Source organism: Rana temporaria, chromosome 8 (assembly GCF_905171775.1).
Source record: "Rana temporaria chromosome 8, aRanTem1.1, whole genome shotgun sequence".
Classification (NCBI taxonomy): Eukaryota; Metazoa; Chordata; class Amphibia; order Anura; family Ranidae; genus Rana; species Rana temporaria.
The window spans coordinates 3,782,943-3,927,121 of NC_053496.1; the positions used below are offsets into that span (position 1 = coordinate 3,782,943).

Genomic DNA, 144,179 nt, shown 5'->3' on the forward strand with positions numbered 1-144,179 from the left:
GGAGAGATGTGGGGTCTCTCTGATGCAAGGGGGGACACTGATGCAAGGGGGACTCTGATGCAAGGGGGACACTAAAAATTTCTGTCCTGGTCCAGCCCTGGACCTATACACATTTTTTCCTTTTCCAACTATATATACTCTGAATAAACCAAGAGTCCTTTGGTAAAATCAATTGGCCAGAAGTGAAGATCTAGCGATCCTCTCGCCCATTTGCTGGCACACTGTTGACCAAGAGATTCCAAGCCTGCCCACCACGCCAAGGTAGACTCTTCTAGGGCAGGACCTACACTGACTACACTAAGCTACCCTACTGGATGCTTGTCATCCTTTCTCTAATGTTGGGTGTATGTTTGTAGTACGGCCTCATCCTATAATCTGTGTGTGCGATCTACTCTCTCCTAATTGGGTTGTGTGTGTGTGTGTGCATCTATCTAAAGCATGGAGCGGTCAGTTTATGTACATCTGGACATCCTCTGTTAGTGTAGGTCAGTGCATGTCAGTCATTGTATGTTGACCAGTGTGTTAGTAAATAAATGTTAGTCCTGTTTTTACCTGGGCATGTAGCCCAACTTATCTGCAAGGCACCCCATTTTCTCTGGACCCTCTTGGTGGTAGATGAGTGCATTTAGGTGGGGCCAGGGGGTAGTACCATTACGCTGGGCGTGGGGGAGTGAGGGCAGATGAAACTTGGGGGGAAGTTCCACTGGCCACACTCACCCTATACTCAGGGTGGTAGCGTCCCCTCTTGGTGGTAGATGAGTGCATATAGGTGGGGCCAGGGGGTAGTACCATTATGCTGGGCGTGGGGGAGTGAGGGCAGATGAAACTTGGGGGGAAGTTCCACTGGCCACTCTCACCTTATACTCAGGGTGGTAGCGTCCCCTCTTGGTGGTAGATAAGTGCATATAGGTGGGGCCAGGGGGTAGTACCATTACGCTGGGCGTGGGGGAGTGTGGACAGATGAAACTTGGGGGGAAGTTCCACTGGCCACACTCACCCCATACTCAGGGTGGTAGCGTCCCCTCTTGGTGGTAGATGAGTGCATATAGGTGGGGCCAGGGGGCAGTACCATTACGCTGGGCGTGGGGGAGTGTGGACAGATGAAACTTGGGGGGAAGTTCCACTGGCCACTCTCACCTTATACTCAGGGTGGTAGCGTCCCCTCTTGGTGGTAGATGAGTGCATATAGGTGAGGGCAGGGGGTTGTACCATTACGCTGGGCGTGGGGGAGTGTGGATAGATGAAACTTGGGGGGAAGTTCCACTGGCCACTCTCACCCTATACTCAGGGTGGTAGCGTCCCCTCTTGGTGGTAGATAAGTGCATATAGGTGGGGCCAGGGGGTAGTACCATTACGCTGGGCGTGGGGGAGTGTGGACAGATGAAACTTGGTGGGAAGTTCCACTGGCCACACTCACCCCATACTCAGGGTGGTAGCGTCCCCTCTTGGTGGTAGATGAGTGCATATAGGTGGGGCCAGGGGGTAGTACCATTACGCTGGGCGTGGGGGAGTGTGGACAGATGAAACTTGGGGGGAAGTTCCACTGGCCACACTCACCCTATACCCAGGGTGGTAGCGTCCCCTCTTGGTGGTAGATGAGTGCATATAGGTAAGGGCAGGTGGTAGTACCATTATGCTGGGCGTGAGGGAGTGAGGGCAGATGAAACTTGGGGGGAAGTTCCACTGGCCACTCTCACCTTATACTCAGGGTGGTAGCGTCCCCTCTTTGTGGTAGATAAGTGCATATAGGTGGGGCCAGGGGGTAGTACCATTACGCTGGGCGTGGGGGAGTGTGGACAGATGAAACTTGGGGGGAAGTTCCACTGGCCACACTCACCCTATACTCAAGGTGGTAGCGTCCCCTCTTGGTGGTAGATGAGTGCATATAGGTGGGGCAAGGGGGCAGTACCATTACGGTGGGCGTGGGGGAGTGTGGGCAGATGAAACTTGGGGGGAAGTTCCACTGACCACACTCACCCTATACCCAGGGTGGTAGCGTCCCCTCTTGGTGGTAGATGAGTGCATATAGGTGGGGCAAGGGGGTAGTACCATTACGCTGGGCGTGGGGGAGTGAGGGCAGATGAAACTTGGGGGGAAGTTCCACTGGCCACACTCACCCTATACTCAGGGTGGTAGCGTCCCCTCTTGGTGGTAGATATGACTAAGCATTGATATCCAATGCGAAACGCGTCAGCTGTTTTTCCCACTGTGTGCTGATACTTGTAGTGCATTTTTCCTTTACCCAATAAAGGGCACGTCTTTTTTAAGAAATTGGAGTGCGGCTGTCCATATCTTTCTTCTTTTGCATATCCCGTGCATTGCCGGCACCCATTGGTTCCTGAGTGGACATTGATTGTTCTAGTGTGCTCACCTGGAGCTGCAGCTTTCCTACCTACTTGCTCCAGTAAGTTGCGGCGGTGTAGTGTAAATGGCTTACGCGAGGCCGCGCAGATTATTGGAGAATATGGCCCTCTGTCTTTTACTGGCAACCAATGAAGGGATCTCAGTGAAGGTGAGATTGATTCCCATGGTTTTTTCCCAGTCACTAGTCGAGCGGCCGTATTTTGAACGACTTGCAGACGAGTGATTTGGTATTTGGGGAGTCCTAGATAGAGGGCATTTGCGTAGTCGAGTCTGGTATTGATGATTTTTACCCACCACGACTGCAATGTCCTTTTTTCGGGATAAAGGGCGTGAGTCTGCGTAGTAGACGCAGCAGATGGTGGGATCCGCTGACTACTGACCCTATTTGTGTGTCCATTGTCATGTAGGTATCGAAAATGACTCCGAGACTTTTGACTTTGGTGCTAGGGGTGATAGTTTTACCCAGAATGGGTGGGGGAGTCCATGTTGACGCGGGGTGATTTTTCCGGTTAGCGTGAAACAGGAGAAGTTCTGTTTTCAAACCATTGAGTTTAAGATAACTGTTTGTCATCCAGTTATCTATTAGAGTGAGGCATTTCTCTAGTCCAAGAGAATGATCCTTTTTGTTGCAGATGCGGAAATATAGTTGTGTGTCGTCTGCATAAGAGTGATAAAGTAACTTCTGGTTACTGATGATTTCAAAGAGAGGGCGAAGATAGATATTAAACAATACGGGCGATAAGGGAGATCCCTGAGGGACTCCGCATGATACCGTACGTTTTTCAGAGGTGAAAGACCCCAGTTTCACTATTTGTGATCGGTTTTCCAAGGAGGAGGAGAACCAGGGTAAAACACATTCAGCGACTCCGGCTACTTCAGCTAGCCTAGCCAGTAGTAGTCCGTGGTCTACAGTGTCAAAAGCCGCGCTTAGGTCCAGCAGTATCAGGAGACAAGATTCTCCTTCGTCTGCGGCCTCTAGAGCGTCATCCCATATTTTGAGCAGCGCCGTTTCTGTTCCGTGACCCGGACAGAAGCCTGATTGAAACGGATCGAGTAATTTATGGGTGTCTAAATGCAGTTGCAGCTGTTGTACAACTACTTTCTCCATTACCTTGGAGAAGACATTTAGAGCTGTTATGGGCCTCCGGTTGTTTGGGTCTTTGGGGTCGAGGGTAGTTTTTTTTAGAATTGGTTTTATTGTACATTGTTTTAGCAAGGTGGGCACCATGCCCTCCTTGAATGATTGGTTTATGAGCTGCGTGATAGCTGGTGCCAGTACATCGGCACTTTCTTTCAGCAATTTAGTGGGGATGATATCGTTGGGTGCTGTGCTATTACGCAGAGTCCCGATGATGTTTTTAGTGGCATTGATGGAAATGGGTTTTAGAGTGAATTTTGGTGATTGCGGCGGATTTATGTGGGTATTAGGTTTGTGATTTGGGGGGGGAGTTGGTGACGGTTCCATTTTGCTGAATACTTTCACGGATTTTTTCAATTTTATTAATGAAATAATCCGATAATTCGTTGCAAAATTCTTGTGAATCAGAATTGGGGGCCTCTAAACGAGCTGGATTCATAGTCTGAGTGACCAGCTTGAAGAGTTCTCGGGGGTGGTTAAGGGCATTTGCGATGATGTTGGAGAAATGATTTTTTTTGGCCGTGAAGATTTCTTTGTGATATTTATTTGTTATTATCTTGTAAATGGTGTGGTTTTTATCTGAAGAGCACCTTTTCCACGCAGCTTCTGCTCTTCTACGCTCTTGTTTTAGCAACGTCAGCTGGTCATTAAACCAGCTGGAGTTGTTTTTCCGGATGCAAGTTTTGCGTTTTGGTGCTACTAAGTCAGCTGACTGTAGTAGCGCCTTGTTGATGGCGTCAAGTGTTTATGTGGCTGTTTGTTTTTGTTGGGTTGTTTTTATTTTGTTCATTAGTGTTGTTTTGAAGAGTTCCGAGTGGAGCTTCTTCTGAGATCTAGTCCAGTGAGTTGTCACCGGTTTTGTCGTTTTTTTTGGGCTGGCATTTTTGGTGATTGTGAATTTGATGGCATGGTGATCGGTCTATGGTTGCGGCTCATTTCCCAGGACGTCAATTTCCAAATCTTGTTTGAAAATGAGATCGAGCGTATGGCCTGAGGCATGAGTGGGGCCTTGTATTAGTTGCTGCAGACCTAATCCTTCCAGATGGTCGATGCAGGCGTCGGCTACGGGGTCCAGCGAGGAGTTGGCCCAGAGGTTGAAATCCCCAAGCACCAAAAGGTGTTTGATGTTTAGGGTATATGTGGGGTGGGGTATATGGGTGATGCCCAGTATGCTGGGCGTGGGGGAGTGAGGGCAGATGAAACTTGGGGGGAAGTTCCACTGGCCCCACTCACCCTATACTCAGGGTGGTAGCATCCCCTCTTGGTGGTAGATGAGTGCATATAGGTGGGGCCAGGGGGTAGTACCATTACCCTGGGAGTGGGGACAGATGAAACTTGGGGGGAAGTTCCACTGGCCACACTCACCCCATACTCAGGGTGGTAGCGTCCCCTCTTGGTGGTAGATGAGTGCATATAGGTGGGGCCAGGGGGTAGTACCATTACGCTAGGCGTGGGGGAGTGAGGGCAGATGAAACTTGGGGGTAAGTTCCACTGGCCACACTCACCCTATACTCAGGGTGGTAGCATCCCCTCTTGGTGGTAGATGAGTGCATATAGGTGGGACCAAGGGGTAGTACCATTACCCTGGGAGTGGGGGAGTGTGGACAGATGAAACTTGGGGGGAAGTTCCACTGGCCACACTCACCCAATACTCAGGGTGGTAGCGTCCCCTCTTGGTGGTAGATGAGTGCAAATAGGTGGGGCCAGGGGGTAGTACCATTACGCTGGGCGTGGGGGAGTGTGGAGAGATTAAACTTGGGGGGAAGTTCCACTGGCCACTTTCACCCTATACTCAGGGTGGTAGCGTCCCCTCTTGGTGGTAGATGAGTGCATATAGGTGAGGGCAGGTGGTATTACCAGTATGCTGGGCGTGGGGGAGTGTGGACAGATGAAACTTGGGGGGAAGTTCCACTGGCCACACTCACCCTATACCCGGAGTGGTAGAGTCCCCTCTTGGTGGTAGATGAGTGCATATAGGTGGGGCCAGGGGGTAGTACCATTACGCTGGGCGTGGGGGAGTGTGGACAGATGAAACTTGGGGGGGAAGTTCCACTGACCACACTCACCCTATACCCAGGGTGGTAGCGTCCCCTCTTGGTGGTTGATGAGTGCATATAGGTGGGGCCAGGTGGTATTACCAGTATGCTGGGCGTGGGGGAGTGAGGGCATATGAAACTTGGGGGGGGGGAGTTCCACTGGCCACACTCACCCTATACCCAAGGTGGTAGCGTCCCCTCTTGGTGGTTGATGAGTGCATATAGGTGAGGGCAGGTGGTATTACCATTATGCTGGGCGTGGGGGAGTGAGGGCAGATGAAACTTGGGGGGAAGTTCCACTAGCCACACTCACCCTATACTCAGGGTGGTAGCCTCCCCTCTTGGTGGGAGATGAGTGCATATAGGTGAGGCCAGGGGGTAGTACCATTACGCTGGGCGTGGGGGAGTGAGGGCAGATGAAACTTGGGGGGAAGTTCCACTGGCCACACTCACCCTATACCCAAGGTGGTAGCGTCCCCTCTTGGTGGTTGATGAGTGCATATAGGTGAGGGCAGGTGGTATTACCATTATGCTGGGCGTGGGGGAGTGAGGGCAGATGAAACTTGGGGGGAAGTTCCACTAGCCACACTCACCCTATACTCAGGGTGGTAGCCTCCCCTCTTGGTGGGAGATGAGTGCATATAGGTGAGGCCAGGGGGTAGTACCATTACGCTGGGCGTGGGGGAGTGTGGACAAATGAAACTTGGGGGGAAGTTCCACTGGCCACACTCACCCTATACTCAGGGTGGTAGCGTCCCCTCCTGGTGGTAGATGAGTGCATATAGGTGGGGCCAGGGGGTAGTACCATTACGCTGGGCGCGGGGGAGTGAGGGCAGATGAAACTTGGGGGGAAGTTCCACTGGCCACACTCACCCTATACCCAGGGTGGTAGCGTCCCCTCTTGGTGGTAGATGAGTGCATATAGGTGGGGCCAGGTGGTATTACCAGTATGCTGGGCGTGGGGGAGTAAGGGCAGATGAAACTTGGGGGGAAGTTCCAATGGCCACACTCACCCCATACCCAGGGTGGTAGCATCCCCTCTTGGTGGTTGATGAGTGCATATAGGTGAGGGCAGGTGGTATTACCATTACGCTGGGCGTGGGGGAGTGAGGGCAAATGAAACTTGGGGGGAAGTTCCACTGGCCACACTCACCCTATACCCAGGGTGGTAGCGTCCCGTCTTGGTGGTAGATGAGTGCATATAGGTGGGGCCAGGTGGTATTACCAGTATGCTGGGCGTGGGGGAGTAAGGGCAGATGAAACTTTGGGGGAAGTTCCACTGGCCACACTCACCCTATACCCAGGGTGGTAGCGTCCCCTCTTGGTGGTAGATGAGTGCATATAGGTGGGGCCAGGGGGTAGTACCATTACGCTGGGCGTGGGGGAGTGTGGACAGATGAAACTTGGGGGGAAGTTCCACTGGCCACTTTCACCCTATACTCAGGGTGGTAGCGTCCCCTCTTGGTGGTAGATGAGTGCATATAGGTGAGGGCAGGTGGTATTACCAGTATGCTGGGCGTGGGGGAGTGTGGACAGATGAAACTTGGGGGGAAGTTCCACTGGCCACACTCACCCCATACTCAGGGTGGTAGCATCCCCTCTTGGTGGTAGATGAGTGCATATAGGTGGGGCCAGGTGGTATTACCAGTATGCTGGGCGTGGGGGAGTAAGGGCAGATGAAACTTTGGGGAAAGTTCCACTGGCCACACTCACCCCATACTCAGGGTGGTAGCGTCCCCTCTTGGTGGTAGATGAGTGCATATAGGTGGGGCCAGGGGGTAGTACCATTACGCTGGGCAAGGGGGAGTGAGGGCAGATGAAACTTGGGGGGAAGTTCCACTGGCCACACTCACCCTATACCCAAGGTGGTAGCGTCCCCTCTTGGTGGGAGATGAGTGCATATAGGTGGGGCCAGGTGGTATTACCATTACGCTGGGCGTGGGGGAGTGTGGACAAATGAAACTTGGGGGGAAGTTCCACTGGCCACACTCACCCTAAATGTAGGGTGGTAGCGTCCCCTCCTGGTGGTAGATGAGTGCATATAGGTGGGGCCAGGGGGTAGTACCATTACGCTGGGCGCGGGGGAGTGAGGGCAGATGAAACTTGGGGGGAAGTTCCACTGGCCACACTCACCCTATACCCAGGGTGGTAGCGTCCCCTCTTGGTGGTAGATGAGTGCATATAGGTGGGGCCAGGTGGTATTACCAGTATGCTGGGCGTGGGGGAGTGAGGGCAGATGAAACTCTGGGGGAAGTTCCACTGGCCACACTCACCCTATACCCAGGGTGGTAGCGTCCCCTCTTGGTGGTAGATGAGTGCATATAGGTGGGGCCAGGGGGTAGTACCATTACGCTGGGCGTGGGGGAGTGAGGGCAGATGAAACTTGGGGGGAAGTTCCAATGGCCACACTCACCCCATACCCAGGGTGGTAGCATCCCCTCTTGGTGGTTGATGAGTGCATATAGGTGAGGGCAGGTGGTAGTACCATTACGCTGGGCGTGGGGGAGTGAGGGCAAATGAAACTTCGGGGGAAGTTCCACTGACCACACTCACCCTATACCCAGGGTGGTAGCGTCCCCTCTTGGTGGTAGATATGTAGCGTCCCCTCTTGGTGGTAGATGAGTGCATATAGGTGGGGCCAGGGGGTAGTACCATTACGCTGGGCGTGGGGGAGTGAGGGCAAATGAAACTTGGGGGGAAGTTCCACTGGCCACACTCACCCTATACCCAGGGTGGTAGCGTCCCGTCTTGGTGGTAGATGAGTGCATATAGGTGGGGCCAGGTGGTATTACCAGTATGCTGGGCGTGGGGGAGTAAGGGCAGATGAAACTTTGGGGGAAGTTCCACTGGCCACACTCACCCTATACCCAGGGTGGTAGCGTCCCCTCTTGGTGGTAGATGAGTGCATATAGGTGGGGCCAGGGGGTAGTACCATTACGCTGGGCGTGGGGGAGTGAGGGCAGATGAAACTTGGGGGGAAGTTCCACTGGCCACACTCACCCTATACCCAGGGTGGTAGTGTCCCCTCTTGGTGGTTGATGAGTGCATATAGGTGAGGGCAGGTGGTAGTACCATTACGCTGGGCGTGGGGGAGTGAGGGCAGATGAAACTTGGGGGGAAGTTCCACTAGCCACACTCACCCTATACTCAGGGTTTTAGCCTCCCCTCTTGGTGGTAGATGAGTGCATTTAGGTGGGGCCAGGGGGTAGTACCATTACGCTGGGCGTGGGGGAGTGTGGACAGATGAAACTTGGGGGGAAGTTCCACTGGCCACTTTCACCCTATACTCAGGGTGGTAGCGTCCCCTCTTGGTGGTTGATGAGTGCATATAGGTGGGGCCAGGTGGTATTACCAGTATGCTGGGCGTGGGGGAGTGAGGGCATATGAAACTTGGGGGGGAAGTTCCACTGGCCACACTCACCCTATACCCAGAGTGGTAGCGTCCCCTCTTGGTGGTAGATGAGTGCATATAGGTGGGGCCAGGGGGTAGTACCATTACGCTGGGCGTGGGGGAGGGTGGACAGATGAAACTTGGGGGGAAGTTCCACTGGCCACACTCACCCTATACCCAGAGTGGTAGCGTCCCCTCTTGGTGGTAGATGAGTGCATATAGGTGGGGCCAGGGGGTAGTACCATTACGCTGGGCGTGGGGGAGTGAGGGCAGATGAAACTTGGGGGGAAGTTCCACTGGCCACACTCACCCTATACCCAGGGTGGTAGTGTCCCCTCTTGGTGGTTGATGAGTGCATATAGGTGAGGGCAGGTGGTAGTACCATTACGCTGGGCGTGGGGGAGTGAGGGCAGATGAAACTTGGGGGGGAAGTTCCACTGGCCACACTCACCCTATACTCAGGGTGGTAGTGTCCCCTCTTGGTGGTAATGAGTGCATATAGGTGGGGCCAGGGGGTAGTACCATTACGCTGGGCGTGGGGGAGTGTGGACAGATGAAACTTGGGGGGAAGTTCCACTGGCCACTTTCACCCTATACTCAGGGTGGTAGCGTCCCCTCTTGGTGGTTGATGAGTGCATATAGGTGGGGCCAGGTGGTATTACCATTACGCTGGGCGTGGGGGAGTGAGGGCAGATGAAACTTGGGGGGAAGTTCCACTGGCCACACTCACCCTATACCCAAGGTGGTAGCGTCCCCTCTTGGTGGGAGATGAGTGCATATAGGTGGGGCCAGGTGGTATTACCATTACGCTGGGCGTGGGGGAGTGTGGACAAATGAAACTTGGGGGGAAGTTCCACTGGCCACACTCACCCTAAATGTAGGGTGGTAGCGTCCCCTCCTGGTGGTAGATGAGTGCATATAGGTGGGGCCAGGGGGTAGTACCATTACGCTGGGCGCGGGGGAGTGAGGGCAGATGAAACTTGGGGGGAAGTTCCACTGGCCACACTCACCCTATACCCAGGGTGGTAGCGTCCCCTCTTGGTGGTAGATGAGTGCATATAGGTGGGGCCAGGTGGTATTACCAGTATGCTGGGCGTGGGGGAGTGAGGGCAGATGAAACTCTGGGGGAAGTTCCACTGGCCACACTCACCCTATACCCAGGGTGGTAGCGTCCCCTCTTGGTGGTAGATGAGTGCATATAGGTGGGGCCAGGGGGTAGTACCATTACGCTGGGCGTGGGGGAGTGAGGGCAGATGAAACTTGGGGGGAAGTTCCAATGGCCACACTCACCCCATACCCAGGGTGGTAGCATCCCCTCTTGGTGGTTGATGAGTGCATATAGGTGAGGGCAGGTGGTAGTACCATTACGCTGGGCGTGGGGGAGTGAGGGCAAATGAAACTTCGGGGGAAGTTCCACTGACCACACTCACCCTATACCCAGGGTGGTAGCGTCCCCTCTTGGTGGTAGATATGTAGCGTCCCCTCTTGGTGGTAGATGAGTGCATATAGGTGGGGCCAGGGGGTAGTACCATTACGCTGGGCGTGGGGGAGTGAGGGCAAATGAAACTTGGGGGGAAGTTCCACTGGCCACACTCACCCTATACCCAGGGTGGTAGCGTCCCGTCTTGGTGGTAGATGAGTGCATATAGGTGGGGCCAGGTGGTATTACCAGTATGCTGGGCGTGGGGGAGTAAGGGCAGATGAAACTTTGGGGGAAGTTCCACTGGCCACACTCACCCTATACCCAGGGTGGTAGCGTCCCCTCTTGGTGGTAGATGAGTGCATATAGGTGGGGCCAGGGGGTAGTACCATTACGCTGGGCGTGGGGGAGTGAGGGCAGATGAAACTTGGGGGGAAGTTCCACTGGCCACACTCACCCTATACCCAGGGTGGTAGTGTCCCCTCTTGGTGGTTGATGAGTGCATATAGGTGAGGGCAGGTGGTAGTACCATTACGCTGGGCGTGGGGGAGTGAGGGCAGATGAAACTTGGGGGGAAGTTCCACTAGCCACACTCACCCTATACTCAGGGTTTTAGCCTCCCCTCTTGGTGGTAGATGAGTGCATTTAGGTGGGGCCAGGGGGTAGTACCATTACGCTGGGCGTGGGGGAGTGTGGACAGATGAAACTTGGGGGGAAGTTCCACTGGCCACTTTCACCCTATACTCAGGGTGGTAGCGTCCCCTCTTGGTGGTTGATGAGTGCATATAGGTGGGGCCAGGTGGTATTACCAGTATGCTGGGCGTGGGGGAGTGAGGGCAGATGAAACTTGGGGGGGAAGTTCCACTGGCCACACTCACCCTATACCCAGGGTGGTAGCGTCCCCTCTTGGTGGTAGATGAGTGCATATAGGTGGGGCCAGGGGGTAGTACCATTACGCTGGGCGTGGGGGAGGGTGGACAGATGAAACTTGGGGGGAAGTTCCACTGGCCACACTCACCCTATACCCAGAGTGGTAGCGTCCCCTCTTGGTGGTAGATGAGTGCATATAGGTGGGGCCAGGGGGTAGTACCATTACGCTGGGCGTGGGGGAGTGAGGGCAGATGAAACTTGGGGGGAAGTTCCACTGGCCACACTCACCCTATACCCAGGGTGGTAGTGTCCCCTCTTGGTGGTTGATGAGTGCATATAGGTGAGGGCAGGTGGTAGTACCATTACGCTGGGCGTGGGGGAGTGAGGGCAGATGAAACTTGGGGGGGAAGTTCCACTGGCCACACTCACCCTATACTCAGGGTGGTAGTGTCCCCTCTTGGTGGTAATGAGTGCATATAGGTGGGGCCAGGGGGTAGTACCATTACGCTGGGCGTGGGGGAGTGTGGACAGATGAAACTTGGGGGGAAGTTCCACTGGCCACTTTCACCCTATACTCAGGGTGGTAGCGTCCCCTCTTGGTGGTTGATGAGTGCATATAGGTGGGGCCAGGTGGTATTACCATTACGCTGGGCGTGGGGGAGTGAGGGCAGATGAAACTTGGGGGGAAGTTCCACTGGCCACACTCACCCTATACCCAGGGTGGTAGCGTCCCCTCTTGGTGTGGGGGAGGGCGGGCAATTAGAGCCCCACCCTCGGTGGTAAGTGAGTGGAGATGTGGGTGTCGATGTGTGGAGAGCGGGGGAGGAGGGACAATCCCCCACACAGAGCATCTCCCACTGCCCTTTTACCCCTCCCCCGCAGGCCCAACCGGCCCACCCTTATCCTGGGGGAAGGGGACCCCTACTCTTCTGCCCCCACCTCTGTACCCCCTGCTCTTCTGCCCCCACCTCTGTACCCCCTGCTCTTCTGCCCCACCTCTGTACCCCCCTGCTCTTCTGCCCCCACCTCTGTACCCCCTGCTCTTCTGCCCCACCTCTGTACCCCCCTGCTCTTCTTCCCCCACCTCTGTACCCCCTAGTCTTCTGCCCCCACTTCTGTACCCCCTAGTCTTCTGCCCCCACCTCTGTACCCCCTAGTCTTCTGCCCCCACCTCTGTACCCCTACTTTTCTGCCCCCACCTCTGTACCCCCTGCTCTTCTGCCCCCACCTCTGTACCCCCTGCTCTTCCGCCCCCACCTCTGTACCCCCTGCTCTTCCGCCCCCACCTCTGTACCCCCTCTGCTCTTTATAACACACTATACTAACACTGCACTACAATAAGACACTATAATAACACTGCACTACAATAACACACTATAATAACACTGCACTACAATAACACACTATAATAACACTGCACTATTAATATAATAACTAAATAACTGCGCCCACGCCTGCGCGGGAGTGACGTTATGTTGGCCCGGCCAATTAAATCGGGTGGAGATTGGTACCTGGAAGCCACCTGGCCAAAGCTGGCAGTGGCTCCGGGACACCATAGCGCTGGAGCGCTATGAAAAGTAAAGACTTTAAGACTCTTGGCGGTCCTCCTTGGTTGTCTTGCGCTTCTTCACTAGCTGGAATAATTTCCGTAGGTGAAGACGGGTCTGATTATTACGAGTTTCCACATTGGGAACGTCAGTCTCCTCCATGGCGCACGCTGCATTTTTGCTTGTTGGTGGAATGATGACATCACTCGGTGGGGTGATGTCACTCTTTCGTGGGAAGGTATTCCTCTTTCTGATCACCATTTTTGATTTGAGCTTCCCTATACGCTGGCTTAGCTTAGCACGAAGGGAAGCTCGAGGAGGTGTGACGCTGGGAACGGGAATGTCGGTCTCTTCCATAGAGCTGTCCACTTTTTTCCTACATCGTGCTAAGCTGGGATGGAGAATAACTGTTCTCCGTTGTGGACTAAGACCGGAATCCATTGCTGGGGTGGTTGGACGGGTCTCCTCCATGGCGCTCGCTGCATTTTTGCTTGTTGGTGGAATGATGACATCACTCGGTGGGGTGATGTCACTCTTTCGTGGGAAGGTATTCCTCTTTCTGATCACCATTTTTGATTTGAGCTTCCGTATACGCTGGTTTAGCTTAGCACGAGGTGACGCTCGTGGAGGCGTGATGCTGGGAACGGGAACGTCAGTCTCTTCCATAGAGCTGTCCACATTTTTCCTACAACGTGCCAAGCTGGGATGGAGAATGACTGTTCTCCGTTGTGGACTAAGACCGGAATCCATTGCTGGGGTGGTTGGACGGGTCTCCTCCATGGCGCTCGCTGCATTTTTGCTTGTTGGTGGAATGATGACATCACTCGGTGGGGTGATGTCACTCTTTTGTGGGAAGATATTCCTCATTCCGATCACCATTTTTGATTTGAGCTTCCCTATACGCTGGCTTAGCTTAGAACGAAGGGAAGCTCGAGGAGGTGTGACGCTGGGAACGGGAACGTCGGTCTCTTCCATAGAGCTGCCCACATTATTCCTGGTAGGTGTGACGCTGGGAACGGGAACGTCAGTCTCTTCCATAGACCTGTCCACATTATTCCTTGTAGGTGCAATGCTGGGAATGGGAAAAGCAGCCTCCTCCATGCTGCTCACTGCATTTTCACTTGATGGTAGAATGGTGTCCTCACTTTCTGGTAGAATGGTGTCCTCACTTGATGGTAGAATGGTGTCCTCACTTTCTGGTAGAATGGTGTCCTCACTTGCTGGGAGAATGGCGCCACTTGCTGGTATAATGGCGCCACTTGCTGGTAGAATGGCGTCACTTGTTGGTGGGGTGATGTTGCTACTTGTTGGTCGGAACAGTCGGTAGAACAGCTTGATATATATTAGGAGCAGTACCACCAGCACGGTGATAAGCCCCAGAAAGCATTCTGACCGGTACTCAGTAACAATATTTATAAGTACAGGTTGGACTGTGTTCTCTAATGCCACCCACCCCTTGGACCAGACTGACCAGAGCCTGTTAACCACCCATTGGTACCAATCACCGGCATTTATAAGCAGGGGTGGGACTGTGTTCTCTAATGCCACCCACCCCTTGGACCAGACTGACCAGAGCCCGGTAACCACCCATTGGTACCAATCACCGGCATTTATAAGCAGGGGTGGGACTGTGTTCTCTAATGCCACCCACCCCTTGGACCAGACTGACCAGAGCCCGGTAACCACCCATTGGTACCAATCACCAGCATTTATCAGCAGGAGTAGGATTATGTTCACCAAGGCTCGCCACAGACTGTCCCAGGCATAGAACAGTAGATAAATGAATCCTTGCAGCTGCGTGGTCTGCAAATAATACGCTGCTAGTATGTACAGGTAATTTTGGTGCAGGACGCTGATGGGTTCTAGTGTTAGGTTCTCGATGGATGTCCCCCTGCTGTTCCAGATATTGATCAGTGGATAAATTAATTGCCTCAGCTCCAAGAAAATCAAATAGAGTCCTAATATTGTTACCAGGTTATTTTGGATGTGCTTCAGCATGAGAATACATGTCAGGACTGCCCTTCTAAATGATGATGGAATGGAAGCCAGGAATGGAAACCAGCTGATGCGTTGTGGGATTAGGCTCTGAAAGAATATATTCCAGATATAGATCAGTTGATAAATGAATGCACACAGCTCCAGGGACATCAAATAGCGTCCTAATGTTCTGGCCCGGTAATTTTGGCTCAGGACGTACTTCAGAATGAGAACGCAGATCAGGAGTGCCAAACTAAACCATGATGGAATGGAAGCCAGGAATGAAATCCAGCTGATGAGTTCTGGGATTACGTTCTCAAAGGATGTCCCCCTGCTGTTCCAGATATCGATCAGTAGATAAATGAATGCACACAGCTCCAGGAACATCAAATACAGTGCTAATATTGTGGCCAGGTAATTTTGGCGCAGGATGTGCTTCAGAATCGGAAGACATATCAGGAGTGCCAAACTAAACAAGATTGGAGGACGGGTCAGGAGTGAAATCAAGCTGATGAGCCCCCATCTGTTCCAGATATAGATCAGTGGATAAAGGAATCCACACTGCTGCAGGAATGTCACCCAGCGTTCTAATGTTCTGTCCTGGTCATCTTCGCGCAGGACGCACCTCATAATCGGAACACATATCTGGAGTGTCCAGCTATGCAAGGATAGAGTGAAGGTCTGAAGTGAAAACCAGTGGATGTGTTCTAGGATTGTGTTCTCGAAGGCTGGTCCCCATCTGTTCCAGACATCGATCAGTAGATAAATTGATCCGCTCAGCTGCAGGAACGTCAAATAGCGTCCTAATATTCTAGACAGGTAGTTTTGGCGCAGGACGTACTTCAGCATCAGAACACAGATCAGGACTGCCCAGCTAAACCAGATTGGAGGATGGGTCAGGAATGAAATCCAGCTGATGAGTTCTGGGATTATGTTCTCAAAGGATGTCCCACTGATGTTCCAGATATCGATCAGTAGATGAATTAATCCGCTCAGCTCCAGGAACATCAAATAACGTCCTAATGTTCTGGCCAGGTAATTTTGGTGCAGGACGTACTTCAGAACCAGAAAACATATCAGGACGGCCAAACTAAGCAAGACTGGAGGACGGGTCAGGAATAAAAACCGGCTGATTGGTTCTGGACGGTCATTTTCCATTCCTCTCACTGTTTCCTCCACTGGCTGCTCCGTCCTCATCATGTCCCCCTTCTCCTCCATGAGGGTCGCTGGGGACCTTCTGACGACGTCTCTGGGGACAGCCCATGGGTAAAGGATTCTAAAAATCTGCGGAATCTGCGCTGGCTGCGGTGTTGTTTCCACAATCACCTCCTCTGGGGGCCCTCCAATGACTTTTGTGGGCTCCTCCTGTATTGCGGTCTCTGGGGACCGTCTGCGTCTGGCGACGTCTCTGGGGACAGCCCATGGGTAAAGGATTCTAAAAATCTGCGGAATCTGCGCTGGCTGCGGTGTTGTTTCCACAATCACCTCCTCTGGGGGCCCTCCAATGACTTTTGTGGGCTCCTCCTGTATTGCGGTCTCTGGGGACCGTCTGCGTCTGGCGACGTCTCTGGGGACAGCCCATGGGTAAAGGATTCTAAAAATCAGCGGAATCTGCGCTGGCTGCGGTGTTGTTTCCACAATCACCTCCTCTGGGGGCCCTCCAATTACTTTTGTGGGCTCCTCCTGTATTGCGGTCTCTGGGGACCGTCTGCGTCTGGCTACGTCTCTGGGGACAGCCCATGGGTAAAGGATTCTAAAAATCAGCGGAATCTGCGCTGGCTGCGGTGTTGTTTCCACAATCCCCTCCTGTGGGGGCCCTCCGATGACATTTGAGGGCCCCTCCTGATCCACGTGGACCTCTGGGGATTGGATGATGGTATATCTCTGTCCTCCCAAAGAGAGTAACAGAGTAACAATCATAACAAGGATTTGGTTCCTCATTTTTGCTTGTAGAAAATAACTGACAGGAAATGCCAATTACTATTAATAGACGATTAGACAATTAATGCCAATCAATCAATCGACTCTCGATTCCAATCACTGGAGATAATGTGATGAAATACAAATCAATCAGTCAGGAGCTCTGCAAGAGAGATGCTTCTGCTGTGAAGACCTATTGTCAACTGACAGCTCCTCCCCCTGCAGGCTATTTATTCGCTCCAGCAGCTGTGACATCACATAGCTCTATGTTCACAGTGCAGGTTACCATGGTAACAGAATGTTTTGTTTTCTCTCTGTGTGCTTCTATTTTTACACTGCAGGTCACATGACCAGCACTGAGAAAATTGTGTCTGTGCCTCTAAAACAACTTCTCCCTTGCAGCCGATCAATCCGATCAATTCCTTTTATTATTAGATATTATTGTATGTAATTAAATTCATTCTGGTTATTCATAGATAATCCTGTATTTTATATTAGCATAATATTAATGATATGTAACAATTCTGTATGTTTGATTTGTTTTATTTTTATATAATATTGTAAATGGATATGAATTGTATTATTATATTAAATATGAATACACTTGATAATATTAGTAATAAGAAGAATAAGATTACCAATATTATTAAAAGTATAATAGATAGGAACGCACATAATAATATTAGTAATAAGAAGTAATAATAATAATAAGAAGAAGGTGAATATTACCACTATTAATAAAAGTATAATAGATAGGAACGCACATAATAATATTAGTAATAAGAAGTAATAATAAGAAGAAGGTGAATATTACCACTATTAATAAAAGTATAATTCATTGATTTTCTGTATTGGGTCTGTAGATCTCGTGTCATTTCACTGCCTGTAATACTCCCCGGTGCCGCTAGAGGCCAGCACTTCCTATAGAGGGCGATCACTAAGACAGTCCTTCCGGTGTTCACCGTAGTGCTCCGCCCCCCCCCCCCTGGCCGGAAGTGATTGGTGTAACTCTCACACGTGTGTACAGCGAGTCCCGGTAGTCGGTGTGGTGATGGGGAAAACGGGGAAGTTGCGCCCCGGTGTGGCCGGGAAGGTGAAGCGATGGAAGAAGGGGCACAGCAGTGAATGCAACCCCGAGGAGCGGAGACACCGGGAGGCCGCACGTAGCCGGTTCTTCAGCCGGCCCTCCGGTGAGAGAGGCTCCTCATTATCACTATCGTTATTTGGGGCTTTGTTGGTTAAAATGATAATATTTCCCCCTATATATATATATAAAATTTTATTTTTTTTCCATATACACACACTTTATAATATTAAATGAATAATCCTCACTTTAAAAAATAAGATTAATAATATAAGGATTTATAATATTTTTTTCTGCTACAATTATTATAAACCCTTATTATATTATTGATCTTATTTTTAAAATTAAAACAATTTATTAGAAAAAAATAATATATATATATATATATATATATATATATATATAATTATTTTTTTCTAATAAATTGTTTTAATTTTAAAAATAAGATCAATAATATAATAAGGGTTTATAATATTTGTAGCAGAAAAAAATATTATACTTTTTTTATTTTATTTTCTGCTACAAATATTATAAATCCTTATATGATTAATCTTATTTTTAAAGTGAGGATTATTCATTTAATATTATAAAGTGTATGTATGTATGTGTGTATGTGTATGTGTATATATATATATATATATATATATATATATATATATATATATATATATATATATATATATAAAAACACTTTTTATTTATTTTTTTAATAAATGAATAGTTCTGACTTTAAAACTAAGATATATATTAAGGATTTATAATTGTAGCAGATTTTTTTCTCCATAACATTATATATATATATATATATATATATATATATGTTATGGAGAGCAAAAATCTGCTACAATTATTATAAATCCTTAATATATATCTTATTTTTAAAGTCAGAACTATTCTTTTTTTAAAAAAAATATTTTTATGTGTGTATATATATGTGTGTGTGTGTGTGTGTGTGTGTGTGTGTGTGTGTGTGTGTGTATGTGTGTGTATATATATTAGTGCTGTCAAGCGATTAAAATTTCTAATCGCGATTAATCGCATTAATGTCATAGTTAACTCACGATTAATCGCGCGATTAAGGAGGTTCACCCTTTAAAACATTTTTTTTTTTGTTTTCTTATTTATTTTATTTTTTTTTATAATATTAAATTGTGTTTTTTTATTTATTTACATTTTGATCACTTTTATTGCTGTCACAAGGAATGTAAACATCCCTTGTGACAGCAATAGGTGGTGACAGGTACTCTTTATGGAGGGATCGGGGGTCTAAAAGACCTCCGAGCCCTCCTTTTGCACTTCAAATTATTCAGATCGCCGAAAACGGCGATTCTGAATACTGTGTACTTTTTTAAATCCGGCGCCATTGGCAGCCGAGAAACCCGGAAGTGACGTCATGACGCCGCTTCCGTGGTTTCAATGTGGAGACTGAATCAAAGCCGTTTACGGCTTAGTGTCAGTCTCCGCCTGGACACAGAAGGCGCCGGATGGAGGATCGGGTCTCCCGGTGGGACGGGAGGCCCGGTCAGAGCGGCGAAAGGCGGCGGGAGGGGGGGGATGTCCCCTCCCGCTCCTCCGGCATAACAACCGAGCGGCTTTTAGGTTTGGATAGCCGATCGCCCGCTCTAAACAACGGTACCGGGATGATGCCTGCGGCTGCAGGCATCATCCCGGTATAACCCCCGAACGCCGACTCGTTAATCGCGCGATAAAAAAATTGACGGCGTTAACATGGGTTTGTGTTAACGCCGTTAATAACGCGTTTAACTGACAGCACTAATATATATATATATATATTTTTTTTCATATACACACACTTTATAATATTAAATGAATAATCCTCACTTTAAAAATAAGATTAATAATAATATAAGGATTTATAATATTTGTAGCAGAAAAAAAAATATATAATCTTTTATTTTTTTCTGCTACAATTATTATATTCTTATTTTTAAAATGAGGACTATAGAATTATTATAAAAAAAATATGTATATTAAAATGTACAAAAAAAGGGAACAAAAAAATCACCGCCATACGAGTTATATGATGACAACATTATACTGCACCGGTGACAGGATATAATAATAAAAAAAATGTGTTTTTTTTTTTTTTTTTTTTTAAATTAACCACTTAAGCATTTTTATACGTTTTTGTCATCGTAATGGCGGCGATCTGTATTTTTTTTTTTTTGTGACTGCGACGTTTGCAGCGTGACAGATCGGACACTTTTTTTGGGACGAGTGTCTTTTATACAGCGATCGGAGCTAAAAAAAATATGCGCTGATTACTGTGTAAATGTCACTGGCAGGGAAGGGGTTAACACTAGGGGGCGAGGAAGGGATTAAATGTTCCCTAGGGAGTTATTCGAACTGTAGGGGGGGTAATGGGCTTACTGGGACATGGCGGTGATACCTGTGTCTCTTCCCCCGCCGCCTTACGCGATACCTGTGTCTCTTCCCCCGCCGCCTTACGCGATACCTGTGTCTCTTCCCCAGCCGCCTTACGCGATACCTGTGTCTCTTCCCCCGCCGCCTTACGCGATACCTGTGTCTCTTCCCCCGCCGCCTTACGCGATACCTGTGTCTCTTCCCCCGCCGCCTTACGCGATACCTGTGTCTCTTCCCCCGCCGCCTTACGCGATACCTGTTTCTCTTCCCCCGCCGCCTTACCCGATCCCTGTGTCTCTTCCCCCGCCGCCTTACGCGATCCCTGTGTCTCTTCCCCCGCCGCCTTACGCGATCCCTGTGTCTCTTCCCCCGCCGCCTTACGCGATCCCTGTGTCTCTTCCCCCGCCGCCTTACGCGATCCCTGTGTCTCTTCCCCCGCCGCCTTACGCGATCCCTGTGTCTCTTCCCCCGCCGCCTTACGCGATCCCTGTGTCTCTTCCCCCGCCGCCTTACGCGATCCCTGTGTCTCTTCCCCCGCCGCCTTACGCGATCCCTGTGTCTCTTCCCCCCGCCGCCTTACGCGACCCCTGTGTCTCTTCCCCCGCCGCCTTACGCGACCCCTGTGTCTCTTCCCCCGCCGCCTTACGCGACCCCTGTGTCTCTTCCCCCGCCGCCTTACGCGACCCCTGTGTCTCTTCCCCCGCCGCCTTACGCGACCCCTGTGTCTCTTCCCCCGCCGCCTTACGCGACCCCTGTGTCTCTTCCCCCGCCGCCTTACGCGACCCCTGTGTCTCTTCCCCCGCCGCCTTACGCGATCCCTGTGTCTCTTCCCCCGCCGCCTTACGCGACCCCTGTGTCTCTTCCCCCGCCGCCTTACGCGACCCCTGTGTCTCTTCCCCCGCCGCCTTACGCGACACCTGTGTCTCTTCCCCCGCCGCCCCTTAGGCAACACCTGCACCCCCCACCTGTGTCATTGGTTGATGTTCATATTTCTGTTCTCCAGGGAAGAGCGATCTGACGGTAGACGCTGTAAAGCTGCACAATGACCTGCAGTCGGGTTCCCTGTCCATACAGAAGAGGCCGGAGGAGGAGGAAATGGCCATCACAGAAAGATCCGGAGCCACCTTCCTCAGCGGCCTCTCCGACTGCACCAACCTCACCTTCAACAAAGTCCAGAGATTCTGGGAGTCCAACTCGGCCGCTCACAAGGAGGTGGGTGACGAAGGAGAACTTCGCCTTCAATAACCAATAATTACTGCACTTTGTTTTACAAATAGAGAAATGTGCATTTATTTATTTTGTTAGCCTGCAGAGCATTGCACCTATAATCAGGAGATGGCGGCTACAATGTCAGGCTCCAGTACCGCTCTCTCCCCCGTACCCCTCCCCCATACCTCCCCGTACCTCCCTAGGGGCGGACAATTGCTAAAGAGCAGGAAAGTTCATTCACAACTACAAGCTGACTGCCTCAGTGGCAGATGGGACTTGTAGCTCATTGATTATGTTCATTCTCATTACACACATTCCTAGATTAGGCTGAGAAGTAGCCGGAGACTGAAAATATCACAGGGCCCTTACATTGGTGATCAGTGGGAAGAATGTCCCTTACATTGGTGATCAGTGGGAAGAATGTCCCTTACATTGGTGATCAGTGAGAAGAATGTCCCTTACATTGGTGATCAGTGAGAAGAATGTCCCTTACATTGGTGATCAGTGAGAAGAATGTCCCTTACATTGGTGATCAGTGAGAAGAATGTCCCTTACATTGGTGATCAGTGAGAAGAATGTCCCTTACATTGGTGATCAGTGAGAAGAATGTTCCTTACATTGGTGATCAGTGAGAAGAATGTTCCTTACATTGGTGATCAGTGGGAAGAATGTCCCTTACATTGGTGATCAGTGAGAAGAATGTCCCTTACATTGGTGATCAGTGGGAAGAATGTCCCTTAGATTGGTGATCAGTGGGAAGAATGCTCCTTACATTGGTGATCAGTGGGAAGAATGTCCCTTACATTGGTGATCAGTGGGAAGAATGTCCCTTACATTGGTGATCAGTGAGAAGAATGTCCCTTACATTGGTGATCAGTGAGAAGAATGTCCCTTACATTGGTGATCAGTGAGAAGAATGTCCCTTACATTGGTGATCAGTGAGAAGAATGTCCCTTACATTGGTGATCAGTGAGAAGAATGTCCCTTACATTGGTGATCAGTGGGAAGAATGTCCCTTACATTGGTGATCAGTGAGAAGAATGTCCCTTACATTGGTGATCAGTGAGAAGAATGTCCCTTACATTGGTGATCAGTGAGAAGAATGTCCCTTACATTGGTGATCAGTGAGAAGAATGTTCCTTACATTGGTGATCAGTGAGAAGAATGTCCCTTACATTGGTGATCAGTGGGAAGAATGTCCCTTACATTGGTGATCAGTGAGAAGAATGTCCCTTACATTGGTGATCAGTGAGAAGAATGTCCCTTACATTGGTGATCAGTGAGAAGAATGTTCCTTACATTGGTGATCAGTGGGAAGAATGTCCCTTACATTGGTGATCAGTGAGAAGAATGTCCCTTACATTGGTGATCAGTGAGAAGAATGTCCCTTACATTGGTGATCAGTGAGAAGAATGTTCCTTACATTGGTGATCAGTGAGAAGAATGTTCCTTACATTGGTGATCAGTGAGAAGAATGTTCCTTACATTGGTGATCAGTGAGAAGAATGTTCCTTACATTGGTGATCAGTGAGAAGAATGTCCCTTACATTGGTGATCAGTGAGAAGAATGTCCCTTACATTGGTGATCAGTGGGAAGAATGTCCCTTACATTGGTGATCAGTGGGAAGAATGTCCCTTACATTGGTGGTCAGTGAGAAGAATGCTCCTTACATTGGTGATCAGTGGGAAGAATGTTCCTTACATTGGTGATCAGTGAGAAGAATGTTCCTTACATTGGTGATCAGTGGGAAGAATGTTCCTTACATTGGTGATCAGTGGGAAGAATGTTCCTTACATTGGTGATCAGAGGGAAGAATGTCCCTTACATTGGTGATCAGTGAGAAGAATGTTCCTTACATTGGTGATCAGTGGGAAGAATGTCCCTTACATTGGTGATCAGTGGGAAGAATGTCCCTTACATTGGTGATCAGTGAGAAGAATGTCCCTTACATTGGTGATCAGTGAGAAGAATGTCCCTTACATTGGTGATCAGTGGGAAGAATGTCCCTTACATTGGTGATCAGTGGGAAGAATGTCCCTTACATTGGTGATCAGTGGGAAGAATGTCCCTTACATTGGTGATCAGTGGGAAGAATGCTCCTTACATTGGTGATCAGTGGGAAGAATGTCCCTTACATTGGTGATCAGTGAGAAGAATGTCCCTTACATTGGTGATCAGTGAGAAGAATGTCCCTTACATTGGTGATCAGTGGGAAGAATGTCCCTTATAACTGTTGCATTCCTTTGCAGGATTTCTATCACTGATACAAAGTATAGATCTGATACTTTATTGATTGTCTTTTAGATCTGTGCGGTTCTGGCTGCAGTAACAGAAGTGATCCGCTCTCAGGGAGGGAAGGAGACGGAAACGGAATACTTTGCTGCTCTGGTGAGTGATTTCTCTGCATGGTTGCCATTTGTCTTCGTATTTATAATCATCACTAAATGGCGAACCGCGGTCTGGGTCTGGACCAAGTCAATGTCTCATCTGAAATCACCGCAGTTGCGGCATTTAGGATCATCTTTTTTTTTCTTTTTCTCCCCTCAGCCACCGATGGCTCTGTTTTGACATGGAAAGAGCAGCACAGTGATGGACAGATGAGGGGGGCTGGCCCAGTTAACCGATTGGTTGCTAGAATGTAAGTCTGAGCAACCAATCGTTTAACTGGGCCCCGTCCATCGCTTTGCTGCACTTACAATGTCACCTGCTGTGCCTCCTGCCCTCCGCAATGTAGAACAGGAACGCCTGGGGGGGCGGGGTCTGGGGGGCTGCAATGTGAAGGGGGGTGGTTCTATAAAGGGGTCTAGCACAGGAATGTGGAGGGGGGTGCTATAGTTGTAATGTGTGTGGCTTATTTGTAGGGCTGATGCACATTTATTTTTTAATGAATTCTGAATAATGAAGATATTTGTATTTCTGTCCGTGGGTCGGGTCCAGCTCCGAGGGGGGGGGGGGGGGGCTCGCGTCGGTCGGGTCCGGGGGGGGGGGGGGGGGGGGGGGGTTGCGTCGGGTCCAGCTCCGGGGGGGGGGGGGGGGGGGGTCGTGTCGGGTCCAGCTCCGGGGGGGAAGGTCGCGGCAGTCGGGTCCAGCTCCGGGGGGGGGGGGAAGGTCGCGGCAGTCGGGTCCAGCTCCGGGGGGGGGGGGGAGGTCGCGGCAGTCGGGTCCAGCCCCGGGGGGGGGGGGAAGGTCGCGGAGGTCGGGTCCAGCCCCGGGGGGGAGGTCGCGGCGGTCGGGTCCAGCCCCGGGGGGGGGGGGAAGGTCGCGGCGGTCGGGTCCAGCCCCGGGGGGGGGGGAAGGTCGCGGCGGTCGGGTCCAGCCCGCGGGGGGGGGGGAAGGTCGCGGCGGTCGGGTCCAGCCCGCGGGGGGGGGGGGGAAGGTCGCGGCGGTCGGGTCCAGCCCCGGGAGGGGGGGGATCGCGGTGGTCGGGTCCAGCCCCGGGAGGGGGGCGGTGTCGCGGCGGTCGGGTCCAGCCCCGGGAGGGGGGCGGTGTCGCGGCGGTCGGGTCCAGCCCCGGGAGGGGGGGGGTGTCGCGGCGGTCGGGTCCAGCCCCGGGAGGGGGGCGGTGTCGCGTCGGTCGGGTCCAGCCCCGGGAGGGGGGCGGTGTCGCGGCGGTCGGGTCCAGCCCCGGGAGGGGGGCGGTGTCGCGGCGGTCGGGTCCAGCCCCGGGAGGGGGGGGGGGGATCGCGGCGGTCGGGTCCAGCCCCGGGAGGGGGCGGTGTCGCGGCGGTCGGGTCCAGCCCCGGGAGGGGGGGGATCGCGGCGGTCGGGTCCAGCCCCGGGAGGGGGGGGGGGATCGTGGCGGTCGGGTCCAGCCCCGGGAGGGAGGGGTCGCGGCGGTTGGGTCCAGCCCTGGGAGGGGGGGGTCGCGGCGGTTGGGTCCACCCCCAGGTCGCGGCGTTCAGCAGGCTACAGAGTAGGCAGGTTCATGCACGGGTCATGGCGGTCAGCAGGCAAGAGAGTGGTCAGTGTAATTTCATCACATAGGAACAGCACTCAAATATTAGCCACCGCCGTTTCATTGGGCACCCATCTTCCATTTATGAAAAATTTACTTGGCCCTCGTTGACTTCATGTGAAATCTCTTGTCAGTTCAAGCGGAGTTCCGCTCCGCCCCTTTAAAAAATGTAAAAGTCAGCAGCTACACATTGTGTAGCTGCTGACTTTTAACAATAGGACACGTGCCTGTCCTGGAGTCCAGCGATGTCGGCTACCGCCATTGTAGGTAGGTGAACCTGGCAGTGTAGCCTTTTTCCGCCTCACCACCGGGTCCCCTACTGCGCATGTGCGCTGCGCTCTCTCAATGGCCTGGCAGAAGAGGAGGAGGGGGGGGGGGGCAGCTGCTGAAGTAATTTTGCCATGACCTGGTCACCCTGAAGTAGGAATAGGGTACTTGTAAAGAAAAACATGTATCTGCTCCCCACGAACCCCCCCCCCCCCCAAAAGGTGGCAAATGTGGGTCTCCCGAGTTGGCCAAATGGTCTCGATGACTTCTGTGAAATTGGTCCTGGAGACTGGAGCGATGAACCAGTGGGCCTTCTGCTGCAGAGTAGATATGGGCCATGAGTGCCCCAATCAAGGAAATTCCCCCCAATATCTATGCGAAAAACTAAAAGCTCACAACCCCAGTCGCGTTCTGCGATCCACCAACCAAAATCTACTCCAGATACCCAAAGCCAGATACAAGTCCAAAGGAGAACCAAGATTTGCAGTCCAAGGACCTCGACTATGGAACGCTCTACCAACCAGCATCTGACTGGAGGTGAACTACTTGGCCTTCAGAAGAAAAATCAAAACCCATCTATTCTGAGGGCAAAAAAGTTTACTCAGGGAATGGATACTAAGCGCCCAGAGGCGATTCAGTTTGCATCTGTTGCGCTATAAGTTTCTCACTCGCTCACCCCAAATGGTGCAGGTCATAAAATCCACTGAAGGTTTATTAGAATAAAAATGGTCATACAAAAAAGTAATCACATAAATGAGAAATAAAAGCAGTATGGGGGTGCTATGAAGCAAAACCCGACGCGTTTCGGCTCAGAAAGCCGTCAACAGGGGCATAAAATATAAAGCAATTCCTAAGCTTGGCTCTGAAAATCCGGCTTCCCCAGGTGACTTTATTTGCGTTTGATTTGTTTTTCTCCATTTTTCTAATAAGGAAATGAAATGTGGGATTCCCTCCATGGTCTGTACTCTGCATAACATAATAATATAAATGATTTTTCCCTCCCATAGATGACCACTCTGGAAGCGGTGGAGTCTGCGGAGTCGCTGTCGGCCGTTGCCTACCTGCTGAACCTGGTTCTGAAAAGGTAAGTCTGCCCGTGTGTCCCCCCAGTGGTGGTCGGGTCACATTTGGTCCTTCACCTTCCAGTAACTGATGATGTATTTCAGGGTCCCGGGTCCCGTGCTGATTAAGAAATTCTCGGACACGTCGAAGGCCTTCATGGATATTATGTCTTTACAGGCCACCAGCGGCAGCACCTCCGCTCTTAGATGGGTAGGTCGTGTTTCCTTGTATTGTCCTGTGTATGGATTTCCGTGTTTATGGAATATTGGAGAAGCTGGTCACTTCGCCCACATCTCACGTGACATTTCATGGTGGATACTTTTTACATTTATTAGAGTATTTTATGTAGTTTTTTTAACCACTTCTAACCCAGGCCAATTCTGACACTTCTCTCCTTCATGTAAAAATCATATTTTTTTTGATAGAAAATTACTCCGAACTCCACAAACATATATTTTATTTTATAGGGGTGCTGAATTTAATCACTGCATCGCGATTCGGGGGTCCCCGATGCGGCAGCGATGCATGCGACCCCAATAATCGATGTCCGTGATGTCATCCAACATGCCCCGCCCCTCCCGGGAGATCGCTCCGAGCAGGTCTTTTAAAATACTGGTTTTGTAATAAATGCGTCTTATAATCCATTAAGTGGCCACCGCTCTATGTGCTTATTTTTAAATATATGTAGATTCATACCTCATAGCTCCGTGTGTATATAACTGTACATGCGATCATGTGACTCCATGGTCTGGCCTGCCTCTCTCCTCCCTCTCACATCTCTCGTCTCAAGTCTCTTCTGACGTCAGCCCCGCCCGCCTCTCTTGTGATCTGTTACTTTAGCTAAAGACTATGGGCTGGGCTGAGAACAGACCGTCAGGAGAGATGTGAGACTTGAGGAGAGAAGCAGGCCGGACCATGTAGTCACATGAGGGGCATATACATATATATCAGGGGTACTGAATTAAAATTCACGGGGGTCCAGTCGGAAAAATATTCTTCCAGCGGAGGTCCGAATGCCAAATTGGTGCTATGACGCCACATGATATCCTCCACTTGACAACCTCCCATCACAGCGCCCCCCCACCACCACACACATGCACACATCTTTATGACCCACACACATCACACTTTTTTTTTTTCTTTCAACTTTATTGAAATGTAAAAATACATTTCATTCATTTTTATGCACCACAGTTCAATTGCGGTGCATAGAAACAGAATGCATTTTGCAACATACTGCTCAGCACGCAGGGGCGCTGTTGCAGTGTGAACAGGACACATAGAAAACAATTGTTTTCTATTGCCCTTGCAGAGACCGACGCATCACAGACCCCCCCATCACAGACTGACAGCCCAAATCACAGACCCCTCATTACAGCCTAATCCCCCCCCCCCCCCATCACAGACTGACCTGACCCCATCACAGACTGACCTGACCCCATCACAGACTGACCTGACCCCATCACAGACTGACCTGACCCCATCACAGACTGACCTGACCCCATCACAGACTGACCTGACCCCATCACAGACTGACCTGACCCATCACAAACCCCCTATCACAGACTGACCCCCCCAAATACCCAACCCCCTATTACAGACTGACCCCCCCCCCCAAATCAGACCCCCTATCACAGACTGACCCCCCAAATCACAAACTGGTCCCGACACATCACAGACCCCCTATCACAGACTGACCTGACCCATCACAGACTGACCCCCCCCATCACAAACTGGCCCTGCTGACCCATAACAGACCCCCTATAACAGACTGACCCCCAAATTACAGACCCCCTATCACAGACTGACCCCCCCCCCCCCAAATCACAAACTGGTCCTGACCCATCACAGACCCCCTATCACAGGCTGACCCCCCCCAAATCACAAACTGGTCCTGACCCATTACAGACCCCCTATCACAGGCTGACCCCCCCCCCCCCCATCATAAACTGGTCCTGACCCATAACAGACCCCCTATAACAGACTGACCCCCAAATCACAGACTGACCCCCCCAAATCACAAACTGTTCCTGACCCATCACAGACCCCCTATGACAGGATGACCCCCCATCACAAACTGGTCCTGACCCATAACAGACCCCCTATAACAGACTGACCCCCAAATCAAAGACTGACCCCCCAAATCACAAACTGGTCCTGACCCATCACAGACCCCCTATCACAGGATGACCCCCCCCATCACAAACTGGTCCTGACCCATAACAGACCCCCTATAACAGACTGACCCCCAAATCACAGACTGACACCCCCAAATCACAAACTGGTCCTGACCCATCACAGACCCCCTATCACAGGATGATCCCCCCCCCCCCATCACAAACTGGTCCTGACCCATAACAGACCCCCTATAACAGACTGACCCCCCCAAAGCACAAACTGGTCCTGACCCATCACAGACCCCCTATCACAGGATGACCCCCCCCATCACAAACTGGTCCTGACACATCAGACTCCCCATCGCAGAGGTCCACTGTCCTGTCCTACATTGCATTGCACTCCCCCCTCCCCACAGAACCCTACCTTAATCACACAGGAAATGAAGCATGGCCGCTCTGGACAATGGGCGGGACTTTTCCCATTAAAAGTGAGTGATTTATTGCTGGGACCGCCCCCGCAGCCTAGCAACCAATCACCCACTTTTTAACTTAAAAAATCCCGCCCTTTGTCCAGAGCAGTCGCGCTTCGTGTCCTGTGTGATTAAGTCACTCACAGGCAGTGTGGGGAGGGGGGAGTACAGCGAGGGGGGAGTGAAACAATGTTAGAGGCACGGACCTGCCGCGCCTGCCATGCTGTGTATAGAGCGGCATCCGCAGAGGCAGGCAGGCGGGCGAGCGAACTAGCTGGTGACAGAGGACACACAGGAAACTACTTGGCGGGGCTGCGGTCCGGATATAATGGCCACTGGGGCCGGAACCGGACCGCGGTCCGCCATTTAGTGATGCCCGATATATATACACAAGGAGACATGAGGTATGAATCTGCATATGTTTTAAAAAGCACATTACAGCAGTGGCCACTTAATGTATTATAAAGGCATTTATTACCACACAGGTATTTTATCAGCAGCATGTGTTACTCCTACACGTGCTCTGTCTGTGCCGGCATTTCTCTGGCTCTTTTCACATTCCACTGTGTTAACTCCTAGTGTGCTGGAATGTGCAAAGCCCAGAGAAATGTCAGCACACAGACCATGCAGTGAAACTCACAGGGCTGTTTGTCAGTTGTGGATTCTAATCCCTCCTGAACTCCCAGCAGCCGTGTGTGTGTGAATTCCTGTACCCTGTAGTGCACCGGATTAGTGCACTTTTTAAAGGGGAGTTCCACCCTATTTTTATTATTTTTTTAAATCGGCAGCTACAAAATGTGTAGCTGCTGACTTTTATTAAACCGACACTCACCTGTCCCACGGTCCATTGATTCGGCCGCCTGGAGCTCCACTCATCTCCCCCTCCTCTCCGCCGTCAAATCTTCTGTGGGCACCCGGCCATGACAGCTTACAGCTTCATGGCCGAATGCACACTGCGTTCTGCCATTTGCCAGCCAATCTTCCGGGACCTGTGTTGTGTTTCAGAAGATTGCCGGCACGGAGGGGCCGCCTAGGGCGAGAGGAGTCTCCTCCTAGGTGGCCGGGACAGGAAGGAGAAAGTGAGACAGGAAGTCCGACTAAAAAGAGATTACACCCCCCCCTCTAAAAAAATGACATGCCAAATGTGGCATGTCGGGGTGCAAAGAGTGCTTAAAGGGGAAGTTTCACTGGGTGGAACTCCGCTTTAAGAGAGTGAGGTTATTTTTAATTCAAAGCAGTTCCAGTAAATGTTTTGTTTATTAAAAGTCAGCAGCTACATAAAAGTGTATCTTCTGACTTTTAATAAAAAGACACTCACCTGTCCCACAATCCAGCGACGTGGGCACTTGAACACTCCATGCTCTCCCCGGTCTGTCCACGGCGCTGGCAATACTACTGTGGGTATCCAGCTGTGACAGCTTGCAGCTTCACAGCCGGGTGCGCATTTTTCACTGAGCTGTCCTGCATAGCCGGGCAATCTTCTGTCCTGCAGAGGCCGGGCATGGCGACCATTTGGTCCGCTGGAAATCTCTATGATCAGCATCCGGGGCTGGCGGATCCGTTCTCAGACTCGCCGATCGCAGCTCGTCAGAAGCATGGGAGGGGTGGACGGGCGAACGACGACAACGCCGTCCCCTTTCACCGCCCGTAAGAACAATCAAGCGGTGGAACAGCCGCTATGACCATTCTTAGGGTGTAGGAATTCGCCTGCTGAAAACTGCAACATCTGAATGATGCACCCGTCATTCAGATATACCACCACAAAGCCCAGGACGTCATAGGACGGCCTCTGGGCGCCAAGTGGTTAAACTGGTTCTAAAGCCGGCTTCACCGTTTTAACCACTTTAGCCCCGGGCCTGTTTTTCAGAGTCGGTGTTTACGAGACAAAACCATTTTTTTTTGCTAGAAAATTACTTAAAACCCCCAAACATTATATATATATTTTTTTCTAACACCCTAGAGAATAAAATGGCGGTCATTGCAATACTTTTTGTCACACCATATTTGCGCAGCGGTCCTACAAGCGCACTTTTTTTTGGAAAAAAATCACTTTTTTTAATTAAAAAATAAGACCGCAATAAATTTGGCCCAATTTTTTTATGTATTGTGAAAGATAATGTTACGCCGAGTAAAATGATACCCAACATGTCACGCTTACAAATTGCGCCCGCTCGTGGCATGGCGTCAAACCTTTACCCTTAAAAATCTCGATAGGCGACGTTTTAAAAATTCTACAGGTTGCATTTTTTGAGTTACAGAGTAGGCCTAGGGCTAGAATTATTGCTCTCGCTCTAACGATCGCGGCGATACCTCACTTGTGTGATTTGAACACCGTTTTCATATGCGGGCGCTACTCGCGTATGCGTTCGCTTCTGCGCGCGAGCTCGTCGGTTTTCGCATTTATTTTTATTTATTTTACAATTTTTAACACTGAGAAAAAAAAAAAATTATCACTTTTATTCCTATTACAAGGAATGTAAACATCCCTTGTAATAGAAAAAAAGCATGACAGGTCCTCTTAAATATGAGATCTGGGGGTCAAAAAGACCTCACATCTCATATTTGGGCTTAAATGCAAAAAAAAAAAAAAAAAAAAAAATTTGAAAATGTCATTTTTTCAAATGACAAAAAAAAAAATGTTTCTTTAAGAGGCTGGGCGGGACTGACGTTTTGACGTCACTTCCGCCCAGCAGAGCTATGGGGACGGGCGAAGGAGATTTTTCCTTCACTCGTAACCCCCGCTCAGCTGCCGAGCGGTCCCGATCGCCTCCGCCGCTACCGACGGCTCCGGTAAGCGGCGGGAGGGGGGGGGGCCCTCTCCCGCCGCCGATAACGGCGATCTCGCGGCGAATCCGCCGCGGAGACCGCCGTTATCGCTAACAGAACCGCTGACACTAAAGATCGATACCTCGGTTGTGGCAGCAGCTGCTGCTGTTACCGAGATATCAATCTTTAAAGTGTGGACGCATATATGCGTACAGCGGTCTGGAAGTGGTTATCAGATTTATACATCTTTTTTATAGTGTGGGCGCACAGATTGCAGTAGGACGGTGATAGCGCCGTCCATTTTGATATACTTTTTTTTTTGTATGTATTACTTTACAATCTCATTATTCCGTATTTTTTCCTTTTCAGATCGTTTCATGTTTGTCGGTGTTGCTTCGGAAACAGGACCTGTCGGCATGGAGTTATCCCTCCACTCTGCAGGTGTACCATGGCTTGCTGAGCTTCACTGTCCATGCAAAGCCAAAAGTAAGTTGTAGACCAGGAAAAGGGGGAAAAAACGGGAGATCTTTAGAAAAAGATCTCTTCAGAGGTCTGTGGGTACTAATAATATGATCTGACCCTCTGTGTGCGATTTGTTGTAGGTGCGGAAGGCCGCTCAGCTTGGCGTGTGCTCCATCCTGAAGGGCAGCGAGTTCATGTTTACAGACTCCGCCCCCGCTCACCATCCTGCTGCCCAGTCCACCGCTAAGTTCTGTGTACAGGAGATCGAAAAGTCGGGAGGTAAGTGTTGTATTTGGGGCGGAGAGACAGAATGCTGGGGCGGAGGTGGGGGAAGGGACAGAAGGCTGGGGGGAAGGTGGTGCTGCCCAGTCCACCGCGAAGTTTTGTGTACAGGAAATCAAAGTCTGGAGGTAAGAGTTGTATTTGGAGCACGGGACAGAAGGCTGGGGGGGAAGGTTGGGGCAAGGGACAGAAGGCTGGGGGTGAAGGTTGGGGCAAGGGACAGAATGCTGGGGTGGGAAGGTTGGGGCAAGGGACAGAAGGCTGGGGGGGAAGGTTGGGGCAAGGGACAGAAGGCTGGGGGGGAAGGTTGGGGCAAGGGACAGAAGGCTGGGGGGGAAGGTTGGGGCAAGGGACAGAAGGCTGGGGGGGAAGGTTGGGGCAAGGGACAGAAGGCTGGGGGGGAAGGTTGGAGCACGGGACAGAATGCTGGGGTGGGAAGGTGGGGCAAGGGACAGAAGGTTGGATGAAAGGTTAGAGCAAAGGGACAGAAGGCTGGGGGTGAAGGTTGGGGCAAAGGACAGAAGGCTGGGGGGGGGGGGGGAAGGTTTTCGTTGGGGGAATATTTAAGTAAAAAGTAAAAAATTATGCATTTTTTTTCAAAATTGTCGCTCTATTTTTGTTTATAGCGCAAAAAAAAAACGCAGAGGTGATCAAATACCAACAAAAAAAAGCTCTATTTGTGGGGAAAAAAGGACGCCGATTTTGTTTGGGAGCCACGTCGCACGACCGCGCAATCGTCAGTTAAAGCGACGCAGCGCCGAATCGCAAAAAGGGGCCCCGGTCCTTTACCTGCGTAATGGTCCGGGGCTTAAGCGGTTAATACACGATTATTGCGATATTTTTTGTTAAAAAAAATAAAATTACAGAATACGTATCGGCCAAAACGGAGGGAAAAAAGTGTTAAAAAAAAAAAAAAAGGATATTATTGCAAAAAATATCGTTTTTTTTTTTTTTCAAACTTGTCGCTCTTTTGTTTATAGCGCAAAAAATTAAAAACCGCAGAGGTGGTCAAATACCACCAAAAGAAAGCTCTATTTGTGGGAAAAAAATTATAAACATTTCATTTGGGGTACAGTGTAGGAGGACCGCGCAATTGTCATTCAAAAGTGCGACGGCGCTGAAAAATGGCCTGGGCATGAAGGGGGTTGGAAGTGCCCTGTAGGCAAGTGGTTAAATACCACCAAAAGAAAGCTCTATTAGGGCTCTTTCACACAGAGCGGACCGTTTCTGGGTCCGCTCCGTGTGTCCGCCAAAGCTCAGCGGGGATCCCCGCTGAGCTGTCGGCGGATAGGGCAGTCCCCTCACACAGTGCGCTGTCCCCTATGGGGGATCGGATGCAGACGGACCGTCTGTCCGTCTGCATCCGGTCCGCTCCGCCGAACGGAAGAAAAATAGGGTTTCTTCCGTTCGGAAAACCGGATCCCGACTGACGCGGACGCTAGCGTATGCTCCATCCGCTAACGGACGCGTTCCCATAGGGATTCATTACAAGTCCGTTAACGGACTTGTAATGAACGGACGAACGGTCCCCTGGTGTGAAAGGACCCTTAGTGTGAACAAAAGGATAACAATGTCATATGTGTGTGCAGTGTTGCACAACCGCGTAATTGTTGTTCAAAGTGTAACGGCGCTGAAACCTGAAAAATGGCCTGGGCAGGAAGTGGGTAAAAGTGCCCGGTATTGAAGTAGTTAAATGGCGGGATAGTTGGTCAGTATAGGGGAATCGGGCAGATGCCTTTGCATTGACCCGGACCGCTATAACTGCGCTATGTTGGGGGCAATACAAATTTCCTGCGGTAACCAGACGCCGGATCAGCCGACAATGACCTGAAATCTGATTGGTATGGACTCTTTTTATCATTGTGTTAATCAGATTTAATTTTGTATAACTTTTTTTTTTTTTTTTTTTTTTTTTACCCCCCCCCCCCCCCCCCCCATGGTCTACAGGCAGTAAAGAAGCCACCACAACGCTGCACATGCTGACCCTGCTGAAGGATCTGCTGCCGTGTTTCCCTGTCAGTGTGGTCAAGTCTTGCTGTGAGACGTTACTGAAGGTCATGACCTTGAACCATGTGGTGAGTGATTACATACCCCCCCATACCATTTCCATACCCCCCCCATACCATTTCCATACCCCCCCCCCCCCATACCATTTCCATACCCCCCCCATACCATTTACATACCCCCCCCCATACCATTTACATACCCCCCCCCCTTACCATTTACATACCCCCCCCCATACCATTTACATACCCCCCCCCCCCATACCATTTACATACCCCCCCCCCATACCCTTTCCATCCCCCCCCCCCCATACCCTTTACATACACCCCCCCCCCCCATACCATTTCCATCCCCCCCCCCCCCATACCATTTCCATACCCCCCCCCCATACCATTTCCATACCCCCCCCATACCATTTCCATACCCCCCCCCCCATACCATTTCCATACCCCCCCCATACCATTTCCATACCCCCCCCCCCCATACCATTTCCATACCCCCCCCCATACCATTTCCATACCCCCCCCCCATACCATTTCCATACCCCCCCCCCCCATACCATTTACATACCCCCCCCATACCATTTACATACCCCCCCCATACCATTTACATACCCCCCCATACCATTTACACACCCCCCCCCATACCCTTTACACCCCCCCCCCCCATACCCTTTACATACACCCCCCCCCCCGCATACCATTTTCATACCCCCCCCCCCCCCCGCATACCATTTTCATACCCCCACCTGGCTATTTTTGCACTAAAGATGGTTTGATTCTTGGCTGGCTCAGCTAAAATGGGCCTGGTCACGAAGGGGGTAAATCTTCTGGAGGGCAAGCGGGTTTCCATGTCTCGCTTTTACATTTTTCCTAAATGTTTCTTCTTTCCCCTCCGCAGATGATCACGGCTTGTGCCATGCAGGCGTTCCATGCCCTCTTCAGCGCTCACCCTAACGCCAACGCCCTGTCCGCCGAGCTCAATGCCCAGATCATCACGGTGAGTAAATGTTCGGAGAAATCTGTGAAAGATTGTATCCATTATCTTCCCGGATTGACACTGGAGTCATCCTGTAACTATCTTTTCTTTGTGTTCTTTTCATTTGACCGCACTATCGCTGAATGACGGCTACGGCGCGGACGGGTAGTTCTGGGGGGGGCCGTCCTATCCCGTGATCGCCCGCTGTGGGGCGCGGGGGCGAGGTGCTCTGTGATCAATGTCCATCACAAAGAGCCAATCAGCAGCTGACACGGCAGTCTGGCACACCGCATCTCCGATCTCTGTCGGAGGCTTCTTGCCACGTGGTCGGCTCTGTCCAATCACAGATGTAAACAGAAGCCGGTTATCGGCCCTCCTTTCTCCATGCTGACAGCGAGAGGAGAGCCGATAACTGGCTCCTCCAAGGCGGATCTCACACCGAGGCGGCTTTCAGGCGTTTTAGCGATAGAAATGGCCTCTAACACCCGAAAAACCGCCTCCCCGTTCGTTTAAGTGTGTTTTTTTTTCCCCACACTAGGCGCTGCGCTTGCAAGACGCCTGAAAAGTCCTTCAAGCAGCATCTTGGGGTGTTTTGGGAGCGATTTTGTATACACCGCTCTTCCTAAACGCCCCGCCCATTGAAATTAATGGCCAGCTCTTCTGAAGTACCTACAAAGCGATTCGTCGGCGCCGCGACACGGGCACTTTTAGCCCTTTCTTCGGCCGCTAGCAGGGGGAGGGTTAACGCGAAGCGGCTGCAGTGTCAAAGTAGCCTTGAAGGGACATCTACACTGTGACAAAGGGCACCGATTATCCGCATCCTGATTATCACTGCAGTCCAAACGGTGCCCACCAGTGCTGCCAATGTGTGCCTATCGGTGCCCCCTCCTCGTCATTGCCACCTATCTGTGCCCATCAGTGCTACCTCATCATTGCCACCTGTCTGTGCCCTGCTGGTGCTGCCTCGGGGGCGCCACCTGTCTGTGCCCTGCCGGTGCTGCCTCGGGGGCGCCACCTGTCTGTGCCCTGCCGGTGCTGCCTCGGGGGCGCCACCTGTCTGTGCCCTGCCGGTGCTGCCTCGGGGGCGCCACCTGTCTGTGCCCTGCCGGTGCTGCCTCGGGGCCACCTGTCTGTGCCCCCGCCGGTGCTGCCTCGGGGCCACCTGTCTGTGCCCCCGCCGGTGCTGCCTCGGGGCCACCTGTCTGTGCCCGCCGGTGTGGCCTCGGCATTGAAGGGGTTAAATTGTTAGGTCACCTTTCATAGAAAAAATGTGAAGGTGAACAAACGCTGGACAGGCACCTATTGGCACCTGTGGTGTGGGGATTTGAAATCTCCGCTCTTTTTTCCGGGATGGACCAGATGGATTCTGATTGATCAGCGTCTTCACAATGAGTCGATCTGGTCCATCCCTGATTCGCTGGGGAAGGGAGTCACCGCTCCAGGTGGGTCCAACAAGCAATCGGGGAACCTCTCAGGAAACCAAGGGTGCTGGCAATGCACTAGGCAAATGTGAAAATTTCAAAAGGGATGGACAGCCGCACTCCAAAAGAAACTTCAAAAAGTTGTCTTTATTGGTAAAATAAATAGAAATGCATCACGGGGTACAGGTAAAGGAGCAGCCGACGCGTTTCACACTAATTGGTGCAGTGACTTCCCTGATTGGCTGCACAGGGAAGAGCGGAGATTTCATATCCCTGGACCACCTGAAGAGGTGCTGATAGCTCAGCAACTCCGGGGGAAAGTACAACGGGGGGAAGGGGGGGGGGTGTCCTGTGTTTTTACCCCCCCCCCCCTTTTTCTTTTCTTTTTTTGTAAAAGTAAACTGACACTTGTAACCTTTTTACTTTGTAAACCTTTTGTCTGCATTGATGGTGCTTTGTGCTTACTGGATGTATTTGTGTTCTGTGACAGGCCCTGTATGACTATCTGCCCAATGAGAACGACCTGCAGCCTTTACTGGCCTGGCTCGCGGTGATGGAGAAAGCTCACATCAACTTATCACGGTAATAACATTTCCACCCGTTACAGCTTTTACTGTGTTTTTGTTTTTTTATCGCATGAAGACCGGGCATTTCCTGACACTTAGATCCCCAAAATATTATATATAATTCCCGTCATGCTTTTAATAAAAAATCTGACACAAGGTGACAATTGAACATCATATATGTCATGTGCTGCCTATCTGAAGAGGGCATTGTTTTTTAAAAGGCAGGTTGCGTTCTCAGTGATGTCACCGCTCTCTAGTGATTGGATAGGCTGCACTCTCAGTGATGTCATCGCTCTCTAGTGACTGGATAGGCTGCATTCTCAGTGATGTCACCGCTCTCTAGTGAATGGATAGGCTGCATTCTCAGTAGGGGTGCAACGGATCACAGTTGATCCGTGATCCGAACGGGTCACCCCCTTCAGGTCGGAACACACTGTGATCCGCGGATTGCCGCGGCTCCGGAGGTAGGCCGAAGCCGCGGCCTTTCCTAATGTTATGGCCGCGGCTTCGGCCTACCTCCGGAGCCGCGACCATAACACTAGGAAAGGCCGCGGCTTCGGCCTAGCCCCGGAGCCGCCGCAGTAACATTAGGAAAGACCGCGGCTTCGGCCTAGCTCCGGAGCCGCGGCCATCTTGATACACCCGGCGGCGGCCCTCCTCTGTTTACACCCACAGAGGAGGAGCCCGCACCCGTGGGACACGCCGCTCGTCTGTCGGTACTAGCTGGGGGGGGGGTCACTGTCCTGAGAAGGGGGGGTCACTGTCCTGAGAAGGGGGGGGTCACTGTCCTGAGAAGGGGGGGTCACTGTCCTGAGAAGGGGGGGTCACTGTCCTGAGAGGAGGGGGGGGGGTCTCTGTACTAAGACTCCCGTGACTCCTGATCCGAGGAACGATCCGAACCGTGAGTTTTTTGATCCGTTGCACCCCTAATTCTCAGTGATGTCACCGCTCTCTAGTGAAGGGATAGGCTGCAATCTCAGTGATGTCACCGATCTCTAGTGAAGGGATAGGCTGCACTGCATTCTAAGTGATGTCACCGCTCTCTAGAGAAGGGATAGGCTACATTCTCAGTGATGTCACTGCTCTCTAGTGAAGGGATAGGCTGCATTCTCAGTGATGTCACCGCTCTCTAGTGAAGGGATAGGCTGCATTCTCAGTGATGTCTCCGCTCTCTAGTGAAGGGATAGGCTGCATTCTCTGTCATGTCATCGCTCTCTCTAGTGAAGGGATAGGCTGCATTCTCAGTCATGTCACCGCTCTCTAGTGAATGGATAGGTTGCTTTCTCTGTGATGTCATCGCTCTCTCTAGTGAAGGGATAGGCTGCATTCTCAGTGATGTCACCGCTCTCTAGTGATTGGATAGGCTGCATTCTCAGTGATGTCACCGCTCTCTAGTGAAGGGATAGGCTGCATTCTCAGTGATGTCACCGGTTTTATTGTTACATGTTATAACGCTGTGCTTGTTTTGTGTTTGCAGGTTGCAGAGTGACCTGAGTTTGGGTCATCTCCCTCGCCTCTCCTCCACCTCTATGAACTGCCTCTTGTCTCCTCACCTGCAGGTTGTGTCGGCAGCTACCGGAACCCTGAAGGTAAATGTCGTCCTGACCACAGAGCCGGTATGACCCGCGACCTCTGCACTGACAACCCATCTGAGGGTTAGGGGTTGGGGTTAGGGTTCCCCATTGAAGAATATGGCTAGGATTTAGGAATTGGACCAGGGACCTCCCCCAAAGGTCAGAAGGCGGGTTCCCAGAGGTAAAAAGGTCACAGGGTATGGCTGACCCACCCCCACCAAAGTGTACCGCCTACCCCAACTAAGTTGGGGGAATGAACCCTAACCTGTTTAGCCTGTGTGTTGTCATGTTATTCATTCAGATACATAGTAAAAAGATGTAAACAATTTGTGATGGAGCGTACATAAGCACATGCAGGTAACATGTCTGATTGCCTTCTGGGGGATCAGGAAGGGATTCATTTTTTTCCAAGCTGGAGCATGCTTTGTTTTTGTGTTTTCCTTCTTCTGGATCAACTGTGGGGTATCGCATTGTATATATGGAGGATTTCTATTTATTCTGTTGATCCAAATGGATATGTCTTGTAAATTCTGGTCTCAATAACGACACAATTTTTTTTTTCTTTTGTTTTTTGTTCTGCAGTCGGTTCTTACAGAGTGCGTCGGCCCTCATGTAAAAGACATTGGAAGTGTCTCCTCTGCACCAGTATCAGGACCGGCTGGACATCTCTATAAAATGTTCACGTGAGTCCTTCTGAACCCCGTTATATTTATGGCAACTATGTTGAATGTTCTGCCCCAAGGTTTTGCCTGTGCAGATTTACCAGAGTCACGTGACCCTTACTGTCCTTTTTTTTTTTTTTTTTTTAGCTGTCAATTGCATATTTACCAGTTCTTGCCATGCGAAAGACGGCTACAGCGCAGGCTTACGATGCTTGGGGGGGACGTCCTCGGACGCGCTCTATGATCGCTGAGTCATTCGGACTTGGCAGATCACAGATCGGGGTAAAGGGGCCAGTCACATTTGCCATGTGATCAACTTTTTTAGCCAATAACTGCTGATCACAAGATCTAAACAGAAGCAGGTTATCGGGTAAAGAAGAAACCTGGTAAGCAGGTTCTGTTAAAGGGACAGTGGTGCCAGTGTGTGCCCCACCAGTGGTGCCATCTTGGTCCACTCGGCGGTGGCCGCAACTAGCTTTCCTGGCCTGGTTTGCCTTGAGTTCGCTCCCCTCCTGGATCAGCCTCCGGAGTGCCTGAGAGCGCTCCCGCAGCACATTTATAGCCTACACCTAGGTGCCTTGGAACAGGCCGTGGCGGCGGCCATCTTGTCGGCCTAGGTGAGCTCCCCTGTCTTCCCTGACTGCCCACAGTGCCCAGTGTTCCGTCCTCCCCTGAAAGGGCCTCCAGGCTGCCTGTGGCGGCTACCGAAGCGCCTCCACATACTGCCTCTACTTTGGGGAAGGAATCGGTCCACACACAGCGTGGTCATGTGTTGCTGTGTGTGGCGGATCTCGGATACCCTGCCACCTCCACCAGACCTGTGTCTCCTATTCTCCAAACGCACCCGTAGCCAGCAGACCCGCCATAACCAGCCCTTAACCCCCTAATCATGAGGCAAACCACACAGGTGTTGAGGTTTAAACATGCAGAGCATAAACTGATTATTAAATACAAAACATACATCCCCTCAGCCTTGTCATAGAGGGGGTAGGGGAAGGAAGAACCAATGGGAACTCAACACTTGTACATTGAAACAGTCTACAGTTGAAACACATAAAGGTATTAAGATAAGCAGGCAGCGTCTCCTTACACATCCCCTCCTTTTGCTGATCCGTGACTCTGATCCGAGAAACGATCCGAACCGTGAGTTTTTTGATCCGTTGCACCCCTAATATATATATATATATATATATATATATATATATATATAGCCGCGCTAGTTGTCACCATACAGACGTGACCACTCATTCTTATGATGGTCCATAAGAGGAAAAGTTCTGGAGGACAGAAGCTGTGTCCAGTGATAAAGTGCTTTTAGGATATGGCGTGCTCTCCACTGTAACCACTTCCACCGTATACACTTCCACTGCAAACCACTTCCACCGTATACACTCCACTGCAAACCACTTCCACCGTATACACTCCACTGCAAACCACTTCCACCGTATACACTCCACTGCAAACCACTTCCACCGTATTCACTTCCACTGCAAACCACTTCCACCGTATACACTCCACTGCAAACCACTTCCACCGTATACACTCCACTGCAAACCACTTCCACCGTATACACTCCACTGCAAACCACTTCTCCCGTGTGTCACACTCCCCTTATGGGTTTATACTCACCATAAAGATGAGTTTAACAGACCCTGCTGAACTGTATCATCCGATCATCCTCCAAAATATGACCGATCCACAGGGTGTTCTTCTGATAGACTCGGGTTAAAAGGATAAGAGACTGGAGATAGTGTAATTCCGTTTTATCCGTTTTAAATTTACATTAGACAGCAGTATTTTCATTTAAAAAAACGTGCCGTCCCTGGCTCTCTATGTGGCAGCATATGCGTGCGTCAGTCCCGTCCACTGAAAACCAGCAACAAACGACTTCCTCGCACTGGAGCGCAGCTTGGAACGCACAACGTCCCTTCCTATTGCCGCGAGGTCACGCCCTGACGTTTCGTCCTTTCGACTTCCTCTGAGGACGTCTGTATGGTGATAACTAGCGCTGCTTTAGCAATACTTTTTCTTGTTGCTGATTTACTCATTTTGTTTTATGATCGTGCATTTTTTTTTTGCGTTTAAAGCGGCACCTGACTTTTTAATGTTTATATTTAAATAACATATGGTAATTTTTTAATCTGTTATAAGTCTGTATAGACCATGGCGCCGAGATAGTGAGAAGGCCGTGAATTTCACTTTTTTTCTATGATAGATAGATATATCTCATATATGAGAGAGAGAGAGAAAATATATACCGTATTTATCGCGGTATAACGTGCTCCCGCGTATACCGCGCACCCCCAAAGTGGCCCGAATTCCTGTGGAAAAAAAGTTTTTTATTTTTTTTGTACTTACAGTTTTGGTGTCTTGTGCGGCGTTCATCGGCGGCCTCGTCGGGTCCGGCGTTCGTCTGCGGCGGGTCGGGTGTCCTCTTCGGCGGGTCGGGTGTCCTCTTCGGCGGGTCCGGCGTCCTCGCGTGCTCCCCGCTCGTTTCCCGCCACGAGTTTTGAATACTGCGCCGGCATATACCGAGCGCAGTACACTCGTGAATCTTCGGGCAGGCTCGGCAACTGTCGCGCTGACGTCCTGTACGTACAGGACGTCAGTGCGAGAGGCGCCGAGACTGCCCGAAGATTCACGAGTGTACTGCGCTCGGTATATGCCGGCGCAGGATTCAAAACTCGTGGCGGGAAAGCGGGTATCGGCGTATATCGCGCACCCACGATTTTGCCCTGATTTTCAGGGCAAAATAGTGCGTGGTATACGGTATTAAAAAAAGTGTGCATCTATGTGCGTGATTCTGGGTTTTGGGTGCGTGTCGCCGGCGGCTCACTTCCGCTGTGATTTTTATACAGCATGAGCTTATCAGTTAATTCGCCAACACCCACCGATCGTTCGGTACACAGGCAGTATAGCAGTGGGCCTATGTAAACAGGGCAGATTGCCGTTCTGTCACTACAGGACACATGGATCCAATGTTCCTGCAAAGCTAGGGCGCCGATTTGATGCCTTCCACTAGTAAAAGCCCCTCCCCCTTGGTGTATAAATGTTGGGGTGTCTTCTCGGCAGACGTTAGAAATGAAGAGGTGGTGGCTTGGAGAAGCTGCAAAACATCTTCACCATTACAGAGCCATTTGAATGTGACCAATTATTGATACACCATGACCTGGATGGATGAGAACCTTCAGACACCTTTCCAGCTTTACTTTTAGTATCTTCATCTTTTTTATTTTGCACTATTTAGATTTGTAGAAGACGGATTATCCTACAAATTCCACTCCTCCTGGTCCTTTGTCCTGCAAGTTCTGCAGACCTTCTTTGAGGTTGCCGGGAAGTCCTGTCACCCGTTCATGAAGAAGGTGAGTGGATAGAAGATTCCCGCGGTATGATGGACCTCCTAATGTTCTTTACTGATTACTAAGAGGTTTTCTTTTGTAGTGTCTACAGACCCTGGCTGACCTCCGGGTCTCTCCTCACTTCCCCCACACTGGAGACCTGGACCGAACCGTGGGGGCGGCCGTGGAGGGTATGGGACCAGAGGTGGTCCTGAAGGCCATCCCTCTACAGATCACCGGCACAGAGTAAGTTACACACTTATTTGCATTACTTTCTGTTTTCCTTTTTAAAGCGTGGTTCCGGTCATAATATTTTTTATTTTATATTGCAATATCAAATGAATTACATTTGATATTCTTTAACCGCATAAGGACCGCCGCACGCCGATGTACGTCGGCAGTATGGCACGGCTGGGCTAAAGGGCATACAGGTATGCCCCCTTTAAGATCCCAGCCGTGGGTCGCGAGCCGCCGCGCTCCTGAGCTTGCGTGACCCGGGCCTGATCTTACGTGACCCGGGCCTGAGCTTAAGTGACCCGGGCCTGAGCTTAAGTGACCCGGGCCTGAGCTTAAGTGACCCGGGCCTGAGCTTAAGTGACCCGGGCCTGAGCTTAAGTGACCCGGGCCTGAGCTTAAGTGAGCCGGGCCTGAGCTTAAGTGAGCCGGGCCTGAGCTTAAGTGACCGCGCCTGCGGGACCCGATTGCCGCGATCGGGTCACAGATCTGAAGAACGGGGAGAGGTAAGTGTAAACAAACCTCTCCCTGTTCTTCCTAGTGTCGGTGATCGTCTGTTCCCTGTCATAGGGAACAACGATCAGTGACATGTCACGCCAGGCCACGCCCCCCTACAGCAAGAATCACTCCTTAGGGCACACTTAACCCCCTACAGCGCTACCTAGTGGTTAACCCCCTTCACTGCCAGTGTCATTTTCAAAGTAATCAGTGCATTTTTAAAGCATTGATCGCTGTATAAATGCCAGTGGTACCAAAAATGTATCATGTGTCCGCCATAAAGTCGCAGTCACAATAAAAATCGCTGATCGCCGCCATTACTAGTAAAAAAAAATATATATATATATAAAAATGCCATAAAACTATCCCCTATTTTGTAGACGCTATAACTTTTGCGCAAACGATCAATAAACGCTTATTGTGTTTTTTTTTTGTTTGTTTTTTTTACCAAAAAGATGTAGAAGAATACGTATCGGCCTAAACTAAGGAAACTTTTTTTTATATATATATATATATATATATATATATATATATATATATATATATATATATATATATATATATATATATATATATATACATACATACATACATACATACATACATACATACATACATACATACATTTTTTGGGGATATTTATTATAGCAAAAAGTAAAAAATATTGAATTTTTCTTTCCAAAATTGTCGCTCTATTTTTGTTTATAGCGCAAAAAATAAAAACCGCAGAGTGATCAAATACCACCAAAAGAAAGCTCTATTTGTGGGGAAAAAAAGGATGTAAATTTTGTCTGGGAGCCGCGTCGCACGACCGCGCAATTGTCAGTTAAAAGGACACGGTGCCGAATTCGCAAAAAGTGGCCGGGTCCTTTTTAGCTACAAAATGGTCCGGGGGGGAAGTGGGTAAAGGCATATACTGGGTTAGCACAGATGTGACCATACAGTCTATTGGCTGAGTGAGTTTTGTAGCTGCTTTCATCTACACAGATAGAAGTAGAATGTCTGTCTGTTATTATGAACTCATCGATGTGTTTTTTATTTATTTGTTGTTTTATAATTTTTTATTTATTTTTTGTCAGGGAGACGTTCGACTTTCCCCGCAGCTGGATGGTGCCTGTGATCCGCGATCATGTGAAGAACACAGAGCTGGGATTCTTCACCAGATACTTCCTACCGCTGGCTGCTACTGTGAAGAAGAGAGGTGATTCACATCTTTGAATTTTCCTTTTCTGCCACAAAAGAGGGGCGGACCTTAACGCCTTCATGCCGCAAATATAACATCCTTAGACGGGGAAGGTTCCCAAGCTGAGAGTTCACTCCCAGCATAATGACTGAGCCCCCATTCACACCTAGGCGTTTTGTCGCCTGTAGTGTGACGCCGCAGCAGCCCCGAGACGCCAGAGGGACGAAAACACATGCACCTCTATGGAGATGGTTCACATCTCCACGCCGTACGCCTGCCGCCTGAAAAAAAGTCCCGGACCTTTTTTTCAGGCGGCGTTCAGCATAGGAGATGTGAACCATCTCCATAGAGGGGGTGAAGGCTGCATTCACAATCGTGGCGTTTTGTCGCCGCAAATCGTGGTACAAAACGCAGCTATTTGTCGCCGCAATTTGCGGGACAAAACGCCGAGATTTTGTACGCCGAAGTGTGAATGCAGCCTGAGCTGTCATAGTGGTAATGATCAGGATGGGCCAGCGGGATGGGCTCAGAAATCATGTGACAACCACGACGGCCAATCACAGTGCTCACGTGATCTGACAGTTCTTCTCACCTCTTTGGCGCAAAGACCTAGTTAAAGGGGCGCCGGGTCTGGTCAGGAATGATGTGGCGTTTTTGCATTTTTGCCAAATATATAGATCCATTCACAGTCCATCCAACAGTCCTTGCTACAGAGGAGCTTTCAGTCTAAATTTCTCACACATGCAGGAGGGTCTTATTTTGCTAACATTTTAACCACTTATCCCTCCGGAAGGCTTACAACCCCCACTAACTCCACCCCCACTTCATGACCAGGCATTTTTTTGCGATACAGCACTGTAACTTTAATAATTGCGCGGTCGTGCTACGCACCCAAATGTACGGCATTTTTTTCCACAAATGGCTTTCTTTTGAAAGGGGAAATAAACATATTTTTTTCTACTTTCTGCTATAAAACATATCCAGTAAAAAAGAAATAAAATGTCTTCATAAATTTAAGCCAATATGCTGCAAAAAAAGAATAAGCATATATTACTTGTTTTATGCAAACGGTATAGCATCTACAAAGCTGGCCCCCTCGCTCTCTCTCTTTCTCTTTCTCTTTTTCTCTTTCTCTTTCTCTTTCTTTTTTTTTTTTTTTGGTCACGATTTGAAGCCAGTAATTCCTGCTGCTGCTTGTGTACACCATTGTATGTGGTGAAAAAAATTGCGCGTACCATACAACATCTAACTAAAGCTGCAACTTAAAAAATGTTATACAACATAAGAACATATGAAAGGAAAAAAGAAAAAAGTCGCGCTATATATAAAAAATTAATGCCCATTAACATGTGAAATGAGTAATAGCTACAGTGATATAAACAGTATACAAATGACATATAATAAATATCACAAGCATGTGCATAAATATGCAAAAATAAAAATTGAATACATGCAGAATACTATTTTTGTTTTGTTTTTCTGCATGTATTCAATTTTTACTTTTTTTTCTTTTTGCATATTATGCACATGCTTGTGATATTTATTATGTCATTTGTATACCGTTTATATCACTGTATCTATTACTCATTTCAAATGTTTTTGGGCATCAATTTATCTATAGCGCGACTTTTTTCTCTTTTCCATTTGTGTACACCATTGGCTGCTGCCTCAGCAGCTAAAAGGGGGGTAGGATTGGGGGGGGCAGTAAACTCAACCGCAGGGTTTTGAAAATTCTGCTAAAATAACTCTGCATGTCTGTAATTTGATTTTTTTGTTCTATTATTCTTCAGCTGGTGAACTGGCACAAGCAGGAAGAAACCTCGAGGCCAAAATCTATGAGACCCTCCAGTGGCAGGTAAGTGGTACCTCCCTAGTGAAAAAAGCCTCTCTCCCAGAAGTGACGCTGCTTTAGCGCTCCCTCTCTCCCAGAAGTGACGCTGCTTTAGCGCTCCCTCTCTCCCAGAAGTGACGCTGCTTTAGCGCTCCCTCTCTCCCAGAAGTGACGCTGCTTTAGCGCTCCCTCTCTCCCAGAAGTGACGCTGCTTTAGCGCTCCCTCTCTCCCAGAAGTGACGCTGCTTTAGCGCTCCCTCTCTCCCAGAAGTGACGCTGCTTTAGCGCTCCCTCTCTCCCAGAAGTGACGCTGCTTTAGCGCTCCCTCTCTCCCAGAAGTGACGCTGCTTTAGCGCTCCCTCTCTCCCAGAAGTGACGCTGCTTTAGCGCTCCCTCTCTCCCAGAAGTGACGCTGCTTTAGCGCTCCCTCTCTCCCAGAAGTGACGCTGCTTTAGCTCTCCCAGAAGTGACGCTGCTTGAGCTCTCCCTCTCTCCCAGAAGTGACGCTGCTTTAGCGCTCCCTCTCTCCCAGAAGTGACGCTGCTTTAGCTCTCCCTCTCTCCCAGGAGTGACGCTGCTTTAGCTCTCCCTCTCTCCCAGAAGTGACGCTGCTTGAGCTCTCCCTCTCTCCCAGAAGTGACGCTGCTTGAGCTCTCCCTCTCTCCCAGAAGTGACGCTGCTTTAGCGCTCCCTCTCTCCCAGAAGTGACGCTGCTTTAGCGCTCCCTCTCTCCCAGAAGTGACGCTGCTTTAGCACTCCCTCGCTCCCAGAAGTGACGCTGCTTTAGCTGACCGCGCTCCCTCGCTCCCAGAAGTGACGCTGCTTTAGCTCTCCCTCTCTCCCAGAAGTGACGCTGCTTTAGCGCTCCCTCTCTCCCAGAAGTGACGCTGCTTTAGCTGACCCTGCTCCCTCTCTCCCAGAAGTGACGCTGCTTTAGCTCTCCCTCTCTCCCAGAAGTGACGCTGCTTTAGCTGACCGCGCTCCCTCGCTCCCAGAAGTGACGCTGCTTTAGCTCTCCCTCTCTCCCAGAAGTGACGCTGCTTTAGCTGACCCTGCTCCCTCTCTCCCAGAAGTGACGCTGCTTTAGCTGACCCTGCTCCCTCTCTCCCAGAAGTGACGCTGCTTTAGCTGACCCTGCTCCCTCTCTCCCAGAAGTGACGCTGCTTTAGCGCTCCCTCTCTCCCAGAAGTGACGCTGCTTTAGCTCTCCCTCGCTCCCAGAAGTGACGCTGCTTTAGCTGACCCTGCTCCCTCTCTCCCAGAAGTGACGCTGCTTTAGCTGACCGCGCTCCCTCGCTCCCAGAAGTGACGCTGCTTTAGCTCTCCCTCTCTCCCAGAAGTGACGCTGCTTTAGCTCTCCCTCTCTCCCAGAAGTGACGCTGCTTTAGCTCTCCCTCGCTCCCAGAAGTGACGCTGCTTTAGCTGACCCTGCTCCCTCTCTCCCAGAAGTGACGCCGCTTTAGCTCTCCCTCTCTCCCAGAAGTGACGCTGCTTTAGCTCTCCCTCGCTCCCAGAAGTGACGCTGCTTTAGCTCTCCCTCGCTCCCAGAAGTGACGCTGCTTTAGCTCTCCCTCGCTCCCAGAAGTGACGCTGCTTTAGCTCTCCCTCGCTCCCAGAAGTGACGCTGCTTTAGCACTCCCTCGCTCCCAGAAGTGACGCTGCTTTAGCTGACCGCGCTCCCTCTCTCCCAGAAGTGACGCTGCTTTAGCGCTCCCTCTCTCCCAGAAGTGACGCTGCTTTAGCGCTCCCTCTCTCCCAGAAGTGACGCTGCTTTAGCGCTCCCTCTCTCCCAGAAGTGACGCTGCTTTAGCTCTCCCTCTCTCCCAGAAGTGACGCTGCTTTAGCTCTCCCTCTCTCCCAGAAGTGACGCTGCTTTAGCTCTCCCTCTCTCCCAGAAGCGACGCTGCTTTAGCTCTCCCTCTCTCCCAGAAGTGACGCTGCTTTAGCTCTCCCTCTCTCCCAGAAGTGACGCTGCTTTAGCTCTCCCTCTCTCCCAGAAGTGACGCTGCTCCCTCTCTCCCAGAAGTGACGCTGCTTTAGCTCTCCCTCTCTCCCAGAAGTGACGCTGCTTTAGCTCTCCCTCTCTCCCAGAAGCGACGCTGCTTTAGCTCTCCCTCTCTCCCAGAAGCGACGCTGCTTTAGCTCTCCCTCTCTCCCAGAAGCGACGCTGCTTTAGCGCTCCCTCTCTCCCAGAAGCGACGCTGCTTTAGCGCTCCCTCTCTCCCAGAAGCGACGCTGCTTTAGCGCTCCCTCTCTCCCAGAAGCGACGCTGCTTTAGCGCTCCCTCTCTCCCAGAAGTGACGCTGCTTTAGCTCTGCCTCGCTCCCAGAAGTGACGCTGCTTTAGCTCTCCCTCCCTCCCAGAAGTGATGCTGCTTTAGCTGACCCCTCTCTCCCAGAAGTGACGCTGCTTTAGCACTCCCTCGCTCCCAGAAGTGACGCTGCTTTAGCACTCCCTCGCTCCCAGAAGTGACGCTGCTTTAGCTGACCGCGCTCCCTCTCTCCCAGAAGTGACGCTGCTTTAGCGCTCCCTCTCTCCCAGAAGTGACGCTGCTTTAGCGCTCCCTCTCTCCCAGAAGTGACGCTGCTTTAGCTCTGCCTCGCTCCCAGAAGTGACGCTGCTTTAGCTCTCCCTCCCTCCCAGAAGTGATGCTGCTTTAGCTGACCCCTCTCTCCCAGAAGTGACGCTGCTTTAGCACTCCCTCGCTCCCAGAAGTGACGCTGCTTTAGCACTCCCTCGCTCCCAGAAGTGACGCTGCTTTAGCTGACCGCGCTCCCTCTCTCCCAGAAGTGACGCTGCTTTAGCGCTCCCTCTCTCCCAGAAGTGACGCTGCTTTAGCGCTCCCTCTCTCCCAGAAGTGACGCTGCTTTAGCGCTCCCTCTCTCCCAGAAGTGACGCTGCTTTAGCTCTCCCTCTCTCCCAGAAGTGACGCTGCTTGAGCTCTCCCTCTCTCCCAGAAGTGACGCTGCTTTAGCGCTCCCTCTCTCCCAGAAGTGACGCTGCTTTAGCACTCCCTCGCTCCCAGAAGTGACGCTGCTTTAGCTGACCGCGCTCCCTCGCTCCCAGAAGTGACGCTGCTTTAGCTCTCCCTCTCTCCCAGAAGTGACGCTGCTTTAGCGCTCCCTCTCTCCCAGAAGTGACGCTGCTTTAGCGCTCCCTCTCTCCCAGAAGTGACGCTGCTTTAGCGCTCCCTCTCTCCCAGAAGTGACGCTGCTTTAGCTCTCCCTCTCTCCCAGAAGTGACGCTGCTTTAGCTCTCCCTCTCTCCCAGAAGCGACGCTGCTTTAGCTCTCCCTCTCTCCCAGAAGCGACACTGCTTTAGCTCTCCCTCTCTCCCAGAAGCGACGCTGCTTTAGCTCTCCCTCTCTCCCAGAAGTGACGCTGCTTTAGCTCTCCCTCTCTCCCAGAAGTGACGCTGCTCCCTCTCTCCCAGAAGTGACGCTGCTTTAGCTCTCCCTCTCTCCCAGAAGTGACGCTGCTTTAGCTCTCCCTCTCTCCCAGAAGCGACGCTGCTTTAGCTCTCCCTCTCTCCCAGAAGCGACGCTGCTTTAGTTCTCCCTCTCTCCCAGAAGCGACGCTGCTTTAGCGCTCCCTCTCTCCCAGAAGCGACGCTGCTTTAGCGCTCCCTCTCTCCCAGAAGCGACGCTGCTTTAGCGCTCCCTCTCTCCCAGAAGCGACGCTGCTTTAGCGCTCCCTCTCTCCCAGAAGTGACGCTGCTTTAGCTCTGCCTCGCTCCCAGAAGTGACGCTGCTTTAGCTCTCCCTCCCTCCCAGAAGTGATGCTGCTTTAGCTGACCCCTCTCTCCCAGAAGTGACGCTGCTTTAGCACTCCCTCGCTCCCAGAAGTGACGCTGCTTTAGCTCTCCCTCGCTCCCAGAAGTGACGCTGCTTTAGCTGACCGCGCTCCCTCTCTCCCAGAAGTGACGCTGCTTTAGCGCTCCCTCTCTCCCAGAAGTGACGCTGCTTTAGCGCTCCCTCTCTCCCAGAAGTGACGCTGCTTTAGCGCTCCCTCTCTCCCAGAAGTGACGCTGCTTTAGCTCTCCCTCTCTCCCAGAAGTGACGCTGCTTTAGCTCTCCCTCTCTCCCAGAAGTGACGCTGCTTTAGCTCTCCCTCTCTCCCAGAAGTGACGCTGCTTTAGCTCTCCCTCTCTCCCAGAAGCGACGCTGCTTTAGCTCTCCCTCTCTCCCAGAAGCGACGCTGCTTTAGTTCTCCCTCTCTCCCAGAAGCGACGCTGCTTTAGTTCTCCCTCTCTCCCAGAAGCGACGCTGCTTTAGCGCTCCCTCTCTCCCAGAAGCGACGCTGCTTTAGCGCTCCCTCTCTCCCAGAAGCGACGCTGCTTTAGCGCTCCCTCTCTCCCAGAAGTGACGCTGCTTTAGCTCTGCCTCGCTCCCAGAAGTGACGCTGCTTTAGCTCTCCCTCGCTCCCAGAAGTGACGCTGCTTTAGCTGTCCCTGCTCCCAGAAGTGACGCTGCTTTAGCTCTCCCTCTCTCCCAGGAGTGACGCTGCTTTAGCTCTCCCTCTCTCCCAGAAGTGACGCCGCTTTAGCTCTCCCTCGCACCCAGAAGTGACGCTGCTTTAGCGGACCCTGCTCCCTCTCTCCCAGAAGTAACGCTGCTTTAGCTCTCCCTCTCTCCCAGAAGTGACGTTGCTTTAGCTCTCCCTCTCTCCCAGAAGTGACGCCGCTTTAGCTCTCCCTCTCTCCCAGAAGTGACGCCGCTTTAGCTCTCCCTCTCTCCCAGAAGTGACGCCGCTTTAGCTCTCCCTCTCTCCCAGAAGTGACGCCGCTTTAGCTCTCCCTCTCTCCCAGAAGTGACGCTGCTTTAGCTGACCCCTCTCTCCCAGAAGTGACGCTGCTTTAGCTCTCCCTCTCTCCCAGAAGTGACTCTGCTTTAGCTGACCCTGCTCCCTCTCTCCCAGAAGTGACGCTGCTTTAGCTGACCGTGCTCCCTCTCTCCCAGAAGTGACGCTGCTTTAGCTGACCCTGCTCCGTCTCTCCCAGAAGTGACGCTGCTTTAGCTCTCCCTGCTCCCTCTCTCCCAGAAGTGACGCTGCTTTAGCTGACCCTGCTCCCTCTCTCCCAGAAGTGACGCTGCTTTAGCTCTCCCTGCTCCCTCTCTCCCAGAAGTGACGCTGCTTTAGCTCTCCCTGCTCCCTCTCTACCAGAAGCGACGCTGCTTTAGCTCTCCCTGCTCCCTCTCTCCCAGAAGCGACGCTGCTTTAGCTCTCCCTGCTCCCTCTCTCCCAGCTCCCTCTCTTCCAGAAGCGACGCTGCTTTAGCTCTCCCAGCTCCCTCTCTTCCAGAAGCGACGCTGCTTTAGCTCTCCCTGCTCCCTCTCTACCAGAAGCGACGCTGCTTTAGCGCTCCCTGCTCCCTCTCTACCAGAAGCGACGCTGCTTTAGCTCTCCCTGCTCCCTCTCTCCCAGAAGCGACGCTGCTTTAGCTCTCCCTGCTCCCTCTCTCCCAGCTCCCTCTCTTCCAGAAGCGACGCTGCTTTAGCTCACCCTGCTCCCTCTCTTCCAGAAGCGACGCTGCTTTAGCTCTCCCTGCTCCCTCTCTCCCAGAAGCGATGCTGCTTTAGCTCACCCTGCTCCCTCTCTCCCAGAAGTGACGCTGCTTTAGCTCTCCCTCTCTCCCAGAAGTGACGCTGCTTTAGCTCTCCCTCTCTCCCAGAAGTGACGCTGCTTTAGCTGACCCTGCTCCTTCTCTCCCAGAAGTGACGCTGCTTTAGCTGACCCTGCTCCTTCTCTCCCAGAAGTGACGCTGCTTTAGCTGACCCTGCTCCTTCTCTCCCAGAAGTGACGCTGCTTTAGCTCACCCTGCAGGCATCATCATGGTACTATTTTTTTTATAGAGCCGATGGTCAGCTCTCTTGTAAAAGTAATCCTAGCCGCTGGATTGCTTTTACAAGCAGTGGGAGTGGGTGTGTGTCGTCCCCCCCCCCATAACATTTGGAGGAGTGGCTGTAAAATTTAACACAATATACATAGTAACTCCCCCCCCCCCCCTATTTTGTTTCCCAGATCTGGACGATGTTACCTGGATTCTGCACCAAGCCCACAGACGTGGTCGTTTCCTTCAAAGGAATTGCTCGCACTTTGGGAATGGCAATCGGTGATCGGCCGGACCTTCGACTTACGGTGTGCCAGGCTCTGCGTACGCTCATCACTAAGGGATGCGAATCAGGTAGGAGTCAGGATTTCATGAAAGTTAGATTTTGTGGGTTGTTGTAATTCATTTATGCAATATTAGAGTAAAAGGTTTACAACTTTATAGTCGGGACCATCAATGGCTGTACAGTCTAGGACAGGGGTCTCCAAACTGCAGCCTGGGGGTCAGGTGTGGCCCTTTGCTTTTATATGGTCCTTGGGGCACTACGCTATCTACCGACACCAACAGTGGGGCACTATTCCTCCCGCTGACATTGACGATGGGGCAAATGAGGCAGAAAGCCTTCTATTGACATTGATGATGGGGCACTATTCCTCCCGCTGACATTGACGATGGGGCAAATGAGGCAGAAAGCCTTCTATTGACATTGATGATGGGGCACTATTCCTCCCGCTGACATTGACGATGTGGGCAGAATTCCCTCCGTCGGCCATGGGGGCAGAATTCCCTCCGTCGGCCATGGGGGCAGAATTCCCTCCGTCGGCCATGGGGGCAGAATTCCCTCCGTCGGCCATGGGGGCAGAATTCCCTCCGTCGGCCATGGGGGCAGAATTCCCTCCGTCGGCCATGGGGGCAGAATTCCCTCCGTCGGCCATGGGGGCAGAATTCCCTCCGTCGGCCATGGGGGCAGAATTCCCTCCGTCGGCCATGGGGGCAGAATTCCCTCCACTAGCTGTCGGGCACCCCTAAAGTCTGAAGGACCATTAACTGGCCCTTTTGTTTAGAAAGTCTGGAGACCCCCTGGTCTAGGGGAGCCTTTCTCAACCTTTGGACCCCAGAGGAACTCTGGAAGAAATTTTTTAAACCTCGGATAACCCCTAAGCATTGGTCCATCAGGGGTCATTGGTGAGGGTCAGTGGAAGGAATACCCCACTTGGCAGTGGCAATCATAATGTCACCCTCTCTAGTTTTGCCAAATGGCATTGGACCTGGAGCTATGAAGACGCCGTCAGATTGGGAGGTCAGCTTGAGTCCATCTCTGAAGGAACCCTAGGATTCAATGGAACCCTGATTGAGAATAGCTGGGCTTGGAGAGCTTTTTTCAGCTGTAAAAATGCTCTAACACTGATAAACCTGACGCTCACCAGCATTTTTTTTTTTACGTTTTTGATCCATTTAGAAAAAATAAAATTCTTCAAAAAACACAAGTCCATCCAGTCCAACCACAAAAAATAAATAAAAAAATAATAATAATAAAAAAAAAACGCTAATAAACGTTATTGCAAAAACTTTGAAAAAGTTGAACTCGCTGCAAAGCAACTGACATTTTTGTAACGTTATTTTAACGTCCAGTGTGCGTAACTACTTAAAGTAGATTTACTGTATATACTCGCGTATAAGCCGAGTTTTTCAGCACATTTTTTTTTTTTGTGCTGAAAATGCCCCCCTCGGCTTATACTCGAGTCACCTTTTTGCGCCTGATCTCCCGGACTTTGGGGACCCGGTACTGGCCCTGGACCCTAAACTTGGCACACATATAACCCCGCTCTTCCTTTGCAAGTGTGTAAAGTTTGTTGTCTGGGGGACCTACAGCTGGGGAGCACCGATTTTTCAAAGTTGGGCACCCCTTCCATAGACTCCCATGTTAAACGGTAATTTCTCCGGTAATATTGAGGACCCGGTACTGGCCGGCTGTAGGTCCTCTGGACCCGAAACCTGGCGCACATGTAGCCCCATTCTTCCTCTACAAGTGTGCAAAGTTTGTTGTCTGGGAGACCTATGGCTGGGGAGCATTGATTTTTCAAACCCGGGAACCCCCTCTAGAGGCTCCCATGTTAAACGTCAGTCTAGGCATGGGCACAGTGAGGCATGAAGATGGACACCCTAGACCAGGGATATGCAATTAGCGGACCTCCAGCTGTTGCCAAACTACAAGTCCCATGAGGCATAGCGAGACTCTGACAGCATCAAGCATGACACCCATAGGCAGAGGCATGATGGGACTTGTAGTTCGGCAACATCTGGAGGTCCGCTAATTGCATATCCCTGCCCTAGACTTATAAGTAGCTCAATTTCTCCTCTACAAGTGTGCAAAGTTTGTCTGGAGGACCTACGGCCCGGGAGCACAGATTTTTTTTCAAAGCCGGACACTCCTTCCATAGACTACCATGTTAAAAGTAAGTCTAGGCATGGACACAGGCATGCACATGGACACCCTAGGCTTATACTCGAGTTAATAAGTTTCCCATTTTTTGTGGTAACATTAGGTGCCTCGGCTTATATTCGGGTCGGCTTATACTCGAGTATATACGGTACTGCTACATGGCGGCTGTTCTGTACAGAATCGCATGTATTTGTGTGTGTGTGTGTGTGTGTGTGTGTGTGTGTGTGTGTGTGTGTGTGTATGTATTTATGTGTATATGTGTATATATATATATATATATATATATATATATATATATATATATATATATATATATATATATATATATATATATATATATATATATATATATATATATATATATATATATATACATACATACATACATACATACATACATACATACATACATACACACACACACACACACACACACACACACACACACACACACACACACACACACACACCTCAAAATTTCAAGCCCTGAGCTTCTAGCCAGGCCTCAAGTGTTACTCGCCACCAGTTGCCCCACCTAACCCATACACTGCCCCGCCTCCCAAATTGCGCCCCTAAAAACGCCCTTGTAGATTATCTCTTGGAATGACACTGTTGAATGTTTTATGCCGAATCAAGTTACACAATTAAATATTACCAACAACAACTTTAACAAAATGGGACATGGCACTGGGGCAAACCAGAGGGACATGGCACTGGGGCAAACCAGAGGGACATGGCACTGGGGCAAACCAGAGGGACATGGCACTGGGGCAAACCAGAGGGACATGGCACTGGGGCAAACCAGAGGGACATGGCACTGGGGCAAACCAGAGGGACATGGCACTGGGGCAAACCAGAGGGACATGGCACTGGGGCAAACCAGAGGGACATGGACTTTTTTACTTCTGCAAATATTGCTCTCCCTCTTCTTATGTACAAAACTCACTCCTCCTCCTCAGGTCTTTTCCCCCATTCTCTTGCTGTCTCCTCTGCAACCCCCATCCATCCTCCTCTCTCTCTCTCTCTCTCTCCCCCTCTCCTATTCTACCCACTCTCATAATCAGGAGCCCCTGTGTGCGGCTCCACACTTGCATGTCCCCACTTCCCCCTTTCATTGTCGGGCAGTGAGGAGAGGAGCTGCAGCACAGCGGGAGGGAGTACAATCCAGCACCGAGATTCACACACCTGCATAGCCATTTACACCACAACACAGCGCACACCGACACCGCACAGCATACTGCCGCTTTCTTGTCAGGGCAACTCTTGGTGAGCGCTGTGCTGCCTACCTGGGACACCCAGAGTGGTGATAATCGCAGTCCTCCAGCTCACTTGTTCCTTTCTGCTCTCCAGCTACATGGGTCAGGTTGGGAAGCCAGGCTCAGAGAGGTCATACTATCAGGTCCCATGGCTTAATGAGAATTGTAAGGAGAGTACCTGTGTACTGCTTTGCATGTGTGCGGCTCACCCGACTACTTTTCCTGGGCACGCACCTTTCCTCTTCGGCCGTCAATCGCAGCGTGGCTCTAAGTGTAGGCACAGATTGGACTGTTGGTCATGCAGAACTGTTATCACTCGCCCCCAGCTAAAATCCACTCGCCAAATGCTAGCAGGCGAGTGGAAATTTGAGGGCTGTATATATATATGTGTGTGTGTGTGTGTGTGTGTGTGTATATATATATATATGTGTATATATATATATATATATATATATATATATATATATATCTGATTCTGCACTTCCATCTACTCCTGCTGTGATTAGTCTCTGCAGAAGCCGATCAGCGGATGCCGGCCAATGGATGTCCGCCGGCTCCCACTGATCATCAGGAAGGAGGCTGGATGGAGCTTGCCTATGTAAACAAGACAGAATTCTATTCCGACAGCAGGGATGTGATGGCATGCCTTAGTAAAAGAACCGCACACAGTACACTTAAACACCGGCTAGGCACACATTTAACCCTTTGATCGTCCCTGGATGTTTAACCTCTTCCCAGCCAGTGTCATTAGTACAGTGGTATATTTTTTAACACTGATCACTGTATTGGTGGCCCTGGTTCCCACAAAGTGTTAGTGACTGATTGTCGGGTGCAATATCGCAGTCCTGCTAGAAGTCGCTGATCGCCGCCATTACTAGTATAAAAAAACATAATATAACAAAAAATTCCAGTATAGGTCCCATAGTTTGTAGACGATATAACTTTTTGACACAAACCAATCAATAAATTTTATTATATTTATTATTTTTCTTATTGGGATTTTTTTTTTTTTACCAAAAATATGTAGAAAAATACATATTGAGCTAAATTGATGAAGACATTTTTTTATTTTTTTACTTTTTTTTTTTTTTATAGCGCAAAACATAAACGCAGAGGTGATTAAATACCACCAAAAAAAGCTCTCTTTGTGGGGGGGGGGGGGGATGTGATATAAATTTAATTTGGGTACAGCGTCGCATGAACGCCAGTTAAAGTAATGCAGGGCCGTATCACAAAATAAAGGGGCTGGTCATGGGGGGGAAGGGGGTTAAATCTTCTGGGGGTCAAGTGGTTAATAAATGTTTGGACGTAAATCCGTGTGATGTGATATATTCTTTGACTCTCATCACAATCTCCCTCAGGTCTCCAGATGGTAGATGTGAAGCTCACAGAATTATAATATATATATCGCTGTGATCATAGAAGCCCCGGTCGGCTCCTTTCATCTCTTCAGGTTCTCCGTTCATCAATCTATTTATTATTTCTTCGTTTCTCTCTGCAGAGTCGGATAAAACTGAAGTCAGCAGGTTTGCCAAGAACTTTCTCCCTATATTGTTCAATGTGTACAGCCAAGCGCCTGTACCAGGAGAGGGCGCCACTCACAAGCTTCCAGTGCTGGATACAGTGCGAGTTTATCTAACCATCACAGACCAACAGGTGAGCGGATTATAAAAAAAGTCGTTTTTTTCGTTCTATAGAACGCTTTATAAAATATTCTATAAATGGATTATTTTGGGGTTAAGTACCCTTTAATTGAATTTTTTTTTTTTTTGATTCAATAGATTTTAATTAAAGATTAAATAACAGTCTGGATTCAAGTGAAATTACAAAACATACAAATAATAAAAAAAAAAAGTGCACATCCCAGGGAAGAAAATAACTTAAAAAAAAAAAAAATTAAAATAAATAAACACAGATGAGAGACAATACATTTATAATCAAGTCGAAATGAATGCATATTTATCCCCAAAAATTATTTTTTAAAACACCTTGTTATTTCCGAGGTCAGCCGAGCTGTACTGGAGCCCTTCCGAGTGTTACTGAGGCTCTCCGGCGCCTCCCCCACCCCTGACCACATGCGGTATTGCATGCCATTGAAGTCGATGCAAAACACTTTTTTTTTTCCATTGACTTCTATGGGGAAACTCGCTTTAAAGCGGTGGTTCACCCTAAAACTAATAGTATAAAGTGGTACTACAGCGCTACTACTTCTAATTTAGTAAAGATAAACCATAAGAAATAAAATACTAAATAATACAGCTGCAGACACAAAAGGTGTACAAAACCAAAAGTGATATGATAAAAATGTGTGTGTTGTGCTAATATTAACTTATTTCTAAGTACAAACAATGCATATAGGAGAACCCCTTACAGCTCATAAAAGGGTAACACATTTGCAAAAAACAACAAGCCAAAAAAAACATAAAGTGCTGAAAGTGAGAAGTAAAAAGTCCTATTTAAACCAGCATGTAATCTTCATGGGGAAAAAACACAGCATCCAGTACACAAACTGTCAGGAAGCAAAGCAATGACACAGTCCTGCATCTGTATAGTGTTCAATGTGTGGAGACTTCACCCCCTAGGTTGCCTAATCCTTTTCAGGGCAATGCAGCTCATATAAAAAAGAGAAAGCGGATATGGTGCAAATAACGTTAGGTAAATAAATAAAAAGGACTGCAATGCAATGATTGCACTCACGGAAACCTCGATAAGATCAGGCTCAGCTGTAACAGTCATAGAACGCTGCTCAGTGCTTTAGCGATCTCCTCAGGTGGACGGATCTTCCGTCGATCGCGTCACTCGGCTCCTCCCCCACGCGTACGTCACTGGACCACCCTCCACTGCTCGCCTGGGCTCTCTTGTCCCACTGGGAGGGCCCGAGCAACCAGCGGGCACGTCCTTTGGCTGGCCGACGACCAGAACAAAGCCGATTTGCTTAGTTTGGGTCTCGGATTCCCCAAAATCTCCGTAAGGGGAGTACCTCTCTCATGCCTATTGCTGCCACTAGGGATGTTTACATTCCTTGTGATGGCAATAACAGTAATAAAAAAAGTAGTTTAAAAAAAAATAAAAAATTTAGTGTACAAAATATCGGCAGGAAAAACAATATCGGTCGATTTACTAGTGCAGGGTTGCCGTATGCAGAGTTAAGCCATCATCCTACAGTAGATGGGGGTGATGACGAGTCAAACTGCTACCCCCACTGCAAGGAAGGCGGGGAAAAAAAAGTGAACACATTTTTAGTAAATTCTGTAGCTCCTCCTTTAAATGCAGTATATACTCAAATATAAGCCGAGGCACCTAATTTTACCACAAAAAAAATGGGAAAATGTTTTGTCTCGAGTATAAGCCTAGGGTGTCCATCTGCATGCCTCACTGTGCCCATGCCTAGACTGACGTTTAACATGGGAGTCTATAGAGGGGGTTCCTGGGTTTGAAAAATCGGTGCTCCCCAGCCATAGGTTCCCCTGACAACAAACTTTGCACACTTGTAGAGGAAGAGTGGGGCTACATGTGTGCCAAGTTCTAGCTCCAGGGGACCTACGACTGGCCGGTACCGGGTCCGCAAATTCACTGGAGAAATTACCATTTAACATGGGAGTCTATGGAAGGGGTGCTTGTGTTTGAAAAATCGGTGCTCCCTGGCCGTAGGTCCCCCAGACAACAAACTTTGCACACTTGTAGAGGAAGAGTGGGGCTACATGTGTGCCAAGGTTGGGGTCCAGGGAACCTACGACCGGCCGGTACCGGGTCCCCAAATTCACTGGAGAAATTACCGTTTAACATGGGAGTCTATGGAAGGGGTGCATGGGTTTGAAAAATCTGTGCTCCCCGGCCGTAGGTCCCCCAGATGACAAACTTTGCACACTTGTAGAGGAAGAGTGTGGCTACATGTGTGCCAAGTTTGGGGTCCAGGGGACCTACGGCCGACTGGTACCGGGTCCCCAAATCCCGGAGATCAGGCGCAAAAAGGTGACTCGAGTATAAGCCAAGGGGGCATTTTCAGCACCAAAAAATGTGCTGAAAAACTCGGCCGTAGGTCCCCCAGATGACAAACTTTGCACACTTGTAGAGGAAGAGTGTGGCTACATGTGTGCCAAGTTTGGGGTCCAGGGAACCTACGACCGGCCGGTACCGGGTCCCCAAATTCACTGGAGAAATTACCGTTTAACATGGAGTCTATAGAAGGGGTGCCCGTGTTTGAAAAATCTGTGCTCCCCAGCCGTAGGTCCCCCAGACAACAAACTTTGCACACTTGTAGAGGAAGAGTGAGGCTACATGTGTGCCAAGTTTGGGGTCCAGGGAACTTACGGCCGACTGGTACCGGGTCCCCAAATCCGGGAAATCAGGCGCAAAACGGTGACTCGAGTATAAGCCAAGGGGGGCATTTTCAGCACCAAAAAATTTGCTGAAAATCTCGGCTTCTACTCGAGTATATATGGTAAGTCCAATAAATTCCTGATTTGTTCATATTGCTGCTGATTGATTTCTGCTCCTTCCTGAATGATTTGTTGGTGTTCCTAGATGGTCAGCGGCTTCCTGGATAAGGCGGGTGTGAAGCTGACCGAGCCGGACAGTGCCGAGTCCGTGAGGTGAGTCTTCACGTTTTCCATTTTTATAATATCTATTTTAGGAACAATTAATATGTTGAATATAGTTTGGTAATGTTGCCAGCATTTAATCGATTTGAACACAGGAGAGAAAACACGGCTGCACAGCGGTAGAGGAGTTCCGGAATCTTTATCATTGCATTGAAAGATTCCGTCTCCACAGCCAGAGAAATATTGATAAATGGCAATCGGTTTTTATATTTTGTAGTAATACAATCAATTTCAGGTAAAAATTGGCACATTCACAAGAGCAGCACAGATCTGCTTCATCAGTGTGCTTAGTGATGAGTATTAGGGATACACCGATGCCGGTATCGGTGCCAAGCATTTGCGCAAATATCGTTGCTTGCACAAATGATGCCGAAAACCGATGCTTTGTGGTGCGATTTGCTCCAATACAAAATGAATGGACGCAAATCGCACTGCAAAGAAATTGCATGTGATTTGCACAGAAATGTGGTGCGATTTCTGTCTGAATCGCATGCGGTTTTCCCAACCGCTCCTGTGTGTGTGTATAGAAAGGAAAATGTAATGTTTAACCACTTAAGCCCCGGACCATTTTGCAGCTAAATGCCCAGGCCAGGTTTTGCGATTCGGCACTGCGTCGCTTTAACAGACAATTGCGCGGTCGTGCGACGTGGCTCCCAAACAAAATCGGCGTCCTTTTTTCCTCACAAATAGAGCTTTCTTTTGGTGGTATTTGATCACCTCCTGCGGTTTTTATTTTTTGCGCAATAAACAAAAATAGAGCGACAATTTTGAAAAAAATGCAATATTTTTTACTTTTTGCTATAATAAATATCCCCCAAAAACATATATAACATTTTTTTTTCCTTTTAGGCCGATACGTATTCTTCTACATATTTTTAGTAAAAAAAATCGCAATAAGCGTTTATCGGTTGGTTTGCGCAAAATTTCTAGCGTTTACAAAATAGGGGATAGTTTTATTGCATTTTTATTGCATTTTTATTTTTTTACTACTAATGGCGGTGATCAACGATTTTTTTTTTTTTTCGTGACTGCGACATTATGGCGGACACTTTGGACAATTTTGACACATTTTTGGGACCATTGTCATTTTCACAGCAAAAAATGCATTTAAATTGCATTGTTTATTGTGAAAATGACAGTTGCAGTTTGGGAGTTAACCACAGGGGGCGCTGTATGAGTTAGGGTTCACCTAGTGTGTGTTTACAACTGTAGGGGGGTGTGGCTGTAGGACTGACATCATCGATCGAGTCCCCCTATAAAAGTGATCACTCGATCGATGCAGCCGCCATAGTGAAGCACGGGGAAGCCCTGTTTACATACGGCCCCCCGCGTTCTTCAGCTCCGGGGAGCGATCGCGACGGAGCGGCTATAAACGAATAGCCGCCCCTTGTCCCGGATCGCTCCCCGCGGCTTACCGACCGCCGCATGTACCGGGGGGGATCCCGATCGGACCCCCGACCCGCAGAAAAGGGGGGGGACCGACATGTACGCCCATATGCCTGTACGTGCCATTCTGTGGACGTACATATACATGCGGCTGGCGTTAACCGGTTAATATTCCCATCGCACGCGTTCCTGGTATAAGCTCTCAGAAATGGGGTGCTGTAGCAACAACCAGCTGGATACTGGTTCAAGTCACAAGGTAGAAATTTGCCAGCACACCAAGGATTGGCACAGAGTGGCGTATAAACGGGTAGTTTATTGCATGATCACAACACAAGAAAGGTGCAACGTTTTAGGACCCCTTCGCCGGGCACCAGCCTGATGAAGGGGTCCTGCGTGACCATGCACTTTCTCTTCCGTTCATGGACGGACACAGCAGCATTGACCTTTAGGGTTATATATCCTTCCTTTCAGGAGAGACTTGGGCAGACAAAACGGCACTTCAAGTGTTGAAACACTTCTTTTAGTACAGCACCTCCCAGGGGGCGGGTCCCCCGGGTACATCCCACTCTCTGCATCATGCAGCCCCAGTTTTTTTTCTGCCTAACATTGGGAGAAGACATGGCTCCTCTGGGCCCATGTGCTCTGGAGGTTTTTAGGCGATTTTTTTCGCTTTTATTTTCTTTTCCTGCATTTTTTGGATCCTGGGATCTACAATCAACTGCTGGCTGGGTGACAGGCTGGATCCTCGATCCTTGTAGTCCCCCCCATGTTCGGCCATCGAGCGTGTGCCGGCCTTTAGCTACGCGCTGGGCCGTCCACGACATTCCCCGTTGCTCCAGGGGTGGCCGGTGAGCTATACGCTCCAGGGCACACATATGACCGGTCTCTATGGCCGTGTCACAGTGTGCCGGGCCGACAGCCATGCAAAAAAACTACCAGTTTGGACGCGATTCTGTGCCAATCCTTGGTGTGCTGGCAAATATCTACCTATAGAAAGGGAAAAGTGCCATCTAGTGGGTAGTTCATGAAAAATGTTTGAACTCTCAGTACATATCTGGCCAAATGCAAAATCTGAATAGGTGTCCTGTTCCTGCCAAGTCTGGAGCCAGTTGGTTAGCTTGAGGGAGGGAGGAGGAGCCATCATAGGCTATGGGGCTGTGTGTTTCTTTTGATGCACACAGTGTAGGGAGAGACCATTCTATTCCCCGCATAGGGAGGCCCTTGCCATCCTAGGCTATGGGGCTGTGTTTCTTTTGATGCACACAGTGTAGGGAGAGTCAATTCTATTCCCTGCATAGGGAGGCCCTTGCCATCCTAGGCTATGGGGCTGTGTTTCTTTTGATGCACACAGTGTAGGGAGAGTCAATTCTATTCCCTGCATAGGGAGGCCCTTGCCATCCTAGGCTATGGGGCTGTGTGTTTCTTTTGATGCACATAGTGTAGGGAGAGACAATTCTATTCCCTGCATAGGGAGGCCCTTGCCATCCTAGGCTATGGGGCTGTGTTTCTTTTGATGCACATAGTGTAGGGAGAGACCATTCTATTCACCGCATAGGGAGGCCCTTGCCATCCTAGGCTATGGGGCTGTGTTTCTTTTGATGCACACAGTGTAGGGAGAGACACTTCTATTCCCTGCATAGGGAGGCCCTTGCCATCCTAGGCTATGGGGCTGTGTGTTTCTTTTGATGCACACAGTGTAGGGAGAGACAATTCTATTCCCTGCATAGGGAGGCCCTTGCCATCCTAGGCTATGGGGCTGTGTGTTTCTTTTGATGCACACAGTGTAGGGAGAGACAATTCTATTCCCTGCAGAGGGAGGCCCTTGCCATCCTAGGCTATGGGGCTGTGTGTTTCTTTTGATGCACACAGTGTAGAGAGAGACAATTTTAGTCCCCGGATGCAAGGGTGGCTCCATAGAATGCTGCAGGAGAAAGGAGCCACCCTGCATAAGGAAACCTGGGCTATTAATCATGGCACTAGCCTGAACTGTATTGCTGCCCAGTCTCTTTTAGAGTACGGATGTTGCGGCCTCCGCCCTCTGTGGTTCCCAGGAGACCACAGAGTAACGTGTCGCACGCACACTTGGATGAAGGGAAGCCACGCCCCCTGACCTTTGGGGACCACACCTCCTGACCTTTTTAGGGGAGATCCCTAACGCTATCCCTGTCTTGACTTTGACCTTCAAGGGAAAACCCCAACTCTAACTTAACCCAGCAATGAGAGGAGACCGAGGAACGTCGGTTTCTCCATCTCCTCTGCAGTGAATGAAGGAACTGGAAGTATTCGGCTCTGAACAGCCAGGGAAGCAGCTCGACCAATCATATACTGTATTTGTTTAGCTGTTTTGGAAGACATGGGAGACCTCTAATAGACGATTGCGGTCTCCATAAAGAGTACCTGTCACCTGCCCCCCATGCTGTCACAAGGCAGCTCTTTCACTGGATGAATAGCTATGCAACTTTTTATTTTGTGTTTTTTACTGCAGAGCTTAGTATTGGTATTCTCTGCTTAACCACTTCCCGCCCGCCGCATGTACATATACGTCCACAGAATGGCACGTACAGGCATATGGGTGTACAGGTACGTCCTTGCCTTCTAGCGGGTCGGGGGTCCGATCGGGACCCCCCCCCCTGCGCTACATGCGGCGGTCGGATTCCCGCGGGGAGCGATCCGTGACGACGGCGCGGCTATTCATTTATAGCCGCTCTGTCGCGATCCCCCCCCCCCCCCCCGGAGCTGAAGAACGGGGAGAGCCGTATGTAAACACTGCTTCCCCCTGCTTCACTGTGGCGGCTGCATCGATCGAGTGATCCCTTTTATTAGGGAGACTCGATCGATGGCGTCACACCTACAGCCACACCCCCCTACAGTTGTAAACACACACTAAGTCAACCTTAACTCCTACAGCGCCCCCTTGTGGTTAACTCCCAAACTGCAACTGTCATTTTCACAATAAGCAATGCAATTTAAATGCATTTTTTTATGTGAAAATGACAATGGTCCCAAAAATGTGTCAGAAGTGTCCGCCATAATGTCGCAGTCACGAAAAAAATCGCTGATCGGCGCCATTAGTAGTAAAAAAAATTTATAAAAATGCAATAAAACTATCCCCTATTTTGTAAACGCTAAAAATTTTGCGTAAACCAATCGATAAACGCTTATTGCGATTTTTTTTTTTTTACCAGAAATATGTAGAAGAATACGTATCGGCCTAAACTGAGGAAAAAAATAATTTTTATATATTTTTGGGGGATATTTATTATAGCAAAAAGTAAAAAATATTGAATTTTTTTCAAAATTGTCGCTCTATTTTTGTTTATAGCGCAAAAAATAAAAACCGCAGAGGTGATCAAATACCAGCAAAAGAAAGCTCTATTTGTGGGGAAAAAAGGACGCCAATTTTGTTTGGGAGCCGCGTCGCACGACCGCGCAATTGTCTGTTAAAGCGACGCAGTGCCGAATCGCAAAACCTGGCCTGGGCATTTAGCTGCCTAAAGGTCCGGGGCTTAAGTGGTTAAAGCAGCTTTCAATATAGAGAGTGGGTACTAATCTTACTCTTCTGGCTTGCCCACAGCGCTATCGCTCCAATCAATGTCTGTGTTGTTGTATTAGAAGTAAACATCGTATTCCTTCCTTTTCTTTGTAGACTTTCTGTGTTGGATCTCATTGTAGCCATGGCTCCCTACGCTGATGAAGCCTCCATGACCAAGGTCTACCAGACTATTCTCCCCTATCTGGAGGTAGGTGACAGCCGTCTCATTCCCCAGAATAGCGACGCGTCATTCACTCGTCCTTGCCTTTTTTTTTTTTTTTTTTTTTTCTTTTTTTAGATTTACAGCGACTTTTGTGCAGTTAGTGCCCAAAGAACTTTGGGCCAGATTCACGTAGAATTGCGGCGGCGTATCGTAAGTTACACCGCCGCAAGTTTTCATCGCAAGTGCCTGATTCACAGAGCACTTGCAATGAAAACCTACGCCGGCGGACCTACTGCGCATGCTCAGTTTCGCAATTCCCGTCGTGCTTTGCGCGCCATGACGTCCTTTTTTTTGAACGGCGACGTGCGTAGCGTACTTCCGTATTCCCGGACGTGTTATGCAAACTACGTCATTTTTAATTTTCGACGCGGGAACGACGGCCATACTTTAAACAGCAATACGATTGCTGAGTAAAGTTAGGGCAGGTCAAACGACGACTAACTTTGCGACGGGAAACTAGACTAGCGGCGACGTAGCGAACGCGAAAATCAGTGGGGAATCGCCGTAACTCTGAATTTGCATACCCGACGCTGGTTTACGACGCGAACTTCCCCCAGCGGCGGCCGCGGTACTGCATCCTAAGATCCGAGAGTCTAAAACAATTACACCTGTCGGATCTTAGGGATATCTATGCGCAACTGATTCTATGAATCCGTCGCATAGATAGAAACAGAGATACGACGGCGTATCAGGAGAAACTCTTGTAAATCTGGCCCCTTCTTCTCACATTTACATAGTCTGCTTGAAAAAAAAAAATATCCAGTTCAACCAATAAAAGGGAGAAAAAAAATATCATCCAATCCCATACACACAATCTTCTACCCATAGTTGATTTGGAGGAAGGCGAAAAACCCCCAGCAGAGCATGAGATCCAATTTGCTACAGCAGGGGAAAACAATTCCTTCCTGATCCCGCGCAGGTGGTGATATCCTGATCACGTCATATGACGTCCAGTCAGGATATCGCCAACCACTTTGCCGCCGTCATTCTGCTGTATGACGGGCAGCAAGTGGTTAATACTATCACCAGTACAGCGTGATCCTATAACTGGTGTGGCGGTGATCGGGGACACTGACTGGTAACATTATGTCGGTGTGTGTGTGTATATATATATATATATTTTTTTTTTTTGTAGTAATAATATATATATATATATATATATATATATATATATATATATATATATATATATATATATATATATATATATATATATATATATATATATATATGTATGTATATATATGTATGTATATATATATATATATATATATATATATATATTTATTTTATTTTTTTCCGATAGCTACCTAGCGGGAACAGCGACACTAATACAGCGATCAGAAAAATGATCGCTTAGTGACATTGGCAATAGGGAGTGAAAGGGTTAACTAGGGCGGTGATCAAGGGGTTAAAACTTTATTAGGGGGGGTACAGGGGCTACCCTGAACCTAACACTAACTGCCTGTCACACTGACACTAAATGCAGTGATCAGTACATATATGATCACTGCATTCAGTGACACAGTGACGGGGGGGGGGGTGTTAATGTCCCTGTGTGTCCTGGTGTCAGTGTAGTGTTGTGCAGACTCACTGTGTGATGTCATCTCTCCTCAGCGGCGGTTGAAAATACCGCCGAGAGAGATCACATCACTTCCCTCTTCCTGTGTTAACACAGGCAGAGGAAGTGACACGCGGGGCAGCGCGCGGATTTTTTCTTCAAACAAAATTATATATAAAAAAAAAGGATGTGGGGAAAAAAGCAAGGGATTGGAGCATGTTTGTTCTCTCCTTCGCCTACTGCTCCATAGAAATATAAATCCTCTGTACATTTAGAAGGGTGGGAAAGGAGAGAGGGGAAAAAAAGGAGCAATACAGTGTTACCATTGTTACATTGTACTACTCTGGAAAAAGTGATCAGGATTTTTTATTGTATTTTTGCACATTGATTGCTTATACCTGTAAATCTCATTGGTACAGGCAACGGTCGCTGGTACAGGCAACGGTCGCTGGTTTAGGCAACGGTCGCTGGTTTAGGCAACGGTCGCTGGTTTAGGCAACGGTCGCTGGTTTAGGCAACGGTCGCTGGTTTAGGCAACGGTCGCTGGTTTAGGCAACGGTCGCTGGTTTAGGCAACGGTCGCTGGTTTAGGCAACGGTCGCTGGTTTAGGCAACGGTCGCTGGTTTAGGCAACGGTCGCTGGTTTAGGCAACGGTCGCTGGTTTAGGCAACGGTCGCTGGTTTAGGCAACGGTCGCTGGTTTAGGCAGCGGTCGCTGGTTTAGGCAGCGGTCGCTGGTTTAGGCAGCGGTCGCTGGTTTAGGCAGCGGTCGCTGGTTTAGGCAGCGGTCGCTGGTTTAGGCAACGGTCGCTGGTTTAGGCAACGGTCGCTGGTTTAGGCAACGGTCGCTGGTTTAGGCAGCGGTCGCTGGTTTAGGCAACGGTCGCTGGTTTAGGCAACGGTCGCTGGTTTAGGCAACGGTCGCTGGTTTAGGCAACGGTCGCTGGTTTAGGCAACGGTCGCTGGTTTAGGCAACGGTCGCTGGTTTAGGCAGCGGTCGCTGGTATAGGCAACGGTCGCTACCGTCGCTGGTTTAGGCAGCCGTCGCTGGTTTAGGCAACCGTCGCTGGTTTAGGCAACCGTCGCTGGTTATGTCGCTGGTATAGGCAACCGTCGCTGGTTATGTCGCTGGTATAGGCAACCGTCGCTGGTTATGTCGCTGGTATAGGCAACCGTCGCTGGTTATGTCGCTGGTATAGGCAACCGTCGCTGGTACAGGCAACCGTCGCAACTGGCGCTGGTACAGGCAACCGTGCAACTGGCGCTGGTACAGGCAACCGTGCAACTGTCGCTGGTACAGGCAACCGTCACTGGTATAAGTCTTTTTTTTTTTGGAAAGACGATGCAAGTTGGAATTTCCCGGTTAGGAATCAACCCTTGCTGGGATTTCATTTGTTTTTGTTTTTTTATGTGTAGCGACTGGATCTTTTTGTATTGTGTCCTCCTTTTTATTTTTTTATTTTATTGTTTTATTTCGTGCCCCCCCAGGATAAAAATCACAGTTTGCAGAAAAAGGCGTACCGGGTGCTGGAGGAGATCTGCGGAGGGGAGAGGCCTTCATGCGGAGAATTTGTTACTAAGAACTTGGAGGAGCTGAAGAAAACTCTGCTGGGTTCCCTGAAAAGTGTTTCCTCTCCGGCCAAACGGGTGAGTTGTTATTTGAGACTTGTACTCGGGGTTTTTATAAATGAATACAATAAATGGTCGAGCTGCACAATTCTGCCCAAAATGAGAATCACAATTTCCTTTTTCTTTTTTCTTTTTTGCTTTGAGTGAAGATCACGATTCTCGCAGCCTAACATCTTTCATATTGTACAAAAAAGTGGGCTAAACTACTGTTTTTTTTTAAATTCTTTAAAGTGTATTTTTTCCCCCCAAAAAAATATTGCAACAACCACCATTTTATTCTCTAGGGTCTCTGCTAAAAAAATAAAAGTATGTGTGGGGGTTCTAAGTAATTTTCAAGCAAAAAAATACAGATTTTAACTTGAAACAAGTGTCGGGAAAAGGTTTTGTCTTTTCAAAGCGAAGTTCCACCCAAAAAATGAAACTTCCACTTTTCGGATTCCTCCTCTAGCCCCCCCCCCCCCTTCTGGTGTCATATTTAGGACACGTGAGGGGGGCGGCAGGGGGCACGTGAGGGGGGCGGCAGGGGGCACGTGAGGGGGGCGGCAGGGGGGCACGTGAGGGGGGCGGCAGGGGGCACGTGAGGGGGGCGGCAGGGGGCACGTGAGGGGGGCAGGGGTGCAGAGGGCACGTGAGGGGGGCAGGGGTGCAGAGGGCACGTGAGGGGGGCAGGGGTGCAGAGGGCACGTGAGGGGGGCAGGGGTGCAGAGGGCACGTGAGGGGGGCAGGGGTGCAGAGGGCACGTGAGGGGGGCAGAGGGCACGTGAGGGGGGCAGAGGGCACGTGAGGGGGGCAGGGGGGCAGAGGGCACGTGAGGGGGGCAGGGGGGCAGAGGGCACATGGGGGGGGCAGGGGTGCAGAGGGCACATGGGGGGGGGCAGGGGTGCAGAGGGCACATGGGGGGGGGGGGGGGGGTGCAGAGGGGTGGGGGTTGCAGTGGGCACATCGGACAATGGGAAGCCCTATAGTAACTCTATGGGTAATGTCGCTTAGCATTAGTTTCACAGCCGTTGTCAGTCCTGCCCTCTTCTGGAAAGTTTTATTCTTCTTCCTCTTTTCATTGGTAGCCTCGTTTGAAGTGTCTCACCCATATTGTCAAGCTCCTTACCGCCGACCATGAAGACTTCATAACGTCTATTATTCCAGAGGTAAGCCTGACCAGTCCTATTGTGGGCGGGGAAATACAAGGGTCTTGGGTATGGTTCTGTGGATATACAGAGGGGAAAATAACGATCGTCTCCCCTGTAGATGGTGTATGTTTTGCCAACTTGCATAGAAATGAAGGGTCTAATTGTTATCATAGGTGTGTTTTATATGATAGAGACAGAATATCAACCAAAACTCCAGAGAGATCACATGATACAAATGTTATAAATGGAGGAAAATAAGTATTTGATCCCCCCGACCGACAATAATTCTCCCCCCCACAGACTGGCTACAGGGGGCGCTCAGTGGGAGGAATAGTGTCCCATCATTGGTGTCAGTGGGAGGGATAGTGTCCCAGCATTGGTGTCAGTGGGAGGAATAGTGTCCCATCGTTGGTGTCAGTGGGAGGAATAGTGTCCCATCATTGGTTTCAGTGGGAGGAATAGTGACCCATCATTGGTATCAGTGGGAGGAATAGTGTCCCATCATTGGTGTCAGCGGGAGGAATAGTGTCCCATCATTGGTGTCAGCGGGAGGAATAGTGCCCCATCATTGGTATCAGTGGGAGGAATAGTGCCCCATCATTGGTATCAGTGGGAGGAATAGTGCCCCTTCATTGGTGTCAGTGGGAGGAATAGTGTCCCATCATTGGTGTCAGTGGGAGGAATAGTGTCCCATCATTGGTGTCAGTGGGAGGAATCGTGTCCCATCATTGGTGTCAGTGGGAGGAATAGTGTCCCATCATTGGTGTCAGTGGGAGGAATAGTGTCCCATCATTGGTGTCAGTGGGAGGAATAGTGTCCCATCATTGGTGTCAGTGGGAGGAATGTGATTTCTGTGATTGAATTATTTCTCATTTGACGAAAGGTGATGATTTGCACTAAAGAAGTGTCGGTGGGAGCGAGGAAGATCGCGTATACGCTGTTGGCGGATATAGGACACGCCTACCTGCGCTTAATTCAAGACTCAAAAGGTGCGCCACGCTTTTGCTCCGGCCCTACGTCGCTTTACTTGTAGTTCTATTTCCGCTTTAATAAAATTTCCCACTTTAATAGGTTTTCTCCCCGGGGGGGATTTCTGATGATTATTCCTCTGCCATATAGAATCGCAATGATTCATTGCGGGGGCAGGGATAGAAAGGCGCAGATTTTTATGCTTTTGAACGCGATATAACATGAAACGTGTTCCCAAAGGTGAACTTCATCTTTTTTAACCACTTGACTTCCAGAAGCTTTTGTCCCCTTTAGGGCCTGGTCATTTTTTTTGCTATTCGGTACTGCGCTAATTTAACTGGTAATTGCGCGGTCATGCAACTCTGTACCCAAATTACGTTTATCTTTTTTTTTTTTTTTTTTACCCACACATAGACCCCATGGCATGCTCCTTCCACACCTCAGATCGCCTTCATTGCACGCCCCTTCCACACCTCAGATCGCCTTCATTGCACGCCCCTTCCACACCTCAGATCGCCTTTGTTGCACGCCCCTTCCACACCTCAGATCGCCTTCATTGCACGCCCCTTCCACACCTCAGATCGCCTTCATTGCACGCCCCTTCCACACCTCCGATCGCCTTCATTGCACGCCCCTTCCACACCTCAGATCGCCTTCATTGCCCGCCCCTTCCACACCTCAGATCGCCTTCATTGCACGCCCCTTCCACACCTCAGATCGCCTTCATTGCACGCCCCTTCCACACCTCAGATCGCCTTCATTGCACGCCCCTTCCACACCTCAGATCGCCTTTGTTGCACGCCCCTTCCACACCTCAGATCGCCTTCATTGCACGCCCCTTCCACACCTCAGATCGCCTTCATTGCACGCCCCTTCCACACCTCAGATCGCCTTCATTGCACGCCCCTTCCACACCTCAGATCGCCTTCATTGCACGCCCCTTCCACACCTCAGATCGCCTTCATTGCACGCCCCTTCCACACCTCAGATCGCCTTCGTTGCACGCCCCTTCCACACCTCAGATCGCCTTCGTTGCACGCCCCTTCCACACCTCAGATCGCCTTCATTGCACGCCCCTTCCACACCTCAGATCGCCTTCATTGCACGCCCCTTCCACACCTCAGATCGCCTTCGTTGCACGCCCCTTCCACACCTCAGATCGCCTTCGTTGCACGCCCCTTCCACACCTCAGATCGCCTTGGTTGCACGCCCCTTCCACACCTCAGATCGCCTTGGTTGCACGCCCCTTCCACACCTCAGATCGCCTTGGTTGCACGCCCCTTCCACACCTCAGATCGCCTTGGTTGCACGCCCCTTCCACACCTCAGATCGCCTTTGTTGCACGCCCCTTCCACACCTCAGATCGCCTTTGTTGCACGCCCCTTCCACACCTCAGATCGCCTTTGTTGCACGCCCCTTCCACACCTCAGATCGCCTTTGTTGCACGCCCCTTCCACACCTCAGATCGCCTTTGTTGCACGCCCCTTCCACACCTCAGATCGCCTTCGTTGTACGCCCCTTCCACACCTCAGATCAGTCTCGTTGCACGCCCCTTCCACACCTCAGATAAGTCTCGTTGCACGCTCCTTCCACACCTCTGATAAGTCTCGTTGCACGCCCCTTCCACACCTCTGATAAGTCTCGTTGCACGCCCCTTCCACACCTCTGATAAGTCTCGTTGCACGCCCCTTCCACACCTCTGATAAGTCTCGTTGCACGCCCCTTCCACACCTCTGATAAGTCTCGTTGCACGCCCCTTCCACACCTCAAATCGTCATTGAGGTGTGAAGGGCCGTTAAATGAGGCCAATCTGAGGTGTGAAGGGGAGTGCAGATTGGCCTCATTGCACCCCCCTTCACACCTTGTATCGGCCTCGTTGCGCCGCCCCTTCACGCCTCGTTGCGCCGCCCCTTCACGCCTCGTTGCGCCGCCCCTTCACGCCTCATTGCGCCGCCCCTTCACGCCTCGTTGCGCCGCCCCTTCACGCCTCGTTGCGTGCCCCTTCACGCCTAGCACAGAAACATGATTTAGTAGCTTTTCTAATAAAAGGCTGTGTTTTGGTGACTTTGTGGTGGATTTGATTGGTTTGTAATAAAATGAAAGTCAGTGTGTTAGTCAAGACACTCTGCCGTGATTTTTCTGTTCTGTTCTTTTTATTGTAATATGCCAATACATAACTCTCACATCCCGACTTTTCTTGCAGACGCCATGGAGCGCTACCTAAGTATTGTCTATGCCGGGCTCACCGGTTCTGTCACCATGATCAGCTGTTCAGTCCTCACCCTGACCCGACTCCTGTTTGAATTTAAAGGTAGGCGTACCCGTCCTATTGTGTGTTTGTGTGTGTAATACCCTTGTATTCTTCTTCTCCTTGTATTCTTCTTCTCCTTGTATCCTTCCGCCCCTTGTATCCTTCTGCCCCTTGTATCCTTCTGCCCCTTGTATCCTTCTGCCCCTTGTATCCTTCTGCCCCTTGTATCCTTCTGCCCCTTGTATCCTTCCGCTCCTTGTATGCTTCCGCTCCTTGTATCCTTCCGCTCCTTGTATCCTTCCGCCCCTTGTATCCTTCCGCTCCTTGTATGCTTCCGCTCCTTGTATCCTTCCGCCCCTTGTATCCTTCCGCCCCTTGTATTCTTCCGCCCCTTGTATGCTTCCGCCCCTTGTATGCTTCCGCCCCTTGTATGCTTCCGCCCCTTGTATGCTTCCGCCCCTTGTATGCTTCCGCCCCTTGTATCCTTCCGCCCCTTGTATCCTTCCGCCCCTTGTATCCTTCCGCTTCTTGTAGTCTTCCGCTCCTTGTATCCTTCCGCTCCTTGTATGCTTCCGCCCCTTGTATCCTTCCGCCCCTTGTATCCTTCCGCTCCTTGTATTCTTCCGCTCCTTGTATTCTTCCGCCCCTTGTATGCTTCCGCCCCTTGTATGCTTCCGCCCCTTGTATGCTTCCGCCCCTTGTATCCTTCCGCCCCTTGTATGCTTCCGCCCCTTGTATGCTTCCGCCCCTTGTATCCTTCCGCCCCTTGTATCCTTCCGCCCCTTGTATCCTTCCGCTTCTTGTAGTCTTCCGCTCCTTGTATCCTTCCGCTCCTTGTATCCTTCCGCTCCTTGTATCCTTCCGCTCCTTGTATCCTTCCGCTCCTTGTACCCTTCCGCCCCTCGTATGCGTCCACCCCTCGTATACTTCCACCCCTCGTATACTTCCACCCCTCGTATACTTCCACCCCTCGTATACTTCCACCCCTCCTTGTATCCTTCCACTCCTCCTTGTATCCTTCCACTCCTCCTTGTATCCTTCCACTCCTCCTTGTATCCTTCCACTCCTTGTATCCTTCCACTCCTTGTATCCTTCCACTCCTTGTATCCTCCCACTCCTTGTATCCTCCCACTCCTTGTATCCTCCCACTCCTTGTATCCTCCCACTCCTTGTATCCTCCCACTCCTTGTATCCCCCCACTCCTTGTATCCCCCCACTCCTTGTATCCTTCCACTCCTTGTATCCTTCCACTCCTTGTATCCTCCCACTCCTTGTATCCTCCCACTCCTTGTATCCTCCCACTCCTTGTATCCTCCCACTCCTTGTATCCTCCCACTCCTTGTATCCTCCCACTCCTTGTATCCTCCCACTCCTTGTATCCTCCCACTCCTTGTATCCTCCCACTCCTTGTATCCTCCCACACCTTGTATCCTCCCACTCCTTGTATCCTCCCACTCCTTGTATCCTCCCACTCCTTGTATCCTCCCACACCTTGTATCCTCCCACTCCTTGTATCCTCCCACTCCTTGTATCCTCCCACACCTTGTATCCTCCCACTCCTTGTATCCTCCCACTCCTTGTATCCTCCCACACCTTGTATCCTCCCACTCCTTGTATCCTCCCACTCCTTGTATCCTCCCACTCCTTGTATCCTCCCACTCCTTGTATCCTCCCACACCTTGTATCCTCCCACTCCTTGTATCCTCCCACTCCTTGTATCCTCCCACACCTTGTATCCTCCCACTCCTTGTATCCTCCCACTCCTTGTATCCTCCCACTCCTTGTATCCTCCCACTCCTTGTATCCTCCCACTCCTTGTATCCTCCCACTCCTTGTATCCTCCCACACCTTGTATCCTCCCACTCCTTGTATCCTCCCACTCCTTGTATCCTCCCACACCTTGTATCCTCCCACTCCTTGTATCCTCCCACTCCTTGTATCCTCCCACTCCTTGTATCCTCCCACTCCTTGTATCCTCCCACACCTTGTATCCTCCCACTCCTTGTATCCTCCCACTCCTTGTATCCTCCCACACCTTGTATCCTCCCACTCCTTGTATCCTCCCACTCCTTGTATCCTCCCACTCCTTGTATCCTCCCACTCCTTGTATCCTCCCACTCCTTGTATCCTCCCACTCCTTGTATCCTCCCACTCCTTGTATCCTTCCACTCCTTGTATCCTCCCACTCCTTGTATCCTCCCACTCCTTGTATCCTTCCACTCCTTGTATCCTTCCACTCCTCCTTGTATCCTTCCACTACTCCTTGTATCCTCCCACTCCTTGTATCCTCCCACTCCTTGTATCCTCCCACTCCTTGTATCCTCCCACTCCTTGTATCCTTCCACTCCTTGTATTCTCCCACTCCTTGTATTCTCCCACACCTTGTATCCTCCCACTCCTTGTATCCTCCCACTCCTTGTATCCTCCCACTCCTTGTATCCTCCCACTCCTTGTATCCTTCTTCCACTCCTTGTATCCTTCTTCCACTCCTTGTATTCTCCCACTCCTTCTATCCTTCCACTCCTTGTATCCTTCTTCCACTCCTTGTATTCTTCTTCCACTCCTTGTATTCTTCTTCCACTCCTTGTATTCTCCCACTCCTTGTATTCTTCCACTCCTTGTATCCTCCCACTCCTTGTATCCTCCTTCCACTCCTTGTATCCTCCCACTCCTTGTATCCTTCTTCCACTCCTTGTATCCTTCTTCCACTCCTTGTATACTTCCACCCCTTGTATCCTTCTTCCACTCCTTGTATCCTTCTTCCACTCCTTGTATCCTCCCACTCCTTGTATCCTTCCACTCCTTGTACTCCTGAAGATGAAATATAAATGGTGAGTGTCTGATCAGCAGAGAGGATGGAATGCATGCTGGTCTTCCAGGAACAATTCATCTTTATCTTATGGGAAGGCATGAAAGCCGTGACGTCCCCCTTAAGGCAAAGACCACTTTTATGTGTTCCCATGATGTGAATGAAGGCGGATGCTCTTACTTTTTTTGAAGCTGAGCGCAGCGTGATCATTACTCACAGAGGAGCTTTGACTTTGCAGGAGGTCCCAGTGGGGAGGACAATGGGGATTGCAGAGTATTGAAGTGTTACATTTGTAGATGGAAGGCTTTGTCTCAATTTATTCCCTAATTATTCTGCTGTTATCTTTGTTAATATAACTCCACCCTTTGGGAGGGGGGGGGGGGGAATGCTCCCGTATTACAAACAGCAAAAATGTGTATTTGTTTAAACAAAAAAATCCAGAAATTGTATATTTTTACATTGTTTCAGGTATAGATATTTTTACAGTTACCGTATATACTTGAGTATAAGCCGACCTTTTCAGCGCATTTTTTTAATGCTGAAACACCCCCCCTCCCCCCCCCCCCTCCCGACTTATACTCAAGTTAGGGTCTCCCGCCGTGTCATTCTTCTTTATTTTTTTTATTCTTTATTTAAAGATAACTTCACAGAACAATCATTGTCAAACCTGTGAGGTATTATCAATACTCCGTACTGATTCGCAAAACAACCAAAAAATAGATAAATACAAGTCATTCCTATCTCCCCTGCACTGCCACGCCACATCGAGGATCCAGCCTGTCACCCAGTCGGCAGTTGATTGTAGATCCCAGGATCCAAAAATGCAGGAAAAAAGAAAAGCAAGAAAATCGCAAAATAATCTCCAGAGCACATGGGCCCAGAAGAGCCATGTCATCTCCTTTTGCTAGGCAGAAAAAAAACTGAGGCTGCATGATGCAGAGAGAAGGATGTACCCGGGGGATCCGCCCCCTGGGAGGTACTGTACTGTGTGGAGTGTTTTAACACTTAACATGCTGTTTTTCTGCTTAGTCAATCTCTTAAAAGGGAGGGTAATACCCGAAGGTCAATTGCTGCTGTGTCCGTCCGTAAACGGAAGAGAAAAAGAGGTTTAACCTTAACCACTTAAGCCCCGGACCAATATGCTGCTAAATGACCCAAGGGGTTTTTACAATTCGTCACTGCGTCGCTTTAACAGACAATTGCGCGGTCGTAAGACGTGACTCCCAAACAAAATTGACGTCCTTTTTTCCCCACAAATAGAGCTTTCTTTTGGTGGTATTTGATCACCTCTGCGGTTTTTATTTTTTGCGCTATAAACAAAAATAGAGCGACAATTTTAAAAAAAATGCAATATTTTTTACTTTTTGCTATAATTATCCCCCAAAAACATATATATTAAAAAAATGTTCTTCCCTCAGTTTAGGCCGATACGTATTCTTCTACCTAGTTTTGGTAAAAAAAATCGCAATAAGCGTTTATCGATTGGTTTGCGCAAATTTTATAGCGTTTACAAAATAGGGGATAGTTTTATTTTTTTACTACTAATGGCGGCGATCAGCGATTTTTTTCGTGACTGCGGCATTATGGCGGACACTTTAAACAATTTTAAAACATTTTTGGGACCATTGTCATTTTCACAGCAAAAAATGCATTTAAATTGCACTGATTACTGTGAAAATGACAGTTGCAGTTTGGGAGTTAACCACAGGGGGCGCTGTAGGAGTTAGGATTCCCCTAGTGTGTGTTTACAACTGTAGGGGGGTGTGGCTGTAGGTCTGACGTCATCGATCGAGTCTCCCTATATAAGGGATCACTCGATCGATGCAGCCGCCACAGTGAAGCACGGGGAAGCCGTGTTTACATACGGCTCTCACCGTTCTTCAGCTCCGGGGAGCGATCGCGATGGAGCGGCTATAAACGAATAGCCGCGCCGTCGTCCCCGGATCGCTCCCCGCGGGAATCCGACCGCCGCATGTAGCGGGGGGGGGGTCCCGATCGGACCCGCGGAAAGGCAAGGACGTACCTGTACGCCCATATGCCTGTACGTGCCATTCTGTGGACGTACATATACATGCGGCGGTCGGCAAGTGATTTAACTACGTAGAGGGTTCTTTACTGTAAGAGTGGCAAGGATGTGGAATTCCCTTCCACAGGCGGTGGTCTCAGCGGGGGAGGAGCATCGATGGTTTCAAGAAACTATTATAGAATCACCCGAACGACCACAACATACAGGGATATACAATGTAACACTGACATATAATCACACACAGAGGATGGACTTGTGTCTCTTTTCAACCTCTCCTACTATGTAACAATGTATCTCAATGCAAAATGTTGTCATGCCTTAGTGGAGCGGTTTTCCCTTTTTTAAAAACTCCATTTCTCCCCCGACAGACCACATGGGATTGGAGGTGATCGAGCAGCTGCTGGAGAACGTGTGTCTCTTGTTGAGTTCCAGAACGAGGGAGATTGTGAAGGCCGCTCTGGGTTTTATTAAAGTCGTCATCTTTATGATGGATCTGAATATTCTCTCCAAACATCTACAGAAAATGGTGAGTGTCGCCCGCGAAATGTCACGCCGTCCCCAGGGCCGGATTTGCTCTCACTGCCGCCCCAAGGCTAGGTTCCCAAATGTATCTCCCCCCCCCCCCCAAATCAACGTAGAATGGTAACCGGATGGCAGGGGCGGCACGGTTAGTTCAAATATATTTATTTTTTTATTACTTTTTTTTTATTATTTATTTGTAGCTTGTCTTTTTTTTGTATACTTTTCTTTTTTTTTTATATATATATAGTATTTTTCTTATGCTTTACTTCTTTTTAATAACTTTTTTATTTCATTAATTGAATTATTAATTCTTATTTTTTTTTCCACCTAACTTTATTGCCATCACACAGGCGAAAACAATTCCCTGTGTGATAGCAATTTGAGGTGACAGGTTCTCTTTATTGACCCTGTCACCTCCAAAACAGGAGTCCTAGCGCTGTGCTAGAACTCCTGTCACAGCTGAGATGGGAAGAGCACAGCTCACCCCTCTCACTGTGTACATCTGGGGAAGGGACAGGAGACGGACTCGGCGGCTAGGGGGAGAACAGAGTCCCGAAGACAGAGCCAGCAGAGAGAGAGAGGTGGGGGGGGGAGGGGAGGACGGATGGCAGCACACATTTTACAAGTGATTTTGGCGACATCGCCGCAATCACTTAACGAGCGAGAGGATTCCCCCACACTACGTTTAGCCCTGCTAGAAAGCAACTTAACTGTATGTTCCGGCCGTCGGACTCCATGCCGCTGCCGCCCCTCTGTGCCCTGCCGCCCCGAGGCCTGGCCTCAGTGGCCTTGTGGGAAATCCCGGCCTGGCCGTCCCGATCATTCAGAAATGGGACTCTTATACTGCAACCGATGCCCAGTTACCCTCATTCACATTCTCTTGCTTTCCTCTCAAATGGACTGCGGGGTTTATTTACTAAAGCTGGAGAGTGTAAAATCAGGCTCACTTCTTCATGGAGGCCAATCTGCTTCTAACCTTGGCGTGTTTTGGTTAGGCTTCGGCAATAAAGCTGGTTTGGTTTCTATGAAGTGAGCCTGATTTTGCGACACTCTCCCGCTTTAGTAAATAAACACCTGTGTATAACTTATGTGATCGACAAACGCTGTATTGTCAAAAGTATTGGGACGCCTGCCTAACAACCTAAGCTATGCAAACCTTAAAGACCTGAAAATGTGTGTGGTGCGTCAAAGTGGATCTTCACTTTATCTGAGGCACCACAAACACACTATATTGCCAAAAGTATTGGGACGCCTGCCTTTGCACACACACGAACTTCAATGGCATCCCAGTCTTAGTCCGTAGGGTTCAATATTGAGTTGGCCCCGCCCTTTGCAGCTATAACAGCTTCACCTCTTCTGGGAAGGCTGCCCACAAGGTTTTCCCCTGCAGTGCCCCCTAGTGGCAGAAGTGCATATTAAACCGCATTGAGAAGCAGAGTGTTACTTGAATTGTATTCCAGGATTTGCTTGTCTTCAGCAGAGAACATGCAATCATTTAAGACTTAACATTAAGCCTCAGAAATCTATCATAAAGTCTCCATATCATATACACTATATTGACAAAAGTATTGGGACGCCTGCCTTTACACACACTCATGAACTTTAATGGCATCCCAGTCTTAGTCCGGAGGGTTCAATATTGAGTTGGCTCCGCCCTTCGCAGCTATAACAGCTTCACCTCTTCTGGGAAGGCCGTCCACAAGGTTTAGGAGGGTGTCTATGGGAATGTTTGACTCTTCTTCCAGAAGAGCGTTTGTGAGGTTAGGCACTGATGTTGGACGAGAGAAGGTCTGGCTCGCAGTCTCCTCTCTAATTTTCCCCAAAGGTGTTCTATGGGGTTGAGGTCAGGACACAACAGCTCAGCGGGGGAGATTGCTTTACCACTGTCGGATTGTTTGTACTGCGGCTGCAACCGGAGCTGACAGTTTTTATTTTTTATTGTTTTTTTTATTGTTGAACGGAAAAAAATGAATAGTGTGTACCAGACTTAAGACACACAACCCTTTGCCCTTGATGTTAACCCAGGGCTCGACAAAATTCGGGCACTCTGTCGCAATTGCGACAAATAGTGACCTGGTGCCCGGGGGAAGCTTAGGCCTGCACAAGGATCCTGTGTCTCCGTGCGCCCCCACTTCATCGGGCCCGCGTCGGCCGATAATTGAGGCCGCGGCTTTGCGGCCTTCTGCAGGCCCAAGCTTCCTTCTGTGATCTGGCGCCATCTTGTGGTGGCCGTTGGCATTACAAGTAAAACAGCAATCCAGCAATTCTAATGTGATTTCACTGCCATCTCCTTCCCTCTAATTAGAGCCCCCAAACATTATATATATTTCTCTTCCGTTCATGGACGGACACAGCAGCAATTGACATTAGGGTATTATCCTCCCTTTTAGGAGATTGACTAGGCAGAAAAACAGCATGTTAAGTGTTCAAACACTTCACACAGCACAGTACCTCCCAGGGGGCGGTTCCCCCATTCTCTGTTCTTTTTTCTGCCTAGCAGGAGATGACATGGCTCCTCTGGGCCCATGTGCTCTGGGGATTTTTCTTTTGCAATTTTTTGCTTTTCTTTTTTGTTTTTCCTGCATTTTTGGATCCTGGGATCTACAATCAACTGCCGACTGAGTGACAGGCTGGATCCTCGATCCTTGTAGTCCCCTCATGTTCTGCCATTGAGCGTGTGCCGGCCTTTAGCTACGCGCTGGGCCGTCCACGACATGCCCCGTTGCTCCAGGGGTGGCCGGTGAGCTATATACTCCAGGGCACACATATGACCGGTCTCTATGTCTGTGCCACAGTGTGCCGGGCCGACAGCCATGCCGTAACTGCGCGGACGTTGGTTCTGTCCGGGATGCCTCCAGCCGGTGGTCGCAGGACGGGTAAGTAGCATTCCCCTTGCATTGACATGGTGGTGCGGCTGGTGCATTCCTGGGGAGTTCGATCGGGGGTCCGCCCTGCTTTCCTCTCTCCCTTCCTCTCCCTCCTTCCCTGCATTCTGGGTGGTCGGCCGTAAGGTGGGGGGTCCACCTGGGGGGCTCCATCCTGTGGCTGGGGGCTGTGGCTGCTGTCGGGGGTGCTGTATTGATTTTATTGCTGCCGTGTGTGCGGGGAGGGGGGGCCTGCCCGGGGGTCCCGGGTGTTTACTGTGTGTTTTTAACTGTGTGTTTTCTGCACTTTCGCGGCCGCCATTTTGCCTGCGCCGGGCGCCTTTATTAACGATCGGCGGCCATTTTCGATGGGGATTTTGCCTTTAGTGGCCAGAATAACGGCGCAAACGGCTCCAGCACACTTCCTAAGGGACGGCACAGCACGGACAGCGCTCTGGGGCAGTCAGCAGCAGTACAGCCTGGTCGGGTGGTGAGTCCTCCGGGGGGTCCCCTGTTGTAAGGAGCCAAGTCCGGCGACCTGCTTCGAGAACATGCACGCCCCGCCTGAGGCGACCTTAAACAGCCGACATACAGCTACGATGGCTCGCCCCGCCTGCCGCAGTAGTAGTTAAAAATTGACTTTTGATTTGTTTATTGCGACATTGCTTTGATCCGTGTTTTTTATACCTGTTTGGAGTTCGCCTTTTAAGGTTAGGTTCACATCTGTGTGGCTCTGCGGGCCGCGATTTGCGCAGGGCACGTGAACCCAATAATTTAAATGAACTACCATGCTTCCTGGAACGCAGGGAAGGGGGTCCCTGCACTATTTTAGAAATCGCAGCCTGCATGGGAACCGCAGGTGTGGGTTCTCTTTCTAGTGCATGCGGTGTTCCTTTGGGATTATGCCACTCGCAGGCCTTTCAGCTGCAGCTCATACAAGTGTGAATCTAGACCAAAATTTCATTTATCGGTGAAGTTGAATCAAGAAATTGTTTGGTTTTCGTCTTTTGCAGGCGATCGGAGAGCGCTATTTCTTTTTTACATTTTCTCTTCTATATCTGGTGTCGGTCTTGTTGCATTTGATTATTATTTGGTCGCCAACTGCTGGTTTAGATCATTTGAAGTGATAACTTTACAGATCTATAGATTTGGGGTGCCTGATATTTAATGGGACATTTTTTATTTTTTTTGTTCCATGTAGATGGAAGCGATCGGAACCCTAAACGAGGACATGAGGCGCCACTTCCGTATGAAGCTGAGAAACATCTTCACCAAATTTATCCGGAAATTCGGGTAAGATGAGGAGGTGAACGTTGTATATAAACCGTCCCCTAGGACCAGACAGTCTTTATCCCCCCTCCCCCCTTCTAACAGACAGGATATTGGATTAATGTGTGGTAACAATCCTGCACTGTCCCTTTAACAGATGTTCTTCATTGAATGTGAATCCAAATTAAATCAAAAATTACATAAAATGCATAAAAATAGATGCATAGAACATTGGCTACAAACATAAATTTGTGTTCCCACAATAAACAGTTAATCAAACAGTCTATATATATATGTGTGTATATATTCACACTCACTTGCCACTTTTAGGTCTCCTTGCTAGTTGCGGGTTGGACCCCCTTTATTAGGTCCACCTTGTAGCAGGTTGGACCCCCTTTATTAGGTCCCCCTTGCTAGTAGCGGGTTGGACCCCCTTTATTGGGTCCCCCTTGCTAGTAGCGGGTTGGACCCCCTTTATTGGGTCCCCCTTGCTAGTAGCGGGTTGGACCCCCTTTATTGGGTCCCCCTTGCTAGTAGCGGGTTGGACCCCCTTTATTGGGTCCCCCTTACTAGTAGCGGGTTGGACCCCCTTTATTAATTCCACCTTGCTAGTAGTGGGTTCGACCCCCTTTATTAGGTCCCCCTTGCTAGTATTGGGTTGGACCCCTTTTTTTTAGGTCCCCCTTGCTAGTAGCGGGTTGGACCCCCTTTATTGGATCCCCCTTGCTAGTAGCGGGTTGGACCCCCTTTATTGGGTCCCCCTTGCTAGTAGCGGGTTGGACCCCCTTTATTGGGTCTCTCTTGCTAGTAGTGGGTTCGACCCCCCCCCCCCTTTATTGGGTCTTTTTTGCTAGTAGCGGGTTGGACCCCCTTTATTGGGTCCCCCTTGCTAGTAGCGGGTTGGACCCCCTTTATTGGGTCCCCCTTGCTAGTAGCGGGTTGGACCCCCTTTATTGGGTCCCCCTTACTAGTAGCGGGTTCGACCCCCTTTATTAGGTCCCCCTTGCTAGTATTGGGTTGGACCCCTTTTTTTTAGGTCCCCCTTGCTAGTAGCGGGTTGGACCCCCTTTATTGGATCCCCCTTGCTAGTAGCGGGTTGGACCCCCTTTATTGGGTCCCCCTTGCTAGTAGCGGGTTGGACCCCCTTTATTGGGTCTCTCTTGCTAGTAGTGGGTTCGACCCCCCCCCCCCCCTTATTGGGTCTTTCTTGCTAGTAGCGGGTTGGACCCCCTTTATTGGGTCCCCCTTGCTAGTAGCGGGTTGGATCCTTTTTATTAGGCCCCCCTTGACCCTCATTCTTGGTGGCATAGATACAAATGTTCCTTAGAGTTTTTTCTCCATAGTGACATGATGACATCACACAGTTGCTGCAGATTTGCCAGCTGCCTATCCATGATGCCGAATCTCCCGTTCCACCACAGGTGACACCCATAAGAGGAGGAGATAAATCCTTTTCACACGGGTGGATCAGTAATGATCCGCCCCGTGAACCTCCGCTTGCTCAGCGTGGATCCCGCCGTTGATCCCCGCTGAGCCGGCGGATGACAGGGCGGTCCCCGCACACTGTGGGGGGATCGGATGGACACGGACCGTCTGTCCGTGTTCATTCGATCCGCAGACAGAAGGAAAAATTGAGTTTTCTTCCGTCTGCAGAATCGGAGGAATGTGGAGGCGGGTGAGATTGGGTGTCAGCGGATATTCATCCACCAACACCCGAGATCTCATAGGGACTAATGTATGTCCATTTTTCATCCGTAAACGGATGGATGAAAAAGCGGACATACGTTCCTACGCAGGTGTGAAAGGGGCCTAACTCCCCGCGCTCTTCTATTCCCTTGCTGAGCTCTAAGTCTGGAAAGTCCATTGGAGGGCGGCCCAGTCATCGCTTTCCATTTCCAAACCAACTGTTTACTTGTGTGTGTCAAATGTAACTAGGGTTGTCCCGATACCGATACCAGTATCGGGACCGATACTGAGCATTTGGGGGACTACTTGTACTCCCGCAAATGCCCCCGATGCCAGATCCGATACAATACCCCCCCGCGGCCGCAACGCCCCCGCCGCCTAGTTAATCAGCGTGCGGGGAACATTACAGCTTTCATTTGAATAGCTGTCTGTTCCCCGCCGCATATAGACACTCCCCCTTGCTCAGGATTGGACGGGTGATCTGCACTTTGATAGACAGATCACCCGTCCAATCCCGAGCAAGGGGGAGTGTCTATACGCTACGGGGAACAGACAGCTATTCAAATGAAAGCTGTAATGTTCCCCGCACGCTGATTAACTAGGCGGCGGCATCTAGGTATGGGGGGACATGGCTGCATCTAGGTATGGGGGGCACATGGCTGCATCTAGGTATGGGGGGACATGGCTGCATATGTGGGGGGACATGGCTGCATATGTGGGGGGACATGGCTGCATCTAGGTATGGGGGGGACATGGCTGCATCTAGGTATGGGGGGGACATGGCTGCATCTAGGTATGGGGGGCACATGGCTGCATCTAGGTATGGGGGGACATGGCTGCATATGTGGGGGGACATGGCTGCATCTAGGTATGGGGGGGACATGGCTGCATCTAGGTATGGGGGGACATGGCTGCATCTAGGTATGAGGGGACATGGCTGCATATGTGGGGGGACATGGCTGCATCTGTGGGGGACATGGCTGCATTTGGGGACACATTTAAAAAAAAGTATCGGTATTCGGTATCGGCGAGTACTTGAAAAAAAGTATCGGTACTTGTACTCAGTCCTAAAAAAGTGGTATCGGGACAACCCTAAATGTAACGCTTTTCTGTATTCGGCTAACCGTATTCTTTTGGTCTTTTGTTAGATTTGATCTGGTGAAGAGCATGTTACCGGAGGAATACCACAAGGTTCTGGTCAATATCCGCAAAGCAGAGGCTAAAAACAAGAAGCAAAAGGCCCTGAAAGAAGCCGCTTCCAATGCAGACGAAGGTGATGATGAGGATAAGGGGCACAAGGGAAACAGGTAGGTTTTTCGAATGGTGATAACTTGCTGATTGGTTCACCTTAACCTCTTCAGGTCCCCTCCCTACAGCAGTCTTACTGCTGCAGGGCGGAACCTGCGCGCACGCATACGCCTGATCTCACACAGCGGACGGGTACTGCGGACTCTGTATCCACCGGCACCCACCGATTGTTCACTAAACAGGCAGAACAAGGAAGGAATGGATCCCGTGTTCCTGCAAAGCAGAGACATGAATCCATGCCTTCCCCTTAGTAAAAGTACAAATTCTGGATGGACTCTCTGCACACGGCTATGAAAACCGGGGATGTTTAGTTCACATATATTGCAATACATTTTTTAAACCAGCCAACTGCAGCTTATGGCCAGTCCTACACTGCTCTGCCAATGCAAATGCTACGGTGGCCACTAGGGTTGTCCCGATACTAGTATCAGGACCGATACTGAACATTTGCGCGAGTACTTGTACTCGCGCAAATGCTCCCGATGCTTCACCCGATACTTTATTTTTTTTTCCCTCTGAGTGGGGGCGGGGAGCGGTCGGAGAGGAAGGCGGAGAGCAGAGCAGTCCTCGGGTATGTATAACATGCCACTGGAGGAGAGCTGCTGCCGCCATCTAGTTGTTCGGCGCTCAGGGAACATAACGGCTTTCATTTAAATAGCTGTGTTCCCCGCCGCACATCATCATAGCCCCTGCCCCTTGTCCGGGCACTTTGATAGACAGATCACCTGTCCCAGGGGGACCTACACAAAGCTGCATTTGGGGGGGAGAGACGCAAAGCTGCATTTGGGAGACGCAGGGCTGCATTTGGGAGACGCAGGGCTGCATTTGGGAGACGCAGGGCTGCATTTAAAAAAAAAAAGTATCGGTATCGGCGAGTACATGAAAAAAAGTATCGGTACTTGTACTCGGTCCTAAAAAAGTGGTATCGGGACAACCCTAGTGGACACCATGCCAACATGGGGCATAGAGGCACCAGGTGGGGCAGGGGGGGAGAGCTCCCAGGTTCAGGCCTGGTCACTGACCTGCGTTCCAACAGAGACGAGATCTACCTGTACTCAAATCCCTAAAGCTTCCCTTTGGGGCTGCAACTAACGATTGTTTTCATAATCGATTAGTTGGCCGATTTATTGTTTCGATTAATTGGATAATAGCCTTAAAAAAAAAATTGGGCCAATTTGTTGTTGGGCAGATTACAAAACACAAATTGCCGCAAAAACACATTACATGCTTTTCTGCAGCTTCTCCATTGAAGTATATTAAACCAAAAAAGATTCAAAATGGCACCGTTTTGCGTTTAAAAAGTCCTCGCCCTTTCCAAATACGCAGCAGCTGGAAAAAAAAATCCTGGATGTGAACGTGTCCCATAGGAAAACATGTAACTGAACTGTAGTGTGTTTCTGCAAAAAGCACCAAAAAACACAGAGGAGTGACCCCGGCCTGAGATGTTTAGTAACGTTATGGGGGTTAAAAAAACAAAAAGAGAAAAAAATCGCTACTGTAAGGGGTTAATTTTTTTTACTGTGGGACAGTGAAAGTAATATTTACAGTAGCGATTTGCTTTTTTGTACTATAAAGGGCTAATTTTAGTTTTTTTAACCCCATTATGTTACTGGCCGATTAATCGATTTATGAAAATTGTAATCGATTAATTTCAAAATCGATTAGTTGTTTCGGCCCTACTTCCCATAGTAAAAGCACCTCCCCCACACTACACAAAATCACTAGCTAGTCACTCAATTAACCCATTTTTTATAGAGATAGGGAGAGAGATAGGGAGAGAGATAGGGAGAGAGATAGGGAGAGAGATAGGGAGAGAGATAGGGAGAGAGATAGGGAGAGAGATAGGGAGAGAGATAGGGAGAGAGATAGGCAGAGATATATATAGTGGAACCTCGGATTACGAGGATAATCCATTCCAGGAGAATGCTTGTAATCCAAAGCGAGTTTCCCCATAGAAGTCAATGGAAACTAAGATAATTTGTTCCGCATTGACTTCTATGGCTCGCAATACCGCACGTGACCAGAGGTGGGTGGGGGGGGCACCAGAGAGCCTCAGAGATATTCGGTTACAGCTTGACTGATCTCAGAAACCTTCGGGAAACGAGCCATATGCGGTACTGAACACACCATTAGCTTTAATTCTGCTAATTTTATGAGACAACACTCGCAAACCAAGTCAGATATTTTTTTTAATAAAGTTGGTCGTCTTTCCAAACTCTTGTTAACCACTTGCCGACCAGCCGCCGTCATTCTACGGCGGCAGGTCGGCTCTCCTGGGCGAGAGCCCGTAGTATAACGTCGGCTAATAGAGCGGCCACTAGGGGCGCGTGTGCGCCGCCGGAGGCGTGCTCGCCCCCCGCTCGCCCCCGGCTTCCGTGCGTGTGCCCCGGCGGGCGCGATCGCCGCCGGGCACACGCGATCGCTCGTTACAGAGCGGGGACCGGAAGCTGTGTGTGTAAACACACAGCTCCCGGTCCTGTCAGCGGGGGAAACGCTGATCTTTCGTTCATACAATGTATGAACAGAGGATCAGTGTTTCCCCTAGTGAGGCCACACCCCCCCCCCCCCCCCCACAGTAAGAACACACCCAGGGACATACTTAACCCCTTCCCCGCCCTAGTGTTAACCCCTTCACTGCCAGTGGCATTTTTATAGTAATCCAATGCATTTTTATAGCACTGATCGCTATAAAAATGCCAATGGTCCCAAAAATGTGTCAAAAGTGTCCGCCATAATGTCGCAGTACCGAAAAAAAATCGCTGATCGCCGCCATTACTAGTAAAAAAAATATATTAATAAAAATGACATAAAAATACCCCCTATTTTGTAAACGCTATAACTTTTGCGCAAACCAATCAACGCTTATTGCGATTTTTTTTTTTTTTTTTACGAAAAATACGTAGAAGAATACGTATCGGCCTAAACTGAGGAAAAACAATGTTTTTTTTATATATTTTTGGGGATATTTATTACAGCAAAAAGTAAAAAATATTCATTTTTTTCAAAATTGTCGCTCTACTTTTGTTTATCAAAAAAGAGCCTCCGCGCTACTGTAGACTCCTAAACAGTAATAACCCAAAACAGATACGGTGCTGCAAAACCTAATAGTGTTTACAATACACAAATCAGAAATCATACATATAGGGGTTCTGCGCGAACCAACACAGTGATAAAAAGGTAAATAATCTAGATATATAAATATATAAATATAGTGAATGTGAACAAAGAAAGTGGGATAGTGAGTGCTCACACTTTCCAAAATCAATTATGTGTAAGTGTAACCTCGAAAAAAATAGAATAATGAAATATGTTAATTATATTAATTAAGTGGTTAAAATAATATGAGCAAACAGTCCAAAAAAGTGAGGTGATCAAAAAATATAAAAATAGAACATATGGAATATGAAAAAATGAGGTGAAAAAAGTGAAAAAAAGTGAATAAAGAGTGTCCCAATAATGGTGTGCCAAGCTGTCAAATGGTGGTCGCAGTGTAGCTGGATATCCACTAAACGGGTTGTTGACAGATGTATAGTTCACTCCCTCACCAGGCTCCCAGAACTCTTACCTCAAACCATAAATAAATGTGCATCCAATGGATATTGAATCACCATAGAGATCTTCTCTCTTGTTAGTATCAGCTGGAACGTCTCCTTGGCCACTTCCTAATACAGCTCCAGTACAGGGAAAAGAAAGGAACACAAGGGCTCCAATAGTGTAATATTGTAAGACTCAGGGGGAATTTATTAAGGAAAAAACCTGTGCTTACATCAAAACATAAAAACGAGTGCAGTGAATAAACATACAAGCGGCGTCTTCAGCGCCGGCTTACGTCACTCCAGGTGTACGCTCTGACCAATCCCTACGCGTTACGACACGGGATCACGTGTCTTCATCTGGGGAACCTGATTGGTAGTACGGCTAATGTTTATATGTATCCAAAACCGGAAGTAGCGGAGCGGCCATTTTATTGTAGCCCGCTATATGTTATGGGCCAGGCTAATATTGTAAGCAAAGTGGCGTCAGATGTCATTCCTATTGGCTGCATATCTGCTAATATATCCAAATACAGATGAATAAGAATGCCAGCCAAATGACATTGCTCAACGGAGCAAACTGCTGAATAAAGAACGTTATAATAAAACCATTAGGCGATAAGTAACTGACTATAGGATAATATAGGGCATCACCCTAGTATGTAAAGGTAATGGGTAGATCTATTCCAAGCCAGTACTCCTCGCATACATCCAGAATAGTGTATAAAATATATTATGACATATATAAAATGTGTATATACAAATCCATATTACGGTATGTATATAACATATACATAAAAATGCATAGGATAAAATGCACGAATAAAAGGTTAAAATAAAGGAATAAAATATTAAAATATAGAGATAAGAGGGTGGTGACCCCAAAATATGGTGAACGAACACCTGGTTTAACGTAATTACAACAATAGCTACATAGCTTAATGGTGTAAATCAATGCAATCCCATAATTAATAAAAATATAGATGAAAATAGACAAAGCTAATTCATAATGTGACCAAAGTAATTAAAAATGACTGTAAAATATGACTGTAAAATATCAGGATCAGAAATTGCTGAGGAAGCAGTTGAGGTCGAATTCAACATTCATTCCTCCTGGTACAAGTGTACGCAAACAATGAATCCATTTTGATTCACTTTGGCTAATCATTCTGATCTTATGGCTCCCCCTCCAAGATGGATTGTATTTTTCGATCCCCCAAAATTGCAATTGGGTCGGGTCTCTATTATGTATCTGATCGAAATGCCTTGAGACATTGTGCTTCGGGAAACCTTTTATTATATTTTCGACATGCTCTTTAATTCTGACTTTCAGAGCTCTCTTTGTCCTTCCCACATATTGGAGGTTGCAGCTACATTGTAGCACATATACGACACCCTCGGTATGGCACCCAATATGTGTTCAAGTGGCAACAGAAGGTCGAACAAACACAGCCTAACTCGACATACTCAACACCAGAGAGAGAAGTGAGGATACTTGATCCAACACTTATAGCTAGCCGTGCTGAATCCAGAATAGAAGAAAGGGATGTTCAACCTGAGGTTAATAGACCGTACTATGAACCCCCCCATTATGGTAGACCCTATTATGATCAGCCGTATAATGGGAATCAGGGACAACGTACACCAAAGAAAACAGGGAAGAAACCCTTCAAAAAACCATTCAAGAAACCCCAGAACAATGGGCAAAACAATCAAACCAATCAAAGAGATTATAGAGGACCACCACAACATTATGACTATCATGGAGGATATGATAGAACTCCCATACATACCTATAATAGATTTGAACCCATTAGGAACCACCAAGAATCGTATTATGACCAACGACCGTACCAGAGCCAATATGACTATAATGCACAAAGGGCTTTTTTAGACCGGGAGAGGAGGGACTATTCTCCTCGAAGACAAGACCCGTACAACTCTCCAAGAAGACCTCAAGAAAACAGGCTAAGTCCCGAACAAAGAGAGGCAATAGAGCGGGAAAGAGAGTCCAAGCGCAAAAGAGAGTAGTTGGAGAAAATGTTGTAAACCTTAGTGGGAAATCCATTACTGCAGAAGAACTGTCAGTTTTGGATAAAGGTTTGAAACATGCCCCTACAAAAAACCTAAATAAATTTGAAACCTACATTGGAATACAGAAGTATGTGAGAAAACTCACTATCAAAAAAGCTATTCTGAATAATTCCTTCATCCCTCGGAATGCCCCATCCAATGAGGACAATGCACCCTTACATAGCACTTTGAGAAACAACTCAGTCTATAACCCACAACTTACCAAGAACCAACATATTGAAGTCTTCAAACGGCTAGTTTTACAAGACCTGGAGTCTCTGAAACTGAAAAAGAGGAACGACCCGATACATATAAAGAAGGGCATTAAACTGCTAACACAAAGGAAAGATATTGTCATCCGCCCCGCGGATAAGGGAGGAGCGGTTGTGATACAATCAAAAGAACAGTATCATAATGAACTGAATAGACAGCTGCAGGATGGAAACACCTATATTAAATTACTTGGTAACCCGACCGTGAAATATAAAAAAGAGTTGGGACTACTTGTACATCTGGGAAGTAAGAAAGGAATTCTTAACAAAAAAGAATCGAAATATTTAATACCAGAAGCATGTAGAATACCAGTAATATACACTATCCCAAAGATTCATAAATCAAAAGACAATCCCCCAGGGAGGCCCATAGTTAATGGGATAGACTCCCTGTCCTCAAGGATGGGACAGTATATTGATTATTTTATACAGCCTGTGGTTCAAACCACACCAGCCTACCTTAAAGATACCAAACACATTCTGCAACTCTTGGATACAGTGCCCGTATGCGAAGGGAGAACACTACTTGCAACGGCAGATGTATCTTCATTGTATACTATTGTGCAACATCACGATGCCTGTTTGGCCACAAAATGGCTTCTACGCAAATATAGTAACCTTATCTGTAAACAGAGGAAATTTCTCATCAAATGTCTTGACTTCTGCCTCAAGTGTAACTATTTCTGGTACGATCAGACCTATTTTAAACAGGCTATCGGTATAGCCATGGGGGCAAAATTTGCACCCAGTGTGGCAAATGCCTTTATGGCACTATGGGAGGAAACCGCCATTTATGAAAATACCCCCACAGAATTATCACTCTATAAGAGATATATAGATGATATTATCATTCTGTGGACTGGCAGTCGAGAAAGCCTGGAAAACTTCCTAGAATCACTCAATAGGAATGATAAGAACATTACCCTGGTATGGAAGATTGATGAGAAATCTATTGACTTTTTAGATCTAACTATTAGTGTAGAAAAGGATAAGATAATAACCAAAACACATTTCAAGAATGTAGATACGAATAGTTATCTCTCGATGGACAGTTGCCATTTTAAACCATGGCTTTTTAACATCCCTAGGGGACAACTTGTAAGAATGAGGAGAAACTGTTCCAGAGAGAGTGACTATAGAGTGCAAGCAGAGATTATTGGTTCAAGGTTCAGAGAAAAAGGCTATGAGGAATCTTGGATAAAAAATCAAATAGATACTGTGGGAAGAATGGATAGAAAAACGATGTTAGAGAATAAAGAAAAATCCACCTATCAACAAGCAGCACCGGGTCTAATTTTGAATTACAACTCTCAACATAAGGATGTTGCCAAGTTGATAAAGAGACACTGGCACATCTTGAAAAATGATAAAGACCTGAAACAAATCCTCCCTGACAAACCAAGGATTCTGTATAAGAGAGCACCTACTCTGAGAAATCTAGTTGTGAAAACAGTAGTTGAACCCCCACCGAAACCTGGATATACCTTCTTTTCTGGGAAAGGTTTTTATCCATGCAAGGGGTGCTATGCATGCCGCAAGTCACATAGATTTCAAAGGAAAAAAACAGAATTTGTAGCAACAAATACGGGCGAGACTCATGTCATTAAAGACTTTATTGGGTGCCATACCGAGGGTGTCGTATATGTGCTACAATGTAGCTGCAACCTCCAATATGTGGGAAGGACAAAGAGAGCTCTGAAAGTCAGAATTAAAGAGCATGTCGAAAATATAATAAAAGGTTTCCCGAAGCACAATGTCTCAAGGCATTTCGATCAGATACATAATAGAGACCCGACCCAATTGCAATTTTGGGGGATCGAAAAATACAATCCATCTTGGAGGGGGAGCCATAAGATCAGAATGATTAGCCAAAGTGAATCAAAATGGATTCATTGTTTGCGTACACTTGTACCAGGAGGAATGAATGTTGAATTCGACCTCAACTGCTTCCTCAGCAATTTCTGATCCTGATATTTTACAGTCATATTTTACAGTCATTTTTAATTACTTTGGTCACATTATGAATTAGCTTTGTCTATTTTCATCTATATTTTTATTAATTATGGGATTGCATTGATTTACACCATTAAGCTATGTAGCTATTGTTGTAATTACGTTAAACCAGGTGTTCGTTCACCATATTTTGGGGTCACCACCCTCTTATCTCTATATTTTAATATTTTATTCCTTTATTTTAACCTTTTATTCGTGCATTTTATCCTATGCATTTTTATGTATATGTTATATACATACCGTAATATGGATTTGTATATACACATTTTATATATGTCATAATATATTTTATACACTATTCTGGATGTATGCGAGGAGTACTGGCTTGGAATAGATCTACCCATTACCTTTACATACTAGGGTGATGCCCTATATTATCCTATAGTCAGTTACTTATCGCCTAATGGTTTTATTATAACGTTCTTTATTCAGCAGTTTGCTCCGTTGAGCAATGTCATTTGGCTGGCATTCTTATTCATCTGTATTTGGATATATTAGCAGATATGCAGCCAATAGGAATGACATCTGACGCCACTTTGCTTACAATATTAGCCTGGCCCATAACATATAGCGGGCTACAATAAAATGGCCGCTCCGCTACTTCCGGTTTTGGATACATATAAACATTAGCCGTACTACCAATCAGGTTCCCCAGATGAAGACACGTGATCCCGTGTCGTAACGCGTAGGGATTGGTCAGAGCGTACACCTGGAGTGACGTAAGCCGGCGCTGAAGACGCCGCTTGTATGTTTATTCACTGCACTCGTTTTTATGTTTTGATGTAAGCACAGGTTTTTTCCTTAATAAATTCCCCCTGAGTCTTACAATATTACACTATTGGAGCCCTTGTGTTCCTTTCTTTTCCCTGTACTGGAGCTGTATTAGGAAGTGGCCAAGGAGACGTTCCAGCTGATACTAACAAGAGAGAAGATCTCTATGGTGATTCAATATCCATTGGATGCACATTTATTTATGGTTTGAGGTAAGAGTTCTGGGAGCCTGGTGAGGGAGTGAACTATACATCTGTCAACAACCCGTTTAGTGGATATCCAGCTACACTGCGACCACCATTTGACAGCTTGGCACACCATTATTGGGACACTCTTTATTCACTTTTTTCACTTTTTTCACCTCATTTTTTCATATTCCATATGTTCTATTTTTATATTTTTTGATCACCTCACTTTTTTGGACTGTTTGCTCATATTATTTTAACCACTTAATTAATATAATTAACATATTTCATTATTCTATTTTTTTCGAGGTTACACTTACACATAATTGATTTTGGAAAGTGTGAGCACTCACTATCCCACTTTCTTTGTTCACATTCACTATATTTATATATTTATATATCTAGATTATTTACCTTTTTATCACTGTGTTGGTTCGCGCAGAACCCCTATATGTATGACTACTTTTGTTTATAGCGCAAAAAATAAAAACCGCAGAGGTGATCAAATACCACCAAAAGAAAGCTCTATTTGTGGGGAAAAAAAGGACGCCAATTTTGTTTGGGAGCCACGTCGCACGACCGCGCAATTGTCAGTTAAAGCGACGCAGTCCCGAATCGCAAAAAGTGCTCTGGTCTTTGACCAGCAATATGGTCTGGGTGGTAAGTGGTTAACCGTGGTTCGCGTAAACCAAGGTTCCACTGTGTGTGTATAGATGGAAAGATATGGAGATATAGGGATATAGAGATATAGGGATATGGAGATATAGGGATAGGGATGCGGAGATATGGGGATGCGGAGATATGGGGATGCGGAGATATGGGGATGCGGAGATATGGGGATGCGGAGATATGGGGATGCGGAGATATGGGGATGCGGAGATATGGGGATGCGGAGATATGGGGATGCGGAGATATGGGGATGCGGAGATATGGGGATGCGGAGATATGGGGATGCGGAGATATGGGGATGCGGAGATATGGGGATGCGGAGATATGGGGAGATATACGGGGAGATATAGAGATTATATATATATAGAGAGAGCGGCACTTTGCGGGCGCTTTTAACCCTTTTTTCGGCTGCTGGGGGGGGGGGGGGGTGTGTTAAAAGCGACGCTAAAATTGGCGGCGCTATTGCGCCCAGCGCCTGTGTGAAAGTGGCTTAAAAGAAATACGGTTTGTTGAAGAGTTTTTTTTTTTTTTTTTTTTGCTGTAGACTGTGTACCTAATGCAAAAAAATAACACCTAATCTGCGTTTTTTTGTAGCATTGAGGATATTTTAGCAGACACAGACGAGGAGGAAGAGGAGGATGTGAAGAAGACGAAGCAGCAGAGTAAACAGCAGAAGAAGCAGACGCGGCAGATGAGCCGAGCCTGGCTGAAGGAAGGGGAGGGAGATGAACCCCTGAACTTCCTCGATGCCAACGCCGCACAGAGAGTATTAGGTGAGACATTCTGCGTTTTTTTTTTTATTTCTTTTTTCTCTCCAGGCCAAACGCTCGACACATGGTAAGCAAAGTCATTAGAGCGAAACCCCCGACATCTCTTCCTAACCCAACTATTGTGCCGAAGTCCAAGCATTTTCTATACATCACAAACCTGCAGATTAATTAAAGCTGAATGAGAATCGTTAAGTGTTTTTGTGTGTTTGAGCTGTGAATAATCTCGCCGCAGGGCTGGATAATCGCTGCAATTCAGTGTTTAAATGTAATTGGAAGGAGATAGAGCGGCGGAACTGACACTCTGTAAACACGCTGCAGGGGAGACCCGTGTATTTTCAACATGACAGACCCATTTACATTAACTGCTTCCAGGCCGCATACTGCACATATATATGTGTGTGTGTGTATATACTGCTGCAGGGCGTTGACCGGCTGTGCAAAATCACGTACCTGTGCGTATTTTATTTTGCACAAGGGCTGTAGCGTGCGCAGGCCCCTGTGATTGGACACAGTGGGAGCCAGTCAGCGCCGTCCGGCAGCCGCGGTTCCCGCTGGCCACCTGCAATCATTTGCAGGAGCGGCAGATCACCCATCCAATCCTGAGGTGAGATCTTGTATGGAGCCCCAGACTGAGGGAGAGTGACAGTCATTTTGTGTTTCTTCTATTTGTGAATACCGTATTTATCTGGGTATAGCGCGCACCCCAAGTCTAGAAGGGAAATTTTAGGAAAATAAATGAATTGCTTACAGTTTGAATGCCCCTCGTCGGTGTCTTGCCCGGCGTCCATCGGCGGCCTTGTCCGGTCCGTCTGTGGTCTTGGTGGTGTCCTCCCCGCTTCTCCCGCGCTGTCTCTGAGCGCCGCCGCCAACATATACAGAGCGCAGTACACTCGGCCTTGGTGGTGTTCTCCCGCGCTGTCTCTGAGCGCCGCCCCCGACATATACAGAGAGCAGTACACTCGGCTAGGCTCGGCCACGCTCGGATCCTCTCGTATAAAGGCTAGGAGGCGGCACAGGGCGTGACCGCGAGCGGAGCCTAGCTGAGTGTACTGCGCTCGGTATATTCGGCGGCGCTCAGAGACAGCGCGGATCGGCGTATAACGCGCACCCACGATTTCTCTTTCGTTCATAGACGGACACAGCATCCTTTGACCTTAGGGTTATGCTTCTTCCTACCAGGAGATTTAGGCAGAATTCTACAGCACTTAAGGTGTTAAAAACTTTCCTTCATGCCGCTCCTCCCAGGGGGCGTGGCTCCCCCAGGCATAACCCCCACTCTGCTTTAGCAGCCTCAGTTTGTTTCTGCCTAACCGTCAGGAGAGTCAGGCTCTCTCTGGAGTCCTGGACTCTGGAGTTTTTTCTTGCAAATTTTTTTGCATTTTGCGAGTTTTTTCCTCGCTTTTTTATTTTATTTTTATTTTTGAATCCTGCGATTCTTCTATCAACAGCCGACTGGGTGACAGGCTGGGTCCTCGACCCTTGTAGTCCCCCCAGGTTCGGCCTTCGAGCGTGTGCCGGCCCTCAGCTCCGCTTTGGGATGTCCACGACAGGCCCCATTGCTCCAGGGGCGGCCGGGGAACTTCGGTTCTAGGGCACACATATGACCGGTCTCTATGGCCTTGTCACAGTGTGTCTGGCTGACAGCCATGCCGTTCGCGGACGTTGGTTCTGTCTGGGATACCTCCAGCCAGGTAGTCGCAGGACAGGTAAGTAGTGGCCCCTTACTCAGGTAAGTGGTCTGGCTGGAATGTTTTCCCTTGGGAGGTCGACTGAGGGTTTTCCCCTGCTTTCCTCTCTCCCTTATTCCTCTCCCTCCTTTCCCCTTTGGGTGACGGCTGTGCAGGGGGTTTTTTTCCCTGGGGCTCATATTTTTTTTTTTTTTTTTTTTTTTTCACTCGGGTATGGCTGGGGCTGTTCTGTGTCACTGCAGGGGACTGTGGTGGACATTCTGGGCATTTTTGTGTGTGCTGTGTGCTGTTTTGGTGTACTGTCATTTTTGGGTACACTGTCCTTTTAAAACTGCGCAACGGCGGCCATTTTGCCGGAGCCGCGCTTGTATTATTCGGCGGCCATTTTCTTGTGGCCGGCGCCATTTTCAGCACTAGTTCGGCCTCTAGTGGCCGTTTCGGCGGGGAAAAAAGACCGCGAATCATCTGAGGGGACAGACGCAGCGCTGCAGCTTCTCCTCAGCACACACTTGCCTTCACAGACCGCGCTGTACCAGGGGGTGGTGAGTCTCAGGGGGCCCCATACTGTGCTCTAGCGGCCGGGAGGTGACCTGTGGGGGACTTTTTTCCTGCCCTTGGCAGTAGGGGTGAAATGGCAACGGCAATATGGAGCCTGAATCAGGCCCCTCATTTCTTACAATGCCGGAATTAACCCTTAAGCGCCCCTCCCCCTGCCACATCTGTTGAATCGGTGTCGGCTGTCCTGGAGTCTTTTCTCACCAGGTTTGAAGCAGCCAGTGCTCGGTTGGGGGGTAAAAAAGCGCCCCCCCCCGGAGGCTGTTTCTGGGGATATCTCTGACGCAGAATCTGATGCTTCTGGTTCTGTCATGTCAGAGGATGCGGGCTTAACCCACATGGACAGCGAGGATGACTCTGCTGCGGAGTCTGCTGATAAGGAATTTGTTGGAGCTCTTATTACTGCGGTGCGTGAGGCTCTTCATTTAGAGGATTTGGCGGAGACACCAGCGGTGTCAGTCCTTTTGGATTCTGCAAACCACCGCGTACCGCTAAGGTATTCCCCTGTGTTCCTTATTTAGACAATATGTTGTATAAGGAATGGGATACACCGCAAAAGGCTTTTACGGTTCCTAAAAGCTTTGCTACCCGTTACCCCCTGGAGGAGGACTTTTTTAAAAAAAGTGGGTCACTCCTCCGTCGGTGGACCCTCCTGTGTCCAGACTGAGTAAGGCTACTACGTTGCCTGTGGAGGGGGCTCCTGCTTTCAAGGACCCCGCTAATAGGAGAGTGGAGGCCGTGGCCCGCTCCCTGTTCTCGGTGGTGGGTTCGGTGGTAAGGCCGGCTCTGGCCGGAGCCCTGGTAGCTCAGACGCTGACTGAAAGGGCGAAGCTCCTGCTGCAGGACCTGGAGGTCCAGGGGGCTTCCGAGTCCTCTAGGGACCTGGCTGAACAGTTGATTCAGGGTCAGAAGTTTCTCTGCGAGGCGGATATGGATTAGATTCCTTTGCTTTCCAGGGCTTCTGTCTACGCAGTGGTTCTGCGCCGCCTTATATGGCTGAAGTGCTGGTCGGCTGACCAGTACTCAAAAAAGGCCTTGGTAGATTTGCCCTTTAAGGGCGGACGGCTTTTGGGGGCATCCCTGGATGCCATCATTAAGGATGCCACTGGAGGTAAGAGCACCTTGCTCCCTCAGTCGGGGAAGGGTAGGGAACCTCGCCGCAAGCAAGGTCCTACTTTTACTACCCCCTAAACGGTTTTTTTCGTGCGCCAGCGCGGCTGGAAAAGGTCCGCAAGGTGCAAAAGCCCTTGCTGCCGGGCGTAAGCGCCCCTGGTTCAAAAAACCGAACAAGCCTGCGGACAAGCCTGCTTCCGCATGAAGGTCTGCCCCCGACCGTTGGGTTTGCGAGGTGGTCGCCTCGGGGTACAAGATAGAGTTCCTTTCTTGTCCCCCAAACAGATTTTTTTTTTTTCCATCCAACCTCCAGCTTCCTCCGGATCGTCGGCTAGCCCTGTCCGGGGCTGTCCAGGATCTTCTGGACAGGGGGGTGGTTGTGCCGGTCCCCTCGCTGGAACGGTTTCGGGGGTTCTACTCCAATCTGTTCGTGGTCCCCAAGAAGGGAGGGGTTCGCCCTATCCTGGACCTAAAGGCCCTCAACTCCTTTGTCAAGGTGCAGCGATTCAGGATGGAGTCGGTCCGTTCTATCATGGCGTCCCTCCACCAGGGGGACTTCATGGCGTCCTTAGACATCATGGACGCATACCTGCATGTTCCCGTTTGCACAAGCCACCAAAGGTATCTGCGCTTTGCGATCGGGGAGGACCACTATCAATTCGTGGCCCTCCCGTTCGGGCTGGCGTCGGCACCACGGGTGTTCACCAAGGTGCTCGCCCCGATCCTGGCCTTGCTACGGCAGCGAGGGATCGCTATCGTGGGATACCTGGACGACCTTCTCCTGAGAGCTTCTTCAGGCTCAGAGTTAGAGGAGGACGTGTCCATCACGTGTCGGACTCTGCAGGAGTTCGGCTGGTTTCTGAATCTCAGAAAATCAGTGTTGGTTCCGTCCCAGAGGCTGGAACCCCTGGGGCTGGTTTTGGATTCGGGGGAGACAAAAGTGTTCCTCCCATCGCAAAACCTGCTGACCCTGCAATCTGCAGTGAGGCAGTTGTTGACCCAGAAGTGGTCATCTCTTCGCTTCTGCATGCGGGTTCTGGGTCTGATGGTGGCCTCCTTCGAGGCAGTTCTGTATGCCCAATCCACACCAGGGTACTACAGAAGGAGATTCTGTCACGATGGGACAGGGTCCCATCTTCTCTGGATCACCAGATTCGGTTGAGCCATCTGGCCAAGTCTTCCCTGGCATGGTGGCTGACGTCTCCGGTGCTTCGGTCCGGGAAGTCTTTTCTTCCGTGCCGCTGGACAGTGGTCACGACGGATGCCAGCCTCTTCGGCTGGGGGGGCGTCTGGGGCACCCAGTCAGCCCAGGGGCGCTGGACTCGGGAGGAGTCCCGCCTGCCGATCAATATCCTGGAGCTCCGAGCAATCAAGCTGTGCCTTGTCAGGTGGTCGCTGGAGCTACAGGGCCGTCCTGTCAGGATCCAGTCCGACAACGCCACGGCCGTGGCGTACATCAATCATCAGGGCGGCACAAGGAGCTCGGCCGCGGCGACGGAGGTCGCTCACATACTTCGGTGGGCCGAAAGGTCCGTTCCGGCCCTGTCGGCGGTATACATTCCTGGAGTTCTGAATTGGCAAGCCGACTCCCTAAGTCGCATGACTCTGGATCAAGGGGAGTGGTCTCTCCACCCGGAGGTGTTTCAGATCCTGTGCCAAAAATGGGGCACTCCAGACATGGACCTTCTGGCGTCCCGTCTCAATCGGAAGGTACCACGGTTTGTGGCTAGGTCAAGGGACCCGTGGGCAGACGCGTCAGACGCGTTAGTGGCTCCCTGGGTCAATATCACCTGATTTACGCCTTCCCTTCTCTAAGGCTCCTACCCCGCCTGCTGCGCAGGGTGGAAGCCGAAGGTATTCCAACGATCCTGATCGCCCCGGATTGGCTGCGTCGCTCTTGGTACGCGGACCTGGTACGTCTGGTGACAGACGCCCCCTGGCGTCTGCCTCTGAGGGAAGATCTCCTGTCTCAGGGCCCGATCTTCCATCCTGCTTTACGGTCACTGGCTTTAACGGCGTGGCTGTTGAAAACCAGGTACTGAAGGACCGGGGCCTGTCGGGCCCGGTAATCTCTACCATGCTGCGTGCACGGAAGTCCACTTCTCGAAAAATTTACCATCGTACATGGAAAGCATACATCTCTATGTGTGAGGAGATGAAGTGGCACCCCCGTACTTACGTGGTGTCCCGGATCCTGCTGTTCCTACAGCGGGGAGTGGACCAGGCTCTTGCCTTGAGCACGATCAAGAGTCAGATTTCTGCTCAGGCTGTTTATTTTCAGCGTCCCTTGGCAGCGAATTCTTTGGTTCGCACGTTTGTGCAGGGGGTCCGGCATGTGGCCCCCCCGGTGCGCCCTCCGCTACCTTCTTGGGACTTGAACTTGGTCCTCTCGGCGCTTCAGCGTGCCCCCTTTGAGGACATTCGGGAGATCCCCTTGCTGACTTTGTCGCAGAAGGTGGTCTTTCTGGTAGCTATTACCTCTATCAGACGAGTGTCTGAACTGGCGGCCTTGTATTGCAAGGCCCCCTACTTGGTCATCCATCAGGATAAGGCGGTGCTGCGCCCGCAGCCCTCTTTTCTTCCGAAGGTCGTTTCGGCCTTTCACATTAACGAGGACATTGTTGTTCCATCATTATGTCCTCAGCCGAAGAACCCGAAGGAGGCCTCTTTACATTCTCTGGATGTGGTTCGGGCCCTTCGAGTTTACTTGTCGGCGACAGCTCCGTTCCGGAAGTCGGACTCGCTGTTCGTGTCTGTGTCCGGTCCCAGTAAGGGCCTGGCAGTCTCGTCGGCCACCATTTCCAGGTGGATCCGACAGGTTGTGCTTCAGGCCTACGCCCTGAAGGGGCGGGCGCCTCCCTTTCGGGTCACGGCGCATTCGACCAGGGCGATCGGGGCCTCCTGGGCTTCCGACACCAAGCCTCTGTGTTACAGGTGTGTAAGGCAGCGACCTGGTCGTCGTTCCACACTTTTTCAAAGTTTTATAAGGTGGATGTGAGTGCATCTTCTGATGCCTCCTTCGGCCGCAGGGTGTTACAGGCGGCAGTTTAAGGTTGGAGTTCCTCCGTTGAGTAACTCCGGTTTTGTTTGGGGTGTAACCTGTTTTTGCTGTGTTATTTTCCCACCCCTCGAATTTTTTTTACACTGCTTGGGGACGTCCCTAAGGTCAAAGGATGCTGTGTCCGTCTATGAACGAAAGAGAAAAAAGGATTTTTGTACTCACCGTAAAATCCATTTCTCTGAGTTCATAGACGGACACAGCACCCACCCCTCCTTTGTTTGTACTGCTTGTTGCGAACTGAGGCTGCTAAAGCAGAGTGGGGGTTATGCCTGGGGGAGCCACGCCCCCTGGGAGGAGCGGCATGAAGGAAAGTTTTTAACACCTTAAGTGCTGTAGAATTCTGCCTAAATCTCCTGGTAGGAAGAAGCATAACCCTAAGGTCAAAGGATGCTGTGTCCGTCTATGAACTCAGAGAAATGGATTTTACGGTGAGTACAAAAATCCTTTTTTTCCCCTGATTTTAAGGGGAAAAAAGTGCGCGTTATACGCCGGTAAATACGGTAAATCCCTCCAACTGTTGTCTCCTTCTCACCAAGCTGCTTGGCCATGGTCTTGTAGCCCATTCCAGCCTTGTGTAGGTCTCCAATCTTCTCCCTGACATCCTTGGACAGATCGTTGGTCTATCCCAATGATGGTGAGGTGTGATTGGAGGAAAGATTCTGTGGACAGGTGTCTTTTTTTATACAGGTAACAAGCTGAGATTAGGAGCACTCCCTTTAGGGGATAGATATATAGATGTAACGATTTTCTGCCCTGCGTGGCCGCTGGTTTTCTCGTCCGTAAAAATTCATAGTGTATGTTGAGCTCAGCACAGACTTGTAGAGATTTCTTTGCTGAAAATGAGAGGGTTGTGTAACTCCATAAACAGAGTGATTATCCACGTATTTAAAGCGGAGGTCCACCCTTAAAAAAATAAATAAAGCTTCTTAACCCCCAGACCATATTGCTGCCCAAAGACCAGAGCACTTTTTGTTATTCCTGAACTGCGTCGCTTTAACTGACAATTGCGCGGTCGTGCGACGTGGCTCCCAAACAAAATTGGCGTCCTTTTTTCCCCACAAATAGAGCTTTCTTTTGGTGGTATTTGATCACCTCTGCGGTTTTTAGTTTTTGCGCTATAAACAAAAAGAGCGTCAATTTTGAAAAAAATGAATATTTTTTACTTTTTGCTATAATAAATATCCCCCAAAAATATAAAAAAACATTTTTTTTCCTCAGTTTAGGCCGATACGTATTCTTCTACATATTTTTCGTAAAAAAAAAATTGCAATAAGCGTTTATTGATTGGTTTGCGCAAAAGTTATAGCGTTTACAAAATAGGGGGTATTTTTATTAATATATTTTTTTTACTAGTAATGGCGGCGATCAGCGATTTTTTTTCGGTACTGCGACATTATGGCGGACACTTTTGACACATTTTTGGGACCATTGGCATTTTTATAGCGATCAGTGCTATAAAAATGCATTGGATTACTATAAAAATGCCACTGGCAGTGAAGGGGTTAACACTAGGGGGCGGGGAAGGGGTTAAGTATGTCCCTGGGTGTGTTCTTACTGTGGGGGGGGGGGGTGGACTCACTAGGGGAAATGACCGATCTTTTATTCATACATTGTATGAACAGAGGATCAGCATTTCCCCCCCCTGACAGGACCGGGAGCTGTGCGTTTACACACACAGCACCCGGTCCCCGCTCTGTAACGAGCGATCGCGCCCGCCGGTCACCCGCACGGGAGTCACGGACGAGCGGGGGGCGCGCGAGCGCCTCAGGCGGCGCGCAAGCGCCCCTAGTGGCCGCTGAGAGAGCCGCCGTATAGCTATGGGCTCTCGCCCAGGAGAGCCGACCTGCCGCCGTATAATGACGGTGCGCGGTCGGCAACTAGTTAAAATACTTTAAAAAAATAATTGGGGGGTAATAAAATAAAATGGTACTTGCCAGAAACTTAATCTGCCACTTCCTTCTCCGCGGTGCAACTCGCGCATGCACAGTAGGAAACGGACAGTGAAGCCGCAAGGCTCCACTGCCTGTTTCCCATCGTTAGGATGGGGGCGCCGACACCTGATCCGATGGGTGGATCGGCCTCGGTGGGCCGACTTCGAGTTTCATGGACAGGCAAGTGTGCTTGTTAAGTCAACAGCTGCAGTGTTTGTAGCTGCTGACTAAAAAAAAATCGCAGCTGGAACATCGCTTTAAGTGCGATCCGAATGGAAGCCGCACAGCTAATTGTTTTTATTATAATTAATGTGGAAAATTTTGTCTCCATCTTTTTTTGTACAACAGCCACAAAACCGGGAGCGAGGAGCACAAAGCAGAGCCATGACTTCAAAGTCACGACGGACGGGCGGCTCATCATCAAGGACGAGGAAGCGGAGGAAGAGAAGTCACAAGGTTTGTGGTGTTCACTGATTTGTTTCCAGGAAATGTACGGCCCTCAGGAGCCGAGTGCTCATCGATCGTCTCCCTTTATGATTGGCTCTTCTGTAATAATCTCCTGTCTTTTCAGTAAGCTAGTAATATGAGAGGTGACGTCTTTTTGACCCCCCCAGATCTCATATATGAGGACCTGTCATCCTTTTTTTTTTTTTTTTTTTTTTTTATTACAAGGGATGTCTACATTTCTTGTAATAGGAATAAAAGTGATACAAATTTAAAAAAAAAAAGTGTCAAGATAAAAAAAAAAAAATGGATAAGGAAAATAGATATATATAGAGAGAGAGATATGTCATCTCTATCCACTTGAGGACCACCGCACAACGATATACGTCGACAAAATGGCACGGCTGGGCACAAGGGTGTACATGGACGTCCCCTTTAACCACTTAAGCCCCGAACCATTTTGCAGCTAAATGCCCAGGCCAGGTTTTGCGATTCGGCACTGCGTCGCTTTAACAGACAATTGCGCGGTCGTGCGACGTGGCTCCCAAACAAAATTGGCGTCCTTTTTTCCCTCACAAATAGAGCTTTCTGTTGGTGGTATTTGATCACCTCTGCGGTTTTTATTTTTTTGCGCTATAAACAAAAATAGAGCGACAATTTTGAAAAAAAAATCAATATTTTTTACTTTTTGCTGTAATAAATATCCCCACAAAAACATATATAAATTATTTTTTTTCCCTCAGTTTAGGCCGATACGTATTCTTCTACCTATTTTTGGTATAAAAAAAATCGCAATAAGCGTTTATCGATTGGTTTGCGCAAAATTTATAGCGTTTACAAAATAGGGGATAGTTTTTTTAAATTTTTTTTAACTACTAATGGCGGCGATCAGCGATTTTTTTTTCGTGACTGCGACATTATGGCGGACACTTCGGACAATTTTGACACATTTTTGGGACCATTGTCATTTTCACAGCAAAAAATGCATTTAAATAGCATTGTTTATTGTGAAAATTACAGTTGCAGTTTGGGAGTTAACCACAGGGGGGCGCTGTAGGAGTTAGGGTTCACTTAGTGTGTGTTTACAACTGTAGGGGGTGTGGCTGTAGGACTGACGTCATCGATCGAGTCTCCCTATAAAAGGGATCACACGATCGATGCAGCGCCATAGTGAAGCACGGGGAAGCCGTGTTTACATACGGCTCTCCCCGTTCTTCAGCTCCGGGGAGCGACCGCGAGGGGGCGGCTAGAAACGAATAGCCGCGCCGTCCCGGATCGCTCCCCGCGGCTTTCCGCCCGCCGCATGTACCGGGGGGGGATGGTCCCAATCGGACCCCCGACCCGTGGAAAGGCGGGGACGTACATGTACGCCCATATGCCTGTACTAGCCATTCTGTGGACGTCACGAAGAAGAGATCGGGTTGGGATCTTAACCGGTTAACGCCCGCCGCATGTACATGCGACGGGCGTTAACCGGTTAAGATCCCAACCCGATCCTCTTCTTTGTGACTGTCTCCGCGGGAACAACGGACCTGATCGCCGCCGGTGAAAAAAACGCAAATTGCGGTAAAAACGCAGCAAGCACCGCAAAAATCACTGCGCAGGTGTGAATCGAGCCTAAAGCATGCTGCATAATGCATGCCCCCCCCCCCCCCCCCAACCATTACCAACAATGGGGCTCTATTCCTCCTCCTGACCACAAACGCTGTGTTTTATTTTTTCTTCTTCTCCTGACCACCAAGCATGAAGCATTGTCTACTCCTACCGACCCCCCTAAAGCTTGAGGGACTGTAGACGGGTCCTTTGTTTAGAGGAGACTCTCACTCTGGAGGAACCCGGGGATTCCACAGAATACTAGAATATCTGGCACAGTCACTTGTGTAATAAATAAAACGGATTCATGCGATATCATTTCTTACACACAATTTCATAGAAAAAACAAACACTTTAACAAATCCCGATGTTATCCAGCTAATGGTGATCTCTGTTGATGTTCACAGGTGTGGATGAGGAGATGGCGGATCTCATGAAAGAAGTCGGACTTCGCACTGTAAGTTTCCATCTTTAGTCTTTTAAAAAGCAAAAACCAGAGTTGTTGTTTTTTTTTTTGTTTTTTTTATAGTTATGCAAAAATGTTTACCTTTCATTTCCTGATTTATTTGAGGTTTTCACATAGCAGCACACAAGTTTCTTGCATTTATACAATTCCTATACAAAGGCTTCTGTGAATGTGCATTAGGCGGGGAGGGGGCGGCGGCAGACATATTGGTTTCTGTGACTCTGAGGTTCTTGGGGGAGCTGAAACCACCTCGAGCTCCGGAGTTGATCTTCCATGGATCACTATAAACCTGTCGGATATCAATAATAGAGAGAAGTCTATGAGGTGGCAGGCACCTCCTTGGACTTGGACTCATGGTATTACCTGCAGTTTTTACAAAGTAGCTGAATTTCTGGAGTTCAGTTTTTAAATATGATATGTTAGTGTTTTAAGGGGTTGCAGCTGTTCACAATATTAGTAATCCTCATTTATTTGAGGTTTCCACATAGCAGCGCGTAAGTTTCTTGCATTTACGCAATTCCTATACAAAGGCTTCTGTGAATGTGCATTAGGAGGGGAGGGGGCTGCAGACATATTCGTTTTCAGTGACTTTGTTCTTGAGCGAGCCAAGACCACCTCGAGCTCCGGAGTTGATCTTCCATTGGATCACTATAAACCTGTCAGATATCAATAATAGAGAGAAGTCTATGAGGTAGCAGGCACCTCCTTGGACTCATGGTATCTCCTGCAGTTTTTACAAAGTAGCTGAATTTCTGTAGTTCAGTTTTAAATATTCTATGTTAGTGTTTTGAGTGGTTGCAGCTGTTCACAATATTAGTAATCCTCATTTATTTGAGGTTTTCACATAGCAGCACGCAAGTTTCTTGAATTTACGCAATTCCTATACAAAGGCTTCTGTGAATGTGCATTAGGAGGGGAGGGGGCGGCAGACATATTCCTTTTCAGTGACTCTGAGGCTCTTGGGGGAGCTGAGACCACCTCGAGCTCTGGGGTTTATCTTCCATGGATCACTGTAAACCTGTCGGATATCAATAATAGAGAGAAGTCTATGAGGTAGCAGGCACCTCCTTGGACTCATGGTATCTCCTGCAGTTTTTACAAAGTAGCTGAGTTCAGTTTTAATTATTTCATGCTTACCTGACTGAAAAGGCTTTTAGAAAGTATCTAGAGCCGGATATAAGAGACGATCCTTTAAGCTGACAGACTCACGTAAATAATTATCGCTTGGATCTGACGCGCTCCATTGATCTGCAGAACAGATTTTTATGTTGAGTAGCAGAATTCTGCAATTATAGGGATTCAATAGATGATCGACGCTCAGGAGGATAACCAACCCTACAATTATCTTCCTTTCTGCTCACATCAGGAGAATCTCTCCGTTACTAAGAATACAGAAGTACTGTCATCTGTTGTACGGAACGTTTTAGAGGTCAACGATCTTCATTTATAGGATATTTTAGGTTTATAAAGTATCTGTGATCGGCTCAATACAAATAATGTCAGTGATCGGTTATACAGAGAATCCGGAATGTGTTTGCAGCGCTTCACTTTTTGTTACGTTACCTTAGTCCAAAATGGATTAAATACATGATTTTCCTCAAAATTCTACAAACAATCCCCCATAATGACAACATGAAGTTTGTTTGAAATCTTTGCAAATTTATTAAATAAAAATCCAATGGACATGGGTATCGCGGGCTCCTCCCGTGGACACGGGTATCGCGGGCTCCTCCCGTGGACACGGGTATCGCGGGCTCCTCCCATGGACGCGGGTATTGCGGGCTCCTCCCATGGACGCGGGTATTGCAGGCTCCTCCCATGGACGCGGGTATTGCAGGCTCCTCCCATGGACGCGGGTATTGCAGGCTCCTCCCATGGACGCGGGTATTGCAGGCTCCTCCCATGGACGCGGGTATTGCAGGCTCCTCCCATGGACGCGGGTATTGCAGGCTCCTCCCATGGACGCGGGTATTGCAGGCTCCTCCCATGGACACGGGCGGGGCCTGTGATGCTTGTGTACATGGGATTTTTTTTTTTTTTTATAAATTTGCAAAGGTTTCAAACAAACTTCTCTCACGTTGTCATTATGGGGGATTGTTTGTATAATTTTGAGGAAAATAATGAATTTAATCCATTTTGGAATAAGGCCGCAACATAACAAAATGTGGAAAAAGTGAAGCGCTGTGAATACTGTACACTTGATTTTGGTCTCCTCTGATCACAACACTTTCCCCCAGTTCTCCTCTGATCACAACACTTTCCCCCAGTTCTCCTCTGATCACAACACTTTCCCCCAGTTCTCCTCTGATCACAACACTTTCCCCCAGTTCTCCTCTGATCACAACACTTTCCCCCAGTTCTCCTCTGATCACAACACTTTCCCCCAGTTCTCCTCTGATCACAACACTTTCCCCCAGTTCTCCTCTGATCACAACACTTTCCCCCAGTTCTCCTCTGATCACAACACTTTCCCCCAGTTCTCCTCTGATCACAACACTTTCCCCCAGTTCTCCTCTGAATCATTCAGATCTTCATTATCAGACTTCAGACACTTCTGTACATGTGATTTCCTGATCAGGGGGACCTTGCGGGGGCTGCCGGATTTCAGTCCCTCCCAGTGTTGTGTTACCGATTTTGTTTTCTTGGTGACGATGGTCCCATCTGAGATCAGTGACAAGATCCTCCCGTGTAGTTCTGGGCAGATTCCTCTCCGTTCTCCTGATCATTGAACCTCCACGAGGTGAGATCTTGTGTGGTGGAGCCCCAGTGTAGGTCTCCAATCTTCTCCCCGACATCCTTGGACAGATCTTTGGTCTTGGCCATGGTGGAGAGATTGGAATCTGATTCTGTGGACAGGTGTCTTTTATACAGGTAACAAGCTGAGATTGGGAGCACTCCCTTTTGAGTGAGAGAGTGCTCCTAATCTCAGCTTGTTGCCTCTATAGAAGACACCTGGGAGCCAGAAATCTTGCTGATTGATTGGGGATCAAATACTTATTTCTCTCATTAAAATGCGTTTTCCTGGATATTTTTATTCTGTCTCTCACTGGTAAAATTAATCGACCAATAAAATTATAGACTGATCGTTTTTGTGAGCAAATGTACAAAATCAGCAGGGGATCAAATACTTTTTCCCCCCTCACTGTAATACAATTATAACTCTGTTCCTCTTTAATATTTCCTGCAGAACAAGGCACAGAAGAAACGTTCCTGGGAGGACAATGACGACGACGAGGCCGTAGAGAAGACGTCACAATATAAAGGTAGATTTCCTCCCAGCTGGCAGTAATTGAAGTAGGCGTGTGACTCCTCAGGGGGAGGGGTCAGCTTATCTGTTAAGGATCAATGTGAAATAGTATAAGACTCTGGATGAGAAGCTGCTATGGCTGTGTGTAGATCAGATGTGGGATCTGCAGGTGGAGGCCCGGGAGCTCATTTGTGACCCCACAAATTCTGCAAACAACGGGGTAATCTGGGTCATAGTCTTCCATGGGAAGGTAGAATACTTAGCCACACCCCCGACAATGCTAAGCAGGAATCCAAGGGTTTGAGAGACTCAGAATTGGCATCACTAGCTACAGATGGCGATACCATCATTTGAATTGCTGCCAGCGGTCCCTGAGCCATTAGATTAAGGGGACTATACCCTGGGACTATACCCTGGGACTATACCCTGGGACTATACCCTGGGACTATACCCTACGACTATACCCTGGGACTCTAGTTGAGAAACTCTGGGTTATATCAGAAAAATTGTAAGAAAAGACCTCCTCCTCCTAGGACACTAGCAACAAATCGAGGCATGCTGGTAGTTGGGAGAGGTCTACTGGGGTTGGCCTACACTTTTATTTATTTCTCAGTGTCCAGTCTTCGTAGAAGGCAGAATAACCCCAAGGTTTAAGACTTCCTATATGCCTTAATACAGCCCTCAAAAAATCCACTTGCATTTTGCGAGTGGATTTTGAGGGATGGCGAGTGTGCCCCCCCCCCCCCCCCCGGGGCAAGCCCACCTGTGTCCCGTCCCCCCCCCCCCCCAGGGCAAGCCCACCTGTGTTCCCCCCCCCCCAGGGCAAGCCCACCTGTGTTCCCCCCCCCCCCAGGGCAAGCCCACCTGTGTCCCCCCCCCCAGGGCAAGCCCACCTGTGTCCCCCCCCAGGGCAAGCCCACCTGTGTCCCCCCCCCCAGGGCAAGCCCACCTGTGTCCCCCCCCCCCCCCAGGGCAAGCCCACCTGTGTCCCCCCCCCCAGGGCAAGCCCACCTGTGTCCCCCCCCCCCGGGCAAGCCCACCTGTGTCCCCCCCCCCCCCCGGGCAAGCCCACCTGTGTCCCCCCCCCCCCCGGGCAAGCCCACCTGTGTCCCCCCCCCCCCCCAGGGCAAGCCCACCTGTGTGTCCCCTCCCCCCCCAGGGCAAGCCCACCTGTGTGTCCCCCCTCCCCCAGGGCAAGCCCACCTGTGTGTCCCCCCCCCCCCCAGGGCAAGCCCACCTGTGTGTCCCCCCCCAGGGCAAGCCCACCTGTGTGTCCCCCCCCCCAGGGCAAGCCCACCTGTGTGTCCCCCCCCCAGGGCAAGCCCACCTGTGTGTCCCCCCCCCCCAGGGCAAGCCCACCTGTGTCCCCCCCCCCCCAGGGCAAGCCCACCTGTGTCCCGGAAGAGAGAGGAGATCTAGTTGATCAGCGCTCGGGTAACGTAACAGCTTTCATTTCAATCGCTGTATGTTCCCCCGCCGTGTGCCGTCATGTACAGCCCCTCCCCCCTTATCAGGGCACTTTGCAGACAGATCACCTGTCCAATCCTGGGATAGGTAATCTGTCTATCAAAGTGCATGGACAAGGGGGGGAGGGGCTGTATATGACGGCACACGGCGGGGAACACAGCTATTGAAATGAAAGCTGTTAAGTTACCCGCACGCTGATCAACCAGATGGCGGCGGCTCGGCTCTCCCCTACGATCACTCCAACAAACCCAGGCTGCTGGCGGTGCTTGAGTTTGTGGTATTTCTTGTGCATCATCTGTTTTAGGCTTAAGCAGCCCGGAGATTATACGGCTTTTTCTTTTTTCCAGGAAAGGAAATTCCTTGATTCCATCAACACCGTAAGGCTGGATTCACATCTATGGCATTTTACTGCATTTTGCACTACAGCCCATTTAACAAAGTTCCGTAGAGCGAAATGCAAAAAGCACTAAAAATGCCATAGGTGTGAATAAAGCCTCAGTGTTGATCAGATCCATCTATGGCCGGCTATCGTTGGGGCCTAGAATTCCACTTTAACTATTTTAGCTAACTCGCTTTGCACCATTTTCTTTGTTTCCCCCAACAGCTGGCGGCTCAGGAATACACCGACCTCTTCACAAAAAGCCAAACTTTGGAGACACGTACAAATCAAAGGTAAATAACCCAGAAGTGTTACTAAACCCGTGGGATGAAATGTCCTCCATGGTGTTGTGGCCACCAATAACATGTCTCCTCTTGGGGACTGCATTGTACAGAGAAAGGATTCATCCCTTGTCTATGGCTCCTGGTTTGGTTACAGCTTTTGTAGGCCAGTGGTTCCCAACATCAGTCCTCAAGTTCCCCCAACAGGCCATGTCTGTTTTATTTCTTTTTTAAATTGGTTAAAGTGTATTTTCTTTCAAAGAACTTGAACTTTAATAGTGTGTGACATAAAAAAATTGTAACAATCGCCATTTTATTCCCTAGGGTCTCTGATAAGAAAAAATATATGCTTTATAAAGTTTAGGGGGGTTCAAAATTTTGATTTAACCACTTCCAGCCCAAAGCCGTCATATGAAGTTGACTTTTAGGGGGATATCTGAATGATGGGGGCAGCTACAGGTATCATTATTTTCTGCCGGCGACTCTGCGCACCATAAGATCGATCATAACAGTTCCGCCGCTTGATCGTTCTTACAGGCAACGGGAGGGGACGTCTCCCACCGCCACCCGGTGCTTTTCCGGGCTCTCCCGTGCCATCGGGGACCTGGAGAAAGAGTCGGCCGCCGCTGGATGACGACCATAGAGATGGTCATCCCTATGACCGTCGGAGGCCTGGGCGTGACGTTGTGACTTCACGTCCGGGCCGCGGATGTAAACAGAGCCGTGATCCAGGCTGTCTGCATGATATCTGTGAATTTTGATCTCATGCTTTCCAGCCTGGAGGAGAGATGTGGGATTTTATTGCCTCTCCATAAAGAGGACCTGTCATGATAGATTCCTATTACAAGGGATGTTTATATTCCTTGTAATAGGAATAAAAGTCATCAAAAAGTGCAAAAAATAAATATATATATATTTTATTTGCAACACCCCTGTCCCTGATAGCTCATGTTCAGAAGCGAACACACACACACGTAAGTTCCGCCCACATATGTAAGCGCCGTTCAAACCACACGTGTGAGGTATCGCCGTGTGCAACAATTCTAGCACTAGACCTCCTCTGTAACTCTAAACTGGTAACCTGTAATAAAAATAAAATGTAAAGCGTTGCATATGGAGATTTTTCAGTGTCTGGCGCCATTCCATGAGTGTGCGCAAATTTAAAGCGTGACATGTTGGGTATCTATTCGGCGTAACATCTTTCACATTATACAAAAAAAAATTAGGCGAACACTACTGTTTTTTGTTTTGTTGTTTTTTTTTTTCCCCCTCCAAAAAACACGTTTATAAAATGAATGCGCAAATACCGTGCAAGATAAAAAGTTGCAACGACCGCCATTTTATTCCCTAGGGCAGGGATCCTCAAACTATGGCCCTCCTGCTGTTGTAGAACTACACATCCCATGAGGCATTGTAACGCACTGACATTCACAGACATGACTAGGCATGATGGGATCTGTAGTTCCTGAACAACTGGAGGGCCGTAGTTTGAAGACCCATGCCCTAGGGTGTCGGCTAAAAAAAAACCATATATAATGTTTTGGGGGTTCTGAGTAATTTTCTAGCACAAAATGATTTGTACATGTAGGAGAGAAGAGTGGCAGAATATGCCCGGTATGGAAGAGGTTAAACTTATAAACAAACCAAAAAAAATGGTTTAAATGAAATAAAACCTGGGAGTGTGAAGCGCGCGCAAGACGCTTTCCCCGACTTGTTCATTCCCCGACTTAGTTGGGGTAGGCGGTACACTTTGGTGGGGGTGGGTCAGCCACGCCCTGTGACCTTTGACCTCTGGGAACCCGCCTTCTGACCTTTGGTGGAGGTCCCTGTTCCAATTCCTGAGTCCTAGCCATATTTTTCAATGGGAAACCCTAACCATTTTTATAAATGGGGGGGGGGGGGGGGCAATAGAGATGAGAAATGGAAGATTTGCTTCTCGCTGTGTCTTCACATTTTGTGTTTTTCTTCTTGCAGAAAGGAAAAGGTGATATGAAGCAGAAGGGGAAGCACGACCCGTACGCCTACATCCCCCTCAACAAAGCCAAGCTCAACCGCAGGTAAGTCGCAGTGCAACAGCTTTGTTATTTTTAACCACTACAGCCCCAGAAGAATTTACCCCCCTTCCTGACTAAGCAATTTTTTTTTTTGCGATTCGGCACTGCGTCACTTTAACTGACAATTGTGCGGTCGTGCGACTTTGAACCCAAACAAAATTGACGTCGTCCACTTTTTTAGGACCATTGACATTTGTACAGCGATCAAAGTTAAAATAGCCACTGATTACTGTGTAAATGTCACTGGTAGGGAAGGGGTTGTAAACCTTTGTGTTTTTTCACCCTATGTCCGCCCCAGCCCCCCCCCCCCCTTTTTTTATTTACCTGAGCCCCGAATTTCCGTGGGCGCGATCCCACGTTGCTCTTTCCACAGGTTCTCGGCTCTTCACTGGATAGATTGATAGCAGTGCAGCTATTGGCTCCCACTGCTTTCAATCAAATCCAATGACTGGGGGGCGGGGCCAAATCGTACGCTCTGTCTATGGACGCCGAGTGTATGACACAAGAGCGCGACTGCAAGGTAACCCCCTGGGAAGAGAGCTTCCCAGAGGGAGGTTATCTATTGTGGGGAGGAGCCGCCGTGGGACCCCAGAAGACTGCATTCAGGGCCACTCTGTGCAAAACAAACTGCACAATGGAGGGAAATATAACATGTTTGTTTAAAAAAAAAAATTGGGAACCTTTAATATCACTTTAACACTAGAGGACGATCAAGGGGTTAAATGTGTCCCTGAGTGTGTTCAAACTATAGGAGGAATTGGACTGACTGGGGGAGGCGATCGTTGTGCCTATATACTATTAACACACGATCTGTCTCCTTTCCCAGAACGGGTTTTTTTGTGTTTACAGATCCCCACTCTGGCTCTGTCGGGAGCGATCGCGGCCGCTAGGCTCGCCTTTCTATGGCGAGCCTAGAAAATTAAGTTCAATGCTTCCGACCATGCGTTGGAATTTTGCGAGTCGGAATTGCTACAGACGATTGGATTTTCCACCAGCAAAAAAATCTTTTGCTGGTGGAAATTCCGACAGAAAAAAGTCAAATGGAGCCTACACACGGAATTTCCATTCAAAAGCTCACATCCGCCTTTTTCCGATGGGAAATCCGATCGTGTGTACGTGGCATGAGACTTTCCCCCCCCCCCCCCCCCCCCCCATTCTTGGACTTTTTTTTTTCCTCCATTCTTGGACTTTTTCCCCCCCCCCCCCCATTCTTGGACTTTTTTTTCCCCCCATTCTTGGACCTTTTTTTTCCCCCCATTCTTGGACTTTTACGAATTTTCTGAAAAATTTGTTAAACGGCTGTTGGTTAATTTGAATATTTCCAAATGAATGTATTTCGTCCAGAAACGAATTGCACAGGTCTAGTGACATTGATATAACAATAATCTTCTTCTGTTTCTGATGCAGGAAAAAGGCGAAGATGCAAGGCCAGTTTAAAGGACTGGTGAAAGCGGCACAGAGAGGAGCGCAGAGTGGAAGGAAGAAGAGGAAAGAAAGAAGAGTTTGAACCCTTTTTGTTTGTTTTGCACATTATTTTCTGCCTTTTTCTATATCAATCTCCCCTCCTGTAAAGGAATCCCGGCCTATCCTGCGGGACCTCATCTCACCTGTATGATTAATGATACAGAATTATCAGTGGGGGGAGGCCACCGATACCAGGGGGGGAAGAGAGGAGCCTCATTCTTTTCTTCCGAAGAGCCAACAATTTAAAGAGATCACATTGAGACTTCCCAATAAAAAAAAAGGACATTTGCATCGTAATGACGTTTGTGTGGCCCCCTCCCCCCCCCCCCACATCGGACATCTCCATTGGTTCTACCTTGGGCTTGACCTGTGAACAGTACCGTTGGAGAGCCAATGGTTTTGGTTTTATGCTTTTCAGAGAGGGGGAACCCTACCATCTCTTCAGGAGGACATGACCTGCCTCTCGGATCTCTGGTGGGAAAGACGGAGATGTTCTCTGACTTGCACACGATAAGGATGTTGAATTCTTCTATTTATGAAGATAGTTTGGATTTTTTTGGTTTATTAAACGTTAACATGTTGCTAAGAAAACTGATTTATTTCTCTTTATAAGAAGTACATCGTTCTGTCTTCCTTCCAATGTTGTATTTCAGCAAAAAAAAAAAAATGTACATGCAAAAGTTCTACATCCAATTCCATCCGAGTATTTACACTTTCACAGTCAGACAATGGTGCATGGAGTATACCGTATTTATCTGCCTATAGCGTGCACCGGCGTATAGCGTGCACCCCTAATCTAGACGTGAAATTCCTGGAAAAATAAATGTTTTATTACTTACAGTTTTGGTGTCTTGCCCGGCGGCCTTGTCCGGTCCGGTGTCCGTCTGTAGCCTTCGTTGTGTCCTCCCTGCTTCTCCCGTGCTGTCTCTGAGCCGATCCCAGCTTCCCGCGCTGTGTTTGAACGCCGCCGACATATACCGAGCGCAGTACACTCGGGCACGCTCGGCTCCTCTCGCATAACCGCCAGGGGAGCTGAGCCTGGCCGAGTGTACTGAGCTCGGTATATGTCGGCGGCGGCGGATTCAAACACAGCGCGGGAGGCGTATATCGCGCACCCACGATTTTGCCCTGATTTTAAGGGCAAAAAAGTGCGAGGTATACGCCGATAAATACGGTATACGGAAATGCTGTAGGCCAGGGGGGTTAGACCACCTTTCAGAGGTTGAGATATACCTGGATAACGAGGAGGAAATCAAAGGTCCGGGGAGGAGGATTGGTCGATGGGGAATGCCCTTCAAGTCATTCTAAAGTCTTGTGTTTTTTTTTCTTTCCCCTATAAAATAAACATGTTATACTCACCTGCTCTAGCACTGAGCAGCCCCGATCCTCCTCTTCTGGGTCCCTCTTCACTGCTCCAGGCCCCTCCCTCCTGTTCAGTGCCCCCCCCACAGCAAGCATCTTGCTATGGGGGCACCCGAGCCGAGTCAAAGCTCCTGGTGGTCCATTCAAACACAGATCCCTAGCCCCACCCTTTCTCTCCCCTAATTGGCTATAGATGACCATTGGCGCCGCTGCTGTGTCTCAGCCGATCAGGAGGGAGAATCTCGAATGGCTGAGACACTTGTGGACAGAGAGGGACCTCAGGTAAGTGTAAGAAGGGGGGCTGCACGCTGAAACAAGGTGGGGGTGGAGACGAGGAGGGTGTAAGGGGCCACATGAAGTGGGGCCTTGTGTTTGACATACATGGGAAGTCATTTTTACCTGGAGTGAGGCTCGTAGGCTTCACCCCTGACAGTTGGCCGATGTTTTCATATAGGAAAGGAGAGAATGACTATAACCCAATAGTACCGACTCTTACCATCAGTGGTATAGGGCAGGGATCTTCAAACTACGGCCCCTCCAGCTGTTGTAGAACTACACATCCCATGAGGCCTTGTAAAACTCTGTCATTCACAGACATGACTAGGCATGATGGGAATTGTAGTGGGCCATAGTTTGAAGACCCCTGGTATAGATAGGACATACACTTCAATTGTACTAGATAGTGGCACCACCAATCCTTCCTACACAAACCGATCCACTCCACATAAGGTTACACGGGTCCTCCTCCCATTACACCAATAAATGTACAGAGATCACTTCCACTCTTAAAAGGGCGAATATGCTCTAATACCCACATAAAATGTAAAGAGAAGCAGAGATCCAAACAAAGCAATTTATTGAATAAAAAGTATGTACACTCACATTTAACCACTTAAGCCCCGGACCAATATGCAGCCTAAAGACCCAAGGTGTTTTTACAGTTCGGGACTGCGTCGCTTTAACAGACAATTGCGCGGTCGTGCGACGTGGCTCCCAAACAAAATTGGCGTCCTTTTTTGCCCACAAATAGAGATTTATTTTGGTGGTATTTGATCACCTCTGCGGTTTTTAGTTTTTGCGCTATAAACAAAAATAGAGCGTCAATTTTGGAAAAAATGCAATATTTTTAACTTTTTTCTATAATAAATATCCCCCAAAAACATATATAAAAACATTTTTTTCCTCAGTTTAGGCCGATACGTATTCTTCTACCTATTTTTAGTAAAAAAAAATCGCAATAAGCGTTTATCGATTGGTTTGCGCAAAATTTATAGCGTTTACAAAATAGGGGATAGTTTTATTGCATTTTTATGATTTTTTTTTTTTTTTTTTTTTACTACTAATGGCAGCGATCAGCGATTTTTTTTTTTTCGTGACTGCGACATTATGGCGGACACTTCGGACAATTTTGACACATTTTTGGGACCATTGTCATTTTCACAGCAAAAAATGCATTTAAATTGCATTGTTTATTGTGAAAATGACAGTTGCAGTTTGGGAGTTAACCACAGGTGGCGCTGTAGGAGTTAGGGATCACCTAGTGTGTGTTTACAACTGTAGGGGGGTGTGGCTGTAGGTGTGACGTCATCGATTGCGTCTCCCCTATAAAAGGGATGACACGATCGATGCGCCGCCACAGTGAAGCACGGGGAAGCCATGTTTACATACGGCTTTCCCCGTTCTTCAGCTCCGGGGAGCGATCGCGACGGAGCGGCTATAAACAAATAGCCGCGCCGTGGTCCCGGATCGCTCCCCGAGCGAACCCGACCGCCGCATGTAGCGGGGGGGGGGGGTCCCGATTGGACCCCCCACCCGCTAATAGGCAAGGACGTACATTTACATGCGGAGGTCGGGAAGTGGTTAATACAGCTCTGGGTGTCATGCTTGTGGCTGTCAGTCTTGCTATGCCTCATGGGACTTGTAGTTCTGCAACAGCTGGAGGTCCGCTAATTGCATATCCCTGGTCTAGTCTGACATAAAAGAAAGCGGCTTGATCATTGGAATGCTCCTCACATACTCTCGCACCTACAAGGAAGGATTAAGCACCGCCTGAGTGTTTCGTGCTCTAGGCCGTCCGTTATTCGCTTGATGAAGACAAGCGCCGATCGCGGGTTTAATTCTTGTTTGCGACAATTTGGCCGTTTCTGATTTGATAAAGGAGGATGACGAGTGCCTCGGGCTTGTTGGTGATGCTTGTCGTCAACGCAAACCGAGATCTCCCGGCTTTTTTTTTTTTGGAAGCTCCTCCTGAGCTGCCCATCACTTTTCTAGCGAGAGATCGGAAAGTACCGTCCTCCCGGCGAGCGATCTCCTCCGGGAATTTATCCACCAGAAGTAGAATTTTGTTCAAACATTTTGTGACAGAGAACCCTCCAGCACCCAGCTTGGGGGCTTCCATCGAGATCTCGCTTCCTCCAGTCTGGAACCAGACATTGTAGCTTAGATGAAAACCGGAACTTTAACCACTTCAATACCAGGCACCATTCCTGCCCAGGCCAGCTTTCAGCGCTGGTGCTGTTTAAATGACAATTGCACGGTCGTGCTACACTGTACCCAAACAGAATTGTTATAATTTTTTCCCCACAAATAGAGCTTTCTTTTGGTGGTATTTGATCACCTCTGCGGTTTTTATTTTTTTCTAAACAAATAAAAAACAAAAAAAAAATGAAAATTTAAAAAAAAAAGTTTCTCTTATCGTCCATGGACGGACACAGCTCCTTAAATCTTGACAAGTGGGTTATGTTCCCTGTTTACAGGAGAGGACTAGGCAGAAACATGTTAAATAGTTAAATACATGTTACATTAACAGAGTTGAACAGCCCCGCCCAGGGGGCGGTCCCTCCAGACATAACCCTCCTCACTGCAGCATGCAGCCTCAGTTTCGTTCTGCCTAGCAAAGGAGAAGGACGTATGGCTCCCTTTGGGCCCAGCGCCCTGAGGAGAAATTTTATTTTATTTTACTTTACTTTTTCTTGAAGAATCTTCTTTCAACTGTTGGCTGAGAGACAGGCTGGATAATATAGATCCTTGTAGTCTACTCAGTCCGACCAGCAAGCGTGGGCACACCTTTGCAAAGAGGCTTGGTCTGCCACGCCATACCCCATGACTCCTGAGGTGGCCGGTGAGCTTTGCTCCGAGGTCCACATATGACTGAGCTGTGGTGTTGTCTCACTCACAGTGGACCGGGCCGACAGCTACCTCCATTTCGGTTGTAGTTCTGTCAGGAATGCGTCAGCGAGTCCTCGCTCGGACGGGTAAGTACAGTCCCTCCTGCTTCGGTGGGTTGGTACAGCTGGGCATTCCTGGGGTTCGGGGGTCCCTTCCCCTTACTTCCCTGCTCCTTTCCCTTGCTGCATTGCTAACATTGCCGCTGTCAGGGGGGAGGGGGCCTTCCTGAGGGGACTGTGTTATCTGGCCTGTGTTTTTTCTTTTTTGTATTGGGCTTTCCTGTGAGGTAAAAAGCCCTATGATGAGCACAGATGTTTATGATTGTACTTCAGCAGACGCTGACTGATTGGTGACACCTGTAACGGTTTTGCTTTTTATGCTGTATCTGTGTCTTATCCTTAAATAAAACAGCCCTAGGAGGCTTTTCCTGTTTAAACACAGGTCCCTGCAAAAGTTACCTCACGGTTCTTTTCCTCACACAGACAGCGCTGGGCAGTCTCCTCCTGAGGGAGTCCCCTGGTTACCCCTGGTCAGCGCAGCAAGTGAGTGAGAGGCCCTGTATGGGGCTCTAGGAGCTTTTGTCTATTTGTATGGACAGGTGTGCATATTATAATACACACTATGTAAATATTGGAGTCAGTATCTGGGTCCTTCCCCACACGCTGGTGGTGGCAGCAGGTGTTAGCACCTGGGATTCCCACAGAGTTTTTATTGTTGGTCCTGGACACAGTTTGTGCCAGGGTGGGGGTGGACTGCGGGCGGGCGGTAAAAGAGTGCCCCCTTCCCCCGTTATCCCCTGGGGAATGCTCTGTTATGGAGCCATGGACTAGGTACCTAGTTAAAAAAAGGCAGAATAAGGCATTTATGGGTGCGCTTTTTACTGCTGCAAGGGACTCTCCTAAGCTGCATAGTGCAGCTGGGTTTCCGCCGAGGGCTCGGTCTTTTTTGGATCACACAAATCAGACCGCTGTGTAGGTTTTTTCCTTCTGTGCCCTTCTTTGATAATTTCTGAGATGCGGAATGAGAAAAGCCACTGAGGGCTTTTGTAGTCCCTCACCGCCGGGGCGGGAACCCCCGCTTGTATGGATCTGACTGATAGAAGATCCGAAGTACTGACCCGTTCCATGGTTACCATGCTGGGGTCTGGCTTGCGGCCTTTTGTGGCCACTACACTGGGGTCTCAGTGGTCGCTGGCGCTATTTTTTGGGAGGTTTTTCAATTACATTGAAAACTCCCATTGGCGCCCATTTTGTCGTAGCCACGCTATGGCGCAGCTTACATTGTGCTGGCCATTTTCCTGTGGCCGCGTTCTGAACGCTCGGCGGCCATCTTGGAGTAGTCCTGACCCCTAGTGCTGTATACAACTCACAGAGTGAGCATTTTGCACCAGACAGTGGAGGAGCACCGACTCTCTCCTGAGGTTATTAGCCTAGCGGACCAGCTGGTCCAGGGCCTCATATAGGTCTGTGATGCTTCATTGAATGTTGCGCCCTTGTTATCCAGGGCGTCTGTTTCAGAATGGTTTTATGCACACGGTGGTGTAGTGCTTAACTCCATTACTTGGCAGCAAAAGAGTCATTGGTTCGAATCTGCACACTGACGCCAATCTGCACACTGACGCCAATCTGCCTGGAGCTTGCATTGTCGCTCCCTGTGTCTGCGTGGGTTTCCTCCGGGTACTTCGGTTTCCTCCAAAGACATGTGTGCATACACCTACATAATATACATACACACTATGTGTGTGTATTATTTAGGGGCAACCCTCCCAGGCCGTCAAAGGCCCAGCTGGGGGACTAATCTGTCCCTGGGTGCATAAGCCGATCACGCCGGCACCCAAATCCTGCCAATGTATATAGCCTTCCCTCCCTGTCTCTAGGTGGGAGGGGCGGCTTGCAGGTTCACAATTCAGTGAAACCTCCCTGCTCTCCGACTAGTGGGTCTGCGAGGTGGTCTCTTCGGAGTACTAGATAGGGTTTCCTCCTATCCACAGAACAAAGTTCTGTCCTTGTGTCTTCCCCTCCCGGCCCGTCTGTCTGCCTTGGGCAGTGTGGGATTTGCTACGCTGCAAGGTAATTTTACCTTTCCTGCAGGACGAGAGTTTTGGGGTTTTCTATGGGCCTCAGGCCCTAAATACCTTTGTGAACGTCGGGTAGTTCCGCATGGAATCCATTTGTTCGGTGGTGTCCTGACGTCCTCGGACATGAGGGACGCATACATGCATGTCCCGTTTTGCACATGTCACAGTGTTTTTTTCTGTGCTTCGTGATGAGAGAAGGGTCTCTGTCAGCCTGTGGCCCTCCCTTTTGATCTGGCGTCAGCACCATGGGTTTTCAGCTAGGAGCTCGCACTTATTTGAATTTTGTTGGGACAGCGAGGCTTTGCCTCATTGGCTACTTTGACGACTTTCTTCTGAGAGCAGCTTCTGTCTCCGACCTAGTGGATGGGTTATTCCCATTCAGACCCTCCGAAGATTCGGGTGGATGTTAAACGTTTAGGCCAGAAAGTGTAGCTCAGTGGCAGCAAGCCTGCCCTCCATGTGTGCGACCCAGGGTTCAAATTATGGGCATGCTAGGTTCCGACTCAGCGTTGGAGTATCTAGTGTTGATCCAGACTCCTCAGTGGCAAAGGTCCTTCTTCCCCTGGAGAAATTGCAGACTCTTCAGTCTGCGGAGAAGGTATTGGCATCACGCAATCGGTCTTCTCTCCGGGCGCCTGCTGGTTCGGGGTCTGTGGGTAGCCTCCTTCAAGGTGGTACTGTATGCCCAGTTCCACACCCTGGTTTTCCAGTGGAACTACTGTCCAGGTGGTAAAAATCTCTTGTCTCTGAAATCATTAGATTCCTGTGTGCCACCTAGTCAGAGTCTCTCTGAGTTGGTGACAGAGATTCCCGACTCTTCGGTCCGGGAAGTTGTTCCTTCCTTCCAGTGGTCGGTGTTTACGACGGATGCCAGCTCACGGGTTGTGAACCTGGAGGTTCACAAAACTGGGGGGTCCAGTCGGCCCTGAGTCGCTGGACTTGCGTGGACCTATGACCACACCTCCTTGAATGTGTCTGGTCTCGGTAGCTACCCAGGGTCGGGCCTGGCTAGTGCCTGGTGGGAGACCGCCTGGGAATACCAGGTGCTGTCTACTGTTCATTGTCCTACTATTTTAGGCGATCAGGCTATGCTTCTCCTTGTGGTCGACCGATCTGGTTTCAGCCGGACAACGCCACGGCCGTGGCTTCAGTCTACCATCAGGTATGCCGGCAGGCGGACTACTGGAGTCGCCAGATGCTGGACCAGGGTGACTGGTCTTTGTGCTTGGGGTGTTTCGGCTCCCTTGCAGGAGGTGAGCCTCACATGGCATGGATCTCCTGGCAGCTTGTCTCCGCCGCAAGGGTGTCAGTTAGTGGCCAGGTCTAGTGATCTTGTATAGACGCGTCAGTCGCGCTGGTGGCCCTGTGTTGTCTGTATCGGTGATTTTTTGCCATTCCTCCATGGTAGTTGCTTCCTCGGCCGCTCCACAGAGTGGATGCTGAGGAGATCCCGATGATTCTAATCGCTCCAGATTAATCTCGGCGTCCTTGGTACGCTGATATCGGGCGCCTGGTAGCAGAGGCACCCTGGCGATTGCCAGGGCAGGAGGTTCCTGTCTCAAGGTCCCATACTTCCTCCTGTTGTACAGTAACTGACTTGCTTAACATGGTTATTGGAAGCCAGACTTTAGGTGACCAGGGTCTGTCTGACTCGGTCATCTCAACAGGGCACCGTAGTCTTCTTCCGGAGGATCTACCGTCGCACTTCTCTTGGTGCGAAGGGATGGAGTGACATCCACGGGCGTACTCTCGGTGTCCAGGGTCATGCTGTTTTGAAAGCTTGGATTGGATCTAAAAATTGCTTAAAGCACCGTTTGGGGGCAGATTTCAGCCTTGGCTGTGTTCTTTTAGTGGCCTTTTTGCGGCCCGTTCCCTGGTGGATCCCCTTTTTTTGTGTGCAAGGGGTTTGTCATATACTTTCCCCTCTTGGCCCATCTCTTCCCCCATGAGTTTTGACTCTGGTGCTCTCGGTTCTTCAGGAACCTTCCTTTTGGAAACATCAGAGAGATTTTCTCTTGACACTATCTCAGAAGGTGGCCCCTTTAGTGGCCTTTACCTCTGTTAGAGGGGTTTCTGAGTTGGCGGTCTTGTCTTGCAAGCCGCCATGCTTGATCCCCCATAAGGATTAGGTGATGGTGCGCCCGCGACCTTCCCTTCTTCCGAAGGAGGTTTCGGCCTTTCATACTTTAGGCGTGGTACGCGCTTTGCGGGTATACCAGCCTACTACGGCTCCATTTCGGAGCTTCTGACTCTCTTTTGTGTCGGTGTCTGGTCCACAAAAGGGCCTGGCGGTCTCGTCGACCACCATTTCTCGGTGGATCGGGCAGGCCGTCATACAGGCCTATGCTCCTAAGGGCGGGCCCCCCTTTCCGGTCACGGCACTTTCGACCAGGGCAATTGGTGCTTCCTGGGTTTTTTTTTTTTTTTTTTTTTTTTTTTTTTTTTCCTCGACATCATGCGTCGGTCTCACAGGTGTGCGAGGTGGCGATTTGCTCGTCCGTTCACGCTTTTGCCAGAATTTACATGGTTGCTGTGAGTGCATCTTATGATGTTTTTTTCAGCCGCTAGTTTTTGCCGGCGGCTGTTTAAAGTTGCACCTCCTCCGTTGAGGAGCTCTGCTTGTTTTGGGGTGAAGTTAAAATTGTTTTTACTGATATATTTCCCACCCCTCGTTTTTTGACACTGCTTGGGGACGTCCCACTTGTCAAGATTTAAGGAGCTGTGTCCGTCCATGGACGATAAGAGAAAATAGGATTTTTTGTACTCACCGTAAAATCCTTTTCTCTGAAGTCCATGGACGGACACAGCTCCCACCCCTCCTTTTTAGGTTTGTACTGCTTGTTACGAACTGAGGCTGCATGCTGCAGTGAGGAGGGTTATGTCTGGAGGGACCGCCCCCTGGGCGGGGCTGTTCAACTCTGTTAATGTAACATGTATTTAACTATTTAACATGTTTCTGCCTAGTCCTCTCCTGTAAACAGGGAACATAACCCACTTGTCAAGATTTAAGGAGCTGTGTCCGTCCATGGACTTCAGAGAAAAGGATTTTACGGTGAGTACAAAAAATCCTATTTTTTTTGCTTCTGTTATAAAATGTTGTAAATAAGTAAGTTTTCTCCTTCACTGATGGGTACTGACAAGGTGGCACTGATGGGCATTGATAGGCAGCACTCATGGGTGACACTGATGGGCACTGAAAGGCTGCAGTGATGGGTACTTATGAGTGGCACTGATAAGCATCCCTGGTGGCACTGGCAGGCATTGGGGGTGGGCACTGATTGGCAGCTGTCTGGGCACTGATTGGCATTTCCCTGGTGGTCTAGTGGTGTGGCCTTCCCTGTGGGTCCAGTGGTGTGGTCCTGGGCGGGCATCCGAGGGGGGGGGGGGGGGGTTGCGCTGATAAACAATAAGCACAGACCCCCCTGTTAGGAGACCAGCCGATCGGCTCTCCTCTACTCGCATCTGTCAGACGCGAGTGAAGAAAAGCCAATCATCGGCTCTTCCTGTTTACATCGTGATTGGACACGGCTGATCATGTGGTAAAGAGCCTCCGTCAGAAGCTCTTAACCGAGATCCATGTAGCGGTGTCAAGAATGACACACCGCACCACCGATTGGCGTGCGGCGGCGGCCCTTATCCTGCTGGACATCATATGACGTCCAGTCAGGTTTACTGAACCACCGCCCCGCCGTCATTCTGCTATAGGCCGGGCGGCAAGTGGTTAATGAAAACTTGCACAGAATTTATATACCACACAACTTCAGGTGATCCGGATCACATTATTGTAAACAATACAAACTGTAAACAGGAATATAATTAACAGACAAGGAACCGCCAACATGCACATAATGCTAATCCACATCTAGCAACTGAGAGCTGACAGTGATCTAATCTACATGAACAAATTAACAACGAGCCCCTCAAATAATTTGGTGCCCACAACCCTGAATACAAAGTACACTATATTACCAAAAGTATTGGGACACCTACCTTTACACGCGCATGAACTTTAATGACATCCCAGTCTTAAGCCTCGTACACACGATCAGATTTTTCCGACGGGAATTGTGTGATGGCAGCCTGTCGCCGGAAAATCCGACGGTTTGTACGCTCCGTCGGACAATTGTTGTCGGATTTTTCCGCGGACAAATGTGGGATTAGCACGCTTTGAAATTTTCCGACAGCAAATGTGTGATATCGGATTTTCCGAGCGTGTGTACACAAGTCCATCGGACAAAATTCCAAAGTACAAACACGCATTCTCAGAAGCAATGCTCCCCATAACACAACATTAGCAGAAGACTGCCTTGGGTCCCTGCATCAGTGTTGTCACTGGAAGGAAAATAAATGCCCTTGAATTGGTGGTGTCACTGGAAGGAAAAAATGTGCCCCTACATCAGTGGTGCCACCAGAAAGAAAAGGTGTTGCTACATCAGTGGTGCCACCAGAAAGAAAAGATGTTGCTACATCAGTGGTGCCACCAGAAAGAAAAGGTGTTGCTACATCAGTGGTGCCACCAGAAAGAAAAGATGTTGCTACATCAGTGGTGCCACCAGAAAGAAAAGATGTTGCTACATCAGTGGTGTCACCAGAAAGAAAAGATGTTGCTACATCAGTGGTGCCACCAGAAAGAAAAGATGTTGCTACATCAGTGGTGCCACCAGAAAGAAAAGATGTTGCTACATCAGTGGTGTCACCAGAAAGAAAAGATGTTGCTACATCACTGGTGTCACCAGAAAGAAAAGATGTTGCTACATCAGTGGTGTCACCAGAAAGAAAAGATGTTGCTACATCAGTGGTGTCACCAGAAAGAAAAGATGTTGCTACATCAGTGGTGTCACCAGAAAGAAAAGATGTTGCTACATCAGTGGTGTCACCAGAAAGAAAAGATGTTGCTACATCAGTGGTGCCACCAGAAAGAAAAGATGTTGCTACATCAGTGGTGTCACCAGAAAGAAAAGATGTTGCTACATCAGTGGTGTCACCAGAAAGAAAAGATGTTGCTACATCAGTGGTGTCACCAGAAAGAAAAGATGTTGCTACATCAGTGGTGCCACCAGAAAGAAAAGATGTTGCTACATCAGTGGTGTCACCAGAAAGAAAAGATGTTGCTACATCAGTGGTGTCACCAGAAAGAAAAGATGTTGCTACATCAGTGGTGTCACCAGAAAGAAAAGATGTTGCTACATCAGTGGTGTCACCAGAAAGAAAAGATGTTGCTACATCAGTGGTGCCACCAGAAAGAAAAGATGTTGCTACATCAGTGGTGTCACCAGAAAGAAAAGATGTTGCTACATCAGTGGTGTCACCAGAAAGAAAAGATGTTGCTACATCAGTGGTGTCACCAGAAAGAAAAGATGTTGCTACATCAGTGGTGCCACCAGAAAGAAAAGATGTTGCTACATCAGTGGTGCCACCAGAAAGAAAAGATGTTGCTACATCAGTGGTGCCACCAGAAAGAAAAGATGTTGCTACATCAGTGGTGTCACCAGAAAGAAAAGATGTTGCTACATCAGTGGTGTCACCAGAAAGAAAAGATGTTGCTACATCAGTGGTGTCACTGAGGGAAAATAATGCCCCCGGATCAGTGGTGTTGCCAAGAGGAAAAATGGAGCTTTGTCCGTGGGGAAAAATGCGCCTGCAACGGTGAAGGACCGCTTTGTCTTATACTGTATGTTAGAGGGATGAAGAAGGGGAGCTGGCAGGTGGGCTCTGTGGGGTGCATTGAAACGAAAGATCTGGGGGGGGGTTCTAAGCAGGGGCATAACTACAGGGGATGCATTTGCAATCTGGTCCCATGGTCAGGGGGCTCGTGGCCCCCCCCTGTTCTACACCTGAATAGGAGGGACAGCGGGGGCGGCATATATAGAGGAACTGATGCTCTCTGTGTTCCTCCTACAGCTGCTGAATGCCTGCTTCTCCTCCTTCTCTTCCTTCCAGAGGCCGTAGGAGGAATATGGCAGGCATCGGTTTCTCGATATGCCACCCTTTCTATCCAGGTCACTCTCTTTCTTCTCAGCACTGCTGGCGTCCCCACTCCCCTGTCCCACCAGCTGCTGCAGGGGATGTGTCAGGATGGAGAGCAGAGGAAGGGGCTGGTAAATATGTCATTTACCAGATTGGTACTGATGACTCACTGGCCCGGATTCAGAGAGCAATTGCGCCTGCGTAACCATAGTTACGCAGAGCAATTGCTTACTTGCCCGGGCGTAACGAATGCTCCTGATTCAGGAACCTCGTTACGCCGACTGCAGCCTAAGATATGCGCGGCATAAGGTCTTATGCCCGCATATCTTAGGCTGCATTCTTGCGATGGCCGCTAGGTGGCGTTCCCGTTGTACTCAGCGTATAGTATGCAAATTGCATACCAACGCCGATTCACAACGTTACGCGAGCCCCTGCGTACAGCGGTTTTCGCGTAAGGCGGCCCCTGCTTGGGGGCAGCCAATGTTACGTATACCCGTCGTTCCCGCGTCGCGAAATTTGAACTTTACGTAGTTTGCGTAAGTGAATCGTGAATGGCGCTGGATGCCATTCACGTTCACTTTGAAGCAAATGACGTCCTTGCGACGTCATTTGCCGCAATGCACGTCGGGAAAGTTTCCCGACGGAGCATGCGCTCTACAAACGGCGCGGGAACGCGCCTAATTTAAATGATTCCTGCCCCCTACGGGATCATTTAAATTGCGCGCGCTTACGCCGGGCATTTTGCCGGAGCGCCCACGCAATTTACGGAGCTACTGCTCCGTGAATCGCGGGTAGCGCAGAAAATTTGCGGGGGCGCAGGGCAAAAACGGTGCCCTGCGCCTCCGTAAAAACTGTGCAAAGGTACCTGAATCTGCCCCACTGTGTCTATTAATAACTGAAGAATAAGAAACAGTTTGCTATGCTTCAGTTTGAGGCCCCATAGACACTATACGATTTTCTGCAGATTTTTGCCTTCAGATTTACCAAAACCATCTAATATGAGGTGAAACCTTAAGAGTTTCAATGTGTATGCAATCAGGCAGTCCCTAGCACTACATGGTTTTGGTAAATCTGAAGACAAAAATCTGCAGAAAATCTAATCGTGTGTATGGGGTCTAAGAATGACCTGGAAGCCTCCGTACAGAGCTATTCCTGTACATTCATTCTGTGCAGCTTCAGAGATTGAGGTCTGTGTCCTCAATCTTCTTTCTAGGTCTCAAAGGTGAAACATCAAAGGCTTGTTTAGCCCCGTGATATTTCAAATTGTACATTTTGTTATAAAAAAAAAAAATCCAATTGTAAAATAAATACATAAATGAAATGGTAAAAAAAAAAAAAAAACTACCGACAAGTGGCGAGACTACGGGGGTCACAAAGGTCTCACACTGACCAGGCCCTGGTGCTCTGCCACTTTGGGTTCAGCTACAGGACCATATTAACCACTTAAGGACCGCCTCCTGCACATATACGTCGGCAGAATGGCACGGCTGGGCACAAGCACGTATATATACGTCCTGTACTTGTACCCAGCCGTGGGTCGCGGGCGCGCGCCCACGACCCGGTCCGAAGCTCCGGGACCGCGGACCCGATCGCCGCTCGAGTGCGGCGATCGGTCCCCGGAGCTGAAGAACGGGGAGAGCCGTGTGTAAACACGGCTACCCCGTGCTTCACTGTGGCGGCGTATCGATCGTGTCATCCCTTTATAGGGAAGACACGATCGATGACGTCACACCTACAGCCACACCCCCCTACAGTTGTAAACACACACTAGGTGAACCCTAACTCCTACAGCGCCACCTGTGGTTAACTCCCAAACTGCAACTGTCATTTTCACAATAAACAATGCAATTTAAATGCATTTTTTGCTGTGAAAATGACAATGGTCCCAAAAATGTGTCAAAATTGTCCGAAGTGTCCACCATAATGTCGCAGTCACGAAAAAAATCGCTGATCGCCGCCATTAGTAGTAAAAAAAAAAAAAAAAAAAAAAATGCAATAAAACTATCCCCTATTTTGTAAACGCTATAAATTTTGCGCGAACCAACCGATAAACGATTATTGCGATTTTTTTTTACCAAAAATAGGTAGAAGAATACGTATCGGCCTAAACTGAGGAAAAAAAAAATATTATATATGTTTTTGGGTGATATTTATTATAGAAAAAAGTAAAAAATATTGCATTTTTTTCAAAATTGTCGCTCTATTTTTGTTTATAGCGCAAAAAATAAAAACCGCAGAGGTGATCAAATACCACCAAAAGAAAGCTCTATTTGTGGGGAAAAAAGGACGCCAATTTTGTTTGGGAGCCACGTCGCACGACCGCGCAATTGTCTGTTAAAGCGACGCAGTCCCGAACTGTAAAAACACCTTTGGTCTTTAGCCAGCATATTGGTCCGGTCCTTAAGTGGATAAAGGACCTTTTGATGGGAGCAGTGCTGGGACGAGGTCACCTAGAGCCTAGGGCGAAAATGCCAAACTGCGCCCCCCCGCCCACCAAGATGCATTATGTGTCAGCAAAAATCCCCCCCCCCCCCCCCCAAAAAAAAAAATTGAGCTCTAATCTGCATGCTTACCCCCTTAGCATAAATCCCTCTCCTCCCAGTACAACTCTGCCTACCTCCTCCCATCCCCCAAATCCCCCCGGCACAAATGCCCCTGGGTGGAACTCCACTTTAAAGCGGGGGTTCACCCCCAAAAATGTTTTTTTTAACATTGTCATTCTGACAACTCGGCTGAATGTAATCGGCTGTTTTTTTTTTTTATTTAATTGCCGTACATACCGTATTTTCACCGCCGCTTCCGGGTATGTCTTCTGCGGGACTGGGCGTTGCTAATTGATTGACATCCTTCCGACCGTCGCATACAGCGCATCAGGAGTAGCCGAAAGAAGCCGAACGTCGGTGCGCAGGTGCCGTATAGAGCCGACTCGCAGTCCGGCTTCTTTCGGCAACTCGTGACGCGCTGTATGCGCCGGTCGGAAGGATGTCAATCAATTAGGAACACCCAGTCCCGCAGATTACATACCCGGAAGCGGCGGTGAAAATACGGTATGTACGGGGATAAAATAAAAAAAAAACAGCCGATTTTCATTCTGACAACTCGGGTGAATGTAATGTTAAAAAATATTTTTTTGGGTGAATCCCCGCTTTAAGTGTAAAACAGGGTCTCGGTCTCAGCTTGGCTGTGCTGTGGGCTCATTCTGTTGCGCTGGGGTGTTCTTCCAGCCCCGGTGCTGCAGGTGGCAGCAGTGAAGTCAAGGTTTGGATGCTCTTGCCCAGCAGCCAATCACGAGGGTTTGACCTCGCTGTGCATGCTGGGGAGGGGTATTTATGGGGCAGACGCCATTGATTCTGGGTCCTCTTCATCTAGTGTGGCACCCACCTTTAGGGTGGCCACATCACAGCGCCCCAGCGTTATGGCCTACCTGGCCGGGGGCGTGCGTGCCACGCGGTGTTCCTGGTTCCAGAACCATGTTGGCCCGGAGCATCTGACCAGCGAAGGGGATCCAGTGAGTGACTGAGTTCCCACCTTTGAGGATCCCAAGCTGTATTGCTGTTCGGTGGGGAGTCAGTCTGAGGAGCGCCAATGAGAGGCTGGCGGTCCAAAAGGGCCTGGACAAACCACCGGGGTTCACAGGTAGCCGGACACTGAGGGATTGGTCACCTGTCAGTCGGCACCTGGGCAACAAGTTGAAGGAGATCCAGGCGTAATTCACCTAAGAAGGATTACCTCCGAGAATTCAATCCAGAGGAGACACGTGTGGCAGAGGTGTCTTTCTGAGGTTCACCGAGGAGGGTCTGTGGCAGAGACTTCATCCTATAATTGTCCGAGTGATACTCCGGCTGCCGGGTCAGTGGGAGAGGCCTCGTCCGGGTTAGTGGGAGAGGCCTCGTCCGGGTCAGTGGGAGAGGCCTCGTCCGGGTCAGTGGGAGAGGCCTCGTCCGGGTCAGTGGGAGAGGCCTCGTCCGGGTCAGTGGGAGAGGCCTCGTCCGGGTCAGTGGGAGAGGCCTCGTCCGGGTCAGTGGGAGAGGCCTCGTCCGGGTCAGTGGGAGAGGCCTCGTCCGGGTCAGTGGGAGAGGCCTCGTCCGGGTCAGTGGGAGAGGCCTCGTCGGGGTCAGTGAGAGAGGCCTCGTCCGGGGTCAGTGAGAGAGGCCTCGTCCGGGGTCAGTGAGAAAGGCCTCGTCCGGGGTCAGTGAGAGAGGCCTCGTCCGGGTCAGTGAGAGAGGCCTCGTCCGGGGTCAGTGAGAGAGGCCTCGTCCGGGGTCAGTGAGAGAGAGGCCTCGTCCGGGTCAGTGAGAGAGGCCTCGTCCGGGGTCAGTGAGAGAGAGGCCTCGTCCGGGTCAGTGGGAGAGGCCTCGTCCAGGGTCAGTGAGAGAGGCCTCGTCCGGGGTCAGTGAGAGAGGCCTCGTCCGGGTCAGTGAGAGAGGCCTCGTCCGGGTCAGTGAGAGAGGCCTCGTCCGGGTCAGTGAGAGAGGCCTCGTCCGGGTCAGTGAGAGAGGCCTCGTCCGGGTCAGTGAGAGAGGCCTGTCCGGGTCAGTGAGAGAGGCCTGTCCGGGTCAGTGAGAGAGGCCTGTCCGGGTACACTAAACCCACTCACATAGGAGTGGCGCAGAGAAGTGTTACGCTTGGGAGCAGGACTGTTCCCGATCATTATGCCTGAATCTGCTATTTTTATACACAGTCCCCCCGCCCCATTTTCAGGGGCTCAAATGTAATTGGGCAAATGAATATAATCATAAATAAAATGTTAATTTTTAATATTTTGTTGAGAATCCTTCATTGGACTGCCTGAAGTCTGGAACCCACGGATATCACCAAAGACCGGCTCTCCTCCTATCTGATGCTTTGCCCGGCTTTGCAGCTCTCTTCAGTTTGTGGGTTGGACCCCCTTTATTAGGTCCCCCTTGCTAGTAGCGGGTTGGACCCCCTTTATTAGGTCCCCCTTGCTAGTAGCGGGTTGGACTCCCTTTATTAGGTCCCCCTTGCTAGTAGCGGGTTGGACCCCCTTTATTAGGTCCCCCTTACTAGTAGCGGGTTGGACCTCCTTTATTAGGTCCCCCTTGCTAGTAGCGGGTTGGACTCCCTTTATTAGGTCCTCTTTGCTAGTAGCGGGTTGGACCCCCTTTATTAGGTCCCCCTTGCTAGTAGCGGGTTGGACCCCCTTTATTAGGTCCCCCTTGCTAGTAATGGGTTGGACCTCCTTTATTAGGTCCCCCTTGCTAGTAGCGGGTTGGACCCCCTTTATTAGGTCCCCCTTGCTAGTAGCTGGTTGGACTCCCTTTATTAGATCCCCCTTGCTAGTAGCAGGTTAGACCTCCTTTATTAGGTCCCCCTTACTAGTAGCGGGTTGGACCCCCTTTATTAGGTCCCCCTTGCTAGTAGCTGGTTGGACTCCCTTTATTAGGTCCCCCTTGCTAGTAGCAGGTTAGACCTCCTTTATTAGGTCCCCCTTACTAGTAGCGGGTTGGACCCCCTTTATTAGGTCCCCCTTGCTAGTAGTGGGTTGGACTCCCTTTATTAGGTCCTCTTTGCTAGTAGTGGGTTGGACTCCCTTTATTAGGTCCTCTTTGCTAGTAGTGGGTTGGACCCCCTTTATTAGGTCCTTCTTACTAGTAGCGGGTTGGACACAAAAAAAAATGCCATAAAACTATCCCCTATTTTGTAAACGCTATAACTTTTGCGCAAACCAATCGATAAACGCTTATTGCGATTTTTTTTACCAAAAATATGTAGAAGAATACGTATCGGCCTAAACTGAGGAACATTTTTTTATTTTATTTTTTTTATATATTTTTGGGGGATATTGATTACAGCACAAAGTAAAAAATATTGAGCTAGATTCAGGAAGCTTTTACGTCGGCGTATCTATTGATACGCCGCGTAAGTTAGAAGATGCGCCGTCGTATCTATGCGCGCCATTCTGGGAACTAGATACGCTAGATTTCAGCTTCCTCCAACCAACGTAAGTGTTAGTACGCCGTCGTATCTAGGGTGCATATTTACGCTGGCCGCTAGGGGCGCTTTCGTAGATTTATGCGTAGAATATGTAAATGACCTAGATACGCCGATTCACGAACGTACTTACGCCCGCTACGCCGTTTACGTAAGGCTTACATCCAGCGTAACGTTACCCCAGCTATATGAGGCGCAGCCAATGTTTACGTAAGTGGTACATGAATGGGGCTGTGCGTAGGTTACGTTCACGTCGAAAGCATTATTGAGCCGACGTTTCTTAGGGAGTATTTGCGACGCGATTCTGAGCATGCGTGCGCATGCGCCGTACGAACGGCCGTTCATTTACATGGGGTCACGGCTAATTTACATGGAGCACGCCCCCTACCTGCCTATTTTGAATTAGGCGGGCTTACGCTGGCCTATTTACACTACGCCGGCGCAACGTACGGCGCCCGATCTTTGTGAATACTGGTCTGGGCTCCCTATTTTACATCGGCGTAGCGCATATGAGATGCGCTACGCCGGCCAAAATATACGCCGAGCTACTTGAATCTAGCTCATTGTTGTTTTTTTTTAATAAAAACCGCAGAGGTGATCAAATACCACCAAAATAAATCTCTATTTGTGAAAAAAAAAAAAAGGACGAAGTCAATTTTGTTTGGGAGCCACGTCGCACGACCGCGCAATTGTCAGTTAAAGCGACGCAGTGGCGAATCGCAAAAAGGGGCCTGGTCATTGGGCAGCCAAATGGTCCGGGGGTCTTAAGTGGTTAAGCCTTTCCAGCCTTGATCATCAAACAGGGAGCTGCATCGCGCCATTTCAAATGTTTGTGGGAAGTAATTTTCTCTTTGCTTTGTTAAAGTTTGTTTGGCCTTTGCATTCCCCATTTACCAATATTCAATGGAGTTCATTTGTTGCTTCCCCAGCTCGGTGTAGGAATAAAGACGCATCCCGCGGGGAATCTAGGAATTCGACAAAAAAAATAATAATTCTCCAGGCGATCAGAGAGAAAAGTTCAGTGGTGATCTCAGGAGCACGGCCGGCCTTTGGGGTGTGCGAGCTGTGCGGCCGCACAGGGCGCCATGGGCAACAGGGACGCTGTGCGGCCATCCAGAGACGTACTAGGGGGGGTGGGGGCGTACCACACACTGGGGGGGTGTCAGACCGGCAAGGGGGGGGGGCTACTCTGAACAGGGGGGTCTGCATTGAAGGGGTAGATACACTAAAGGGGGGTCTGCACTGAACGGGGGTCTGTGTAACATGCAGGGGTCCAGAGATGCAGGGTTCTGTGTAATGTAAAGGGGTGCAGTGATGCAGGGTGCTGTGTAATGTAAAGGGGCCCAGAGGTGCAGGGTGCTGTGTAATGTAAAAGGGTCCAGTGATGCAGGGTGCTGTGTAATGTAAAGGGGTCCAGAGGTGCAGGGTGCTGTGTAATGTAAAGGGGCCCAGAGGTGCAGGGTGCTGTGTAATGTAAAAGGGTCCAGTGATGCAGGGTGCTGTGTAATGTAAAGGGGTCCAGAGGTGCAGGGTGCTGTGTAATGTAAAGGGGCCCAGAGGTGCAGGGTGCTGTGTAATGTAAAAGGGTCCAGAGTGCTGTGTAATGTAAAGGTGTCCAGAGGTGCAGGGTGTTGTGTAATGTAAAGGTGTCCAGAGATGCAGGGTGCTGTGTAATGTAAAAGGGTCCAGAGTGCTGTGTAATGTAAAGGGGTCCAGAGGTGCAGGGTGCTGTGTAATGTAAAGGGGTCCAGAGGTGCAGGGTGCTGTGTAATGTAAACGGGTCCAGTGATGCAGGGTGCTGTGTAATGTAAAGGGGTCCAGAGGTGCAGGGTGCTATGTAATGTAAAGGGGTCCAGTGATGCAGGGTGCTGTGTAATGTAAAGGGGTCCAGAGGTGCAGGGTGCTGTGTAATGTAAAGGGGTCCAGTGATGCAGGGTGCTGTGTAATGTATAGGGGTCCAGAGGTGCAGGGTATTGTGTAATGTAAAGGGGTCCAGTGATGCAGGGTGCTGTGTAATGTAAAGGGGTCCAGTGATGCAGGGTGCTGTATAATGTAAGGGGGTCCAGTGATGCAGGGTGCTGTGTAATGTAAAGAGGTCCATAGGTCCATAGGTGCAGGGTGCTGTGTAATGTAAAGGGGTCCAGTGGTACAGGGTGCTGTGTAATGTAAAGGGGTCCAGTGATGCAGGGTGCTGTGTAATGTAAAGGGGTCCAGTGATGCAGGGTGCTGTGTAATGTAAAGGGGTCCAGTGATGCAGGGTGCTGTGTAATGTAAAGGGGTCCAGAGGTGCAGGGTGCTGTGTAATGTAAAGGGGCCCAGAGGTGCAGGGTGCTGTGTAATGTAAAGGGGTCCAGAGGTGCAGGGTGCTGTGTAATGTAAAGGGGTCCAGAGGTGCAGGGTGCTGTGTAATGTAAAGGGGTCCAGTGATGCAGGGTGCTGTGTAATGTAAAGTTAAATTAAAACAAATGATTTGTTACAAATATTTTTTTCCTCTTTGTGTATGTTTAGGTGACCAGGGGGCGAGGGGTGAAGATGGGGAGGGGGGGTGCCACAGGATTAGCTTGCACAGGGCGTCTGAACACCTAAGGCCGGCCCTGCTCAGGAGGCTTTTGATGAGTGAAAAACGTGATCAACCGATGTGGAAGGAAAACGCAATTTAGCGATCCTTTGGAGTCCTGATATTTCGGTTATTAATGCACCGAATAAATACAGACGGGCAGGAAATGTTCTTCCCTCCAATCTTCTATTTATATCTCATTCATTCTATTCACTCGCAGATTGTGCCGCCAGCACACCAAGCCCCGTCCTCAAAGGCTTGTAACCCGTAATGATAATGGATGCCGTTTTCCGTCACCCTGGGTGCGTAGAGCACCAGATGTAATTGGACAATTAGACCAGACATTGGTCATTTTATCCAAAAGATCCGATTATAGTGCAATATAATTAATAGTACAACTAATCATTAATAACCTGATAATATGCGCATTGCAATTTGTGGCAGACAAGAAGGTTTAGGGATGGAAGAGATTATTTAACCACTTAAGACCCGGACCAATATGCAGCTAAAAGCCCAGACCAGGTTTTGTGATTCGGCACTGCGTCGCTTTAACTGACAATTGCGCGGTCGTGCGACGTGGCTCCCAAACAAAATTGGCGTCCTTTTTTCCCCACAAATAGAGCTTTCTTTTGGTGGTATTTGATCACCTCTGCGGTTTTTATTTTTTGCGCTATAAACAAAAATAGAGCGACAATTTTGAAAAAAAAAATCAATATTTTTTGCTTTTTGCCGTAATAAATATCCCCCAAAAACATATATAACATTTTTTTTTCCCTCAGTTTAGGCCGATATGTATTCTTTTACATATTTTTTGTAAAAAAAAAAAAAATTGCAATAAGAGTTTATCGGTTGGTTTGCGCAAAATTTATAGCGTTTACAAAATAGGGGATAGTTTTATTGCATTTTTATAAAAAAGATTTTTTTTACTACTAATGGCGGCGATCAGCGATTTTTTTCGTGACTGCGACATTATGGCGGACACTTCGCACAATTTTGACACATTTTTGGGACCATTGTCATTTTCACAGCAAAAATTGCATTTAAAATGTATTGTTTATTGTGGAAATGACAGTTGCAGTTTGGGAATTAACCACAGGGGGGCGCTGAAGGGGTTATTTTTTACCGAGTGTGTGTTTACAACTGTAGGGGGGTGTGGCTGTAGGAGTGACGTCATCGATTGTGTCCCCCTATAAAAGGGATGACACGATCGATACGCCGCCACAGTGAAGCATGGGGAAGCCGTGTTTACACGCGGCTCTTCCCGTTCTTCAGTTCCGGGGAGCGATCGCGGGACCCCAGCGGCGATCGGGTTCCGCGGGTCTCGTGGTCCCGGAGCTTCGGACCGGGTCGTGGGCGCGCGCCCGCAACCTACGGCTGGGTAGATGTAAAGGCCATCTGCCCAGCCGTGCCATTCTGTGGACGTATATCTACAGGCGGCGGTCGTTAAGTGGTCGACATGTGATGTTCGTTTTCGTCCGAATTTCTGGGGTTTTCACGTTCGTTTTAACAAACCATAACGAACGCACAGAATCCGAAAGATCATAATCCGACATCAAAAATAAAGCATTTTTTTTTTTTTTGTTTTGTTGCGACAACAGTTCGATATAGATAAGAGCTTCGACATGACCGTGACACAGGGGCGGAGCCAGAGTCTAGTCTCGAGAGGGGCACTGGCAGAAAACATGTTTTTTTCTTTTTTGCGGGAAATTTATCGAGGCAGTGGCTGGTGTTGGCTCTTCAATCATCCTTTCACCATGGTTATTATGTCGTCAGGATGATTGAAGCCCATTATTTACATCATTACATTGTATTAAAAAAATAAATAGTTCAACTCACCATAATGCCGAATGTCACTTGCCACACGCTGCAGATTGCCACTTGACAAACTTTGCCGATTGTCACCTGCCACAAATTGCCGATTTTCACCTGCCATGTCACCTGCCACACATTGCAGGTTGTCACTTTCCACATCCCTTCTACACGTTGCCGATTGTCACTTGCCACACGTTGCAGGTTGTCACTTGCCACATCCCTGCTACATTTTCACCTACCACACAATGCCAAGTTTCACCTGCCACATGTTGCCGATTTTCACCTGCCACATGTTGCCGATTTTCACCTGCCACATGTTGCCGATTTTCACCTGCCACACGTTGCAGATTCTCACTTGCCACTTCCCTGCCACACGTTGCTGATTGTCACTTGCCACACATTGCCGATTGTCACGTCCCTGCCACACGTTGCCGAGTTCACCTGCCACACGTTGCCGAGTTCACCTGCCACACGTTGCCGATTTTCACCTGCCACACGTTGCAGATTCTCACTTGCCACTTCCCTGCCACACGTTGCTGATTGTCACTTGCCACACATTGCCGATTGTCACGTGCCTGCCACACGTTGCCGAGTTCACCTGCCACACGTTGCTGAGTTCACCTGCTACACGTTGGCGATTTTCACCTGCCACACGTTGGCGATTGTCACTTGCCATGTTTGCCGATTTTCACTTGCCATGTCACCTGCCACATGTTTCAGATTTTCACTTGCCAGAGTGAAGGCAGGCAGTAGAGAGGTGGTGTCATCTCTCTACTGCCCGCGGCTGCACAGTGAGGGCAGAACTGCAGTGATGTAAGGCGGGCGGTGAGAGATGATGTCATCTCTTTGCTCTCCGCCCGCTGACTGGCCTGCACCTCCGCTCTCACGCCGACTGGCACGCCCACTAGGGTGACCACATTTCCAAACTACCATTCAGGGACACCCCTCCTTCCCAAAAATCAGCTTGTGGTGTAACGAATCACAGCACAGTGATTGGACACAAGAGGCGGGATTTATGATTTCTCCAATCACAAGCAGGGGGCAGGGACCTCCTTTAGACATTCCCAGGCAGGATAAGTACTGTCAGTGAGTAAAGTGGTGATGTGGCGGCCTTTTTTGGGGGCATTCGTTTGGCTTTGGGGAGTGGCTTTGTCAGTTTCATTCCGGGACATTGTATTGTCCTGGAATGAATGTGCCCGGGACAGACCTGTAAAATGCGGGACTGTCCCGGGCAATCCGGGACACGTGGTCACCCTAACGCCCACTCGATGATTGCCCTGCCCGCCCGCACACTCACCTACCGAGTTCCCGACTCCTGCTGACTGGCTAGCACCTCCGCTCTCACACCGACCGGCCGGACCGCCAGCCCGCTCACTCACTGACTGGTTTGTCCTGCCCACCCGCCCACACACTTTCCTGCCGACCTGCCCGCTCAGGAGCTCACTTAACCTGCCAAGTGCCGACTCCCGCCGACTGGCCCGCCGGTTAACCCGCCCGCACACTCGTCCCCTGACTGCCCTGTCCTATCAATTTCTCGAAGGAGGCAATTGCCCCAATTTGCCCCCCCCCCCCCCGGATCCACCCCTGCGGTGACAATAGCAATCTGTGTCCATCAAACCTGCGGTTGAATGTGCCTTACCTTAACTCTATTAGTCCGAGATTATTCAGCATAGAGAGAAAAGATTCGACATGAAAATTTGTCTAAGCAGTCGCCGCGAGCGGACATTTCCGGTTGAATGCTCCGCCCATAGGCTATAGAAGAATTTGAATGTTGGTTGACTAGTAATAATAATAATAATAATAAATATAATTATTACTAGTGTCATACACAGGGCTTTTTTTCAGCAGGAACGCGGGGGAACGCAGTTCCGGCACCTCCAGCTCTGAATGTATGTAATAGTGCTTAGAGGTGGGTAGGGAGTGGAACCAAGGAATGGTGCTTGGAGGTGGGTAGGGGGTGGAGAAAGGGAATGGTGCTCTGAGGTGGGTAGGGGGTGGCACAAGAAATGGTGCTCGATGGTGGGTAGGGGGTAGAACCAAGAAATGGTGCTCGGAGGTGGGTAGGGGGTGAAACTAATGAATAGTGCTCGGAGGTGGGTAGGGGGTGAAACCAAGGAATGGTGCTCAGAGGTGGGTAGGGGGATTTTCAGACAAATGCATTTTTTAACGAAACAAAATAAAAATGAATTTCGGGAGGAACTAAATAAAAAAATTTTTTTTTTTTTGGACAAAAACAAAATTCCGAAACAAAATATCTGTGTGCACATGTCTATTTAACCACTTGAAGACCCGGCCTTTTGTGGTACTTCTTGTTCACAAGTTTTAAATTAGTATTTTTTGCTAGAAAAATTACTTGACCCCCAAACATTATAATTTTTTTTTTTAGCAGAGACCCTAGAGAATAAAATGGCGATTGTTGCATTTTTTTATGTCACACGCAGTTTTTAAGACCCTTTTTGTTTTTTGGGGGGGAACACTTTAATGAATTAACAACTAAAACCTGATATATACCCCAATTTTTTTAATATGAAAGATGTTACGCAAAGTAAATGGATACCCAACTTGTCATGCTTTCACTTCTTCAAATGATGACTGCTGACATCCCAGACCCTTCTCTCCAATCCCAGAAGATGCCTCTTATGGGGAAATGTGGCGGATGGAGTCAGATCTGTGACGTCATCATGCGAAAGATGCTCGGAAGACACAGAGGGGGAGGCTTCATTACTAGCTTTTGTGTTACATCCTTTTATCTCTTCATTTCATGTAAGTGCATAGCGTCTCTTATTGGTGATCAGTGAGAAGAATGTTCCTTACATTGGTGATCAGTGGGAAGAATGTCCCTTACATTGGTGATCAGTGGGAAGAATGCCCCTTACATTGGTGATCAGTGGGAAGAATGTCCCTTACATTGGTGATCAGTGGGAAGAATGTCCCTTACATTGGTGATCAGTGGGAAGAATGTTCCTTACATTGGTGATCAGTGGGAAGAATGTCACTTACATTGGTGATCAGTGGGAAGAATGTTCCTTACATTGGTGATCAGTGGGAAGAATGTCCCTTACATTGGTGATCAGTGAGAAGAATGTCCCTTACATTGGTGATCAGTGAGAAGAATGTTCCTTACATTGGTGATCAGTGGGAAGAATGTCCCTTACATTGGTGATCAGTGAGAAGAATGTCCCTTACATTGGTGATCAGTGGGAAGAATGTCCCTTACATTGGTGATCAGTGGGAAGAATGTCCCTTACATTGGTGATCAGTGAGAAGAATGTCCCTTACATTGGTGATCAGTGGGAAGAATGTCCCTTACATTGGTGATCAGTGAGAAGAATGTCCCTTACATTGGTGATCAGTGAGAAGAATGTTCCTTACATTGGTGATCAGTGAGAAGAATGTTCCTTACATTGGTGATCAGTGAGAAGAATGTCCCTTACATTGGTGATCAGTGAGAAGAATGTCCCTTACATTGGTGATCAGTGAGAAGAATGTCCCTTACATTGGTGATCAGTGAGAAGAATGTCCCTTACATTGGTGATCAGTGAGAAGAATGTCCCTTACATTGGTGATCAGTGGGAAGAATGTCCCTTACATTGGTGATCAGTGAGAAGAATGTTCCTTACATTGGTGATCAGTGAGAAGAATGTCCCTTACATTGGTGATCAGTGGGAAGAATGTCCCTTACATTGGTGATCAGTGAGAAGAATGTCCCTTACATTGGTGATCAGTGAGAAGAATGTCCCTTACATTGGTGATCAGTGAGAAGAATGTTCCTTACATTGGTGATCAGTGAGAAGAATGTTCCTTACATTGGTGATCAGTGAGAAGAATGTCCCTTACATTGGTGATCAGTGAGAAGAATGTCCCTTACATTGGTGATCAGTGAGAAGAATGTCTCTTACATTGGTGATCAGTGGGAAGAATGTCCCTTACATTGGTGATCAGTGAGAGGAATGTCCCTTACATTGGTGATCAGTGGGAAGAATGTCCCTTACATTGGTGATCAGTGGGAAGAATGCTCCTTACATTGGTGATCAGTGAGAAGAATGTCCCTTACATTGGTGATCAGTGAGAAGAATGTCCCTTACATTGGTGATCAATGAGAAGAATGTTCCTTACATTGGTGATCAATGAGAAGAATGTTCCTTACATTGGTGATCAGTGGGAAGAATGTCCCTTACATTGGTGATCAGTGGGAAGAATGTCCCTTACATTGGTGATCAGTGGGAAGAATGTCCCTTACATTGGTGATCAGTGAGAAGAATGTCCCTTACATTGGTGATCAGTGGGAAGAATGTTCCTTACATTGGTGATCAGTGAGAAGAATGTCCCTTACATTGGTGATCAGTGAGAAGAATGTCCCTTACATTGGTGATCAGTGAGAAGAATGTTCCTTACATTGGTGATCAGTGAGAAGAATGTTCCTTACATTGGTGATCAGTGAGAAGAATGTTCCTTACATTGGTGATCAGTGAGAAGAATGTCCCTTACATTGGTGATCAGTGGGAAGAATGTTCCTTACATTGGTGATCAGTGGGAAGAATGTCCCTTACATTGGTGATCAGTGGGAAGAATATCCCTTACATTGGTGATCAGTGAGAAGAATGTTCCTTACATTGGTGATCAGTGAGAAGAATGTTCCTTACATTGGTGATCAGTGAGAAGAATGTCCCTTACATTGGTGATCAGTGGGAAGAATGTTCCTTACATTGGTGATCAGTGAGAAGAATGTCCCTTACATTGGTGATCAGTGGGAAGAATTTCCCTTACATTGGTGATCAGTGGGAAGAATGTTCCTTACATTGGTGATCAGTGGGAAGAATGTCCCTTACATTGGTGATCAGTGAGAAGAATGTCCCTTACATTGGTGATCAGTGGGAAGAATGTTCCTTACATTGGTGATCAGTGAGAAGAATGTCCCTTACATTGGTGATCAGTGAGAAGAATGTCCCTTACA

At 49.1% G+C, this 144,179-nt stretch overlaps 1 protein-coding gene across 1 annotated transcript; it reads left to right on the top strand.

Annotated features, from left to right (window-relative positions):
• The first annotated feature begins 17,629 nt into the window (after positions 1-17,629).
• RRP12 (ribosomal RNA processing 12 homolog) lies at positions 17,630-116,921 on the top strand. Its single transcript, XM_040361222.1, has 34 exons — positions 17,630-17,853; positions 21,136-21,344; positions 23,647-23,730; positions 26,572-26,648; positions 26,731-26,836; positions 32,349-32,465; positions 32,582-32,720; positions 34,671-34,798; positions 35,628-35,726; positions 37,617-37,708; positions 39,170-39,281; positions 39,849-39,949; positions 43,176-43,290; positions 43,370-43,512; positions 45,078-45,199; positions 46,972-47,036; positions 53,032-53,194; positions 58,041-58,195; positions 61,064-61,131; positions 66,173-66,266; positions 69,330-69,488; positions 70,535-70,615; positions 71,481-71,586; positions 73,770-73,877; positions 79,021-79,178; positions 83,240-83,331; positions 86,142-86,300; positions 96,412-96,590; positions 105,284-105,391; positions 107,380-107,429; positions 110,626-110,701; positions 112,757-112,824; positions 114,787-114,869; positions 116,274-116,921. Exons 1-34 carry the CDS (start codon positions 17,715-17,717, stop codon positions 116,371-116,373), a joined length of 3,855 nt encoding a protein of 1,284 aa, XP_040217156.1. The 5' UTR covers positions 17,630-17,714; the 3' UTR covers positions 116,374-116,921.
• Positions 116,922-144,179: the final 27,258 nt, after the last annotated feature.

Excerpts from the sequence above, each read along its gene's own strand:
- RRP12 (XM_040361222.1), top strand. The coding sequence starts at position 17,715 with ATGGGGAAAACGGGGAAGTTGCGCCCCGGTGTGGCCGGGAAGGTGAAG. Across the intron at positions 39,950-43,175 it reads CATCTCTATAAAATGTTCAC|ATTTGTAGAAGACGGATTAT; the intron begins GTGAGTCCTTCT and ends TGCACTATTTAG. Across the intron at positions 43,291-43,369 it reads GTCACCCGTTCATGAAGAAG|TGTCTACAGACCCTGGCTGA; the intron begins GTGAGTGGATAG and ends TTTCTTTTGTAG.